This window comes from Corythoichthys intestinalis, chromosome 3 (assembly GCF_030265065.1).
Source record: "Corythoichthys intestinalis isolate RoL2023-P3 chromosome 3, ASM3026506v1, whole genome shotgun sequence".
NCBI lineage: Eukaryota > Metazoa > Chordata > Actinopteri > Syngnathiformes > Syngnathidae > Corythoichthys > Corythoichthys intestinalis.
The window spans coordinates 33258466-33402644 of record NC_080397.1 but is presented as its reverse complement, the minus strand read 5'-3'; the positions used below and the strand labels follow the sequence as shown (position 1 = coordinate 33402644).

General features: G+C 38.4%; 6 protein-coding genes across 10 annotated transcripts in view; 4 read left to right on the top strand and 2 right to left on the bottom strand.

The window, feature by feature from the left end:
- The window catches only part of kctd9a (potassium channel tetramerization domain containing 9a), a 10918-nt gene extending 137 nt beyond the window's left edge, over positions 1–10781 (bottom strand). The window contains exons 1-12 of the mRNA XM_057832934.1: positions 10639–10781; positions 7793–7914; positions 7671–7714; positions 7503–7599; positions 7358–7416; positions 7148–7276; positions 7022–7089; positions 4944–5039; positions 4572–4721; positions 4098–4203; positions 3884–4017; positions 1–2739 (exon numbers count right to left, since the gene is read on the bottom strand). The exon at positions 1–2739 is cut by the window's left edge and continues 137 nt beyond it. Coding sequence (XP_057688917.1) covers positions 2623–2739; positions 3884–4017; positions 4098–4203; positions 4572–4721; positions 4944–5039; positions 7022–7089; positions 7148–7276; positions 7358–7416; positions 7503–7599; positions 7671–7714; positions 7793–7914; positions 10639–10686 — 1170 coding nt within the window. The 5' untranslated portion in view covers positions 10687–10781 and the 3' untranslated portion in view covers positions 1–2622. The remainder of the gene's footprint in view (positions 2740–3883; positions 4018–4097; positions 4204–4571; positions 4722–4943; positions 5040–7021; positions 7090–7147; positions 7277–7357; positions 7417–7502; positions 7600–7670; positions 7715–7792; positions 7915–10638) is intronic.
- A 263-nt stretch (positions 10782–11044) lies between these two features.
- ankrd39 (ankyrin repeat domain 39) lies at positions 11045–12927 on the top strand. 2 transcript variants are annotated; one of them, XM_057832489.1, is made up of 5 exons: positions 11045–11099; positions 11380–11482; positions 11557–11660; positions 11738–11941; positions 12052–12927. In XM_057832489.1, exons 2-5 carry the CDS (start codon positions 11380–11382, stop codon positions 12196–12198), a joined length of 558 nt encoding a protein of 185 aa, XP_057688472.1. In that variant the 5' UTR covers positions 11045–11099; the 3' UTR covers positions 12199–12927. The 2 variants fall into 2 exon arrangements, with proteins under 2 accessions (XP_057688472.1, XP_057688470.1); XM_057832487.1 differs by lacking the exon at positions 11045–11099 and having other exon boundaries at positions 11109–11482.
- Positions 12928–26950: 14023 nt separating this feature from the next.
- Positions 26951–74805, top strand: fgfr1a (fibroblast growth factor receptor 1a). Of its 3 annotated transcripts, none has more exons than XM_057831618.1 (18): positions 26951–27547; positions 35420–35600; positions 53358–53597; positions 53690–53776; positions 53854–54026; positions 57106–57229; positions 60003–60193; positions 60609–60759; positions 66946–67136; positions 67439–67584; positions 68318–68439; positions 68911–69021; positions 69317–69507; positions 69621–69743; positions 69815–69885; positions 69972–70109; positions 71677–71782; positions 71859–74805. In XM_057831618.1, the coding sequence occupies exons 2-18, from the start codon at positions 35513–35515 to the stop codon at positions 72033–72035; spliced, it is 2430 nt and encodes an 809-aa protein (XP_057687601.1). In that variant the 5' UTR covers positions 26951–27547; positions 35420–35512; the 3' UTR covers positions 72036–74805. The 3 variants fall into 3 exon arrangements, with proteins under 3 accessions (XP_057687601.1, XP_057687600.1, XP_057687599.1); XM_057831617.1 differs by lacking the exon at positions 60609–60759 and adding an exon at positions 61491–61635 and having other exon boundaries at positions 26952–27547; positions 71859–74803; XM_057831616.1 differs by lacking the exon at positions 60609–60759 and adding an exon at positions 61491–61635 and having other exon boundaries at positions 26952–27547; positions 66946–67143; positions 67440–67584; positions 71859–74803.
- A 24897-nt stretch (positions 74806–99702) lies between these two features.
- lgi3 (leucine-rich repeat LGI family, member 3) lies at positions 99703–110081 on the top strand. 2 transcript variants are annotated; one of them, XM_057831943.1, is made up of 9 exons: positions 99703–99980; positions 101917–101988; positions 102697–102768; positions 104077–104148; positions 104985–105056; positions 105131–105300; positions 105381–105545; positions 105625–105715; positions 106237–110081. In XM_057831943.1, exons 1-9 carry the CDS (start codon positions 99781–99783, stop codon positions 106964–106966), a joined length of 1644 nt encoding a protein of 547 aa, XP_057687926.1. In that variant the 5' UTR covers positions 99703–99780; the 3' UTR covers positions 106967–110081. The 2 variants fall into 2 exon arrangements, with proteins under 2 accessions (XP_057687926.1, XP_057687927.1); XM_057831944.1 differs by having other exon boundaries at positions 99938–99980; positions 101917–102022.
- A 480-nt stretch (positions 110082–110561) lies between these two features.
- Positions 110562–118782, top strand: chmp7 (charged multivesicular body protein 7). Its single transcript, XM_057830848.1, has 10 exons — positions 110562–110987; positions 112377–112548; positions 112678–112863; positions 112942–113075; positions 114809–114857; positions 114950–115069; positions 115148–115246; positions 115323–115380; positions 118050–118248; positions 118330–118782. The coding sequence occupies exons 1-9, from the start codon at positions 110713–110715 to the stop codon at positions 118238–118240; spliced, it is 1284 nt and encodes a 427-aa protein (XP_057686831.1). The 5' UTR covers positions 110562–110712; the 3' UTR covers positions 118241–118248; positions 118330–118782.
- Positions 118783–122318: 3536 nt separating this feature from the next.
- ccdc92 (coiled-coil domain containing 92) lies at positions 122319–143641 on the bottom strand. Its single transcript, XM_057830880.1, has 4 exons — positions 143336–143641; positions 133269–133406; positions 131588–131629; positions 122319–125757 (listed from the first exon to the last, which is right to left on the bottom strand). Exons 2-4 carry the CDS (start codon positions 133402–133404, stop codon positions 124949–124951), a joined length of 987 nt encoding a protein of 328 aa, XP_057686863.1. The 5' UTR covers positions 133405–133406; positions 143336–143641; the 3' UTR covers positions 122319–124948.
- Between the last annotated feature and the right edge of the window lie 538 nt (positions 143642–144179).

The window sequence follows — 144179 nt, the reverse complement described above, 5'->3', positions numbered from 1 at the left end:
TATTTATATGGCTTTCTTTTTCTGCTCAAAGACATCCATCTCACTGCAGGGGATCTCAAAGTGGGATTAAGCAACATCTGATTTTCACAGCAAGCAAAAAGTTTAATATGCTCTTAAAAGGAATACATGCACATTTTCAAAAGTCAAAGCAATTATCCGGGGCCTTTGACGTAACCCCCCACCCAAAAAAAAAAACAGACAAAGAAGCCTTCTCTTCTTTCAAGGAGTTTATTTTTAACAGTCAAAAAATGGAAAATTATTTCCACAGTCAAGTGCAATAATGACAAGGAGAGCTACACCCCTAGTTCTAAATAAACAACTGCTCCATTTTGCATTTATAATATGTTTTCAAATAAATAATCAGATCATTTCCTATGAGTTGCACGCTGAAGGTGTAATACACAAACATTGCCTTCATTAATTACTCACATGCTTAGTACCTTCTGTTAAATAGTTATAAAAAAAATTATATATATTGCATCAGAGCAGCGCAGAGCTATAACTAAATGATCTAGACCGCTAAAAGACAAACATGCAGACAGACAAAGTCCAGCACGAAAAAGATTGTTCCTCAATGAAAGAACTCCTCTCAAAATGTATTTACAATTTTTGGGGGGAAAGTTTTGGAAGAACTGGATTAAATATACATAAGAATACACAATTTACATTTTTGGGGGTGAAATGATATACGTGTATATATATACTTGTGCAAATAGGATTGTAGCATGAATGATTACATAGTTACCAACAACAAAGTGATGACCTATATATACCTATAACCTTTAGGCAAAACTAGATGACTGAAGTCTCTCTTCATTTGAAACCTAAGACATGACTAACGTACGTTAATATTTTAGTACACAGCGTCCAAGGGCGTAGGTTTGGTCTCAACATTGGTAGGGACAATATAGCAGCATAACCTGCATGTACACTTTTTGCTAAGGACGGGACATTATTAAAACGAAACAATTGGGTGAACAGAGGTCAGGGCTACATTTCTAACGAATATGAACCAAATAATTGATAGGCTAAATGATCGATGCAAAATGAATTGACTTACACAACTTTCATGTGTATCGGTCAGGGTGATATACCGTTTGATTCAAAACTTTGTTTTCATAAACTAGAAAAGAAACATTTTTGAAAACTTCCAGAATAAATGTCTGGATTTAATTAGCAAATTTAAATTGCAATAGTTGAACATTAATTATATCAACCCACAGAATAGATACAAACTTGTTAATAATCTATTAACTGTCCAGGAATGGAAAAAAAAAACATTTGTCTTTGGAACACTCAACATTGACAAAAGTAATGAATATAATTGAAAAAACATTAACATTAGAAAACACATACAGGAGGACATTTCTCTTTAAGCAGCTTCCTACTTGGGTTTTGCAGGTTAGCAAGTTCACACAGTTTAACGTTATGCAAAATGTGATTCAGGTCGGACTTTCAGTAGCAAAATTTGTGATGTGTTGCCCACCTCCACAACATTGACATCTGTTACGTTACTTACAGTAGCTGCTGCTGGCCACCCCAAAAAACCCTTTTAATATCCCTCTTCTTCAGAGGGGGCGGCATGTTGTATTTTTGTCGGCTTGTGTAGGTGTGCGTGTGTGTGTGTGTGGGGGGGGTTAAGGCGTCAGCCAATCAGACGTGCGTTTGAGGTAAAAAAAAAGAAAAAAAGAAAAATGGACTGGCACATTCAGCAAGTAAAAAGGGGTAAATGTAGATCTGAACATAATGAAAATAATTCACTTAATAATAGTAAGTTCAATTCAATCTTTACATCATGAAGGAAGTCAATCTAAATTACCTACATAACTGAACTAATTACGTAATACAAATAAGGTTGCTTAAAAGTTGGTAGTGTTATGTCCCCACCGTCCCTATGCAAACCTACACCCTTGGCAGTGTCACTTTTGAATACATGCGAATGTCAACTGATGCAAAAAGGAGGAAAAAGAAAGAGGTAGTTCCACAGACCACAAGCTCAACCTTTTGGAGCACAATATTGAGTATTGTGAAATCCATCGGCCACAACTGTAAATTATGTATTGCATACCTGAGGTGTGTTGACATCTAACTATTCGCATAGTTTCACAGCACCTTGAGCCTTGGTACTGCTGTCTTGCGGCTTTGGCTTTCACTTATAGAGGCCAAAGTTACTTTTGGAGAAAAGTACAGCAACACAGTCATTTTTAAGTGACCCCTACTGGTTCTTCAACAGCAGCATTCAGAAACGGAAACCATTGTGTGGTTTTAACTGTTAACATTAATTTTGTAAAATATACATAGGCAAAGATTATTGTGCCAAACACCAAATGATTGTATTCGCTGGACAGCATCCAGACACTTTTACAAACACTAAAGACATTATTTTGCTTTTATAATATAGGTGGATGAATAGGCAATGAATAACATCCAAGCAAAAAAAAAAAAAAAAAAACCCTGGATAAATAGTGCGATATTAAAGCTAAAATAAAATATGTGGACAGGGAAGTGCATACAATCACCTGCGTTAAATCAGGTAAGAGATTCAAAATGAGGGAATATACCGTCAAAAAGGCTGTAGCAGTTGAGTGATTAAAGGAGCCACTCGTGTCAGAGTCGACAGAGTTATCGAACACTTTGCGACATGTGTAGTGGCGTCAACATCTCCTCAAAAATAGCTCCTTTAACATTGGAACCCCTCAGGTTGGCCTCTTGTAAGTCACAGCCAGACAAATCGCAGTTCTGCAAACAAGCAGGTAGACGCATACTGTTACGATTAAATACTAATAGAGACCTAATAAAAAAAAAAAAAAAAAAGATTTAACTAGGTGTTCCCTAGTCCAAATCACCTGAATTTCCCCTTTGAGGGATTAATGTAGTCTTATCTTATCGAAATTGCACAGACAATGACGTAATTGAAAAATGGGTTCAAATAACCAATGGCAAACAACTAATCAGATGATGTCAATATCCACAGACGTCATAAACTGTTAACATATTACATAAAGATGCCTGTTGTTCTTTATTTTATTATTCTAACCATAATATGTTACCTCTTGGTCTCTGATAAAAAATAGAATTGCCCCCCCAAAATGCAACTTACACTCCAGTGCAACTGATATAGTATGTGTTTATTCCACCCTTCATGAGCATTTTTTGGCAGTTGACAATTTTACTCCAGTGCCACATCTAGTCCTCAAAATACAGCAGATTACATAATATAAATAAAACATATTAAATGAAAATCAAACCCCAACCTTTGCTACTTAAATAAAAAGGACCTGCAGGAAATCATTACGTTCCTGAATTTTAAATTCTTCTACTTTTAATTCAGTTGGAATGATCACTTTTTTTTTTTTTTTTTTTTTTTTAATTTTATTTTAATATTTTTTTTCTGGACAGTGGGACTATACTATACATCTGAGTAAGTTTTGTTGGTGAGCCAATGATTTCAGCATATTGTTCAGGGATGTTAAGCTCACACACAATCTTCTATAACGGACGGACAGTGCTTATATACCACATTTATCTACATGGTTACCATGCCCAAAGCGCTTTACAGTAGCACACATTCACACACCAATGGTGCTGCTGCCATGCAAGACGCTGCCAACCCATTGGGAGCAAATTAGGGTTCAGTGCCTTGCCTAAGGGCACTTCGACAGTGGCACTTCGTAGCCGGGAATCGAACCGCTGACCCTTCGGTCCAAGGACAACTCCAGCTACCAACTGCGCCACGGCCATCCGTGACTCTTAATTAACTGCAAATTAAATGTATTCAAATTCACAGCAGTTAGACTTTAATGTCCCAACAGCTCTCGACATCACGAATCTGGCTAAATAAGAGATTTATTAAGAGATAACCGCATTAATGGACTCATCTCACCTCGAGATCTGTTCCTGCTAAAGTGGCGCCCCGCAGGTTGCAGTTTTTCAGCTTTGCATTTTTCAGAGTGGCCACCCGTAGGTTAATACCAGTCATTTGACTTCCTTCCATGTCGACTCCTTTCAGGTTTGCACCTATTTTCAACAATATTGCTTAGTAACAAAACCCAAAAAAGAAGACCACAATTGTCTTGTTAAGATGTGTGATAGATTACCCTCCAGGTTGGCCTTCAGCCCAGACGGATCTTCAAAGTTGCATCCTTTAAGAGACGCTCCCTCTGCATTGGAGCAAAGCATCTTCACGCCTTGTAAGTTGGCACCCTAGAGAGACAAAGATTTTTTTAACAGTGTGTTTCATTGCAAATGTAAAGATTTGTTCTCACTTCTTAGATATTTATGTGTGTGCTTCTTATGTGCTTAACTGTGTGGGTGGTGTATATGGACAGAGCGGCCCTGTCTACACAATTGAGGGGGAGGAGGTGTGAGGTGGACAAAAAGAGACTCCATTGTACACCAGAGGGAACGCCAACTATCCATCTATTCTCTGCACCGGACTGGTCGCTAGCCAATCAGAGGGAATGTCAACTATCATAATCGAATTGCAACATACAGCAAACCTCATGCTGTACTAACTTAATGGCATGCTCACAACGATCTGCAAGAAGAGAAGGTAATATAGACTGACTCACATCCAGGTTGGCGCCGGACAGATCGGCCCTCTCCAAATTGGAACAACACAAATTGGCATGCGTCAGATTGCAGCGGCTGAGATTCGCCATCTTGAAATTAATGTAGCGCAAATCAAGTCGGGACAGATCGGCGCCACTGAAATTAAGACCCTACAATAACAACAAGAGGGTTTATTAACCAAAATAATATAATTTTGTCATCTGACCTAAATGTACAGCTAAAGCGTACATATACCCATGCAGTATTATTTTCTGATTACACACACAAGTAATGAGTGTTCAATATTTTTGTGTTTTTTTTCTTTCTTCTCCCAAACAGCTGCATCCAAAAGATACAATATTTTGATTATATACTCTTTCAACTCTTTTTACCTGGCAACGGAGTTCAGACTTGGTGGGTGTGGCCAAAAGAAAACGCACAAACTCCTTGCGGGAAATGGGAGAATGGTCCTCCGGTGGCTGTGAATTCTATAATCATAGCGTGTAAATGGGAGGTCAGTTCACACAGATGGGAGATATATAGCGTTGCAACAATTAATCGATTAACTCAAGTACCGTATTGGCCTGAATATAAGACGGCCCTGATTAAAAGACGACCCCCTCTTTTTCAAGACTCAAGTTTGAAAAAAGACTTTTTGAACACCAAATTAATTTTTATACAGAAAATAATTACAGTACATCCGAAACAAACAATTATAACAATATATTTGAGAGAAAAAAGCATGTTATTTTGCCTCATTCAAATCTTAATATCTGAAAATTTAAATATGTAGACTAAAGTGCAATCACATTCGTAAATGAATGGCTTTTGGTTTTTGAAATGTAAATAAACCAATCTATTGTGATAAAACAACAAAATTGCAATAACTGCATTAACCATCAAAGTGAAGTCTAACTGTAACTATAGTCTTGAAACAAATCTGAATAAGCAAATACATTGCAATAAAATAATGCTAACTTGGTTAAAATTGAGAGTAGCTGAGATCTGTCATGACAGAACATCGCTTCAATGATATCTGGCGCCATCTGGCGTCATGAATGGATATAACGTCTAGACCACGAATATAAGACGACCCCCAACTTTTCAGGCGTATTTCAATGCAAAAAACACCTTGTCTTGTATTCGGGCCAATAGTAGTTCGATTAGAAAAATAGCTTTGAATCAAATTTTGCTGCTTTGAGGATTTCTTTAATTACAGTGGCGTTGTAAGTTTTGGAAGTGATTGTATTTAGTTTTATTGATTTGGGTGGATACACTGCCCTCTAGTGGCAACAGTGAATATGACACAACTCATTTAAAATGGCTGAATCCAGCTGCTCCCTGTTAAAACCAACAGAAGTTTTGTTTGAGCTAATGTTTTTTCATGCATTCGTAATTTAGTTTATAGGTATATTTAGCAGGTTTTTTTGTGGGAATATGTGTTTGAAAGATTTGTTAAGAGCATTGTTAAAAAAAAAAAAGAGGTTAGCATTTTATAGCATTTAAGCTAGTGGACTTTTGCTAAGTTCTTTTGTTGTACTTAGATCTTCAATTATTTTTATTTTTTTATTTTAATACCTTTTGAAGCTCAGCTCAGGTATTTTAACTTATCTTTTATATGCATTTATTGCTCTTGTGAAATGAAAGAACAATTTTTCAGTTTGAAGAAACACTCGGGAATTTTATTTTATTCGCATTTAATGCTCTTTAGAAGGGTGGGTCTTTGTTTTACGCCTACTAAAATTTATTCTGCAATACATTAAATGTTCCTAATCCAATTACTGTATTTTCACAACCATAAGTTGCCCCTAAAAGTAAAATAGACAAATTATCCAAAATAGACGGTGCGCCTAATAATGTGGTGCGCCTATTGTGTGGACTGAGTACCAAAATGTGTCTGTTGGACTGAGCAATTTTTGAAAAGGTGGACGTAAGTGAGAGTGGCATGAGAACCATAAAGGGAGAAGGTTGCGTGTGATTAGGGCCGTGCTCCTAGTAGCGATAAAGCTAAAAAACATTGGAAAGGGTAGCTGCCGTGTTTGATGGTGACCTAGCCCAGCTGTTCAATTCGGAGACTTTGATAGATTTGTGGATTAATTAAGAGTGAATGTGAGTACTTTGTTAAATTCTTTAATAAAGTACAATTTGACTCAGTTTTGCTCCCGCTGCCTTATATATATATATATATATATATATATATATATATATATATATATATATAAGACGCTAGCGTGCATACTAGCGTATGTTTTTCATGCGCCCAATAATGCGGTGCGCCTTGTGTGTGTCTGTGTTAAATACAAAAATATCAGCCGAACATAAGCCTGCGCCTTTTAATACAGTGCAGCCTATGGTCGCGAAAATACAGCACTCGATTATTCGAACTATTTGATAAATTAATCGATTATCTTAATAATTGATAGCTGCAGCCCTAGAAAAATACTTTGTGAATACACCAAAACAACATTACCTTGATGACCAATTCCAACTGATCGGCAAGTTGCTCAATTCCAAAAAAGCGAGCCTCCTCAAGAACACCTGAAAAGCAGTTGTTTCTACTGTTCATATGGCTAAATGATCATAATCGCACCCTTACCTCTTATATTTATTCCCTCGTTGATAATGAGTTGGCCATGTCTCAGGTAGTTAAGAATAGGCTCGAAGTACTCAGGGCTGCGGTCAATGAGGTAGGCTCCATGCTCATCTTGCTTGTTTCCCCACACGTCTGAAGCGAAGACACAAAATCACTCAATCAAAGACTCACATTAAAATAAATGCATAAGAGTTCTGTGTTCCCCCAATGTACCTTTCTCTCGAAACATGTGAGCAAGCATACTCTCTGGCTCTTTGCTGACCAGAGTACTCCTAACGGACACATTAGTAAATGAAGATAAATAATACAATGAGAGGTGAGAGATGAATAGTGTTAAGTAATTAAGAGTGTGACATACCTGGTAGTGGTGAAGAGACGACCACCGATATTGAGGGTTAACCAGTCAGTGTGAGCCATTTGTTGTTCAGTTACAACTTGTACTTCATTTTGAAATTCTAAGAGAAATTACCATTGATTTAAGGGTCAATCAATGGAAGGTACAAGCTGTTAACCTAACAGAACTCACCAATAAATGGATCACCTTCCGAGACATACAGCACGTCATCGTCTCTATTTAAGACCAAGCAAAATCGTTTAGAAAAAGGTCAACTGGAATTTGTTTACATGTTTTTTTGTGTGTGTTTTTACCTGATTAGGCCAATGTCATCAATCAGACCTCCCTTTCCATTGTATAAACAAGATGCTTTGATTCCTAATTTATTGCTGGCTACAGATAGTAAGTCCGACAAGGCTCCATACACTGCTACAACCTGAACAGAGAAAATATATCTGTTTTATTTATTTGCATTTAGGTCTTGAGACAAATTGGGAACAAGATAGTTCCTCAGCCCTCATGTGGGGTTTGATCATCTCAAGTTTAGTGTGTATGCATTGAAGTCCCACTGTCACCATTTTCCCACACTAATTAAATGATTGAATCATGTCAAAAGATATTCAAATTATAGAGACACCGTTAGATTTATAACTATTGAAATTGCGTCATAAAAATAATTTTTGCAGTGGTTTGCTTCGGCATAGTTGACACAGATGACGTATCAAAAGATCGAATAACTTATCATCTGAAAAGCTTAAAATCAGGTTATTTTTACTGGTGCACTTTTGGCGACGTGCCGATGACACCAGATAATGCCGTGTTGTTTCGATTCCAATGTGTGTCAAAAACTCTTCATTGGAAATGCTTACTTTCTCACTTGATGTTTTGATCAAACAAGAGAAAACTCCCCATTATCCACGCCCCTTCATTCTTGTCAGATTGATCTAAACCAATCCAATCCACTCCGCTCTCACCGCTTGGTTGGATGGAACTTTAAAGAGGCTTAAATCCGCATTGTTTGTGCTGGAACAATTTCCTATACATGAAGTATGAAACATTTTTGCGATAAAAACAATTAAATTGCTTGGGTGGGCAAGTATAACGCTGGTCGCCACAATAATGAAACCACATGCAAAAGACTCCCCTTTCATACATCGCTTGCGGTTTCTGATTTCGGCATCACTGGCAAACAGTGGTAGCCTCGCAGGCAAGACAGTACTTCCTGTTTCCTTGATTAATAAGGCAGTAGCCTGGCAAACCTCAAGTGTACGACCACTACACTTGTCATCTGTCATTCGAGGAAAGAAGAGACAGGAGCTGCAGACATGACCAGGAAGAATTTATTTGGTTGAATGTCGGCGTGCAAAGCAGTTCTTGTAGATAGTTTTGACTAGGGGTGTGACAAATTATCGAAATGGTGATATATCGTGATACTTTGTATCCCAAAAGGTTATCGATATGCTCCTGTCAAGAATCGAAATATCGTTTTAAAAAGGTGTCAATTAAAAAAAAAAAAAAAGGCTGGCATTGACAGTGCTCGACGCCCAATTCATTTAGACTGGAAAAGTTCGTTCATTCAAAACCAGAGCATTCACAGTCATTCGGTCCGATTTTTGGGGCATTTACAGGTCACTTGCTGTTCATTTTAGGGCATTTACAGGTCATTTCCTGTTGAGTTTGAGTCACTAGCCACGTTTACATGCTGACTTTTATTCATACCGATTCAAATCATTCCGAATGGAAATTTCAGATCAGCTGTTTACATGTCACTTCATCTATTCCGATCCAGCGTTTACATGTGTCTGCCTTTATTCCGAAAGGACGTTTGACAACTGCCGTCTGACATGCGCAGATTAAGCAAAACAAAGCGTCACGTTGCAAAACATGGAGATCGAGCGTCAGATCAGCTGCTGTTTTAACTTTTCGAGTGGAAACAAAACTTCAGAGTGACACGCCGTTCATTTAAAAAGTTTTGTGGACTGGTGGAGGGATTCATGGATATAAACTTTCCGCCGGACTCCAATTCGGTGCGCTGTGCGTGTGCTTGGAAGCCATGTTGCAAGTGACGTTACTTACGTCACCAAGTGACGTCACCACGTCAGTACGGCGCATGTGCAGAAAGAACGCAACCAGACACCATTCCGCTTCCCTGTTTACATGATATAATTTTACTTCTAATCGGTTTGGGAAAAGGAATATTCCACCCCTGTGAAACGGAATGAAATTCCATTCGGTTTGGGCCTGTTCATTCCGAATGAGGTGTTTATATGGAACACATTTATTGGGTTTGAACATCTAAACCGATTGCAATTGGAATATTTGGCTCCATGTAAACGTGGCTACTGCCTATTCATTTGGGTGATTCCCAGGTCACTTCCTAATCTGTACCGCAAAATAAACAGCAAGTGACCCATAAAATACTCCAAAATCAACAGGAAGTAACTAAAAATCAACAGGTAAATGACCTTAAATAGCCCAAAATTACCTCGTTGCCTGGCATTGGCTGCCACTGACGGCCATAGACATTTAATCCGTTTGAAGTGGGAGGGATTGCAGCGAATGAACATTCGTTCGAATGGATTGGATGTCTACTAGTGATAAACTCATTCCAATTCACAGCAGAAGCTTGTTATTCTGTTTATTAGTTAGAACATTATATATATATATATATATAATTATTTATTATATGTTATATTCGAATATTCTAGGATGATTTCCTGACCAATGCATTGATAATCATTGTATCGCCATATCGTCAGATCATCGTTAGCTTTGTATCGCAAATCGTATCGTATCGTGAGGTACCAAGAGGTTCCCACTCCTAGTTACAACAGTGGTTAAAATGGGATCAAAACTGCACGTGTCATTGATTTGGTTAATTTTACAAACCAACCGACTACGGGTTGTGGCTCAGTAAAATACAATCAACCTAATTCAGTAAGGTACCCCCTAAATGACACTGGGAAATCAGGCTTATTTTAAAAATAAATAAATAAATAAATAAATAAATAAATTTAAGGGAAAAAAAACACCTTCAAAGAGCATTCAATCAGCGAGTGATTTAAAACTTGAGCGGCAAATAAAACTTTCAAACCCACAAAAACAGGTCAAACAGCAGGCCAAACGACGTCCTACAACAGCAAGACGGGTTTTAACCTACCTTGCCGTTTTTAGAAGTCCCGTTGACAAATAACGTGACTCTTCTCATTATTGCTCTTTGGTTGATTAAGTTTGGTTTTTTTGGAATTTTATAAACTACTTTGTGCCAGCTAGCAAACGTGTACGGTATCTCAAGCTTGCTAGCTCGTGTGAAAGAGTCAATAACGCGAGGACGACGGTGCCTTCAATGTAATCTGGAATTAATGTAAAATGTAAATTTAAATTATTATATATTAAAGATTTTACTGTTTTAAATTATAATATTTGTTAATTATTTGTTTTTGAAGTATTTTTTTAGCATTTATTGTAAACATAATGTGGTTATTTTGTCTTAATTTAAATTGCGATAAAGTCAACAACCCTTTGTACAGGTCCGTGAAGGTATCATCTGACTTTCGCATTGCGATTGGCCAAGCACAACCTGACGTCATTACGTTTGCTACGTCTGTGCTGACATATCAGGTAGTCACATTGAATCGTGTTGTGCTTGTATTTGTTTACAAATAAGGACTAAATAAATCATTCACTACATTTTAAGTAGTTTTCGCAACTAATTCAATTAAAGCATGATACATTGTGCTTAAATTTATTCTCAATGTGATGCTCAGGGTATTAAGAGGTTTGACTTGTACAGTGCAGCGCACTTTTGGCAAACAAAACTAATAAGAGGCAAATGCTTGCTCTTCATAAATGGGTTAAATGCTTGAATAATGGCGATTGAATTTTATTTATGTCACTGCAGATGAACACAATGGCCTCTGTTGGAGAACATAGCTGTTCGTGCTGCAGCCTTCCCGTCTCTCCCAGTGTTCACCAGACAGTTAACGAGATGGATTTTGAACGAGGTTTGTTTTATATAATTATAAGACAGCTTATGCATTGTATATTTAGGATAAAAGTAAAATGTTATTGTATGCAGGCATCTGGTCGGCCGCGATGGATGGAGACTTGAAGAGAGTCCAATCAATAATCCAAAAAGGCACCAATCCAAACCTTAGGGACTCCGCTGGATACACAGCTCTAGTAAGTTCTCTGACATGAAGATGATTATGTTCACTGGCCTTGCTCAATTAATCTGAAATGTTTCTTTTTTATTTCAGCACTATGCAAGTCGCAGCGGTCATTTCACTGTATGTGAGTTTCTACTAAAGAAAGGTGCTTGTGCATCTCCTCAGACACCAGGTGGTGCCACGCCACTTCATCGGGCATCATTCTGCGGTCATGTGAATGTTGTCAGATTGCTGCTGCACCATAAAGCTGATCCATTGACCACTGACGATGATGGCGCATCACCTCTACACAAGGTAAGAGAGGACCTGCCAAAATAAGTATGTGCCCAAGGAGATTAAATTGTTTTTATTGTGTGTTAACAATTCTTGTTTTTTTTCTGTTATTTTGTGAAATGATCGGCCAGGCTGCTGAACAAGGACATGAAAATGTCTGTCAACTGCTTCTTGAGGCCTGTCCTGCCCTTTGCAGTCAGAAAAACAAGAGGCTTCAGCTACCCTACCACATGGCCTCTGAAGAACATTTGCAAAAGCTCTTAAAACAATTCTTGTAACTGTACGTGGGTGGAAAAGCACCAACAGTACAAAGCTTAAAACTGTGACATCCTTAGATCTGGTGTGGATTCTTTGGCTTGCCCAAAGGCGCCATGACGATGCCAAATAAGCAGCACTCGTGCTTGTTCTAGCCACGTTTTCAAGAACTGACTTATTGCCTTTCAGTCAAGACCACATGCATTATACCTTTCTTTAAATTGACCACTTAGCTCTAATAAACTCAGATACAAGCTGTTTTAACATTTGCCACCCACAAACTCAATAAGTAAGCGACATTCTTATATCTTTATTTCCTATTAATACATTCGAAATCTAAATGAATGCAACATCGGTTCTGCGCATATACTGGAAGCTGTATTACATGTGTGAAACTATGGAGGTAGATTTCTGTCTTTATTATTCAATCAAAAAAAGTTGCTTCAATAAAAAAAAAGTCACTAAATGTGTTTAAATGCAAAAATAAATTGGAAACTCAATAAAATGCATTTGAAAAACGATTTTTGATTGATTGATTTCTTTTTTTTTTTTTTTATTGGTTTTTTTTTTTTTGATTGAAGCAACTTTTTTGGGGATTGAACGATTTAGACACAAATGTCCTACCCATAATATGGCCCAAACACAAAAAGAACTGCTTAAATCAAAGAAAACATTTTAAATAAAAAAAAAAAAAAGTGTTCAAATGCAATTTTTTCAGTCTCAGATATTTCTTTCGCATCCAAAAACGTTTTTCCTAAGATTTGAATTTTTCTTTTTTTGATTGAAGAGATTTTTCTTTTGAAAATATATATATATATTTTTTTTTTTTGACACAAATGTCCTAACCAAAGTGTGGCCCAAACGCAAAACATTACATGAATCAAAAAAGTTGTTTCAGTACAAAAAAAAAAAAAAAAAAAAAATCAAAGAAAATTAGTTTTCAAATGCATTTTTTTTAGTTTCGAATTTATTTTTGCATTCAAACTTTTTTTTTTTTTTTTAATGATGTGACTTTTTTTTAAATTAAAAATATATATTTTGATTGACGCTACTTTTTTTTTTTTTTTTTTTTTTTTTTTTGATTGAATAAAAAAGACAAATCAACCTCCATATGAAACGTACAGAACTCCACACTTACATTGAAGACACGAGCACAAGTACAGTACTGTATTCTATTATGGCCGACAGCAGGGGGCGCCATCAATTTAGAAGGACTGAGCGGTACTTTCAGCCAACCACGTGAAGTGACCTCATTCATTATCGCTTGTGTTTAAAAAACTGACCGTCTGTCTGAAAGACCATAAATAAAATTAGTGTTGCCTCCACAGCTGATCATTACTCATTGCCGAACACAGGGAAGGAAACTAAACAGAGCATTTGAAAAAAAGTTAAATTTAAAAGTTGACACTTCTTTTCCATATGACTTTGAAAATTTAATTGGGTGTTTCTGTGGTGCCAAAACCTACACTTGTCACTTTCCAGCCACAATTTTCTAGTTCTGTTTTTAAATGCCATTGCTAAAGGGCTGTGCTGCAGATTTCCATGAAAAAAATATATAAATAATTGAGTCTTGTTGTTTATTGTTTCCTTTTAATACATACCGTGTTGTTCTCTTATCATTACAAATATTGACCACAAAATAAGGAGCTGATGTGCTGTATCAATTTGTTTTGGCCACCTAATAATGTCATGTTTGTTTGTTTGTTTTAGTTGAAAAGACTAGATATGAAAGGAAAGAAGAACAAAGAAGTCTGCCAGTAAATTAGCAAATCTTTCTATTTTTACTGAAACAGATGGAAGAAATCTCATACTTATGCAAAATGATTTCCACTTGAACAAAAAACACGTACACGTTGGAGACAAATACCTTCTCTTCCCCTAAACACAAATACAAGTGCCAACAGAAATTGCAACTTTCATTGGGTCTGCCGGTGGGTGGTGTTTCCAAACTACCTTCTAAACCACATCCAGTGCAGCGACTGGATGGGTGCCAGGCCACATCTGGAGCTCATTGCAGCTGACGCCACACAGCACAAGGAGGGGGGTGTAGGGGGCAGATGGGGCGATATTGGGGGTGTTTAAACTCCGAGAACTTTGCCAAGAGAGCTGTTTACGCTCAGTGACGACTTCTTCCTCTCACACAGCCAAGGAGCTCGATCCCCCAACTTGAATGAGTGAGCTTTCGTCCACCCAAATCTGTAAATCATTCATTCATATAGATGTGAAGCAATATGTAATTTAGCCAATAGATTAGCTATTTAGATAGGTGTTGTTAACTAGTTAAAATATGTAGGTTTTGAGTGACAAACATGCTTGTTGATGTTATGTTAGGTGATGCGTTAATCACATTAGGTTGGCAAGTAGTGAACCACATTAAATAAAGCATTTGATACTCTTTGTTTCCTTAAAACAGCTGTTTCTATCTCTATCTCGTCCTCATTTGTGGACACGACACTAGGTGTAGTTGAAAATAAAAATGTGTGATTTTTATGCCTTTAGCTTTTTCAGAGCTTTTATGTTGTGCGGAGACGGGGTGAGGACTCCACAAGATGAGGAATTTGGATTACAGCTTTGTTTAGCGAGATTTATTTGGAAAGCAATGAAACTTCCTGGCCCTAGAACCCACTTCCACCATAATGAGCCAAGGTTTAAGCAGCAATGGCTGTTATTTTCATCAAAAATAGATGGTGGTCTGTTCGCGATGCCTGGGTGGAGTTGAACTTTTTTTTTTTTTTTTTAAGCCAGGTTGAGTTTTGGGATCACAGTGATTCTATGTATTTTTATTTTCTGTTTTGGAGATAAAGATATTATGTTACTAGCATGTGCACGGTTCTAAGCCTCTGTGCATGACATTTATCTTGTTTTCCATGATACAAGAATGGTTTGCGCCTTATCTTTTCAGTGCTAAATGTATGCCAGTTTCAAGCCTTCCATCTGCCTTGGCAGAGTCAAACCTGCCTGCGCTCACCTGATGTAATCAGGTAAAAGGCTGGCAGATGGGCGCACATTAAAGGTTCGGTATTAGAGTCTGGCATGGAAGTCTGTTCCATGCATGTTGTCTCATAAGCATTAGAGAAGTCGACGTGGGCGTCTGTGTGTTGGGTGAAGGGGAGTTTGGATGTAATCAAATCTGTGAGAGCCGCTTCTTAGAGGAGATGCATAATCCAATTTGGATCCACTCCCTTATGAAAGTATCCTGTTATCTTCAATTTAAAATGTTGCTGCACGTCTTGCCAGGTAAGCAGGTGATAAGAACCATAAGTCCAGGGACTGCATAATAGATCTTGCAAAATACTTAATTGGCAACTGTGACCTTGCATCATCTTGTGGTCCACAATTAAAAGCAGGACATATGTAAAATATACTTTACCACACTAGAAACTGTCATCACAAACAGTTTTCTTCACGAATGAATCTACAGTAATTGCATAGGCGGAGTTTGACTTTTGGGGCACGGGGGCACAACATGCTGATGACCCCGAAACGCAGTGTCAGCAATAAAATTAACTTACAAGAATATTTATAACAATAAGTTGACAATGAGCATTTTTTCCCATCATGCTTGAGGAGAATTCTAAATCAGGCAGCTTAGGCAATACTTTTCGCCAATATCATCATCCATTGAATATGGTACGCTCGCCGGTGTCGTGCCAATGTAGTTACCTGAGTCAAAAATTGTATCTCCTGGGCAGAGCCATATGGAGGTAGATTTGTATCTTTATTATTCAACCAAAAAAATGTCGCTTCAATAAAAAAAAATTTAAAAAAAAAATCCGTATGAATGCAAAAATAAATTTGAAACTCAAAAAACTAAAAAAAATTTTTAAATGCATGTGAAAGCTATTTTCTTTGTTTTTTTGTTTTTTTTTGATTGAAGTCAAGTTTTTTTTTTTTTTTTTATTGAAGCAACTTTTTTGATTGACGTAAGGTTGATTTGTTTTTGGGCCACATTTTGGGAAGGACATTTTTGTTTTTATTATTCAATCAAAAAATAAGTTGCTTCAAAAAATATAGATTTTCAAAAAGAAAATCACTTCAATCAAAAAAAAAGAAAAATTTCAAACATAGAAAAATGCGAAAAAATATTTCAGTTTGAAAAATCTGCATTTGAACACTTAATTTTTCATTGAAAAAGTTTTCTTTGATTGAAGCAATCATTTTTGTGTTCGGGCCATATTATGATGAGGACATTTGTGTCGAAATCATTCAATCCCCAAAAAAAGTTGCTTCAATCAAAAAAAATATTTTCGATCAAAGAAAAAAAATCATATTTTAAATGTTTTTCTTGCTAATATACCGGTATATATATATTTTTTGGGGGGGGGGGGGTGATATGCAAAGCAAATGACCGTCTAAGGTGCTCAAAATTTTTTTTTTTACCCACTATAAAATATAATTTTTTCTTCATTTCATCCATTTTTGTTGCATTTTTATTGCTTTACAACTTTTATATATACAGGACTGTCTCAGGAAATTAGAATACACAATATTCTAATTTCCTGAGACAGTCAGGAAATTAGAATATTGTGTATTCTAATTTCCTGAGACAGTCCTGTATATATACACAGGACTGTCTCAAAAAATTAGAATATTGTGTATTCTAATTTCCTGAGACAGTCCAGTATATAGGAAAGTCAGTTACATGCAATGACACTTTTCGGACACCAGGGGGGGCCTGGCCCCCCTTGAAATCCGCTTGAGTAATTGTGCCAGTGGTTTTGTTGTGGGTATAGAGTTAATTTTCCCAAGTCTTTTAACTTTTTACATCGGGCTGATTGTTTGGGTGGGAGGTTTGTTTTTATTGATTATGGAGATGTAATCTCCTCAAAAGCAGGGTCAGACAAGTCATAAACTATACCATATGAGTTAGAGGACAACAATGAAGTTTTTGGGATCATATGTCAGTATCCTATCACAGCAGATAGCTGTTAGAACCCACTTCCAAACTTTAAGAAACTGCAGACATGTGGCCCTTACAATGCTGTACTTTGTATTTTTGTTCCAGCATGTTTGAGCAGATTTTTCTTTTTTATATCCACCATGCAACCTAATGTTTGAGGCACTCCATGTACACAGACGGGGAGATGCTGCGTTTATTGTACATGAGCCTGGACCATTTTTAGGAAATAACAAAAACCAGAACTGTTCTCTCCCAGCCTGATCTATCACAGCTTTCATTAATAACTTGCAGCACTCAGCTTCAAGGGCGCTTTTATTGTGAAGAAAATGCCAATTACTGCTTGCCATATTCTTCATATCACGTAAAACTAAAGCCTCACTTTTGATCACGATCACCCCCCCACACTTTATTAATCATGAAGTGAAATGGAGCAGTGTGCTGGTAGAGCTTGAAGAACTATGCTTGCGGATGTATGATCAACAATTACAAATGGATTGGATGTCTAACGCTCTCAATGGCATTCAATGAGTTCCAATAAAATTGAGTCTTGCCGGAGATATTTACAATTTTCACACAATCCATTTTAATGTCCTTCATAAACCCATATTATAAACATTAGTGATCCAATCAGGCACCGTTGAAACTGTATTGAGACGTATAATTCATAACGGGTTGCTATTTATTGTCAAAAGGAGTGCACTACTCAGCTGCTACAGTGGGACAAAAAGTATTTAGTCAACCACTAATTGTGCAAGTTCTCCCACTTGAAAATATTAGAGAGGCCTGTAATTGTCAACATGGGTAAACCTCAACCATGAGCGACAGAATGTGGAAAAAAAAAAAAAAAACAGAAAATCACATTGTTTGATTTTTAAAGAATTTATTTGCAAATCATGGTGGAATATAATTTTTGGTCAATACCAAAAGTTCCTCTCAATACTTTGTTACAGTGCCCTCCATAATTATTGGCACCCCTGGTTAAGATGTGTTTTTTAGCTTCTAATGTATATATATATATATATATATATATATATATATATATATATATATATATATATTTTTTTTTTTTTTTTTTTTTTTTTTTTTTTTCTCAAATAATATGGGACCTTAATGGAAAAAAAGAGAAAAATCCAACCTTCAATACAAGTGCATTCATTCAGTGGGGAAAAAATCCCACACAAAGAAAAACATTATTTGACATCAAATTATTGTTTGTCACAATTATTAGCACCCCTGGTGTTAATACTTTGTACAACCCCCTTTTGCCAACAAAACAAGGTCTGGGGACTGAGATGGCCATGGGAGGAGCTTGATTTAAAAATCACATCTTAACCAGGGGTGCCAATAATTATGGAGGGCACTGTATGTACCCTTTGTTGGCAATAACGGACGCCAAACGTTTTCTGTAACTCTTCACAAGCTTTTCACACACTGTTGCTGGTATTTTGGCCCATTCCTCCATGTAGATCTCCTCTAGAGCAGTGATGTTTTGGGGCTGTCGTTGGGCAACACGGACTTTCAACTCCCTCCCCAGATTTTCTATGGGTTTGAGATCTGGAGACTGGCTAGGCCACTCCAGGACCTTAAAATGCTTCTTACGAAGCCACTCCTTTGTTGCCCTGACTATGGGGTTGGGATCATTGTCATGCTGAAAGACCCAGCCACGTCTCATCTTCAATGCCCCATCTTTTTCATATTTGGCATGTACGTGATGTACCCCAGCCTGAACTCGACTTAATTGAAATATCATCCATTAGGCCTGGCGCCCCCTCCTGGGAACTGGAAATTGCCTTTTTTACGAGACCAACTCCTCCTTGAAGGGAAAAAACCTAATGACCCCCCAAAAAAATCATCGAAAAGAAATTGGAGAAATCAACACAGGACTCCCGAGGGCCTGTTGAGTCCTGCTTGCAGGGCTAGTTCTATTCATTATTAGAAATTTCTATCATTTTTAGCTTGGAATCATTAACTGATGTCTTATATTTATTTAACAACAACAAAAAAAAGAATTAAAAAATGATTCACTCGCATATTTTAAACTTTTAAACAAATTACGTCACAATGAAAAAATAGTGTAAGCGGGTCACGGATTACTACTGTCGCATTTCCCCCTATATTTTAGATGATAATCGATCCAAACAAAGGAAAAGTGAGAAAAAAAATCGTATAAAAGAGTAAACATTTGAAGAAAAAAATCTCGACCACTTCTTGATGTCTGCGATTTCTGCATCACGACCCTTGTTATATTAACGTGTTTCACCCATAAAATCCCAAAAAAGTCCGGCTGTGGCCATTCACAGCTGTGTCTTGACACTCGGTGATACATGCTACACGGAGTTTCTGTATCGAAACAAGGTAAGGCGTGATAATATCTCGTTAAAATCATGGTGTCTTTAATTATGCTCTCTCATGCTCTCACCTTGAGTTAGGGTTTAGGGGTTGAAAAAACATAAAAATGCCCTCCTGTTCAAAATTTTCCTTCCCCCAGAAAATTGAGATTTTAAGTTTTCCAATGATGTATCACACATGCATATAGGACAATTTTTAAATTTGACCATATTGGGGGTCTCAGAGCATAACTTCAAGTCACCTGAGTGTTTTCCACCATATATATGTACTGTATATTTTGATATTTACCACTTGCAGCAGCAATCATGTCTCGAAGGGAAAGAATAAGAAAATTAAAGTGTTCTGTTGACCCTTGCTAGTTTGGAATAGGTTGCTATTTACTGCAGTTGAAGCTGGGATTAGAACCACTGACTCTACAGTCACTAAATGACTTGCTTTGCAAATTGTGCCAAATTACATCATAGGGCTGATTCTCTTAATAAGTGATTCATAAATGTTCTGATGGTTGGCACGGTAAGGGAAATGGCAACAGATTGAAAAGAGATCATTTCAGTGAGGTCTTTGCGGAGAGCTGACACTACTTTTCACCCGCAACAGTGATTGACAAGTAAAGTAATTAGATGAATGCAACCAACAAGGGGGACATAACAAATTACACTGTACGTATAATTGAACAAGTTGGTTATGCTGATGAAGAAGAACTATAGGCACGTCGTCCCTCTATCAGCAGGTGCCCGACACACACTGGTCCATTCATATGCGCATTCCTGTCTCTCCACTCGCAGCCCAGCTGGTTCCTCCCGGGCCACTCAGGACAGGGGCGGACACACACAAAGGGTCTTCAATCTGCCTCAGACAACAGGCAGCATAAAGACCCGGAAAACCACAACAGCGTAGTGTCAAAGACCAGGCTGGGGGTGGTGAGCCTAGCTTGGGGGGCCTGTGTAGGGCACGGCCGCTGCTGATGGATGGATGAGGGTTGAGCTTCAGCAACGGATTGGAAGGCCAGGCTGAGGGCTTTGTGCATACGCAGAGGACATTTGTTCTTGCCCATTATCAATGGAATGCAAACAAAAGGGAGGACAATGAGGCATCCTTTTGGGGTTACCAGGAAGCTGCTAGGAAAATGATGATGCAAAGTTTCCCTAGTACAGATATTGTTCTTACTACCTGTTGCATGATTCTTTGTGTTCTCTCATGGTGATCTGCGGTCAAATTTGCCTTTTGGTTTAAGTAGCCTTTGCTTTTAACAGTGTTTGGCATATTTCACAATCCATAATATGAGTGAGTCGTGACCAAGAAATGCCCCACCTTATCCTGGAACAGACTTTTGAAAGAGAGATTTTGTTGAAAAAGCAGAAGTTGAAATGACTTCAAAACTACCACACCATTGTCCCATAAGTTAGTAATACTGTAACGGAAAACCTTGGAATTTAAAAATGTGTTTGTACATTGACGTTTGTAACAGGGTTTTCCTTGTCAGACTTTGAATTACCAAAAGAAGGCTGCAAAAGTAAAGCAGTGTATTCCTGTTGAAAAAAAGTCCCTTTTTACTTGTCTCCTTTACCATTGTCTTCCGATGTGAAATAGAGAGTTCATATTTTACAGAATTACCTATGTTTCAAATCAAAGAAAAAGATTACCCCATGTGAATGTTCCTCTCCACCTGCCACCCCCAAAATAGAAAAACAAGCAAGCAAAAAAAAAAAAAAAAAAAGCATGTTTCCTTTTAATTTATGGTTGAACCATTTCACAATTTCTCATTCCCACAAAGAGTAGAGTCATTTTTTTCTGAGGTCATAAGATGCGGCTACACCAATTTCACTATAATTCCCTTTCGTTTTATCAGTAAACATGGCTGCTTTTATTTGTTAAAAGTTGTCATATGTGACTTCCCAGCTCAGGCAGGTTGATAGCATTGCTGAACCAAAAAGTCTATTTGACAGAGAAAATTATTAGAGACAAAGGGAAATAAAAATATTCACTTTTTTCATGTCAGTTTTTTGGCTGCTCTTGTTACTACAATATTCCAATATTCATTCGTCAAAATTTTCTTTTATCCCAGACAATAGTAGGTGATTTAATTACCTGACACATTTCAGTGAACACTTCCGCCTTCGTCAGAGGGTCTCTGAAAATTTTGACTAATGTATAAGTGTAGGCAAAATGAACTCAATAAAACTATTCCAACATTCATGAGCGACTCCCTGTTAACCGCTTGATGACATCAAGTGCTCTAGAACACGCAATTCTTATTTTTTTTTAGTTTTTTGTAAGTCTAGTTAATAAAATCAAAAAGAAATGTATCATATACTAAACAACAAAGTCACCTTAATTTATTGATAGCCTCAAGATAACACAGGATGAATATTGGCCACATGGCTAAAAGCTGCCACATGTTAAAAACCACATCTGTTCCACTGTTATCTGCTACCAAGCCGGACTTCATGTGTTTTAAAGCAATCAGTCATTTCTAATATGTGACAGGAAGTCAAAGGCACTAGTCAAGTTTGTTTTGATCAGTTTGTACTGACTTTCTGGATGCATTCCACGCTTGTGATTGTGTTTGAGATGATGCCAAGGCATGAGATCTGTCCGCCAGCACAAGAAAGCTTATTGCATTTATGCTTTGAACAGGAAGTTGATAAAGTGCAAGCAGTGAATTTGAGGAGTGCATTCATTCACACATTTTGTCATGATTTATATCAGCATCTGCTTACACTTATCTAGTATTACACACTGTAACATCAGCACAGTTTTTAAGACTAATATTCAATATCCTTATTTAATAGTTCAATTGGACTATAGAGATCCCCAAAATCTGCAGATTGAATTACTGTTATTAATTCAGCGGCCTGATTTTATTGGTTGAATGTATATGATTTTTCACGAATATATCAGTTATTTTATCTTTTTAAAATATTAACTTTATGAATAGAAATAAAAGGCAAAATAACACCAAATGACAGGCATGAGCGTTGAGGCTAATTCCAACAATGCAAAGTGTGGGGAGCCGCAGAGGTACAGTGGATGGCAGGGGGAGCCAGGTTTCTTCCAACCAACCAGAACTGCGTCAAATTGCTAAATCACAGCACAAAGATGGACAGGAAGTCAGAACTTTGACCTTCAAAATAAAGGCTAGTTTGTGCAACTCCACAACTCAACTCGCCTTAAACTACTTGTATAGATTTCTAGAATCAAAACAATTTTTTTTAATTTTTAAGGAAGAAGCACAACGAAATTGAAATCTAGACAGAATAGAATAGAATAGAATAGAATAGAATAGAATAGAATAGAATAGAATAGAATAGAATAGCCCTTTATTGTCATTTTACGGTTGTACAATGAAATTGTGGAGCATCTCCCTTTACCGGACATATATATTATTCCAACCATGCATAAATATAGAGGTAACGACGAAGACGCTGACGAATACGAAGAAAGCAGCTTTCATGGACAATGGTTAATTCAAAGAGCAGAAATGTACAAATAAAAATAAATAAATAATAGTAATAAATAATAAATAAATAATTAAATAAATAATAAATGTTACAAATAATAATAAATAATAAAAAGAAATAATAATATATTAAAAATATAAATAATAAATGAGGGAAATAATAAATGCATAATTAAATAAATAGATATTCACAAGAAGGAACAGAGCAGAACACACAACAGCAGACTTTTTTGGGTACATATTAGGGATGAAACGATTACTCAAACAATTCGAGTAACTCCATTTTAAAAATTGATTGAGGAATTTTCTCCGCCTCGAAGAAACGTTTAATTTTGCCAGCTCTAAGCATGACGTTTTGCCCGGACTAATTTTAATGCGGCACAACGCGCTGACGTCACGTGCGTAAAGGAAGAAGATATATATGATACACTGCCAATGGGTTTTCCCATTGACTGTGTATCAAATACTTGTTCTCCCCACTGTGTATGTTTGTATATATATATATATATATGTGTATATATATATATATATATATATATATATATATATATATATATATATATATATATATATATATATATTAGGGCTGTCAAAATTATCGCGTTAACGCACGGTAATTAATTTTTTAAATTAATCACGTTAAAATATTTGACGCAATTAACGCACATGTCCCGCTCAGAAAGTATTCTGCCTTTTGGTAAGTTTTACAGCAAGGCTTTTTTTGCTGTCCAACAGCGAATTCTTGTGGTCGGTTTGCGACATGGTTTATCATTTTCTTGCCAGTTCATTATGGCTGCACGACGTCTCGGGCTGATAATGTTGTGCTTATATGATCCTTGGACAAGATTTGTCCGTAAGTATGGTTGTTGTAAAGAATGTACATATTATGTTAGTAAGTGAAATGTTATATTTTTTGTATGAGACGCGTTTTGTTTATGTTTAGTGAACCTGTATAGCGTGCTAAGCTAACGTTGTTGCTAATGCAATGCTTGTGTACTTTTATTTTGTAGTTTTACGACGGTCTAAAGAGAACAATGGTTTGAGGCCATTTTATTAATAAATCAGATGAAAAAGGAAGAATTCTAATTATTAAGGCGTCTTTCACTAGCTGTCTAGCTTTGGAAAAAGTAGACGCTTCGGAGTGAGGACAGCATAGACAGATTTAAATGACAGTAAAGTGAAATGCCCACTACAGTCCTTATGTACCGTATGTTGAATGTATATATCCATCTTGTGTTTTATCTTTCCATTCCAACAATTTATTTTACAGAATATATATATCATTTACAGAAAAATATGGCATATTTTATAGATGGTTTGAATTGCGATTAACTGCGATTAATTACGATTAATTAATTTTTAAGCTGTAATTAACTCGATTAAAATTTTTAATCGTTTGACAGCCCTAATATATATATATATATATATATATATATATATATATATATATATATATATATATATATATATATATATATACAGTATACTTAGATAATATACGGTTATAATAGGGTTTTTCTTAATGCCAGTCTTCGATAAAGACTAAAACTAAAACTTTTACCTGGATACTGCTTTTTTCTTTTTGTTTTACAAAATTTAATTTATAATTTGTTGTGTGGTAATCAAAGCTTACTTATTTTGTCATACTGTAAATAGTAAAAGCTTATAAATATACATAATCAGAGATTGAAACTTTTTGTTGACCTTGTTTTGAGATAGGTCTTTGTTTTTGTACTTTATAATCTATTTTTTGTAGCACTCCATGTTGTACTCCATGTTGAGTATGTTCAGAAGAATATAAATAAAGCCATATTAAAAAAATAAATATTTTATATACTGTATATTTTTTACATTAGTAATTCGTTTTAGACATAATTTTACATTATTTTTGGTCTTAAAGGTCTTAAGGTCTTAAATAGCATTATTATGTGTATTACAATCATATTTTGAGACGATTCGACTATATACAACAATTCAGCAAAGTGCAGATGACGAGAAATTAGTCTTTTAATCTGCCGTTTAGCCATCCCTACCATTATAGGGCTCGAGCGTCCCCAACAGGTGGATGACGTCAGCGGGTGACTGGGCTCATCGGTTTTACTATACAGCCCATTGAGGGGGAATTATTCAGAACGAGGAAAACGCGACGAAGAGATCTGCAAAATTTTATTGTTTCTGTCTCTTTACTTCAATATTTTTACAGGATATTCTTTTTATCCAAGTATTTTCCCCAACTGCTAAATAAATGTCATGGTCATGACAAATAACAGTCTTGTGCTAAATGGAATATGAAATAATAAAAATGCACTTATTCAGGACGACATGGCAAAACTACTCCATAATGGTCAAAACTGTCGACTTCACCTTTACTGTCGCACCTCCCGAACGATATTTTATGACACCTAAATCGGACATATGTCATTTCCCTTCCCCGGCTTCGGAGAATGTAAACAAACCAAGAGGCATGACAGCTAGCCGACATGCTAACCCGAACCGAGTGATGTTTCAAAGTCTTCGAAGCGGAAAATCACAAATAACTAGCCCGGATTATTTGACATGACGACTGGGTTGTCGATTGTCTTCGCGGAACGGCAAACCGCCCGGCGAAGAGCAATTTACAGCTCGTCCCCCGGAGGAGGGCGGCTGCAGTTGTTGTGCAGCTAATGTGCACGAGGAGAGCTTTTTACATGCCAATCAATGATCAAACGTAAGTAGTCCTTTATTTAAAGAAAGTTTGTAGTGTTTACTTTGTAATCGCTGGATTCGTATTTGACATAATACAAAACAAAATGTTTACTCACTTCCTCGTAAGTCCAATGGTCCCACAGTAGTAGGGCTTGTTTTGGCCAATATCCACGGTGAATGGGAACCTTTTGAAACTCCTAAAAGGCGCACACGCCTCTCCCTCATACAGCAAGATTTTTCTGCAGCCGTTTAGCTGGCGTGATGCGAAAAATAAACGTATTAATCCGAAAAATCAGATGAATCCTTAGTCCTCTTACACAACAGTACGCTGTATAGTGAAGAGGACGCCTTCACCCGTACACGTCACAGCGCCCTCCTCCTCAGTGCAAGACCGAAGCCGGAAGTCACTCATTTTCATGGCGCGGGATTCAAAAAACATAATAAATATAGCGATCGCTTCCACACACATCCAAGCGGTCCATATCATTCAGGAGCATAAAATACGTATTATGAAATAAACATGCTTTTTCGTGTCACATGCACTTTAAGCAACAAAAAAACTGAGGAGCCATTTGGGAGCCGAAATTCAGTTCAGTTTAAGTTTATTGTCCCCTACGAAGGGGAAACTTGTCTTACAGCAGGTAAGCATACAGAATACAGATAACACAACCACTCATACACATACAATAAAATAACACAGACTACAAATTTAAAATGCCATAGACAGTTTTGCATCTAAGTGCAAGAATTGTGCAAAAAGCTATTTTTAGTGAGCCGAGCCAAAAGAACTGGCTCTCTAAAGAGAGCCGGAATTCCCATCACTAACTGTAATTAATTACTTTTTTTAAGTAAGATTAACAACACTGGTAATAACATTTTTAGGTGAGAAATGTTTTTTTTTTCAAAGCAGTGATTTTTTTTTTTTTGTCACATCTGAGATGCAATTGTTGGCTGTTTTCAGCAACGTACATCTAAAATAAAGACAGTGATTGTGTTAAAATGGTTCAATATGAGGTGGAATGTCTTGTTTTCTCATGTACATTTATAATTGCTCTTTACCTTAAAAAATGTTTTATCTGATTACTCGATTGAATTTGCAGTAAAATATTCTATTACTAAAATATTCGAGGCTGTAGCCCTAGTACATATATTATGGTTCTCTGGGTACTTATACTTAAGTTTCCTACCACATCAAAAAACATGCATTTTCAGGATTGACTAAATAGTTACCAATTCTGTAAATCAATTGACTCTGATTTAGGGTAGCTGACGTTGCACGACATTGTTTCATGGATTTTCCTAAATTCGCATACGTCTTTTATTTGCAAATCACAGACCGGAAGTCACCACTATTGCATTTTGTCAACTCTTCAGAGGATGCAAATCTAGTGTGAGTCAGAAAATTAAGGGGGAGGTTTGGAGTTGCACGGATTCCAGTTCACGGACCTTTTTCTTCCCATCGAAATAGTCATAAAACTTGTTTAGAAGCCCCCGGCGTGCTCCTTTCCTTTCTCGTGAGGAATAAAACAAACAACAAGCGACGTAAAGGACTAGTGGCCTAAAAGAGTATTTTCTTCGTAGGCGAAAGGACCGCGATTCATCGTGAGTGAAGAAGTTGTGATCAATGGAGGATCGAACCAGTAAAGTTGGCCAACATTGTTTGTGTTAGCAGTACTTTAAAAGAATACTTGCGGGTGGAAAAATCTGAGTGCATCCCACATTCTTCACCAGATCATTCGAAATCTGTTTCATCACTCGGAAGTTTTGTTCCGCTTTCTCCTTGGTATTTAATCTGGCACGCGCGCTTTCTTCCCATTGCGAGTTTGGGATAATATGATCGAGTTTGTTAGCTAAACTTCTACACTTGCGGCTCCCTCATTGTGACTGGAATTACTCCTGTTTTTGAGGAAGTTTTTCTGCAGCCAATCTCAGTCCCGGAGTGTTCTCAGTAGACCAACGCTGGCTGGCCGCCCGTAAGGTGAGCTTCTCTCTTTCTTATTCCCCAAACACGTTTTTATTGTGTGTTGACGTGCTGTGGGGCCAGCATTGTTTCCCGCTGCAATTTGAGATCCTACTGATAAGGGAACTCTCTTTAAGGAATGCACAAATGAATCATTTTCTTCCCTTAGGACACGTATTTGAGATCCTTAAGAGAAATGTTTACGTTTATACATCTTTAATAGGAGTGGGAACCTCTTGGTACCACACGATACGATACGATTTGCGATGCAAAGCTCACGATAACTATGATCTGACGATATGGCGATACAACGACTGTCGATACATTGGCCAAGAAATCTTTCTAGGATATTCTACAAGCAACTAATAAACAGAAAAACGCAATTTTCATCCTTCGGATGTGTGTTTATCACTTGTAGACGTCCAATCCATTTGAACTGGGAGGGTGGCAGCGAATGAACATTCGTTCATTCGCTGCCATCCCTCCCACTTCAAACTGATTGAACGTCTATGGACGTCAGTGGCAGCGAATGCCAGGCAATGAGGTAATTTTGGGCCATTTAAGGTCTTTTACCTGTTGGTTTTCAGTTACTTCCTGTTGATTTTGGGGTATTTTATGGGTCACTTTCTGTTTATTTTGAGTTACAGAACAGGAAGTGACCTGGGAATCACCCAAATAAATAGGCAGTGACGCAAACTCAACATAAACGACCTGTAAATGCCCTAAAATGAGCAGCAAGTGACCTGTAAATGCCCCGAAAATCGGACTGAATGACTGTGACTGCTCTAGCTTTGAATAAACGAACGTTCCCAGTCTAAATGGATTGGGCGTCGAGCACCGTCAATGGCAGCCTTAGAGTTAACAGAGACACTATTACGGTGGAAGATTTTGGTAGCAACTTGATGGTCCTTTTTTTTTTTTTTTTCATTTTAAAAACAGACACATTTTTAAAACAATATCTCGATTCTTGACAGGAGCATATCGATAACCTTTTGGGATACAAAGTATATATATATATATATATATATATATATATATATATATATATATCACATAACCATTTCGATATTTTGTCACACTTTAATACTAAATACTTAAATACTAAAGTAAATACTTTAATACTAAAGTATTTGCAAAACCTTCCAGACATGTCGCTTTATGATTGCAATAAAGAAAAGGTAAATATTATTATTAATTACTCAGTTTTTAGGAATATTTTCTTCTCTGTTTTCTTGTAAGATTTATTTGCTTTTCACAGTATAGGGGGAAAAAACACCCAGGAACCCCCCTTCCCCCCCAAACACCACACACTGTGTAGATGCAATATGCCTCTACAACACTGCATCTTAATGTTCTATAGTTCTTTGTCCACCATGCCAAATGGCTCCTCGAGAGCTTAAACAAATTCCACTCTGGCTACTCATAAGGAAATGCTGTCAAGTTATCCTTGAGGAATGTCAATTTTGAATTGGCTCGCATGAAATCTGTCAAAAGGCTGACTGAGAGCAGTTATATAGAGTTTTACAAACGTGTAAAGGCTGCTACAGATGATTTTCTCAGGTGGCAATTTTCTCTCCTCATAACATTCCATGTAACTGAAAGTATTCTTTCGTCAGATATGTTTTTCCTTGGTGAGTTTTTCTTGATCCAAATGCTTGCAATGTTTTGTTCAGATTAGAAACATTGTAAAGTTTTGTAACATGGAAGTTCCAAATTCTTAAGACAATCATTTCTGTGTTGTGACGTTGGTTGACTTCTCCTTTACATGTATTTTGCAAGATGATATTTATTACAATTTCGTCACAAATGTACTAACCACTTGCAGCGGTTTTACAAACATTTTTGTGAATGAGAACAACTTGATTAGTCAACATTGATGGTTGTGGAATAAAAAACAAACAAACAAACAAACATATTTTTATACATTTATTTTGTAGCAAAATTTTTTCAATGGCATCCAATCCATTTTCACTGGGAGGGCTGAGAGCGAAAGTAATTGGCTGGCAGTATGATATAGTATTGTCCTTATCTGAAACTCTGTATCGGTACTGGCGATCGATGCGGTTAGTTTTGGATTATCAGACAGTGTCATATTTGTTCAAAAGATCGCATCCGATCCAGTTTTCAGCACAGTCATGCTTTTTGACTGCTGTAAATAAAACCTAGTTGATTTTTTATTTATTTATTTTTTTAAATGTCTGCTGTTGGGACTACTTCCCTTTATAAACCGAAGACCTAAAAGAGTATCCTGTAATAATTGTAAGCAGATCATTTCTCAAAGACGTACCTGTTAGGCTCACTTTAATGCATTGTCGTTTACTCCATTATTGTTGTATTATTTTCGATTGTCAAAATATAAGTATCGAGCGTCGAAGATCGATGCATATACCTACCAAATTTAATTGTGATCCATCCAGGAATAACGGAGGAATAGCTCAAAATGATACTGTACACACCAACAACTACAACAAGAGTAGGGACTTGAGAGGCCTTCAGCCTCTAAAAAGCTGTATCCGGGCATCCTCGTATGTTTTTACTTTATCACATGCTTGGTAAAATCAATGTGTGTACATAATTGATATTTAATGCTTGTAGTACTAATTACACTGAGCAACCACCCCTATGTTGCTGTAAGGTCTATTTCTGCTTCTATGGTTGTCGTTGCCTTGTCCTCTCAACATAAAAGTTTCTTCTCTCATGCCATTATAACTTCCCTTGCAGAAAGCTGTAGAGAAGACCAAACACCCTTGTTAGCTGGGGCTAATTCTGTTGATGCCTTAGATTTCCTGACATCATACTTGAATGTGGTTTGAATATCATGTTGGTTAGCTTTGAATGGGCGAGTTGGTGCCTTTCCCAGTTAATTTTTGGTGAAGGGCAGGTTACACCTTGTACTGGTATCTAGCCAAGCCCAACATAGTGTATATACTTATATACTTTTATTGTTGACGGAAAACCATAATTTAAACTCACCAAAGCACAATTTAGTGTCTTTAATTAACCTACTATGCATGTTTTTGGAATGTGGGAAGAAACCACACAAGCAGGAGACGAACATACAAACTCCTCATGAAGGCCGAACTAGGATTTGAACATAACAAAATCTGTGCGGTGGATGTGCTTACCACTTGTTCCGTGGTCTTTTTATGAAATATTATTTCCCAGATTCCCATCCCATGTGGAAATGTAAACACTATGCACAATGCTCACAGTCAAAGGCATTTTGGATATGCATGTGAACCAAATGGCAATGTGTGAAGCAGCTTGACATTGATTGTTTTTACGTTTAAGTGTAATCTCTTGGAATGCAGGTGGTGAACCACATCTCTAAATTGCCAGTCTGTAGGGTGAAAGTTTAGTATACACCCTTAGCCTTGGTGAAATAGTTTAATATGCTGTTGTTCAACTGAGAAGTGGCTACTGAATGGCGTACCGCAAGTTACACGTCACTTTTGCTCATTAATATTCATGATGTTAGCAATTGCTGCTAGGCGGGTCAACCTCCCGTTTGTCCCTAGTAGTAAATGCATGGAAATACTGTACAAACAAGATGTTTGCTGATCTAAACCTACCAATTCTGTCTTAGAATAATGTCCCTGGTGCCAAATTCACAGGTAAAAATGTGGAAGAACATACATGTTCGGTTAAAGCAGTACTTCTCAAATAGTGGGGCGCGCCCCCCCAGGGGGGTGCAGAGCAATGCCAGGGGTGGCGCATGTGACCTCGGGGAACATGTTTTTTTGTTTTGTTTTTTTTTTTGTTTTTTTTTTGCCGTACTAGAATAAAGTATACTTGCACATCCACTCAGTGGGTGGCAGTGGCGCTCTCATTTTCAGAGTGCGCGCAGTATTTTTGAACTAAGCAAGAGCACAGCACACAGAAAAGTGATATGAAGAGCGGTGCGCTGTTCGAAAGCAGTTTTCCGGCCGGGTTCACGCAGCGACCCACTGTCTTCTCCGGTTCTCTCGTGTCCGCCCGAGGAGTGCCGTTTTCGGCTTGGGATCGTCATGACGACCGCCCTCACCTACGGTTCTCCCTCGGCCGCCGAGAATGCGCTTTTTTCGGGCCGTTTGCCTTTTGGCTTTGACTTTTAATATAGTGGGAGATGAGGAAAGACCACTGTTTACCGAGTCAAAAAATGATTATAGCGGACAGTCTGAAGCCAAATCAATTAAGACGCCACTTAAAGACATTAGACCTCAATCTCATTGATAAGCCGCTTGATTGTTTTTCAGCGAAAACATGCCGAATATTGCCAATTGTCACAATCGTCCCGCTTTGTCAGTGTTATATCAGTAAACCTGTGAGCACTGTGGTGATACTGTGAGCAGCGAAAAAAAACTGTCCTTCTGTCCAAATACACTTTTTTTCTTCTATTCAGTTTTGTTTATTTGGTCACATTTTTTGGCATATTGTCCTCCAGAGTAACCATTTCTAATCAATTTGAACTTTTTATTATTTACTGATTTTATTACATTTTATTTTTCAGTATCAAATGGTCAAAAATGTACCTTGAGTGTATTTTTACAGTTTGGATGTGACTTTTTTTTTTTAATTCAGGCAAATTGATGCGCGTTAAGTCTTTTCTGTTACAAACAAAACAATGTTAAAAAAGTTATACTTTATTATAAGTTGATCTATGTTACTTTTTTCTTTAATAGAAAAAAAGGACACAATGTTAGGCTGAGGCGTACTTATATCAGTAATATTATAGACAAATGATACTATTTACAGTGGCAGCAGAGAGTTGGGGGGGGGCGTGAAAAATTTACGTCTTCCTTGGGGGGGCGTAACAGAAAATAATTGAGAAGCACTGGGTTAAAGTGATGGCTTGTGTGTCGAGGGCTGAAAAAGACGGGAAAAAGAGCCGACCTGATCCAGAGTTAGCTTTTTAATCGACACCTTTTTCTTGTGTGCATTGCCTTACGCCACTGACAATGACATTCTCCTGTTTCAACAATCTATCCTTTACCACCATATGCCCTGTCTTTCTTATATATTATAAACTTGGTTGTCTTACATCTCTGACCGTTCTTGGGGGTAATTTAGATTGCTATTATGCTATTATTTTGTGTAGCGATCGCAAATGCTACTCAGCGAGAGCCCACAAACACTTTTAATTTTTTAATTAGTAACAAATCTTAATTCTATAATTTATTTACTTCCCCCCGATTGAAGTTGTTTTTTTACAACAGAAAAGGTAACAGTAGCAGTCAGATACCGCTTTAATTTTTTTCAGGTCATTCATTGTCAGACAGAAGCTGCACGGCAAAACGCCACGCTAAAAAATAAGTAAACATTTCAAAATGGCTTACCTCTTCGTCCTTTTTAGCACCATCGCCCCCCACAAAATGTTTACTGCATATGAAATGTGAATGGCTTCACCTTGCTGGTGTTTAACTGGTCTTTTGGACGTCCGCGCAAGTTGATTCATTCATTCATTCATTCATTTTCCATGCCGCTTATTCCTCACGAGGGTCGCGGAGGTGCTGGAGCCTATCCCAGCTAACTTCGGGCAGTAGGCAGGGGACACCCTGAATTGGTTGCCAGCCAATCGCAGGGCACAAGGAGACACACAACCATTCACGCACACACTCACACCTACGGACAATTTAGAGTGTTCAATCAGCCTACCATGCATGTTTTTGGGATGTGGGAGGAAACCGGAGTTCCCGGAGGAAACCCACGCAGGCACGGGGAGAACATGCAAACTCCACACAGGAAGGCCGAAGCCCGGGATTGAACCCTTGATCTCAGAACTGTGAGGCAGACGTGCTAACCACTCAGCCACCGTGCCGCCCAAGTTGATTCAGTCTTCACATTTTTTTCCTCCAAGTTTTTGGTTTCTGGAAACGTATGAAGAAAACATCCTTCATATGTCGTAAAAATCTAGTCGTTTTTACAAGTTCCATAGCAGCAGTGTTTGATCGGCATGTTCTTTTTTGAAAGATTGCCGGAGAAAACAAGCAGAAATAACATGGATTGTATGCGAGGGCATGTCTATAATGACCAACTTCCGCGTTAAAATGGCGACGTCACGGTCTAAGAATAGCATTCTTGCGGTACGCTATTAGGGATTGGAGGTATTTTTTTGGCTGGATGGCAATAAGCAATTATGGTGCAGGTTATTTCTGATACTTTGTGGACTCAAGATAGATGTGTTCTATACAATTTCCAATTGCAATATTCTTTACAATTTTAAGCAAAATCACAGAAATGTTTACTCATATACCATGACCATTATGACCTGTATCTGGAAGAGTCAAGCTCAGAATTACATTTTCTTGCAGTCTTTTCATTTCACATTTTTTGTGTCATTTCAAGCCAGATGATGCCCATTTAACTATAGGAGTATAAATCATTTTAGGTTTAACAGAATAACGTTTAAGCATTTAATACTAATAGCTTACTTTTTCTATTTACTTTTAGGGTATATATGCACACTATTGTCTTGTTAGCAGGCTAACGCATAGTGGTAACAATGACACCATCAAGTACATTTGTTGCATTAATTCTGTAAAACTACTGTGAATTACGTACCACCTATTGCTCCAGTTCTCCAGCTATTGGCAAAGCGGTCCAATGATCCATGTCTGATTTAATGAGCCATTTTCAGATTCACAGTACATTAAATCTATTAATGGTCTATGAATAAATTGTTTAAGTCAGATCACATTCAGTCTGGTCTTTGCAAACCAAGTGACAGTGTCAACGCTGAATATATGCGTAGTCAAACACTCTAGTTTGACTTCCACACTCATGGGAGCTAGCGATGACAGAGGTCTGTGTCACACTTTGAACATGCATCATCTTCCTCCTCGCTGACTGGTGGCCAAGGTGCCAGGGAACGCGCTGTCTTGCCGCAGGAGCACTTTTTTGGAGTCATCCCAAAGAATGAGTCACTTCTTACGAAACCGCGATGACCAAGCCTCTTCGTCACCCTTGGATCCCCGTGGTCCAACTTGGTGTTCTCGGAAAGTGAAAATGAATGGGTTTAAGGGGGCCAAGAGTACCTTTTGAAAAAAATAACACTCACTGGTGATTAATTCCTAAACGAAACCACAGCTGCAAGAGAACTTTGATCTGAGTAAACAAATAAAACCAATTAGGGCTTTGACTCATATGTGACATTTGTGATTTTACTACTGACTAAAAGAAGTTCTCATAGCAAAATTAATTAAAACTAATCTTGAAGCTTTCTGCAGTAGTCAGACAGCCACGCAAAATACGTAATGTGCGTGTATGTGTGTGTGTGGCAGACAAACCCACAAGTCTGTCCATGTAGTGTATTGGAGCAAATGGTTGTTGAGGCTCTTGGCCCAAAACCAAATGTTAGGTGATAGATCTTCAAGTGTGGAAATGATGTCTCTCTACAACGGTGTCACCTAACACGATGTAGTTTTTTTGGTCTTTAACAGATTCCTCAAGGGGGGTAGGGGCAAGTGTTAATCTCTGAGGCCAGATGCTTGGGGGTGATGATGCAAACAGATGTGCACGTGTGTGGGTCAGTCACAGGACTCCTTTTTGCTTGGTGTATTTGTAAGAAAAAGACAAGCTTGAAAAAAGGGTTAGGGTTAGGAAGAAAAAAAAAAGATCTTCAACAATTATTCAAATGTTTTGATCAGAGACTAGCTTCTTCTGTCAAGCTACGTCATTTTGGCCTGCGCTAAAAGTGCTTGCATTTCTCGTCAGTGTTTATGAATAACAAGGTACTTAAAGTACCTCTCTGAAGTTTGCAGTCATTAACTTTATTATTACAGTGTCCTTGTTTTTAATTAGTCTATTTTTCATTTACTTTCATTACTTGTGCTTTTACACGTTTGCTCTTGGATGGGTTGTTGTTTTCAGAAACCAGACAGACAGTTAAAATTGTGCTTGTTTTCTCCACAGTTCAAATTTGCAAATGACCCACTGCTGATCCTCCAAAGTTCTGAATGGAGTTCCAGTCACAGAAAAGCCAACAATTATAGCTCCCTCAACAGGATGCTGATGAGGCCAAGTGTACTTTTGTTACTGGCTTTCCTTGCCCAGGTTTTAAGGACACAGTGCCGCCCTGCAATTCCTGATGAAGGTAAGTTTATGAGATAAACTTCTTCTTTTACTCTACTTTAGTTCTTGTATTTTTAGAGCTGATTGAAGTGAACTCTTAAGTCTTCTTTATCTTTTCTCTTGATAAATAGCCCGTTGATAAGCAAAGCGTTGTCATTTGAACTGGAATTCATTTGACACACATGCACACCATATTTAGTTAAGGCTGCCCTTTGTTGCAAGAGAGTCCTCCATTTATGGAGCTTTAAAGCAAAAGACAAGGTTTTGATCAAGTGCATTCCAGCGGAAATAATCGAAGAAAAGGAAAGAAACAAATTGTATTTCATTTTTGTCATGTATAATAGTCGTGAAAAACTTCAAAAGAAGCCAATATTTCCAGGAAGTTGGCAAAATAACTGTTGCCAGACATTTTAAATGCTAGTACGTACTATTTTAGCAAATCAAATGCGAGTATTTCAGATTATCCCGCTTACTCGACACGCTACCCACTGTAATGTGCGTGTCCATTGGAGAAACAAGTTTTAATGGACCAGAAATGTGAAGCAGACTTTGTCTGAGTCAGAGAAAGAAAGAAAGACAGACAGACATACTGCACAGGCACAGAAACTGTTTATTTTCTGAATTAACTTTTACCTATTTTGAGTGTATAAGCGCATGTGGCGCGAGTGGCGTCAGGTTTGTCGCACAATGGTTGTGCTCAAAGGCGGTGTCATTATTTTGCATGTGAACTTTATTTTCCTAATTATCATTGTTCTAAGACATTTGTGGTTTCCATATTTAGTTTCTTTGATTAACAATATTTCACATAATTATTAATAACTTTTTACAAAAGGCAATCACAAGGCGTGCTGGGAATTCCAGCACCAATTCCATCATGGTCACTCCAACCATGCGATGCGGGATGTATTCAAAATAATCGGAAATAGCAGTGTACACCAAACAGAGGAAGACATGTAACCTACACAGAAATGCAGTTGTTACATTATTTATTTTAATTAATAATGATATTATTATTATATTATTGTTATTATTATTATAACGTATTGGCCCGAATATAAGACGGCCCTGATTTAAAGACGACCCCCTCTTTTTCAAGACTCAAGTTTGAAAAAAGACTTTTTGAACCCCAAATCAATTTTTATACAGAAAATAATTACATTACATCCGAAACAAATGATTATAACAACATATTTGAGAGAAAAAGCATGTCATTTTGCCTCATTCAAATCTTAATATCTGAAAATTTAAATATGTAAACTGAAGTGCAATCACATTCGTAAATGAATGGCTTCTGGTTTTTGAAATGTAAATAAACCAATCTATCGTAATAAAACAAACAAAATTGCAATAACTGCATTAACCATCAAAGTGAAGTCTAACTGTAACTGTAGTCTTGAAACAAATCTGAATGAGGAAAAACAATGCAATAAAATAATGCACACTGGTTCAACTTGAGAGTAGCTGAGATCTGTCATGACAGAACATCGCTTCAATGATATCTGGCACCATCTAGCGTCGTGAATGGGGAGAGTAGCTGAGATCTCTCATGACAGAACATTGCTTCAATGATACCTGGCGCCATCTAACGTTGTGAATGGGTATAATGTCTAGACCGCAAATATAAGACGACCCCTTCTTTTTCAGTCTTATTTCAATGCAAAAAAACACGGTTTTATATTCGGGCCAATACGGTAATCCTTTAAGTCTCATGTCGTCATTGTAATTTCAAGCTGTTTTTAAACCCTTTAACACCGAACGTTTCGGCAGCGACGTGTTTACGCATATCATCTTTGAAGCTTCGTCACGGTGTAATTACGTCACCCACGTGCCGCTGGTTGGTCTCGTTTGAAAGTGCGGAAGTTGATGTCCACACCAGTTTTTATTTGAAGTCAATCGGCCAAGAAAAACGGGAGATAATGTCATTTGAGTTTTATAGTTTTATTGCACTCATAAATATGCATTAAAACGCTGCATGGACCATGTATCCATCTCCATATTTCCATCATTTCTTGTCCTTTTTCAAAACCGAAAGCAGCACAAAAACTACCTATCCCAAAAGCCGTTGTGATGTCAAGAAAGACGAACCGAATGTTATCATTTTTAATACATTTCTGAGCGAGGCACCAACTATTGAAAGGGAGGCATGCGAAGCAAGCAACGGCCGCAATGGTTGGTTTGAGCGAACGACTTTGAAATGTGCAGAATTAATCTAAAATTACATTTACCGCAAGCTAATGCATTATTTCATTAACTCAAGGAAGAAGGTGAGCCGTATTTGTCATTGTTTTCTTGGGATGAGTCGGCGTCTCGGCGAGTAGAAGTGACAGCAGCGCGCAAAGCTGCAAATGGCGAAAGAGTAGGCTGTGTGACGTTGTGTGTGACGCAGCTCCGTGACCTGTTCAAGAAGCTTTATTGAGTGCGCAAAAAAAAAAAAACTTTATTGTGTTGCATGCCTTAAAATTTTGAATTGAACTGAACTACTTGTCAATATTTCTTAAAATACTTTTTTCCAAAGTTATTCATATTTTTTCTTCACTATAATCTTGTCAATTTTTATGTAGATGTGTGTTCAAGAAGATTGATTGCATGTACGTATATACTTTTAATAAGGTGATGGGTACAACACCTAACTTCACAAAGAGATATCCTCCAAACCATTTTTGTGTTAGATGATATATATAATTTTTTTCCGTCACTATTTTGCACAGTATATAATTTGTTTTGACCGTAGTATGTGTAAAGGCCAAAAACGCCTATGACCATACCTGCTGTTTGTGTTGAATTGTCAACATAAAACTATTCAATCTTATTTTTTTCAATTGAATGTTTATCCTAACAAGTTGAATAAATATTATCAAGCTTCAAAACGGTTGGTCGAGCATGTTTGGTTGTCAATGGCACATCAACATTAAAAATTTTGAAAAAAGATTTCGGGATTTTTTTGTCTTTTTGGGTCCAAAATGTGGATGATAATTGGTCAGTGAAGAAAACAACAGTTTAGACATGAAGTTCAAGGTGTCCTGAAAAAAGGGACCCAACTTGGCCAATGTAAACAATTTTTTCTTTGAAATATGAAGGGAACATCAAATGCATGCAAATTCGGCCAAAATAGGCTTAGGTGTTAAAGGGTTAAGCATTTTTTTTTTTTTAATTGGTTTTCATAACTTGCGTGCTAAAAAAAAAAAAGATTGTATTTTGGCCTAAAATATCGGCTTACTAAATCGGTTTTAGATATCAGCAATCGGCTGAAAACTTTTTTTAGATATCGGCATTTGAAAATCCCATATCGGTCGACCTCTTGTTAAAACCACTCGCAAGTAGTAGGAAATAAGGTGATGTGGTGAAACAGAAATTGTAATATGTGTCTTTTGGAAAGGTGTCATTTCCGTAATAGCTAGCTAACTTGTGGGTCGAAGGTTTTGGATGTTGACGCACCATAGATGGATGTGGGAATTGACAGAGGGATATCACCTCAACTTATAATTGGAATAATGAAGCAAGAGGTGCCCTAAAATACATTTGTAAAGGATGCATTTTAGCAAATGGTGGGACAGGCTAAAGTAAATGAGTCCCATCTGTATCTCAGGGCAGCCCCACTATCAAGGATTTCTTCTCTTTTTCTCCAGTAAAGGTCTTTTCAGAGTAGTAGCAGCAGCGGCAATGCACAAATGAGCTGGCACCCCGCTTGCCAGCGTGACCAAATTTGGAAGTGGAGACATAACAGCATTTCAGGAACTAAACATCGAGGTTTTAGTGTGGACGAGTCCTATGGTTCCCCTCGCGAAGAGACCTATTTTTCAATATTTCATGTAGCCTTCATGCTGACAGAAAAGCTATTTTGTGCTTCTCTGACCCGCAGTTAAACATAAGGGTTATGGAAAATGATTGTCTTCAAGGATAGCTATATTTGCACATTATTATTTGTGTGGGGGAGTATGAGACACTTCCCAGTTCTTATCCAACATATGGCCAGGTATTATCTATGCATCTCTGTGCTTTTCGTCTTGCTCCCCCACTGACTACATCTTGGGAATGCTTCACTTTTCCTCACTTCCCTGCTGGGTGACAGATGACTTCAGCTGTCGACAAACAATCACAGAACAAGCATTTGGTTTCATTCCTTTTGTCTTGAACAGGGAACAAACTTGTGGAAATTATGGAAATTGTTAACTAGCATCGTACAGATGTTTTTATAATTTGTTTTTAAAATTCACGTTGTATGTTGCTCATAAAGGAAAATACTTTTGTCAGAACAAATTAAATAAATTATTTCCCTCCAAGGCCACATAACATTTGGTGATCCCAGATAATCAGAAACTGGCTTGGTTGGGACATTTTTCAAAAGTTTCAGTTGCTATTTTTGCCAAAATTTATTTTTTGTAGAATTTGGCCTTATTTCTCTTTTTATGTGATGTTTAAAAGGTGCACTGAGAGGAATATTATGAGTTATGTTCTTCTGTAATGTCAGTGGCAACATATTGAGATAATATAGTATTGGGATTTTTGTGTTTGCCACCCCTGGTTTATTGGTTGTGTACAGGTACAGTATGTGCACCAAGGCCCAACCTCCCAGTGTTTCATAATGAAGCCTCGAAAGTGTCTGAAAAAGTCTGCTGTGGCAGACGTTGGCCACTGGGCCTGGCTCCTCTGGTTTCAGAAATGAGCAGTTTACATTGACACTATTATAAACTGCCCAATTTCACCATCAAGATAAACCTGTTTTTAAAGCTGGTAGAAATGTGAAATTTGGACTATAAGGCGACATAAACGCTTTATGACAACTGTATGGGGAGGGTTGCGGGGGCTTGGACCACAATTGTTATTCATGGCATTCATGTCACTTAGGATGCGTCTCTTCATGTTCACGAAGAGGCGCCACGAATCCTCTGTTTTTCCCCACCATGCACGGAGCACCATCAGTGCGCACTAGGAGTGGGAACCTCTTGGTACCTCACGATACGATACGATTTGCGATACAAAGCTCACGATAACGATGATCTGACGATATGACGATACAACGATTATCGATACATTGGTCAGGAAATAATTCTAGGTAGGATATTCTACATAAAACTAATAAACAGAAAAACAAGCTTCTGCTGTGAATTGGGATGAGTTTATTACTAGTAGACGTCCAATCCGTTTGAACTGGGAGGGTGGCAGTGAATGAACGAATTCGCTGCAATCCCTCCCACTTCAAACGGATTGAACGTCTATGGCGGTCGGTGGCAGCCAATGCCAGGCAATGAGGTAATTTTGGGCCATTTAAAGTCATTTATCTGTTGATTTTCAGTTACTTCCTGTTGATTTTGGGGTATTTTAGGAGTCTCTTCCTGTTTATTTTGAGTTACAGAACAGGAAATGACCTGGGAATCACCCAAATGAATAGGCAGTGATTCAGAAAATTACCTGTAAATGCCCTAAAATGAACAGCAAGTGACCTGTAAATGCCCTGAAAATCGGACAGAATGATTGTGAATGCTCTGGTTTCGAATGAACGAACGTTCCCAGTCTAAATGGATTGGGCGTCGAGCAGAGTCAATGCAGCCTTAGAGTTAACTGAGACACTATTATGGTGGAGGATTTTGGTAGCAACTTGTTGGTTCATTTTTATTTTATTTTTTTAGACATTGACACCTTTTTTAAACGATATCTCGATTCTTGGCAGGAGCATATGGATAACCTTTTGAGATACAAAGTATCACGATATATCACCATTTCGATATTTTGTCACACTCCTAGTGCACACTGAAACAAATGTATCTATTGGTATATTTTTTCTATTGCAAACTCAGTAAAGGACTTGAATAAATCCTCCCCTCTTGCTGTCCCTTTTGCTTACGTCTGTTGACTCATCTAAAGCGAGAGAAAAAAACAGTGCCGCATTGATGTCCTTCACTTGCGTAGCCTCAATTTGATTTGACATCATGATGGTACGATCTTGAACAGTTCTTGCCGAGAGAGGCATGTCTTTTATCCGTTTAATTATCTTGTCTTTATCTGAAAAGTCATCAAAAAGTTCATTGGCAACATCAAGCATGAATGCTGTGGCATACTCCCCATCTGTGAATGGTTTTCCGTTTCTCACAGTTGCTCAAGCGCCAGCAAAGCTGGCCACTAACCGTATAGTAGTCTCATATTGAAAATTAAATTAATAATCAGTGAAAATTTTTCTAAAGGTTTTTTTAGGACACCAACCTCACCCTTGATGACAAGAGCAATGTAACATTGTATTGTGACTTTCAGAAAAATATTCTCCAGACTTCGTTGAAAGATCTTTAGCACTATATGAATACCTTTTGGCATAGGGATTTGTAGTGAACTGCTGATGGTTTCGATTTCTTCATTTTAAAGTAGAGTGGTAAAAATTCGAGAAAGGAAACAAGCACTCCATTCATTTAATCGTCGTAGTCCTATTTTTCTTCAGTTGCCAATTTAAAGTTGTGGCTTGAAGCTAAATGTTATTCATCTCATTTGAATGACAGTAGAAGAGTTTAAAATTTAACTTATTCTTGCTCTGAAATCCTTGTCGCTCCCAACTGTTAATCCATGCTAATTGTCAGCAGCTCATTTAGCAGTGAAAGGGTCAGCCACTGGAGTGCTTTCAGAAGAAACAATTTCTTGTTGAATTTTTGTGGACTTGCTAATGGCTATTGTGCTATTCTTGTTTCCTGCATGTCCTGCCTTTTGTCTCCAAGCAATCCCTTCTACACATTGCCCACCTTTTGAATCTCTTGTGTTTGCTTAAACAAAGTACAACTAGAGAGCCCTGACCAGCCGCTAGATTTTGCTGCATTTAGCCATCACTTCAGTGGGAGCAGGAAATCCCAGAAGTCATTCATGCAGCGTATTGCTTCCTATTGCGTAGCCAAAGTGTGTTCCAATGACTGGCGCCAACTCTTCCTTTCACACCAGTGAGCTTTTTTGTACCCCTCATTGTAAGCGTCTCAGCGTGCTTACCACTCCACGTAAATTCCTTTAAGTATATCTGTTATTAGACTGATTTTAAATCATGTCAATCATTGTCTCCCCAAAGAGTTGGAGGAAAAATACAGATATGCGTTGAGGATCTTTAATCCAGTGTAATCCAATCATATCAGCAGGAGGCTTCACCGAGATCAAACATCCAGAAATGTTCACTAAGGGTTATACTTTGCTTAGGGCAGGAGTTGGAAACTAATTCTTCATGAAATTTCTACACAATGATTGTTTTGTTCATACTTGTTTGGATGATATTTCTACTAGTTTTTGTATGCATTGTCTCGCACTCATTGCAGTTTGTCCTCAAGCACACCCTGGACTCTGGTGCACAATAAAAACACTTTTTAAAAACAGCTTTTCAGAACATTTTATGATGTCTGGAGTAAGATTAACCGATGGGGTGTTGACACATCTTTATCAGTGGCATCTCCGTTTTGTGGGTAGGATTAGAATCACTGAATGGCCCTCACACAGAGCAAAAGGGTTTCCTTATGTTTAGGCCTGTATCCAGGTTGGATCACCATAAAAGTCTCTTATGCTTTGGATCCTTCAGTTGTGTTTCTGAGGAGAAAGTTGATCCTACCCCCTGGCCCCTTTTCCTGCTGGGATTAAGGGCCTGTCAGACATATGGGATCCAGGAAATACCTTTACTAGGCCCAAATGTGGTCGCCATAGCAACCTGTACTAGAACCTGCCACTGCAGGCCCTCACTTGTGTGCTTATGTGCACATGCTAACTTTCCCCGGTTTCCTGGCTGCTCCTTGTTGTGATGGTGAGTGGGGCTTACTGAGGTTTTGATATTCTGTATTTGTACATAGGTGCTTGGTGTTGTTATGGGTCCTGTTTTCTGCAAATTGCTTTTGCGATAGCTTTCAGCCTTTAACTCCTTTCTGACTACTTTTACAGTATATTACACAATTTATAGATAGAGATGCCCCCAATTTGATCAGGTGATCGGTAATCAGGCTGTTTTTCAGAGGATCAGAATCGGGTAATAAGGATCGGGCTTTTAATTAAAAAAAAAAAAAAAAAGTTTTCGTATTCTTTGAAGTGCCTGTGACACAAAAAAGCATGTTTATTTCATATTATACGCGGTATTTTATAGAGGTGTGCATCGACACCGCCCTCACGATTCGATTCGATTACGATTCGGAAGGCCACAATTCGATTCGATTCAGAGGGTCACGATTCGATTCGGTTCGATTCGGCTATGCATTGCGATGCATTAAAGCCTGGGATGCATTAAAATTCTAAAGCAAAGCATATTTTTCGTGAATCATGAGCCAACACAAGCGGACAGACATTAAACAACTTTTTATTGGCTCTTGTGTCACTCCTGGTTGAAGTCAAATGAAAATAGTATACTTTCATATATATCTTTAAAAAAAAAAATCAGATCACAGCATTTAATTAGTGCTTTGAATGAGACCAGGGCTTTCTCTTTTTTTTTTTTTTTTTTTTTTTTTTTTTTTACACACAGTAGCAGCCTTTCACACAGTGCAACATCTGAACTCCTGTGCAAAATCAGTAATAACAGTCACTGTATTTTAGTCACAACGACCCATCAATAAAAATATTCAAGTAAATATTAAAGAAAACGACAAAGAAAATATTGTAGTGCAGCAGCATCTTTATCGCAATATCAATCCAGGGATCAGTTCAGTTGCAAACAAAACATCAACTAAATTGCAATGTAGAACAAAAGTAAAATGTAGGCCTAGCCTATCTTATATCTATAATATTTCTCGCTCCCTCTTTCTCCGTTTCAGCCATTGTTATGTTATGTCCTATCTCTCTGCTCTCTCGATTACAACTGCGCTTGTCTGTGACGTTACTCTGGTAAGGAAGCGGATTTGGGCTCCTCGTCCCCCCTGCGTAGAGGTTAGATCTTGTGCCCGAACCCGACCTGACCCGAAATGTTAAGCATTCACGTTTCGGTGGGTCGGGTTGGGCCGCCGCGCCGGACTAATAAATTATTTAAAAAAAAAAAAAAAAAATGCGCAGAGGGCTGCGCACAGCCCTCTTTTTCTTCTTCTCCTCCCGTTATTTCGTTGTGTGAATGCTTTTATAATTCTCATAAAAATATGTAGACTATTTAAATATTGAGTAAACTTGCGTTTTTTTCCTGCCAACTGAGAATTCGTTACGAAAGACACTTTTATTTACGCACACAAAGGCAAATGTGATCCTTTTGAATCTTCTCCTCTGTGTGTCTGAAAAACCGTGTTTTTTTTTTTTTTTTTTTTTAAATCAAACTTTCCCAGCGTTATTTCGTTGTGTAAATGCTTCTATAAATTTCACAAAAATATGTAGACTATTTAAATATTGAGTAAACTTGCGTTTTTTTTTCCTGCCAACTGAGAATTCGTTACAAAAGACACTTTTATTTATGCACACAAAGGCAAATGTGATCCTTTCGAATCTTCTCCTCTGTGTGTCTGTAAAACCGTGTTTTTTTTTTTAAATATTAAACTTTCCCAGCGTTATTTTGTTGAGTAAATGCTTTTATAAATCTCTTAGAAATATGTAGACTATTTAAATATTGAGTAAACTTGCGTTTTTGTCTGCCAACTGAGAATTTGTTAGGAAAGACACTTTTATTTATGCACACAAAGGAAAATGTGATCCTTTCGAATCTTCTCCTCTGTGTGTCTGCAAAACCGTGTTTTTTTTTATATTAAACTTTCCCAGCATTATTTCGTTGTGTAAAGGCTTTTATAACTCTTATAAAAATATGTAGACTATTTAAACAGTAAGAAAACTTGAAGAAATGAAAATAAATTGCTGCTGCTGCTGCGTTTTTTGTTTTTTTTTCCGCATCACTCGGCTCGGGCATGCAAATCTATAGTTAATTGATCTGGCCGGTCGGGCTTCAATACCAACGGGCCGTGTCGGGTTGGGCTGGAATTTTTTTAGGCCCGATCTAACCTCTACGGGCTTGCTTTGAATGTAAAGTAGCTCTCTCTACAGGTAAACATGAGAATAAAAATACAAATGGGGAAACCAAATCCATTGCATCACCGGAATTGCGCAGGGAAGATTTTTGAACGTACTTATATATTTTAAAATGCGCTGAATCGATTCAGCGTGTTGCCCGCATCGAATCGAATCGTCCCTGCTCCGCATCGGGATGCATCGCCGCATCGATTATTGTTGACACCCTTAGTATTTTATGCTCCTGAATGAAACGGACTGCTTGAATGTGTGTGGAAGCGATCGATATATTTATTCAATTTTTTGCATCCCGCGCCATGAAAATGAGTGACTTCTGGCTCGAGTCTGGGGTTGAAGAAGGCGAATGTGACGTCAGCCGAGTTACCTCCTCACAATACAGCCATCATTATTGCATGCAGAAGGACTGCGGGTTCTACCACGGATCAACTGATTTTACTGATAAATTTGTTTATTTTTTGCGTCACGCCAGCCCAATGTGCTGCAGGCTTTTGTTGCTACACCAGGGAGAGTTGTGTGAAGCTTTTTTTGTTTTCCAAAAGACCCTTGTCCACCGCGATGGGCAAAACAAGTCCGACAACCGAGGAATCATTGGATGGACGACAAGGAAGTGAGTAAGCTTCGTGTTTTATTTTATGTCAAATACTGGGATAACGGCAAACGTTTTAATAAGGAAGCGGCTTGCATTTATTGGGTGACAATATTCCCAGTCCACCGAGAAGGCCACTCGGCCGACGACCAGCAGCTTGTCGCACACCATGGTCGCCGGCCGATAGAGGTGTGCACGCCTACAGAGTGCTTTCCTCGGCTTGGCCCCGGGTGGCCCCCCGCTCTAGTCTTCGGTACTCGATTGTGTAGACTTCCATACCCCTTGGTCCTCTTTGTGTGCTTGCCCACAGAGAGCTTTCCTTGCTTTGGCCCCGAGCAGATCCCCGTTTTGACTTTGGATGGTTTGTCCACTGAGAATGCGCTGTTTTTTCATTCCCCGGCAACGAGCACTGCCTGCCCGCCGGGGCCGCGGCAGAACGACGAGCTGTAACTTGCTTGCCGCCGGGGCCTGGCCAATCCAGCCAGGTTCAAGAAGTCGGCAGTTTTGATAATTATGCAGTAATTTTGCCCTGTCATACTGAATAAATGCATTTTTAATATTTCATATTCCGGCGGCACGGTGGCTGAGTGGTTAGCACGTCCGCCTCACAGTTCTGAGATCAAGGGTTCAATCCGGTGCTTCGGTCTTCCTGTGTGGAGTTTGCATGTTCTCCCCGTGCCTGCGTGGGTTTCCTCCGGGAACTCCGGTTTCTTCCCACATCCCAAAAACATGCATGGTAGGCTGATTGAACACTCTAAATTGTCCGTAGGTATGAGTATGTGCGTGAATGGTTGTATGTCTCCTTGTGCCCTGCGATTGGCTGGCAACCAGTTCAGGGTATCCCCTGCCTACTGCCCGTAGTTAGCTGGGATAGGCTCCAGCACCTCCGCGACCCTCGTGAGGAAAAGCGGCATGAATGAATGAATATTTCATATTCCATTTAGCACAAGATTATTTATGTTATTGTCTGTTATTTCTGTTATTTGTCATGACCATACCATTTATTTAGCAATTGGAGAAAAATACATGGATAAAAAGAATATCCTGTAAAAATATTGGAGTAGAGAGATTAAAACAGCGATTACATTTTGCTGCTCTCTGTCCCATTTTCCTCATTCTGAATCTTCCCCCTATGGGCTGAATTCTAAATCAGCTAAAATCATTACTTTGCCGACGTCTTCACCCCGCTGGGGACGCTGGAGCGCTATAATGACAGGGGGGCTAAACAGCAGATTAAAAGACAAATTTCTCGTCATCTGCGCTTTGCCAAATTGTTGTATATAGTCAAATTGTCTCAAAATATGATTTTAATTCACAGAATAATGTTATTTAAGACATTTTTATCCTGTCACAGGCACTTTAAGGACTAAAATGTAACAAAATAATCCAGAAATACAATGGCATTGCCAAAAGAAACAAAAATATATACATTTTATACTCTGCAACACTCCCGGAAATAGTGGAAGAGGAAGTACTGTAAACAGCCTGGTAAATAGCCTGGTAGCTAACGCCGGAACTTTTAATATTATAAATTATTATAATACTATTACATATAGTAGTACTAGTATACTCTAATAATAATGCTAGACATTTTTTTTTATAAGAATTGTTTTGAATAATGTTGGGAAGGCGAAGTCAGTGTTCTGAATCTGTTTACATTCCATTCTTTCGCACTAGTAAATGCTTCAGCATTTGACCTCATTGTTCATGTGTGATTAATTATTGTTATTTACATGTTTATTTACACTTTAATAAAGAATCAAAGTGTTCCAAAATGTTTTTGTGAATTAATAAGCGTCAACAAAAATTGCATTGCTAAATTATAAAAAATATATATATATGTATATATACATATGTGTATATATACACACACACACACATATGCACACACACACACACACACACACACACATATATATATATATATATGTGTGTGTTAGGGCTGTCAAAATTATCGCGTTAACGGGCGTTAATTAATTTTTTTAATTAATCACGTTAAAATATTTGACGCAATTAACGCACTAGGCCCGCTCAGACAGATTTAAATGTCAGTACAGTGAAAGGCCAACTTGTTAATTGTCTTTTATGGAGTTTTTCCGCCCTCTGCTGGCACTTGGGTGTGACTTGCATATGTTATGTGGCGTAATGTTGCCCTCTGCTGGCGATTCAGTGCAGCTGATTATTTGGGTTTCGGCGCGCTTTTCTGACGTGATTATATGTCGACGCGAACTCACACTAATAGACAGTGCTATTCAGACCAGCTAACGTCCGCATCCAGTATTCAATGGCAGTTCTCATAGCCCCATCACACTGTTTGTGTCTAATACATGCATCGCTTGTGAGTTATATTCCTCCTTTGTTTATATTCATGAGCATTAGATAGTTATTGATGATGTGTATTTGAATTTGTTCACATATATAGTGAAATGCAGTTACATTGTTAGATGCTTGTGAGCTAATTGGCTAGTGCTACTGCTCAAATGGACACGTGTGTGTACATTTTATGTTATTTTGTGATTTATGCAAGTTATTGACACATTGCCTTGTTATTTTCAGTTTTACAAAAATACAAGAAACGTGCTCCTGTCAAAAAGAGATGACTTCAATAAAGCCCATGCAACTTTGCCACACCGTCTGATTTTTTTTTTTTTGGAACTTATGTCCGCTATCTGTCAATTTGTGTACTCACACACATTGAGGACAGAATAGGGCTACTAGTTTATTTTTTGATTGAACATTTTACAAATTTGATTAAAACGAGAACATTAAGAGGCATTTAAATATAACATTTCTGTAACTTGTACTAATATTCATCTTTTAAGAACTACAAGTCTTTCTATCCATGGATCACTATAACAGAATGTTAATAATGTTAATGCCATCTTGTTGATTTATTGTTATAATAAACAAATACAGTCCTTATGTACCGTATGTTGAATGTATATATCCATCTTGTCTTATCTTCCCATTCCAACAATAATTTACAGAAAAATATGGCATATTTTATAGATGGTTTGAATTGCGATTAATTGCGATTAATTACGATTAATTAATTTTTAAGCTGTAATTAACTCGATTAAAAATTTTAATCGTTTGACAGCCCTAATATATATATATATATATATATATATATATATATATATATATATATATATATATATATATATATATATATATGTATATATGTATATATATATGTATATATGTATATATATATATATGTATATATATATATATATGTATATATGTATATATATATATGTATATATGTATATATATATATATATGTATATATGTATATATGTATATATATATATATGTTTATATATATATATGTATATATATATATATGTATGTATATATATATATATGTATGTATATATATATGTATATATGTATATATGTATATATGTATATATATATATGTATATATATATGTATATATATATATGTATATATATATGTATATATGTGTATATATATATACGTATATATATATATATGTATATATATATGTATATATGTGTATATATATATACGTATATATATATATACACATATATTAGGGCTGTCAAACGATTAAAATTTTTGATCGAGTTAATTACAGCTTAAAAATTAATTAATCACAATCGCAATTCAAACCATCTATAAAATATGCCATATTTTTCTGTAAATTATATATATATTCTGTAAAATAATTTGTTGGAATGGAAAGATAAGACACAAGATGGATATATACATTCAATATACGGTACATAAGGACTGTACTGGGCATTTCACTCTACTGTCATTTAAATCTGTCTATGCTGTCCTCACTCCAAAGCATCTACTTTTTCCAAAGCTAGACAGCTCGTGAACGACGCCTTAATAATCAGACTTCTTCCTTTTTCATCTGATTTATTAATAAAATGGCCTCAAACCACTGTCCTCTTTAGACCGTAGTGAAACTACAAAAAAAGTACACAAGCATTGCATTAGCAACAACGTTAGCTTAGCACGCTATACAGGTTCACTAAACATAAACAAAAAGCGTCTCATACAAAAAATATAACATATTGCTTACTAACATAATATGTACATTCTTTACAACAACCCTACATACGGACAAATCTTGTCCAAGGATCATATAAGCACAACATTACAACGTAGGCGTCAGCCCGAGATGTCGTGCAGCCATATTGAACTGGCAAGAAAGCAATAAACCATGTCGCAAAGCGACCACAAGAGTTCGCTGTTAGACAGCACAAAAAACCTCGCTGTAAAACATACCAAAAGGCAGAATACTGTCTGAGCGGGACATGTGCGTTAATTGCGTCAAATATTTTAACGTGATTAATTTAAAAAATTGATTACCGCGCGTTAACGCGATAATTAGTCGACTAATTGTAAAAATAGTTACCTGACTAATCGGGAGAAAATTTGTCGTTTGGGACAGGCCTACTGGAACATATTTCCTCCACACCCTTCTCACCTTTTTAACCCCTGACCCATTTTCATGCCTGATCATTGAAAATATTGGGGAAAATGTGACAGTAACGAAAAAAATACAATTAAGCGATAGTTATGAGGTAGATATCCGTGACTTTTTTACAGACGCTAATTTTTTCGTTGTGGCGTAATTTGTTCAAAACTTTAAAATATGCAAGTGAATAATTTTTTAAAGTCTTTTTTTTTTTAACGAAGAATTAGACATCAATGAAATGATTCTAAGCTAAAAATCCCAGACATTTCGAATAATAAATATGATTGCTTACCTTCTTTTTATGGCTAGGTTGAAACAAAAGCGGTTGCGCCACGTCTGTAAACGGGGGTTTCCAGCGTGAAACGGACAAATTAAAAATAGTTTGGGGACTTAATGTGCCATGAATCTGCTATGGCACCATTTAAACATATTGTTCTATCAAACACAACAGTTCTTTGGTTTAAAAAAATACAGCATTTTTTGTTAAAGAGGGGTGCAAGAGCAGAAACTGCATTTTCAGTCTTGCCTTTGTCTTGTCTGTGTTTTCCGCCATATATCAGGACTCGGTATCGGCAGATTCTCAAAATCAGGTGACTCGAACTCAGGTGCAAAAATATGTGATCGGAACATTCCTATTTATAATAGCTACCAAAATACAAATCACTATAAACTCCTTTTAGAAGTAAAAATGCAGCCTCAATCCTTTTTTTTGCAGTGTAAGTTGTATTGTTGAGTTACAATATCCGAAAAGTTGGCCTGCTATTCTTCCAACCTTTGTAACCACACAAACAACACCATTGTAACTGTGTATCAACATAATTCGGTTACTCCCTCCCTCTTGGGCTATGTAGTAATTTAGAACAGGGGGGGCTCAGGTGTCCTGCTCAGTGACGCTTCCTCGCTCTTCATTCCTGTAATCAAATTTCACCTTCCTTTCCCAAGCGGCACCTTGCCTATTTGCCGACTGGGCCCCATTTAGGATACAATTTAATTTGGGGAAGAGGCACCGCGGGCCTTCTGCCAGAAGGAAATCAAGGAAGGTCTTTTCTACTGTCTCTCGGTCATGGCTGTGTGATTAAAGTACATTTTTCAAATGGACAGCCTCATTTTTGTGTAGCGTCTGATTGTTGTAGAACGTCACCAAAGGTTCATATTTGCTATTGGGATCTAGCTGGTTGTTCCAGGATGAACTATAGCACAGTGAAGATAGAATGACAAGTCACTAATTTTGACAGATGATTTTTCTTAATATGGGTTTCCCACTGCATGTCAACAGCACTGCTTGCTCACTTCCCCTGCCCTGTCCTTATATAGTCTTTCTTGTCACCTCTCTTTCTGTCCTTTTGGTTTTTTGGTGTACCCCTTCAATAAAGGGTCTCCCCTCGGTGCTGATTATGTTGTAAACTAGGGGTGTGACAAAATGTCGAAATGGTGATATATCGTGATACTTTGTATCCCAAAAGGTTATCGATATGCTCCTGCCAAGAATCGAGATATCGTTTTAAAACGGTGTCAATGTCTAAAAAATAAATAAATAAAAATAAACCAACAAGTTGCTACCAAAATCTTCCACCCTAATAGTGTCTTAGTTAACTCAAAGGCTGCATTGACGGTGCTCGACGCCCAATCCATTTAGACTGGGAACGTTCGTTCTTTCGAAATCAGGGCAATCACAGTCATTCTGTCCGATTTTCAGGGCATTTACAGGTCATTTCCTGTTGAGTTTGAGTCACTGCCTATTCATTTGGTTGATTCCCAGGTTGCTTCCTGTTATATAACTCAAAATAAACAGGAAGTGGCCCATAAAATATCACAAAATCAACAGGAAGTAACTGAAAATTAACATGTAAATGACCTTAAATGGCCCAAAATTAACTCATTGCCTGGTATTGGCTGCCACTACCGGCCATAGACGTTCAATCCGTTTGAAGTGGGAGGGATGGCAGCGAATTCGTTCATTCGCTGACACCCTCCCAGTTCAAATGGATTGGACGTCTACTAGTGATAAAATCAATCCAATTAGCAGCAGAAGCTTGTTTTTTCTGTTTATTAGTTGTTTGTAGAATATCCTATAATGATTTTCCGACCAATGTATCGATAATCGTTGTATCGCCATATCGTCAGATCATCGTTATCGTGGGCTTTTTTTTAATCGCAAATCGTATCGTATCGTGAGGTACCAAAAGGTTCCCACTCCTATTGTAAACCTAGTAATAGTTAGGTGGGATATAGTGTATATTAAATCGGGTTGCCCAAGTCTTCAAGAGATTGGGCTTCAAGAGCCCAATCCAGCATGTTTTCCATGTCTTCCTCCTCCAACACACCCGACTCAAATAATCAGGATTGTTATCAGGCTCCTGCAGAGCTTGCTGATCATTTGATTCAGGTGTGTTAAAAGAGGGCGACATGGAAAACAAGCTGGATAGGGGCTCTCGAGGACTGGACTTGGGCACCCCAGTATTAAATCATGTGTCCGTCTCCATCCCCATTTTTGTTCTTTCTGTCTGTCCCCTTAAACATTCAGACACTTTTTAATTCATAGTACTGGCTCTCTGCTATGACCCGGTTCCAGAAAAATAGGAAAGAGAGGTCATACATGTGTTAGTTAACAAAAGAAATCCTGGGACACTCAGGAACAATTGAAAAACAATGTGGGTTTGGTGATTTCAGTATCATCTTGTCTAAAATCATACTTTTCATTAAAAAACAAGCCAAACTAATCAGCATTCATTTTCATTAGTGTTAGTTTTATCTTCACCGTTAAATCTATAATAATTTCCATTTGCGCCTCTTAGTCTCCGTGGAAACACAAGCCGAGCTTTTTACCCTCTATCCTGGAGATCGTCTGGACCTACATTGTTTCAAGGAATCCCTGGTTGCTGTCAACTGGACCAAAGACCATGTGGTCATAGTAGATGGAGAACACACTCGCATACGCAATGGCCAGTTGGAGATTGAGACAGTGGAGCTGACTGACTCTGGACTGTACGCATGCAAGGCCTTTGGCAACCGTAGTGTCTTTTTCAACGTCACAGGTAATTAATTTATTGAAATATGAATAAAAAAAATGATGGACTCATTAGCCGATACAGTACAATGCCTAACAAAATATGTCTATTCCAAACAGTTGACACCTTGGCCTCATCTGAGGATGATGACGAGGATGAAGAATCTTCAGAGGAAGGGAAATTATTAGGCAGTCAGAAACTACTCCGTGAGTTGGCTCATCCCTTATAACTTACTCATGCCGCAGTATTAGATAATCTTTTGTCCTTTGTTTTGTTGTTGTAGCAATGCCCCCACAGTGGGCTCATCCAGAAAAAATGGAGAAAAAGCTACATGCTGTTCCTGCCAGTAAGACAGTCAAGTTCCGCTGTCAGGCCAATGGCAACCCAACACCCACATTGAAATGGTACAAAAATGGAAAAGAGTTCAAAAGAGACCATCGGATTGGGGGTTTTAAGGTCAGTAACGTTGGTCTTTTAGGCTAGGTTCAGACCGCAGGTCTTAATGCACAAATCCGATTTTTTCGTGTCTTTCCGACTCGAGTGAGGCATTAAGTTGATGGTCTGAACGGGACAAGTCGCATTGAAGTGGACCGTTTCAAATCCGATCTGGGTCACTTTCGTATGTGGTTTAAATCCGATCTGGGCCACATTTTTTCCAGAATATGGCAACGGTCTGAACTGTCAAGTCTCCCAAATTGGAATTCATGCAGCAATTACGTCAGCAAAGAGCGAGAGCAGCAGGCACGATGGCAGTGATAGGTGTGCGTTAGTGCCCAGCTTGAACTCTGCTTTTACGCAGGAAGCGGGCTTGACCACAGTCATTAAAAGAATAAAATGAGGAAAAGGATAAGTTGATTTTTTTTCTTTCATCACAGACAAACGTTTTAGGTTGTTTTATTTACCTGACATGTTTCGGCAAGTACTTCCGCCTTCATCAGGATGAAGAAATGATAATGCTCGGTTTTCTTTCCGTGCGCCAAATGAGCAATATTTTAGTATTGCTTACATGGCTGAGTCTGGGCAAATTCATGCATGGCTTATACAGTGTATCACAAAAGTGAGTACACCCTTCGCATTTCTGCAGATATTTAAGTACATCTTTTTATGGGACAACACTGACAAAATGATGCTTTGACACAATGAAAAGTAGTCTGTGTGCAGCTTATACAATATAATCGAGTTATTTTATTTTCCCCTCAAAATAAATCAAAACATTGCCATTAATATCTAAACCCCTGGCAAGAAAAGTGAGTACACCGCATGGGAACTACATACAGTACATCCCTGTCCAAATTGAGTACTACTTGTCAATATCCCTCCAAAATGTCACGTGACTCGTTACAGGAATGCTGTCAGCATTGCTGCAGAGATTGAAGAGGTGTGGGGGGGGGGGGGGGGGTCCTTCCCACCACCATGCTTGACTGTAGGCATGACACACTTATCTGTACTCCTCACCTGGTCGTCGCCACACATGCTTGAGACCATCGTAACCAAACAAATTAATCTTCGTCTCATCAGACCATAGGACATGGTTCCAGTAATCCATGTGCATTGTTGACGTGTCTTCAGCAAACTGTTTGCGGGCTTTCTTGTGTACCGTCATCAGAGGAGGCTTCCTCCTGGGGTGATAGCCATGCACAATTTAATATAGAGTTCGGCGTATGGTCTTAGCACTAACAGGCTGACCCCCTATCTCTTTAATCTTCAATCAACGAGTCACATGACATTTGGAGGGAAAATGCACTGCATGTGTGCGTCATGCACGCACTGTGCGTTCTATCGATCCATATAAACCAAGTCCTCTTTTTGGAAATCAAAATATAATCACCTTGGAATGACGTACAGCATTCGTTTTGTTTTGATGCTTCAGCGAATGCGGGTCAGTTTGCTCAGCGCGTGTCGGACTACGAGTTAGTTCGCATGCGTAATACTTGAACGGGCTCAATGGACAAAGTCAGAACGGGCACGCTAAAAAAACAGTTAAGACAAAAAATCGGAATTTTGCATTAAAACCTGCGGTGTGAACCTCGTCTGAGAGTCGGTTAATGTTCTATCTCCAATTATTACCTCCTTCTTCCTCTTGTTATGGAATTATGGACTCTTTGACCAGGAGGGCAAATGTAATCTCATTTTCACAGGACAACCCTTACTCTTTTCCTGACTGTGCATTTTTTTAATGTACTGTAAAGTACATGTGTAGCACACTGACACGGATCTAATACTACACAGTGCAAACACAGAGCACACCCTTTTTTTTTCCAAACAAGCTGCACTTGGGTAGCTCTTGAGCAAATGGGAGATTGCAAAATTCAAGATAAGACGAATGATCGAAGCAAGGTTTATCCAGCAGAATTGTGCCAGATATTTGCCTTATTTCTTTCTCTATCATCCCTGCTCTATTACGTAGTACATAAAGATATATTTTCAACCACAAAGGATTAATTACATTACATTAAATTAAACTAAACATTTAGGAGCTTGTTGAAAATCTCCACAATCAGTCATTTTCTTTCATTTTCATTTTCAGTCACATGAAAATCAAAGTTTTTCAACTGGATTTTTGGGGGGGTGGGGGGTGAGGTTCTCCAATTGACCTTCCACAGCTAAATTCACAATCCAGTAGTACACGTTGTGTAGGGTGCATGTATTTAAAGATTTAGAGAAAAATACAAACAACTTCCTCCTCCTCAATGTCTTCTTTTTCTATCAAGGTACATTATAGGCTAATTTAACCCTGTCTCATGCATCCCCAAGTTTTCTTCCTTCCCAGCTTGGACACATTTAGGAGTTTACTCCCAGTTCACAACAGCCAAGCGGCACACTTAACCATCTGGCTGCTGTTTTTTTATGTTTGTTTTTTAGTTTTAAGTCACGGTGCAAAGGTCTGCATTGGCGGCTCGGGATGTCTCTAATCTCGCTCACACTTGCTTTTATGGCCAGGCTTCTATTGTTCATATACTGTATATCGTCTGCATAGAGACGTGCAGGAAGGAGGGAATAATTTAGACCACATGTAAGCATGTAAGTCAAGCACAACACATCTGGCAGCGGGCAGCTGGATTCCCCCTTGTGTTGGCTAAATGAGGGAAAGCGCAGTCTCTGTTCATATATGTTTGATGTTGCCATTGCCTTAGAGGTCTGTTGGTTAATCACACAATGGTGGTCTTGGCAGATTTATGAAGAAAAATTATAATGTAACATGAAACGAACCAGTCATCAGTTGGTGCTAATAAGATAGGCTGCTGCAGATATTTATATGAAACATGTATCTAATTTTCCTGTGGGTAGAAAAAAGATCTATTGCTTTAAAGATAAATTGCGACAGGAAGTAGAGTCCTGGACCTTGTTATAATCACATTCCAATTGATTTACCAACTAAAATGTTCATATTCAGAAAACAGATGCTAGAAACTTTTTTTGTGTGTGGGGAGGGTCTCTTTATAGAAATTAGAACCTGTGAAAGGTATGCTGATAAAGTTGGTTATGCATTGAATTTTGTATAAGGGCCACTGAAAACCCTTTCTCCAATTGTTAGGTTCGCGACCATGTTTGGACTATCATCATGGAATCTGTTGTGCCCTCTGATAAGGGAAACTATACTTGTGTCGTGGAAAACGTGCATGGGAGCATCAACCACACCTACCAGCTGGATGTTGTTGGTAAGTGGTAACTCTAAAAAAATGATTTACATCTAAATATAAACTGTGTCGCCCCCCCCCAACACTATTATTGTCCACTATCATTTCAGGAAAAAAATACACTTTACTGTTGATGTGTGAAATTGATTAATTTAATACCTGCCCTCAAATTCACACCATTTGTCCCAAGTTCTGTGCTGTATAGTTTTCATTTAATTACACTGTCTATGTGATTGAGTTGTGACTTTCGATATGCATTGGAATGCAAAATGGCTTGCTAATATTCTTTAACATTTTTTTTTTTTTTTTTTTAGTTTAGTGGTTTTTACCCTGGGTAAAACTGCAAAGTAAACATGCTAAATTTAGACCTGTCACGATACAGTATATATTAATTAGGGCTGTCAAACGATTAAAATTTTTAATCGAGTTAATCACAGCTTAAAAATTAATTAATCGTAATGAATCGCAATTCAAACAATCTCTAAAGTATGCCATATTTTTCTGTAAATTATTGTTGGAATAGAAAGATAAGACACAAGACGGATATATACATACAACATACTGTACATAAGTGCTGTATTTGTTTATTATAACAATAAATCCACAAATGGCATTATTAACATTCTTTCTGTTTAAGTGATCCACGGATAGTAAGACTTGTTGTTCATAAAAGATAAATGTTATAGTTACAAGTTATAGTAATTTTATATTAAAACCCCTCTTCATATTTTAGTTTTAATAAAATTTGTACAATTTTCAATCAAAAGTAGAGTTAATATAATAATAAGAAGAATAAAAATAACAATAATAGGAATTAAGTGACCAAATTCTGAGTAATGCCAGTTCACTTTGCATTGTTGTTTAGCTGTGTGAGAATAGGGCCTCATTACTACAGACTGAAGTGCTTTTCTTTTTGTGAACATTATTTTTTTTGAGAGATAGCAATATTATTTTTGTTGTGCTTTCACTAAATGATACTTCTGTTTGTTGTGAAGGGGTTGCAGAAGCTTATGCCAATAAACGGCGCAGCCCAAAGAACGCCTGTGTCCACTCGCCTTTATAACAGATATATCTCTGTGCATATCTTACCCAAAATACAACAAGAGACACATAATTGCCACTAAAAGAAAGCAAACTTACCGAAATAAGTGTGGAGCACAAAGCAACAGCATAAACGTCTCACAACTACTAATTCTCCCACTATTAGAAGGAATAACATTAGTATGGAACGGCGCTGCGCTGCCCCCAAGCGGCCGGTGGCATTCTCTTCACTCTTAATGTCCATAAACGGCGTCATTGAAATCTGTTTGAGGCAATGCGAGAGCGCTTCATTCAGTGCATGCGTTAATTGCGTCAAATATTTTAACGTGATTAATTTAAAGAATTAATTAACACCCGTTAACGTGATAATTTTGACAGCCCTAATATTAATAGATCAAGTAAACCCATTTAAACACGATAAATGTTTACCCTGAAATTCAAAAATACTTTTTAAGAAATCACAACTAAAAACAATAGACCATGCCTCTTATAAGTAAATGACAACAATATTAACACCGCACAGAAACACTGAATAAAATGTCTTTTTCAAGAGAAAAATAAAATTGCTCTTAATAACTTAAGCATTTAGGCAAATGAAAATTTTTCCCCTCATAGCTTCTGCTACGGCGTTCCATGTGTGATATTCTAATTGGATGTTTTCCGAGGCACCCTGAAGCGCACGCAACGGTGGTGTTGTTTTGTTGATGTGACGCGGCAGTGAGAGACACAGCCTGCCGAGAGCCATAGGTTGAGGAAGTGTTGTTAGGGCCGTGTGATAACAAAAAACAAAGTTGTCAGCACGTCGTGTGTTTGATATCATTGCCAGAAAAACACACATAATAGGACACCATACAGCTTCCTTTTTAATGTTGTCTTTATAGTGATGATCTGCTGCGTCATAAATCACTTTGTGACTTTCCACCTCCATGATAGAGTGTTCTTTGTCCATGTTCGCTGGTGTTTAAACCGTGAATAAGCAACTGGGCTGTTGACTCCAGGCCCGGTTCCGCCCATTTTGACGGATGAGTCTCCGGCAAATATAAAAAATAACCTAAAGCATCCGGTGGGCTCCGGCACGCCGGAGATGGTCCGCAGTCATTCCGGAGCACTGACGCGGCCAGTATACATTGAACAATAAGACACAATAGGAACAGATTGGCTCCAGTGCTATTTTTTGCCGGACCCGGAACGAAGATGAATTTTGCGTAGTTGGTAACAAGGAAGCCGAACTTTTAACAGCACGTCTGCCGCACGCACGTGCACGCGAGGCGATAAATCGCAGGGGAAAAATTACCGCCTTCATTTTTATTTACTGTGCGATAAATGGAATTATTGCATATTGCGACAGGCTTAACTAAATTAATCCCATATATTGTATAGAAGTTTTGAGTTGAGTTTCAGAGAACAGACGACCGATGAACCTAGTCCTGCCTTGACATGCTCTCACTCTAGTGCAATAAATCACATTCCCCATACCTGTGTCACCTAGGCCTGGCTGGACCTCAACATGGCATATAACCTTGACTATGAGTGTGCGTGTGTGCTTATGGGACAGAAAGCCTATCATCATCATAAGAGATTGAATTTGAATTTGTAATCTGTGAAATCATATTCATGCCATGAAATAACAATAAATTGTATCTGTAAATTGCTGATGCTATTTTTTGGGGTGCAGAGTATTTTTTTAAATTTTGAATGTGTGTATGAATTATGATTTATGTAGTACTGTATATGTATTTTGTTTATGTTGCAGAGCGCTCCCCACACAGGCCCATCCTGCAGGCTGGCCTTCCTGCTAATCGCACTGCAGTGGTGGGCAGTGATGTGGAGTTTGAATGCAAGGTCTTTAGCGACCCTCAGCCTCATATCCAGTGGTTAAAGCACATCGAGGTCAACGGAAGTCGCGTTGGTACAGACGGATTGCCATATGTCCGTATCCTCAAGGTAGAGCTAACTTTGATTTGTTTTCCTACAATCACCCCAGATTTGATTTTTGCTGCAGTAGCTAAGTGTATTAAAGGGAGGAGGTAACGTATTTTTCGGACTATAAGTCACACATTTTCTTCCTTAGTTTGACTGGGCCTGCGACTTGTATTTGTTTTGTTTTCAGAAAGCTATGTGAAAGACGTCACTGGTCTAATAATAATAATAATAAAATAAAATACCAAAATGTGACTTATATTCCTATGAGACATTGGTGTTTTCTCCCTCTTTATTGTGCATTACTTGGCTAATGCGATTTATAGTCTGAAAAATACTAATTAAATTTAAACAGCAAGTCGATAAAGCTATTGAGGTGAAATGCCTGCACAACATGACTTCTGTGTTTGAGCTGCACATAACATTCTTTTATTTCCAGCATTCTGGCGTCAATAGTTCGGATGCTCAGTTGCTCACCCTCTACAATGTGACTGAGGAGGACAGAGGAGAATATATATGTAAGGTGTCCAATTATATAGGCGAGGCCAATCAGTCGGCCTGGCTGTCTGTCACCAGATTTGAGCCCACAGGTAAACATTGCGCAGCTGCACAGGACTACACAGTGGAGACACTCCCAAGACCACCTGGAACTACGGTCGTTTAACAGGAGACAACTTCAGCTGTTTCTCTCCTCCCACTCACCCTCCATTTTCTCCCTCTCTGTCTCCTGCCTCAATGCTTCTGACAGTAAATGACGCTATGGAAAATTCCCAGCAGAACAGTTGAAAGTGTTTAGTCCCAGGTTTACATGGGACCTGTTCTCAATATTCATTCTTTCCTCTGCCCAACCATTCGGACTTCAGCCCACTGACATCTTATTTAATCAGATTTGCTTCCTTGCCCCTCCACGTGCTTGCAGTCTCTTCCCACTCTATTGTTTGTGTAACGTTCCCTGTCCACAGACAGGAATGTGAGGTGTGTCCCAAGAGTGAGTGTGATCTGTTCTGCTGTGGAGTTTTCCATGTTGCCCATCTCGTGCATGTGGAGATGAAACTGAGATATTCAACATGGTGATGGGATGACCTAATGTTAGGTTTTATCAGTCCGATTCAATGTAATAAGCTGTTCCACTAACATATTCTTTTGGTAAGGCTCTCTCTGACAGGTCCTTGGCTGTGGCTTTGAGTCATAACTTTTGGGGCAAATGGTGTTTGATGCAGGAGGAGGAGAAAAACTCTCCTCTATCACTTTTCTCTCTTTCAGAATTCTTTACTCATGGTTCTCTTCTTTCTATTGGGCCTCTGCTTCCTTTATTTTCTAGACCGCTGGCCTTAACACCACGGACAAGGAAATGGAAGTCCTGCAACTGAGAAATGTGTCTTTTGATGACGCTGGGGAGTATACCTGCTTGGCGGGCAATTCTATCGGGTACTCTCATCACTCTGCATGGTTGACCGTTTTTGAAGGTATCAGTGGTTCTGCAACTCCCTTTCTAAACTCCTGTCAATTTCCTTTACAAAAGTCTGTCTATCTGCCTTCACATTTGTCTGAATTAGAAACACATTCTGTCAGAATGTGAGAAGGCAAGTTGTAATACTAAACTTTCTTTCTCTTAGCATGGCTCTTCTCTCACTGTGGGCCTTGCTCCGCTTAAATGAAGTCTGAGAACGCCAAACAACACATTGGCTCAATGCTATTCTGATGAAAAAGGGGTGTAAATTAACAAGCAAAAACTACTTAACCTTTTAAAAATAGGTAAGAAATAGTTGAATTATTTTTGATTTGGCAAGATTTTTAAAATTGGGACTTCGGCATCTCTTTTCAGATTTCACTTTAAACCGTTCATACCTTTCTACTCTTTAGTGAATGAATTTCATTTGGTGTAAAGCTGATTTCCTTTGACAAGCGCTTTAAATGACATGTAATCCGCATGTCATTTCCTGCTGCGAGTTCTCTGGACGGCTCTGATAATTGGCTCTCTGTACTTTGTGTGTCTCATTCCTCCCCATTGGAATGGGCATTTGCCCAATTATCAAGCTGCCTTTCAGTCAGCCTCTTAACACAAGTGGAGCCGACTTGTACGCTGCTGGTGTTGGTGATGGGTGTAGCGGCACACTTGGTTTGGGATGCAAAGAACATCAGAGGAATGAAAGTAGAGCATTTTGTCATACGGTGTTGAACAGAAGTCTTTTTATTTTTTCCACGTGGATCCATAGGTTAAGTAAAAATGAATACAACACTTTGTAAATATGTCATTTCAGATTTGGAGGACATTTATATCAAAAAAATAATGAAATTTAAATTTCATTCTAAGGGTATATTTTCATTGCTGTGTTTGAAACATCTGTTTTAATGAACATAGTATTGCAAATATGATACACTATTCATTAACGAATATAACATGTCTCACGACATACACGGACGTTGTTATGATAATCGTTTTAGCCTGGTAAAAGAAGAAGGCAGTGTATCACATGATCTGCTGGACTTGACATCATCAGTCTCCCTAAAGAATGGGTTGATTAAATGTACAGTGTATCACAAAAGTGAGTACAACCTTCGCATTTCTGCAGATATTTAAGTATATCTTTTCATGGGACAACACTGACATAATGACACTTTGACACAATGAAAAATAGTCTGTGCGCAGCTCAAAGGTTGCGCTAGACTTTTTCGTTGTCTGTCATTTTGACTGACAGGGTCATAAAAATCCGGTCATAATCTATTTTTACCCATCACTTACATTTTTAAAATGATAATAATGACATATTCAATAGCAGTGTTGGTCAAAAGCGGTGCGTTACTTACTCAACTCTGAATAAATTGAAGAAACTACCAGCCATGTTGTGTCTACTCTCTGCTCTGTTGATTTGTCATCCAAGACTCTGGGTGCGTTCAGGTTTGAGAATAGCGCACGTACTTCTGACTCCAAGCTGTTTGTCCCTGCACATTCAAGTAGGCTACGTTCATACTACAGGTCTTAATGCACAAATCCGATTTTTTTGTCATATCTGTTTTTTTGGCGTGCCCGTTCAGACTGCTTTTGTCCATTGAGACCATTCAAGTATTACGCATGCGCTCTAATTCCCAGTCCGACACGCGCCGGTGCGCAGAAGCATCAAAACAAATGACAAGTCATCCGTCATTCCAGGCATATCATCTTTTGCTTTTCAAAAGGAGGAGACAAATAACAGACATAAATAATCCCTGTTTAGGCTTATATTCACAGTTTATATGGATCGATAGCATGCACGCACTGTCCGTGCATGTCACACACACATACAGGCAGTTTGCCCCGACTCTCCACGACGGGCTGCAGCCAGACCCCTCTCCCGACTCTCGGCTGTGTAGGAAATGTTGAAATATGGCCTCATAGAGCAGAGAGAAAACCGATCATTCTCATGCTTATCCTCAACCCATTTTTATTTTTTTATGACTGTTGTCAAGTCCGGCCTTTCCCCAAAAGCCGTGTTCACTGCAAGCTAGGTGCTAATAACGCACAGCTGAAATCGGATTTGGGACACTAGACGGTACAGATCGGATTTGAACCACATACAAAAATGACCCAGATCGGATTTGAAATGGTCCACGTCTATGCGACTTGTCTCATTCAGACCATCAAGTTAATGCCTGACTCGAGTCGGAAAAACACGAAAAAATTGGATTCGTGCATTAAGACCTGTAGAATGAACGTAGCCTTAGACAATGCTGTCCAAAGTTTCCTAACGTTTCCGTGTTTGCTACACCTGAATGCTAGTTCGGACATTTTTCAGAGTAAGGCCAACGACGTCATGCATCAAGAGAGACAATAGCTAATTAATATCCTCACTCGCCATCCTGTGGTCTGGGGTGTGAATTGCAACCTGTCAAAATGACGGATGGACTTCACCGTTTTAAAAAAACGGGTCAACGACGGAAAATATTCGGTTAACGCGACCCCTGGCACAGCTTATATAATAGAGTTAATTAATTTTCACCTCAAAATAACTCAAAATGTAGCCATTAATATCTAAACCCCTGGCAACAAAAGTGAGTACATCCCATAGAACAGGGGTGGGCAATTATTTCCACAAAGGGCCGCAGTGGGTGCGGGTTTTTGTTGCAACCCATTAAGAGGACACCTTTTCACCAATCTGCTGTTTTACAAGTGCAATCAGTCGATTGCAGGCAGGTGCTTCTCATTTCTGCTGGAACCGCATTGGTTAAACTATCTGTGCTGGGTCAGTTGGAACAAAGACCAGGACCCACTGCGGCCCTCGAGGACCAGTTTGCCCACCCCTGCTATAGAAACTACGTTCATCCTTAAATGTCCAAATTGATACTGCTTGTCATTTTCCCTCCAAAATGTCATGTGACTCATTACAGGAGTGCTGTCAGCATTGCTGCAGAGATTGAAGAGGTGGGGGTCAGCCTTTTAGTGCTCAGACCATACGCCGCACTCTACATCAAATTGGTGTGCATGGCTGTCACCCCAGGAGGAATCCTCTACGAAGACGGTACACAAGAAAGCCCGCAAACAGTTTGCTGAAGACATGTCAACAAAGCACATGGATTACTGGAACCATGTCCTATGGTCTGATGAGACGGGCGGATTTTCTTGTGTACCGTCTTCAGAAGAGGCTTCCTCCTGGGGTGACAGCCATGCACACCAATTTGATGTAGAGTGCGGCGTATGGTCTGAGCACTAACAGTCTGGCCCCCCACCTCTTCAATCTCTGCAGCAATGCTGACAGCACTCCTGTAACGAGTCACATGACATTTTGGAGGGAAAATGACAGGTAGTACTCAATTGGGACATTTAGGGATGTACGTTGTTTCTATGGGGTGTACTCACTTTTGTTGCCAGGGGTTTATATATTAATGGCTATATTTTGAGTTATTTTGAGAGGAAAATAAATTAACTCTATCATATAAGCTGCACGCAGACTACTTTTCATTGTGTCAAAGTGTCATTTTGTCAGTGTTGTCCCATGGAAAGATATACTGAAATATCTGCAAAAATGGGAGGGGTGGACTCACTTTTGTGATACACTGTACGTCCTTCCTTCTATTAAAATAGTTTGCCTTTATAGAACACCGCACGCTACTTCTTGGAACCCTGTTATGCATAAAATCAGAATAAGACAATTATTGTTTCATTTTTTTTCTTGGTTTGCCTTCTTGATCAGCAGTAACTGCTGGCTAAAAAGCTAGTTTAAACTCTCAAGAAACTTTAATACAGATTTGCAAACAATTTACCTTTTGTCATGATTATACTAGATAGAGGTGCAACAATTAATCGAGTAATCGACAACTAATCGATTAGCAAATTAATCAAGTTTTTTGATAACCAATTAATCGTTTAGGACCTTCTTCACCTTAAACTTGTCTAAATTCCTGTATTTATAACATACATATAATTTCTCAGTTGTAAATATTATTAGATTTTTTTTTAATTATATTTTTGTTAAGTCAAAGTAGGACATGAACAAAATTCAGTTTTTACTTTGGAAGACAACAATTCACATTTTTGCCAATTTTCGAACATCTTACTGTCCAAATTAGCTTCTTAATAAGGCTGCAATAACTAATCGATTAATAAATTAGTTGCCAACGAATTTGATAATCGATACAGTTGTAGATTATGTTAAGTCAGGAAGCTGTAATATTATTTTTGACGGAAATAGTCATCCATTTTTTTCTTCATTGTTACTCACAACAAAACAGCTTCACTTTAAATTGTGAAGGTAATTTAAAAGAATGACACTCATCCGATTAATCGTTTAATTAATTGTCCGATGAATTGATTATGAAAAAAATCGTTATTTGCAGCCCTAATCTAAATATTGTAAATATCAAATAAATAAATGTAATAGAAATGTTGCCATTCTTCTATAAGAGGAGCTAATCAAGGCTTTCATAGTTGAAGATCTATTATTGATGAATATGTAGCAGAAAACCAGAGAAGTGAAGGCTTATTTGCCAAGAATTTCCAAACCAAATTGTCCTGCAATTCTGGAATGACCCACATATTATGAAATTAAAATTTTATGAAACTCATTCTTAACAATCCAGTATCATATCAATACTCAGTCCCATCCCAAGTTAATGTGTGCCACAGTGGGTTTTCCGTTACATGCAACTGTTGGTGTTAATAATGCATACATGATCGTCTTTTTTGTGGAATGGGAGGATAAAAACAAGATCTGATTTAATTTCAGTTTAAACTCCGTCTAATTCCAAGCGTATTTTGGCTCGTCAATGAATACAACATTTTTAGTATCACCAGCACCAACACACAAAACACTTTTGGTTTAAATTACACACAAGTAATTAAACCTCGTGTGATCTTATGCTCTGTGGCACTAGAACATTAAGTGTGTGTGTGCGTGTGGTTGAATGCATGCCTGCATAGGGAGTGTGTATGACAGCCATATCCTTGACACTTTCTCTGCAAATGTTATTTGTATTATAAATGAAACTGGCTATTAAAACAATTCACTTGGTTTGTATAAAAATGGGCTACATAGGATTTATTTCAAGTGTCAAGTAGTTTTAACATGTTGTGAACACTGCAAAGAAGATAATACGGTATAAGTGTGTTGTTGTGTTGTGTCAAAGGGTTCGGTTTTAGACACAGTTGATTGTATGTTTGCGTGTGTGTACTGTGGTGCTTTTGTACTGACTGATGCAAGTGAGCATGAGCGTGTTTTGACATGCTTTTATATGTACATTTCATTTCTAAACGCTAATGAAACCACCTGACCCATTTATCCCATCCAATCCCATCCATGTAGCCACCCCACACTATCCTGCTGCCAACCACACTTATCTGGAAGTGGTCATCTACTGTGTGGGCTTCTTCTTCATAGCAGTCATGATTGCCATCGCCATTATAGTGAAGATTCGCACCTCCTCCAAGAAGAGTGACTTCAACAGTCAGCTGGCTGTCCACAAGCTGGCTAAAAGCATCCCCCTGCGCAGACAGGTAACAGAAAGTAGATAGGGGGTTTGAAATATTTTTACCTTTCTCACGTCTTTCTCTCACAATACCCCTATTCCTCTCATTTAAATAAGTGTATGTTGACATTTTAATTTTACTAAAAGCATGCTTCCATTGAGATTGTCAAGAGTCCAAGTCTTGCATCAGGTAGGTATGGTGTTCTTGAACCTGATACAGGTTATTTCGACACACTGAACTTTTTTTTTTTCCCTTGGCTAAATTAATTTCTACGGGCATCTGTTTCGCTTTCACTATGAGGGGAGTAATGTCAGGCTTCTTTATCCCAGGTGTCTGTGGACTCAAGTTCCTCCATTCACTCTGGTGTGATGTTAGTTCGACCTGCTCGCCTTTCCTCCAGCGGTTCTCCAATGTTGTCAGGGGTTTCTGAGTATGAACTACCCCAAGATCCACGCTGGGAACTTCCACGAGATCGGTATGAATTGAAGAAAAATAGTGCTGCAACAATTAATCGATAAACTCGAGTATTCGATTACAAAAAAAAATATTCAAACTAAATATTGATGCTTCGAGTATTCGTTTAATAAAAGTAGCATTTAATGGTTTGCTTTGAAAGTGTTTGCATTTAGTTTTATTGATTTGGGGAGATACACTGCCCTCTAGTCTGCCTCATTTCACATGGCTAAATCCAGCTGCTACCTGTGAGGACCAACATAAGCTAAGTTTTTGTTTGAGCTAATGTTTTTTTTTTTTTAATGCATTTTAAATTTAGTTTAAAGGTATATTTAGCCGTTTTTTTGTGGGAATATGTGTTTGAACCATTTGTTAAGAGTATTGTAAAAAAAGACGTTGGCATAATATAGCATTTAAACTAGTGGACTTTTGCTATGTAAGTTAGCCAATTGTTCTTTTGTTGTACATATATCCTCATTTATTGATTTCTTTATACCATTTGAGGCTCAGGTCAGGTATTATATATATTTTTTATATTCCTTATCCGATTACTCGATTATTCGAACTAACTAGTTCATCGATTAATCGACTACTAAAATAATCGATAGCTGCAGCCCTAAAGAAAAATGTCGTTTTCGATGTTCATTAGGTTCCTTCCTTTTATTACAAGGCAACAGGCAGACACTCCAAGAATCATAGAGGTGTGAAATGAAAGTTCACTGTTTAGCCAAATAATTTTTATGTCTTACTTGCAGACTTGTTCTTGGGAAGCCCTTGGGCGAAGGATGCTTTGGTCAGGTCGTGATGGGAGAAGCCCTGGGTCTCGACAAAGAGAAGCCAAATCGTGTGACAAAGGTCGCGGTGAAAATGTTGAAGTGTAAGTTTGCCCGCTTTAATAGTTTTGTATTGTTCGTAATAGTGGTTTGCAAAATGTCTTGGATAAGAGCATTTGCTAGAGACCTCTTGCATGCAATGTCACAAACTTATACAATTCAATGGTTAACAAATGTGGCATCGGTTGTCCTGAATTAACAGGAATTACAAAAAAGTAACATGTCTAATAGCAACTGTGCAATGCGTGGTTACATGATTTGTGCTTGGTTTTTGAAATATTACCTTTAGTTTCCAAGCAGAACACAGTCTAGTCAAACTCATTGGCTGCCTTTTTTTTTTCGTGACCACACAGTCTGTGGTCTAGCTAGCTAGGTACTATGTGGCCGAAGATAGATAGATGGATAGATAGACCACTGAAAGTGTCTGTCTGTCGAAACAGATCAGCAACCTTCCGACTTTTGTAGCTGCTTTAATATTTCATGAATCAATAACCTATCTTTGCAATACTCTCCAGCTGACGCTACTGAGAAAGACCTGTCAGACCTGATTTCAGAGATGGAAATGATGAAGATCATTGGGAAACACAAGAACATCATAAATCTGCTAGGAGCCTGCACACAGGATGGTAAGAGAGCTCCCAGCTTTAACTTGCAGTAGTTACTTAGCTGTTCTGGAATTTAAGTGCATTGAGTAATAGTTGGCATGTATCCACTGATCGCATGGTTATTCCATCATACTGTCAAAGTAAAAGCCTGTCATTGGCCTGAATGTCACTGGAGAGAACGTACATATTGACAAGATGGTTCTCATTTACCTAATTTATCACGAGTTAAACTATATGTCATCTTAGTACTGTACTCAAAAAAAAAAAAAAAAATACATTTAGCATTCTAACCATCAGTATGCCCATTTTTCTATAGGTCCGTTGTATGTGATTGTGGAGTATGCATCCAAAGGCAATTTGAGGGAGTTCTTGCGTGCACGACGCCCTCCAGGCATGGAGTACTGTTACAACCCAGACCAGGTTCCTGTCGAGAACATGTCCATCAAAGACCTGGTATCCTGTGCCTATCAAGTGGCCCGAGGCATGGAGTACTTGGCTTCCAAGAAGGTAACATAAGCAACACCAGATCAGACTATAGAGATAGAACTTCGTCTGCCTCTTCATAATGTTTGTTGTAAATTATTTTTATTTAATTTTTTTTTTGTTCTTCATCTGTAAAGTGCATTCACAGAGATCTTGCTGCTCGTAATGTTTTGGTAACTGAGGACAATGTGATGAAGATAGCTGATTTTGGCCTGGCAAGAGACATACACCACATTGATTACTACAAAAAGACCACCAATGTAAGTAGCTTGATCATTTGCAAGAAAAGATTCTGAATGTCTGTATGGTACGCTCATTTTTTTCTTCACAGGGTCGTTTACCAGTCAAATGGATGGCTCCTGAAGCACTATTTGATCGAATATACACACACCAAAGTGATGTGTGAGTATCACGTTATTGTTTTTTTTTTTCTTTATTCAGTTTCAGTGGAATGTGGACTGTTGACTTAACGTGGTGCGTGTTTGCAGCTGGTCATTTGGAGTTCTGCTTTGGGAAATCTTTACCCTGGGAGGCTCTCCATACCCTGGCGTCCCTGTAGAGGAACTATTTAAGCTGTTGAAGGAAGGCCACCGGATGGACAAACCCTCCACATGCACTCATGAATTGTAAGGAAATGATTACCTCATCTTAATTTTTCCCTGGAAGTGCAACAATGATATACAAGTAAATATTGACATGTATTGATCTCATTAGGTTTGGTAGCAGTGTTGTTTTCATCAATGATGACAATAACGAAAATGTTTCATCAACGAACACTTTTTTCATGATGATGACAAGATGATAACGAGCTAAAAACGTGTTTTTGCAGACTAAAACATAAGACGACTGCCAGTTTTTGTCTGACGAGAAAAGAACGAGACGGAAATGCACCATAGTTTCCGTCACATGATCACCATGTGTGACATTTTACGTGTAGTTACCCTTCTCTCTTGGCCAGAAAGAATAATAGAATATAGAAAAAAATAGAATATGCAATGTTGCTTTAACCTTTGAAAGTCTTTGTTGAGTGATCATCACACACTAAATGTAACTCATAGGTTTAGCATAGCATTCACATTAAAATTAGGCTAATGCTAACGGCGAGTGTCCTCTAAACTCTCAGACAACTTTTTTTTTTTTACATACAGTTTTGGCGTCCAGGTGGCTATAATCAAACGAAAATAATGTACTGTTTTCCTGCTGAGGGTATATAATCACCAAGTTGGCTACAATATGTACTCGTCTGTCAATGTTCATTCGAAATAGTTGAAAACCTTTATTTATTTTTTGAGTAAATTTTGTAATTTTACAGACTAAAACATTTTTAGTAAACTTAATTAAAACTAGACGAAATTAGTCTTGTGTTTTTCTCAACAAAAACTGGGCGAATACAAACACATTTTGAGATGACTAAAATATGACTAAGACTTATAAGTATTATTGTCCAAAAGACTGAGATGAAGACTGACAAAAACAACTGTTTGGTAGTAAGCTAAAAAAGATCAGTTTGTACAAAACCTTTTGGGAATAACCACATTCACTCATTCATTCATTCAATGCATTTTAGGTTCAAGGTGCAGATTCATAATCTCTTACTACTTTTTGTCCTTGCAGACACTACAAACTAGCCCACGACACCGCATAACTAGTTACCCCCTTAACAAAGGAGTTTCTGCTACCTAACGAACTACTTTTTTTCTCTGAATTGTGAGGATGATGTGTTTAATAGGTGCAATAAACTACTTTTTTTCTCTGAATTGTGAGGATGATGTGTTTAATAGGTGCAATACACTGACCTTTTAAAATTTGTTATTGTTTAGGAAGCATGATTTGTTATAGAACAGATACCACATTTTATCGGGATCACATACTGTTAGTATGAAAATTGTGGGAATTTCTTAGGTCGCTGAGAATGAAGAAAGTAATGTTTAAACTCAGAAATTGACACCGCTCACAAGCACAGCCCTTCTGTGACAAATGTGAAGTCAGTTACACGCACATACGTTTAGCACAAAAGCTGAGATACTCAAAATATTTTTAAAATAAACTAAAAAAATAAGCAACTCTCTTTATAGTTCCTGTAGCAAATTCCATGTCTGATAAAGGTGTTGAAGATTAATCGATTAAAGATTAACACTGCAGACCTAAGAGTGGACTATTTTGGTTGAATCTCACCACGTTGACTTCATGCAGGTACATGATGATGAGGGACTGCTGGCATGCTGTGCCCTCACAGAGGCCTACATTCAAGCAGCTTGTAGAGGACCTGGACCGCTGTCTGGCCATGACATCCAACCAGGTCAGTTCATTCCTCATCACTGGTGAAATCTGCAGGCAAGAACAATGGCTTTATTAAATGTCTTTCCTACATGCAGGAGTATTTAGAGCTATCCGTGCCCCTGGATCAATACTCCCCCAACTACCGTGACACCCGCAGCTCTACCTGCTCCTCCGGTGAAGACTCGGTCTTTTCCCACGATGCTGGTGCTGAGGAGCCCTGCCTTCCTAAGCTCCCTCCCCATTCTAATGGGGCGGCCATCAAGAAACGCTGATACCTCATCACCATGCAGACAAAACATTTACATTTCCTCTGCTCCATGCCTCACGGGGTTGTGGACTCTTCGCCTTACATTACCAGAGATGAAGCTAAGGACCACTGCTGCTCGGTGGGACAGGAACTCGGTGATGAGACGTCTCGGAGAACTTGTTGGATATCAAGGACTGCACAGCGCAGCCTTTTCACGGTTCTAGGTGGAACAATGTTTACGGGGCACTTTCTGTTAACTGGAATGAAAGTTTGTTGAGTTTTTGGAAATGTGTTTTCCATTCCCACGCAGGACAGGAGAATCATGAATTGACTTGGATCATTTTTTCTTTTTTTTTTAATAATCCAGTTACTTCATCAGCACAGCATTTTACTTTACGGACTAAAATCCAGAGCAAATAATACCAAGGAACGTGCAAGACCATTGTACACTGCCATTCACTATATCTTCTTGTAAATACTGCTAAGAAAATATAAATATGAATATATATTATATATATATATGTACTGTATATTTACACCATACTCTTATTTTTTATCGGCTTAATAGATTTATTTTCTTTTGTACAAGGGTGTTTGTTCGATCCATTTTTGATTATAGTCCTGATAACATAACTGCCTTTTTCCAGGTTTAATTGCCCTCATTTAATGTCATAACCGTCCATAGAAAATAGATAAGGTATTTTCTATTATATTTAAACATGATTTTTCTTACTACATCATGCATATCAGTGTAAGTTGATATTTGAGGGTGCTCTGTTTGGCACCATGAGAGATACATTTATGTATAGGTGTGACTGAACATGTGTGTGAGTGAAGAAACATGAATTTTATATAGATCGACAAATAATGACTACAACTCTAAACATGGTTCTCTACATATTTAGCTTCAGTCAATGTCATGCACTTCGACTGCTTGCATGCCGTGTGACAAACTTAACTTGTACAATACATGCTTTAACATGAGGTACATTTTCTCCCAAATAAGTTCTAAAAGATTTCAGAACACTTCTACCCACATGAATGGATAACATTAAATAAAATGCTTTTACAAAAGACAGATGACCAAAACTGTTATACGATGAATTTATAAGTAATCACGAGTTTCTGTGTACATGGGGTATATTCTTCTTGGACCAGCAAAAAATGCTAAATCAAAATGGCATATATTAGTCACACTGGTGTATGAGTGGCAGTTTTGGGGGGGATTTTATCGGAGACCAAGACCTAATATTATAATGTACATTATGGACAGAGGTGGGTAGAGTAGCCAAATATCTTACTCAAGTAAAAGTATGCATCCAAAAATGTACTCAAGTACAGGTAAAAAACTTTATTGAAAATAATACTCTAGTAATTAGTAACTTTGTGAGTAGCTGCTTGTAAAGTTAGATTTTTTAAAAATCTATATATATATTTTTTTTATCACAGCACAACTTCATCGATATGAACTGTTATTATTATACTATATTATAACCTATTACATGACCATATTAGGTCAAAATGATGACACAAGAGTCATCGAATACAGACCAGAACAACAATATGAAACATCACCAGTCCAAAGAGCATGAGTGCCCTCCAGTGGAGAAAAAACATTGTTAACTCTGATTGGTATAATGGAGTCACGTGGTTATTGTTTCGACGTCTCATTGGTGAAACTGAGACGGCCACTGTTGGCATCTCTGGCAGTAATAAAGTCAATGTGTAGAATAAACACGAAAAATGCAAACAACTCTAGTGTAGCCCAAAGTAGTGGAGTAAGAGTCGTGTTTCTTTACAAATCTACTCAAGTATGAGTAAAAAGTAATGCGTGGTAAAACTAAGAAGTACATTTTTATCAAAAAGTTACTCAAGTAAATGTAACTGAGTGAATGTAATGTGTTACTACTAGGGTTGTTCCGATCGTGTTTTTTTGTTCCCGATCCGATCCCGATCGTTTTAGTTTGAGTATCTGCCGATCCCGATATTTCCCGATCCGATTGCTTTTTTTTTTTTTTTTTGCTTCCGATTCAATTCCAATCATTCCCGATAATTTTTCCCGATCATATACATTTTGGCAATGCATTAAGAAAAAAATGAATAAAACTCGGACGAATATATACATTTAACATACAGTACATAAGTACTGTATTTTTTTATTACGACAATAAATCCTCAAGATGGCATTTACATTATTAACATTCTTTCTGTGTGAGGGATCCACGGATAGAAAGACTTGTAATTCTTAAAGGATAAATGTGACTTTGTATATTGTGACTAAATATTGCCATCTAGTGTATTTGTTGAGCTTTCAGTAAATGATACTGTAGCCATTTAACTGTTCTGCCCAAATGCATGATGGGAAGTGCAACCATGACTGTGCGTAGTGGCACCAATTGATATATCTTCTCTGCGTTGGGAAAGAATATATGGTGTTAAGAAAGAGATCAACTACTACCTTTCTTCCCCACATTGCTTCCCATGATATTTCTAATTGTTGAGAAAGGTATAGTATGGCTTTAGCCAATTAAAAAAAAGTTCCAAAGGCTGCCAAAATTCACTCTACTCATTTTACGCTGCCTTTTAGCTCTATATATAAGTAAAACGGCGCCATTATAGATTGAACGCAACAATGCGTGAATGGGTCGTGCAGCGCATGCGTTGATTGCATTAAATATATTAACGTGATTAATTTAAAAAAAAAATTAATTACCGCTGTTAACGCGATAATTTAGATAACCCTACTTTAAGCCAAAGCTAAAGACTCTGGATGAGTGTAAGACATTTTGTCTGTAACTTTAAATACAATTAGAAAATGATTTCATTTAAAAAAAAAAAAAAAAAAAAATGTATGTATATATATATATATATATATATATATATATATACATTATTTTTTTTTTTTTTTAAAAGGCATGTCCGATACTTTGAAAATGACGATCGATCGGCATCCCGATCGATCGGGACATCTTTAGTTACTACCCACCTCTGATTATTGTAATAATAATTTGGAAAACAGGCTAGATAAGCTTCTCTTATCTGAATAACTGTTAATATGTTTAGGTTTGTATAGCCTCAGTGTTTTTTGAACACTGAGAGTGTAGTCTGGGACCCAGCCCATTAACGGCCTCTCGAGAAAGTACAAAATCAATCGACAAATCAGATTCGTATATTTGCGTGACGTGTCCTTAACGAGCAACGTCACTCTTCCGCGTCGTAAGTCGTCTCCACAACAACACAGATGGCGAACAGGACAGCCGAGAATATGTTCCAATCCACGGTTCAGTTTTAAATTACCAAAAACACACTGACACAACTTGCGCTAGCCATGAATAAACTCCGCTCTCCTCGTATGTTTACTTCCGCGCACAACTGCCTTGTCCCGCCCGTCGCTGATTGGTCCACTCCGCTGTCTGTTTGCTGTGGCTTGCTCCGCCCTGGAAATTTTATCCGCTTAATGGTGGCCAGACTCAATAGTTGGAACAGCGGTGAGTCTGGAGTACCAGGCTACAAAAACACAAGATAGCCTACCTTGTTTACCAAATTCTGGATTTCACGCCAAATACGAAATCCATTGCTCTCAATCATCAGTTTTACTTTTGAACAACTGCACCAAAAGTAGAGGGCACAGCTAGCTAGAGCTCCCACGCGGCTGTCAGTATAAAAAACATGTTGCTCCTATGAAATGATATTACCACTTATCGTTCGCAAAATATGGTAGTTCTATATTTTTTTCGCAGAAGAGTTGCCAATGTCTTTTTTCACCTTTCTGGAGGCTGATTAGATATGATAATGTACTACTGACATCAGAAGATGTGTTGGCGATGGCTAGCCGCCGCCGCGCACTGTAAATGTTATTTACAGCCTTGTGAATGGCTCGGCAAGTGCTAGAGCTACACCTTCATCCATCAACTTGACCAACCTTGATGCCTGTTTTTGGCTGCCTGCCAGTGACTGATGTGTTACCTGGCTTGCAGTCTCCCTGCAGCTAGCGAGCTACGCTGCACACGTGGCACATGACCTTTCTTAATAAAAGCCATCTCTTAAGAGTTGGGGTCAGAGCAGATGGTCCTGGTTGTGTGATATGTTTTAGCAGATGAAAGTGATATGAAGCTGTGAACAAGATTAATCTTTAAGATCGACCGCATGTCACAGTACCTTGCCACAAAATGTGGATGCTATAGGAGACAGACAAACATATGAGCTCATTGTTTTGGGGGTGAAATGTTTTCTACGCCTGGAAACCGGGAGCAATAAAAGTCCCTTGTGCGTTTTGTGGTTGAGGTGATTCTGAAGAGCTCTATATTAAAATAGGAACAACAGGAGAAATCTTTCTTTATGAGTAGCTAATGGTGGACAGGTGCTATTAGGTGAAGGGTGTTATCTCTGGACAGATGGCGCAGGAAGAATTTGGATCGTCAGATATCCAGCACAACAACAGTTAAACTGTCAGGTCAGTTGACTGCGATACAGAGGTGGGTAGTGCATACCTGTCAACCCGAGGCCGTCGGCAATCTTACAAATAGTGACGTATGCCTTTACAAATTGGTGACTAATCTTACAACATTGTATACAGCGTGCAATATGAAACAAACATTAAACTCAATTTTTAAAATAATATGATTTTTTTTGGTAATATTGTCACATATAACCTGGTGAAATCAAAGAACTATCAATATCTACAGCTACAACATGATTACTAATATTAAAAGTGACTTTTGTTATAATTGTATGTAGCACTTTTGGCAATTTCTATCATGTCTTTTGATGGTTGCACTTCAGCTCGCAATTCAGTTTGACTTGAAGGTAATTCGTTAGTGTGTCCAATTATGAATTAAAAAGGTCAATTGATAAAATGAACTCACCGATGCAATCTTTGAGCCAGGGAACATTTCTTTTGCTAATTCTGAGAAGTGATCAGCAATAGTTGCAGGCAAATTGTGTTCGGCAACAAATTGGCAGAATAAAATCTCCGCTTTCGTCACTTTTCATTCCGCAGACTTCATCTTTATGACCAGGGTTGTTAATCTTACTTCTAAAAAGTAATTAATTAGTCATAAATTACTTCTCCCAAAAAGTAATTGAGTTAGTAACTCAGTTACCTGAATGTAAGAGTAATTAGTTACTTGGCAAAGTAACTGGGGTTCCTTTCATTTTTTTTTTTTTTCATTTTTTTCGAAAAAACAAAACATAGTAACCTTTGCTATGTTTGAAAGTCATTTATTTATTATTTCATTTCGACATGTGAAAGTTTTAAAACTGTTTCATCATTTAAAGAGATGCAAGTCAAGATTTTGCCGATTTAGTATTTTAGATAAAAAGTTACTTTGGTTCGCTAGGTAGGTTCACTACAACAGAGTCTTTCTGAGAAGTGTACTGCTCTAAAATGGCGTCTGTTAACTAACTCCACCGAGTCTGTCATTTCGCATGTAGTTTTATATGCATGAGATATCTAGGCATAGATTGTAGGCTGTCGGCTACAGTCAGGAAATATTGGAGCCACCTAGCCTAGCATCGCGTTTGCAACAGCGTCTCAACAAACACTTCGCTCTCAGTGTCTCTGACTTTCTCGCGTCATTCAACTAACGTAGTAACGCACATTGTCTCGTTGCCGAAACGGTGACAAAATCCGAACGGAATTTAAAAAAACGTATTGCACGAAAAATGTACAGACTTTGAACGTATGCCGTACACATTTAATAATCAGTGCTCACTTGTACAACTTACGCCGAAACTGTGCAACTTGACAGGTATGGTAGTAACTCGTTACATGTACTCAGTTACATTTACTTAAGTAACTTTTTGATAAAATGTACTTTTAAGAGTAGTCTTACTAATCTATACTTACTTGAGTAGATTTGTGAAGAAAAAAACGCTACTCTTACTCCGCTACTTTGGGCAACACTAGAGTCGTTAAAATTTTCCTCTTTATTCTAAATATTAGATTTCTTCAGAGTTAAATGTAGTACTAAGAGTAGTTTTACTAAGCCGTACATTTTACTTTTACTTGAGTAGATTTGTGAAGAAATAACACTACTCTTACTCCGCTTGGTCTACATAAGAGTCGTTACATTTTACCTCTTTTTTTCTACATATTAGATTTTTTTTTGCCGAGGTGCCAAGAATAGCTCGACTAATTTCACCAATTAGACGTCGCAACAATAATCACATGACTCCATTAACCCTTTAACACCTAAGCCTATTTTGGCCGAATTTGCATGCTTTTGATGTTGCCTTTATATTTCAAAGAAAAAATTGTTCACAATGGCCAAGTTGGGTCCCCTTTTTTAAGGACACCTTGAACTTCATGTCCAAACTGTTGTTTTCTTCACTGACCTATTATAATCCACATTTTTGACCCAAAAAGACAAAAAAATCCCAAAATATTTTTTCAAAATTTGTAATGTTGATGTCCCATTGACAACCAAACATGCTCGACCAAACGTTTTGAAGCTTGATAATATTTATTCTACTTGTTAGGATAAACATTCAATAGAAAAAAATAAGATTGAATGGTTTTATGTTTGACAATTCAACACAAACAGCAAGTATGGTCATAGGCGTTTTTGGCCTTTACACATACTATGGTCAAAACGGGTTATATACAGTGCAAAATAGTGAGGAAAAAAATAATATATATCATATAACACAAAAAGGGTTTGGAGGATATCTCTTTGTGAAGTTAGGTATTATACCCATCACCTTATCTAAAGTATATAGTACATGCAACCAAGCTTCTCGAACACTCATCTTTATAAAATTTGAAAAGATTATAGTGAAGAAAAAAAAAATATAACATTGAAAAAAAGTATTTTCAAAAATATTGACAAGTACAGTAGTTCAATTCAATTCTATTTTTTCTGGCATACGACCCAATAAAGTTGTTTTTTTTTTTTTTTTTTTTTTGCGAACTCAATAAAGCTTTTGCATGAACAGGTCACGGAGCTGCGTCACACACAACGTCACACAGCCTACTCTTTCGCCGTTTGTGCGCTGCTGTCTGCCTGTCACTTCTACTCGCCGAGACGCCGACTCATCGAAGGAAAACAACGACAAATACGGCTCATCTTCTTCCTTGAGTTAATGAAACAATGCATTAGCTTGCGCTAAATTTAGTTTTAGATTCATTCTGCACATTTTAAAGTCGCTCGCTCAAACTGGCCGTTGCTTGCTTCAGCATCCCTCCTTTTCCTTAGTTGGCGCCTCGCTCGGAAATTTATTAAAAATGTCCACATTCGGTTCGCCCTTCTTGACATCACAACGGCTCCTGGGATATATGTAGTCTTTTGTGCTGCTTTCGGTTTTGAAAAAGGACAAGAAATGATGGAAATATGGAGATAGATACATGGTCCATGCAGCGTTTTAATGCATATTTATGAGTGCAATAAAACTATAAAACTCAAAAGACATTATCTCCCGTTTTTCTTGGTCGATTGACTTCAAAATTCATAAAAACTGGTGTGGCATCAACTTCCGTACTTTCAAACGAGACCAACCAGCGGCACGTGGGTGACGTAATTGCAGCTTGACGAAGCTTCAAAGACGACATGCGTAAACGCGTCGCTGCCGACACGTTCGGTGTTAAAGGGTTAAACGACAAAAGCTTGCTGTTCTATGATCACGCCAGCCTGTTCAATCACTTGACATCTTTAAAGCACCATAAAAAATTCAAGTATTTGACATAGAGCACTGCCCTCAACATGAATCGATAGCACGGATTTAAACCTCACTCCCACTTTTTACTTGGCACCGATTGACCACAGAAAACCGGAGATGTGATCCTTTTAATTTCATGATAGTAACTGTGAAGGAACTATTCAAACTAGGAACTATTTTCTCCACTAGAGGGCACTCATGCTCTTTGGACAAATAATGCTTTGTTTCTGTAATGCTACGTCGTTTCCTGTTTTATTTTGAAGGCTTTGCCCTCTTCGTAGTCGTGTACATGCCCTTCCTCTTGTCACCTAATCACCTATTGTTTCCACCTGTTCCGCATTACCTAGTGTGTATATATTGCCTTAGTTTCGCTTGTCTTGTGCAGAAGTGTCTTTCTTCTCAGGTCAGTCACGTCAGCGTCTTGCCATTGCTATCATAGTTATCCTGTATATTATCCTCCATTTGAAGCGCTTTGTGTTTCAACCTTTTGATCCTAGTTATCTTGACTTTTTCCCTCCATTTGGAGCATTTTGTGTTTTTGCCTTTCCTCCCTTTTGGAGTGCTTTGTGTTTGAACTTTTTTGTCTCCCGACTCATTCCTCCGTTGGAGTGCTTTATGTTTGTACTTTTCCCTCATCCCCGCATGCCAGCAGAAGAACCTTAGTTTTCATTAACAAACTTTATTGCCTGTTTCTCTCTCTCTCGCTGGAATTTAATGATCCCCCCCCCCCCCCCCCCATCTTTGGCTTAATGTTGTAATGGGTCATTGTACAGTATCATCATAACAACAGTTAATAAAAAATAATTTTAAAAAATACCATTGTTGAAATAACTAATGAAAATTAGCAGTTAATCACAATGTTACTAATTACTTGAGTATTCTTTTCTCTGGATACTATTTTACTTGTACTTGAGTACATTTTTTGGATGACTAATTTTACTTCGGTAATGTTATTTTGAAGTAATGCTACTCTCACTTGAGTAAAATTTTTGGCTACTCTACCCACCTCTGCTGCCATTAGCCATGGATATGTACTTTGTGCACTGATTTCTTTAAGAAACAAAGCAGGTAAGGGGTTGCTGAATGCTGCTATCAGTATTAACCGTTTGAGATTTTGACCAAAATTTATGTACTCTATGAGAGACCAATTTGTTACTACAGGATTGAACCAATGTCAGCCTCTGATGTATATCTTGGATACAAAACTTAGAGGCAAGCGCATGACCCATGATTTAGCCATCAACCATATCCAAATTAGCAGAGATATCCTTCTTTGTAGACCGCTTATGCCAGTTCAAGCGTATTATGCTAAACACAGCATGAATCTCCTAAAATGGTGATAGCTCATTTTTCTGAGAGCCGCTAATCGGCATGTTTCCGTTGAGGCCTGTAGGCTTTGATTCATGGGAGTTTTGGATGATCGGTTTCAGAGAATTCTCTTCCCTTCAATGAATGTGCCATGCTTCAAAAATAGACACTTGGTTAAACAGAGACCATTAATTATCACTCTTTTGAAGTCTCATTTTTGTTATGCTTGTCTGATGCTGTGGTGGGTTGTTTTTTTAAAACAAAGAAAAGAGCAGACTTGAAATTGAGTGAGTGTATAAGCCAATACTCAGCTGACTGGATACTAACTAGAGCAGGAATTTTGCTGTTTCATTGACACGTCGCTTTCCTCTGCTTTGTGAATGGCTCGTAGCTACAATCCGTCTGAAAGTAATAGGGCTGCTCTGGCCACACTCAACAAAATGCACATGAATGATTTTAACTTTTAAATAGGTGTTTTTCATTGTGTTTACATATTAGCTTTGTGTTTTTACATATTACTGAACACATTGTTGTATTTATCATGCAAGAGAGTCAATTAAAACACTTAAGAAAAAGCATTGCTTCATATATATGTAACGTCATTGCACAAATTGTATGACTTTTGTTCCTCTGGAGTTGCTGTCCACAGCAAAATCTGTAGTTAGATTTTTTTTTTGTGTGTGCAAATTTTGTTTGAGGTGGTGTTGGGTTTTGTGTTGTTTCAAGACAGACACCGTTGGCAGAGTTAAATGTACTAGCAGAGTCAGCCACACCCAGTTTAAGTGCATGTGTCAGTAAACAAAGCAGAAGTGAAGTGACACCATCATTGTAAGTAGTGGTTTCTGTAAATAGCTGGAGTGTGTTCGGTTGAAAAAACAAATGATAGTGGCCCTGACCTCTGTGCTTACTTAAGGAATGCAAGTCCCTCTGTTACCTCTCGCAAGTGTAATGGTTATGAAAAATTACCAGTTAAGCCCATGTTCTGCACTACGGTCCCCCAGTCATCCAGAATATTAACAACATCAAAGTGAGTATTTAAAATTAACTCTCCTATTGTAAGAAAACAAAAGGTGATACATATTTTGCATGTAAAATGTTTGAATAGGAATTGCTCAACTTGTTCAAGTAGTTAAGTTTTACTTAAATGATTCAGGCATTTTTCATTTAACTACATAACTTAATAGTTACTTAAAGCAGTTGTGTGAAACCACGTGAAATAATTTTCTTGCATAAATACCATGTTTGAGCTTATTGAGTGCACCGGTCTACAAAATTGTGGAAAATATCTGCTTTAGAGATAAAAATAGCTACTTGCTGTGATAATATGAAGTTTTTAGTGCTAGTTGGCTAAAGTATTCAAGATACTTCAAGATTTGATTACAAAGATACATTTGTGTATTATATGATATCAGTTTTACAAGTTGCTACATTTGACATGAGATGGATATATCAGTGTGTGCCACCGCTTACGGAATCTGTACAGTAATCAGTGTTAATCTTACTTTAAAAAAGCAATTAGTTACAGTTACAAATTCTCTCAAAAAATAATTGCGGTTGTAACTCAGTCACCTTACTGCAAGAGTAATTAGTTACTCAGCAAAGTAACTGGTGTTACTTTTCATGTTCTACACGTTATTGCATTATACATTCAGGAACATCTTTCACATCAAAGATCAAACATGGGTCACACTTTTTATTTATTTATCTAAAATTTCATCTATACAAGAGTGTAATGGCATACAATCTTTAACTTTCAAATGCTGTGAGAAAAATGCCTTTTTGTTTTTCCTGTTGTAGTGAACGTGTGTGTATCGTCACACCCCTAATATATATAGATATATTTTTCAATATGCAGGTGAGCCTCTGACTTTCCTTCCTCTCCTGACTTGGCTCAAGTTGTTTCAATGAAAAAAAAACATCACACAAGATTCATGGATACGTCATTCAAGAAAAGCTTAGGGCAAGTGACTATTTTTGCTAATTAAAAAAAAAAAAAAAGTAAATATATATATATATATATATACAGTGGGGAGAACAAGTATTTGATACACTGATTAAACGATTAAAATTTTTAATCGAGTTAATTACAGCTTAAAAATTAATTAATTAATTATTAATCGCAATTCAAACCATCTATAAAATATGCCATATTTTTCTGTGAATTATATATATATTCTGTAAAATAAATTGTTGGAATGGAAAGACACAAGATGGATATATACATTCAACATACGGTACATAAGGACTGTAGTGGGCACTTCACTCTACTGTCATTTAAATCTGTCTATGCTGTCCTCACTCCGAAGCGTCTACTTTTTCCAAAGCTAGACAGCTAGTGAACGACGCCTTAATAATCAGACTTCTTCCTTTTTCATCTGATTTATTAATAAAATGGCCTCAAACCATTGTCCTCTTTAGACCGTCGTAAAACTACAAAAAAAAAAAGTACACAAGCATTGCATTAGCAACAACGTTAGCTTAGCACGCTATACAGGTTCACTAAACATAAACAAAAAGCGTCTCATACAAAAAATATAACATTTCGCTTACTAACATAATATGTACATTCTTTACAACAACCATACTTACAGACAAATCTTGTCTAAGGATCATATAAGCACAACATTACAACGTAGGCGTCAGCCCGAGACGTCGTGCAGCCATATTGAACTGGCAAGAAAACAATAAACCATGTCGCAAAGCGACCACAAGAGTTCGCTGTTGGACAGCACAAAAAGCCTTGCTGTAAAACTTACCAAAAGGCAGAATACTGCCTGAGCGGGACATGTGCGTTAATTGCGTCAAATATTTTAAGGTGATTAATTTTAAAAAATTAATTACCGCGCGTTAACGCGATAATTTTGACAGCCCTAATATATATATATATATATATATATATATATGTATAATGTAGCATCTACAAAGACAACGCCCACTTCAATGAATGAATGAATGAATGAATGAATGAATGAATGAATAAATTAAAGGTTTATTTTGGACATGACAAAATAAAAATAATAACAACAACAAAAATCAGACAAAACCAATGATATACGTGAGATAACAGCAACAATAAGACAATAACAATAATAGATATCAAAATGTTTTCATTGTGTCCAAAAAGGAGTAGGATTAAGCGTTTGCTTATTGAAACCTACCCCCTTTTCTATTCCTCAATTACATCAGTCCTCCTTATTTAACTAGTCCTCATATCCACAAAGGAATAAAGTAAATAACTATATACGTAAGATGCAATACAAACAAAGTAAAAAGGACCTAGCCAATAACAGCTATGTGAAAACCCCCTTTCATTAAACCCCTTCCTCTTCCCTATACCCTCTGAAAACCATGTGCTTGTACCACCTCCTAAACTGGATCATGCTTGGACATTGCTTGAGCCCATCATCTAGTTTATTTCACAGCCTCACTCCAAAAACAGAAACATAAAAACTTTTTAATGTAGTCCATACCCTCTGATTCTGTAAGTGAAGCTCCCCCGTCAAACTGTAATGCCTTTCTCTGTTAAAAAACAATTTCTGTATATTGCCAGGAAGTGACCTGTGTATAGCCTCATACATGAGCTGAACTTAGTGATGATAATGCACAATCAGCGGGAAAACAGTAGATTATTTTCAATTAATTGTACTCACATGGATGCCACGAACTGTATGATAAAATTTTTTTTTTTTAAATGTAAAAATTAACCTTTCCTTTTTGTCAATAGACACTAATTACTGTATTTAAACTTCCCCTGTTTGAATAAAAACACTTATTAGGTGAAAAAAGCTATAGTCAGTGTAGTATTTGAAGGTCCTCTGAGTGCTCAAAGATGAAAGCCCCTTCTTTGCAATGCCATAATAAAAGATTACAAAGTACGTTTCATGTCATGTAAAATGCCCTTGAAGTGAATGTTCTGTTCTGTTTTTATTTATTTATTTTGAAAATGAGAGAAGCCCTGAGTAAGCAGCTGTGGTGACGTCAACCTCTCCTTTCAAATGAAACCATTATTCATTAAACGGAGGGTGAATCATTTAGCGGAGTGGATGGAGAGTAGGGTGACCTCAGTATAAAAATGGTGCTCATGAATATACATTGGCCAACATCCATTTGCAAGGTACAGTGTACACTGTAAATGTCGTCTTACTTGGCCATTTTAAACATTGGGTGTATACAACTGGAATTCACAGGACTTGCTTCACTATTTGTTGATTTGAATAACTACATTAATGTTTTAAAACGTTTGTTCTCAATGTGTGGTTCTAGTACCACCAGTGGATGAACAAAGAGGAGGTTTATGGATATAGTTAAAACCCTTTCACACCTAAGCCTATTTTACCAAATTTGTATGCCTTTGATATTGCCTTGATATTTCAAAGAAAAAATTGTTCACAATGGCCAGGCTGGGTCCCTTTTTTCAGGGCACCCTAACCCTCATGTCCAAACTGTTGTTTTTTTCCGCTGACCAAATATATTTAATGTTTTTGGACCCAAAAGGACAAAAATAAAAAATAATGGTCATAATTTGTAATATTGATGTACCATTGACAACCAAACATGCTCGACGAAATGTTTTGAAGCGTGAAAATATTTATTGAACTTGTTAGGATAAACATTTAACAGAAAAAAGGAGACTGAAAAGATTTATATTTGATAATTCAACAAAAACAGCAGGTATGGTCATAGGCGTTCTTGTCCTTCCTAAATACTATGGTCAAAACAGGTTATATACAGATCAATAGCGCAAAAAATATACAGTATATATGATGGAAAACACAGGAAAGGCTGAAAAAGCAGTTTCTGCTCTTACACCCCTCTTTAAAATAAACTGCTGTATCTTAAACCAAAAGAACTATTGTGTTTGATAGAACAATATGTCTATATGCTGCCATAGCAGTTTCATAGTGCATTAAACCACTGAACTCTTTCTAATTTGGCCGTTTTACCCTGTAGACCCCTATTTACAGACACAGCGCAACCACTTTTGTTTCAACCCAGCCATAAAAAGAAGGTAAATCATATATTTATTATTCGAAATATCTATCATTTTTAGCTTAGAATCATTAACTGATGTCTAAAATTCAGTTTAAAAAATGACTTTACAAAATTATTCACTCACATATTTTAAACTGTTAAACAAATTACGTCACAATGAACAAGTATTTGATACACAGCGACTTTGTTGGTTTTCCCACTTGCAAGCCATGTAGAGGTCTGTAATTTGTATCATAAATTCTCTTCAACTGTGAGGGACTTAATCTAATACAAAAATCCAAAAAATCACATTGTATAATTTTAAAATAATAAATGTGTATTTAACTGCATGAAATAAGTATTTGATACATTACCAACTAGTAAATATTTCGGCTCTTAGTTCTTTTTTAGTAACCCCTCCTGTTTTACACTCATTACCAGAAGTAACTGCACCTGTTTGAACTTGTTACCTGTATAAAAGACACCTGTTCACATGCTCAAACAAACAAACTCCAACCTCTCCACAATGGCCAAGACCAAAGAGCTGTGTAAGGACATCAGGGATAAAATAACAGACCTGCACAAGGATTGGATGAGCTACAGGAAAATAAGCAAGCAGCTTGGTGAGAAGGTAACAACTGTTGGAGCGATTATTAGAAAATGAAAGAAGTTCAAGTTGACAGTCAATCTGCCTCGTTCTGGGGCTCCATGCAAGATCTCACCTCGTGGGGCATCATTGATCATGAGGAAGGTGAGGGATCAGCACAGAACTACACGGCAGGACCTGGTCAATGACCTGAAGAGAGCTGGAACCACAGTCTCGAAGAAAACCATTGGAAACACATTACGCCGTCATGGATTAAAATCCTACAGCACACGCAAGGTCCCGCTGCTAAAGCCAGTGCATGTCCAGACACGTCTGAAGTTTGCTACTGACCATCTGGATGATCCAGAGGAGCAATGGGAGAAGTTCATGTGGTCGGATGAGACCAAAATTGAACTTTTTGGTCTAAACTCGGCTCGTCGTGTTTGGAGGAAAAAGAAAGATGAGTACAACCCCAAGAACACCATCCCAACTGTGAAACATGGAGGAGGAAACATCATTTTTTGGGGCTGCTTCTCTGCCAAGGGTACAGGACGACTGCACCGTACTGAGGGGAGGATGGATAGGGCTATGTATCGCCAGATCTTGGCTGACAACCTCCTTCCTTCAGTGAGTGCCCTGAAGATGGGCCGTGGCTGGGTCTTCCAGCGTGACAACGACCCAAAGCACACAGCCTAGGCAACTAAAGAGTGGCTCCCTAAGAAGCATCTTAAGGTCCTGGAGTGGCCTAGCCAGTCACCAGATCTGAACCCGATAGAAAATCTATGGAGGGAGCTGAAAGTCCGCGTTGCCCGGCAGCAGCCCCGAAACCTGAAGGCTCTGGAGAAGATCTGCATGGAGGAGTGAGCCAAAATCCCTGCTGCAGTGTGTGCAAACCTTGTCAAGGACTACAGGAAACGTTTGGTATCTGTAACAGCAAACAAAGGTTTCTGTACCAAATATTAAGTTTGATTTTTGTGATGTATCAAATACTTATTTCATGCAATTAAATGCAAATTTATTATTTAAAAATCATACAACATGATTTTCTGTTTTTTTTTTGTTTTGTTTTTTTTTAATTAAATTGAAAGTTTGAAGTTGAAGAGAACTTATGATACAAATTACAGACCTCTACATGCTTTGCAAGTGGGAAAACCAGCAAAATCGGCAGTGTATCAAATACTTGTTCTCCCAAATGTATAATTAAAAAAGGGCAATAGAGGAGGGGCAATTTTATTGTTCAAATGATTTTTTTCTTTGATTGAATTTTTTTTTTTTTTTTTTTTTTTTTATTCAGGCAACTTTTTGGGCAGGATTGAATGATTTAGACACAAATGTCCTACCCATAAGATGGCCCAAACACAAAAAGGATTGGTTCAATCAAAGAAAACTTTTTGAATGAAAAATTAAGTTTTCAAATGCAACTTATTTTTTGATTGAATAATAAAGACAAAAACGTCCTAGCCTAAATGTGGCCCAAACACAAATCAACAATACTTCAATCAAAAACGTTGCTTTAAACAAAAAAAAAAACAAACAAACAAAAACTTGACCCCAATTTTAAAAAATTCTAAGAAAAATAGTTTTCAGATGCATTTTTTTTTAGTTTAAAATTTAATTTTGCATTTAAACACAGTTTAAAAAAAAAAAAAAATTATTGAAGCGACTTTTTTTTTAAATTGAAAATCTATATTTTTACTGAAGCAACTTTTCCTCCATAGGGCTCCGCCCAGGGGATACAGTTTTTGACTGGGGTAACTACATTGGAACGACACCGGCGGACGTACCTTAATTAATGGATGACGATCTTGGCGAAAAGTATAGCTGTCCTAAGCAGCCTGATTTAGGAATTCCCCTCAAGAATGATGGGAAACAAAAAACCCTAACTGCCAACTTATAACTATAAATATTCTTGTAAGTTAATTTTATGGCTGACACTGCGTTTCGAGGTCATCAACATGTGGTGCCCCCCTGCCCCAAAAGTCACACTCCCCCTACAGTGCTAATGCTGAAACTGTAGTTTACAACTCAAACTGCTGCCTTTTAAACATTCTAGCCTACTACATTAATGTAGTTTAACTCCTTGCCTGCCAAAGGCTAGCAGTGATCATTCATTTTTTGCGAGGTGTTACTTGCTATAAAAGGTTTGAGATGTACTGATTTATAACAATGATCTACCATTTAATTACTGTGAGTTAAAAAACAAATTTATTGGTTTCTTCTGTTTATATCAGAGGTTGACTGCCCAGTCTCAATTGACAGTGTGGTGTTTGTGAGATAGCTGTCTGTGTGACAAGGCCTTAATGCCCTTTTGGCTATTTGTAGAACTCGCATGACAGAGGAGGTGAGCTTAGGGCACAACGTGTCAATCACTATTGGCTACAAAATGTCACACCCTTTCTTCTGTCCAGCGGATTACAATAACACTTGACACTTCACACATCCAGCCTGCCTGAACATTGAGTTAATTTTTTTAGACTTACAAATTACACAGTGTTTGAAATGTGCGTGTGCTGAAAGAAGTTGGCGTGATAATATCTTTTGGTGTAATTACAAAGTAAGTGTAAGTTCATGTCGTAATAAGCATGGATCTTGTGAGGAATTTTAAATTATAGGACTGTCTCATAGACAAAAAAAAAATCTGATGGTTTGAAATATTTTTTTACGGTGTCTGGTGACACAGGTGTGGTCAGTTAAATGAGATGGGTTTGTTTCTTTGTCAGTGGAGAGAGTATAGTCAGTTGTAGCGGATTCTCCTCTTGCAAGGTGTGTGTTGACATCCTTACATACACAAAAAACTATGCCTCCAGGTGTGGCCCCGCCTCTTTCTCACCAGATCGACTTTCTTCTGCACAAGCCTGAGACACAGACACCTCCGCCAGACTCTGACATATAATCCGGGCCTGCCAGGGCCTTTATCAAACATGATCAATGGGCGCGTCGGGCTTTTCTCCACACTACCTGCAGGCAGCGGGATACCTGCACGTGCATTCCGAATACTCAGACACATCCAAGCACAAGAGACATATCACCTGTCTTTTACGGCAGTTTGGTTGAGCGTGGGGGTAAGGTAAGGGAAGGGTGGGATACAGTTCCTCTTTTACATCTATATGGCGAAAAGAGACATCTCTTTCCATGGAATCTTTGCCCAGTTTATGATGTGATATACTATATTTCATTTGCAGAAATCATGTAAATTAGTCGTCTGAATTGATAAATGCAGAGTGACTGACATCTGTTCAACGCTATGTACTTCTCTATGCTGAAGTCAGGCCTCCTAAAAAATTTACACCTTAAAAGTGAGCGTTGGTGTAATTTTTATTTTATTTATAAAAAAAACAACAACAACAACAACAAAGACCGTTTCAAATTTCCAGTAAAAAAACAACTGAAAAACAATGAGAAAACTTCAAAAGCGTACAGTTAAACCAAAAACAAATTACAGTAAAAGATTATAACAACTTCTCTACAACTCTGCCCCATGATGCAGCCTGCTCATTCTACACTGCTTAATATTATTCCAATCATTGAACGTCATCATTCTGCATCATTCATCATTAGTCCAACACATGCTTGCATATTGTGCCATTCAGCATTTCAATACTTTTGATACTTTCCTTTTCGAGTGGACTAGTAGACCATGTTATTAAAGGGATCCTCCGATAGAAATACTTTAAGTTCTTAGAGGATAAACGTTATTATGAGTTGAAATAATTTGATATGAAAACCCCTCTTGATGTTTTCAGTTTTATGCAATTTGTAAAATTAGTTTAACGAGTAGGCCGCCATTGTTGTTGACGTCACTTGGCTACGTTGCCAGGCTTCCAGAGTACGACTCTCGCGACATAAACATGTCATCTGTTCAACCCTTTCAATTTGAACCCAAGACCAACATTAATAAGCATGACAGAACTGTCGAAATTTCACAAAACGAGAAGCAAAGGCAAAATGAACAGGAAAGACGGGATGAGACGAGACGAGAGTTGGAAAAAAAACGGTGTTGTGCCAAAATGTGCTACACCGGCGAAATGTCCTACAAGAGGGCGAATTTGACACCCAAAGTACTCCTGTGCGTTTTCAGCTTGTTTTTTGTTTAGATGCATACAGACAGATCATAATAAAGATGCCTCAAGAAAATACTTAAATGCAGTAATATCAAATAAGGGTGGTTTAAATACGCTATGTGACTAATGTGGTCAACAGAGCAACAATATTCTTTAAAGCTACCACAACAAAACACAATGCTTCAAACTATGAGAGGGAAACACATGCAAAAAGTATTTTGAGGCAATGAAAAGGTAATAAAGGACTAAATAAAAACACAAATAGTAAGTTCTAGCCGCTTTTAACCGTTGTGCGTATGTGTTGGACATCTCGCCGCGTAGATGGAGTGCAGTACACCGATAGTGTTCGTCTAGTGACAGTGACAAACTACATCATCACCCCGAGCATCCATTGCACGCACAAAACATGGCGCCCTCCCTAGGTCAACACGTACTATATATTATATTATAGGTTTTTAGATCAGTTCTAATAACATATTTTAGTAAAAGAGAGAACAATTGTGGCTTATCAGAGCCCACAAGTCTTTCAGTCCGAGGTTCCCTTTAACATTTACCATTTGTATTTGGCAAACAACCATCAGGTCTGTGCTTAAAATCTAACTGTGAAAAATCCGCAAATTGTATTATGCTGTAAAATGTAAGGTTTCCATAATGTCAAAACATTACATCCTTTTTTTCCCTTTTTATTTTTTTTTTTTTTTTTCCGTAAATCTTTCTTGTGAAGTACAAAACAATTATTTTCCAGTCCCTCAATTTGCTGTTATTAAATGTTTTTAATATATACAGTAAAAGAACATTTTAGATTTTATGGTACTTTTTTTTTTTTTTTTTTTTTTACTGCATGTTTGTACATGTCTGAGGTATCAACACCTTTGTGGCTCCTGTCTGAAATGTATTGCCTGAAGCAGTGGGGATTTTCCCTCAAAAATAATTTACCGGTATAGGTGAAACAGATTCCATCTTTCTTCTTGTTTTGTTTTTCCTATTTCCTGTGTGGCCAGGAGGCCAAATCATGAGTGAAACAGGAGTGGAAACAGACAGAGAGTCCTTTTCAGACTCTTTGGCCCAGAATCAATATGGGATTTTGGTTTGAACCTGAGGACCACTGAAATGGCATGCATGTGTAGAATTGCATTTTAACATGGGATATTGATCAAGAATGATTCCTATAAACTGAGTTCTTTCTACCCCTTTCAATGACAATGTTCTCTGTTTTTCCTGACTGAAGAGTATTGCCTTGCAGACAAGAAAGCACGAGGTTAACCAATGTCGAAAAAGTTTTTTTTTTTTTTTTTGTCCAAGTGTTATCACCACTAACTGGATAATTCAAATGTTCTATAAAAATGTAACATAATATTGTTGAGTATCCCTTTCGCGTTGTTTCTGCTTTGGAGACAGAGAACAGTTTGTTGAACTTCAAACTGTTTTGACTGCCTGACTGATCTTGTGAGGACTGGCAATGACAAGAGTGTCCTTGTAAGGGGAGGTTGGTAACGCCTGGCACGGGCCTTGAGCGCAGTACAAGCATCCTACGGCTTCAATGGATTATTTTATGAGCACTAGCACCCTCTTGTGGTTAGTATTTTACTTGTTGCCTCTGCTCTTCGGCTTCAAGTTTTGACATTTTGCAAGAGGCAATAAACTAGCCAGGGGTCGGCAACCCAAAATGTTGTTGGACCCAAAAAATATGTTTGGAGCCGCAAAAAATTAAAAACCTTATATCAGGGTTACACATGCTGTATCTATATTAGCCTACTATCAAAATGACTAAGTTGCCTACAAATACATAAATGGTAAATGGTGTTATACTTGAGGTTCATGATTAAATGGTTATTTTCCTTGCACTGCATCCTATAGAGAATGACGCACCACGTGACTACTCTGTTGTACGATGCTGCCTCAAATTTAACTTCATAACAATATTAATGAATTAGACCAGATTTAAAAAAAAACATCTCCCCATCTTTTTCCATTTTGAACATTTTTGAAAAAGCTCCAAGGAGCCACTAGAAGGCGCTTAGGAGTCCAGAGCCACGGGTTGCTGACCCCGGGGCAGAGGTTGGTAGTAACGCGTTACGTGTACTCCGTTACATATACTTGGGACACTTTTTGAGAAAAAATGTACTTCTAAGTGTAGTTTTACCAAGCCATATTTTTTACTTTTATTTGAGTTGACTTGTGAAGAAAAAACGCTACTCGTACTTTGCTACTTTGGGCTACGCAAGAGTCGTTACATTTTTTCCTCTTTATTTTACATGTTAGATTTATTATTTTCTTATGCTAGCGATGCTATTGCCAAGAGTAGCGCTACAAATTTCATCAATGAGACGTTGCAACAATAAGCACATGACTCCATTACTCCAATGCAAGCTTGCCGTTCAAATGAAGTATTTGACATAGAGCACGGTCCTCAACATGAATCGAAATCACTGATTTAAAACTCTGACCCAGTTTTTATTTTGCACCGATTGACCACGGAAAACCGGAGATATGATCCTTTTAATTTCATAGTAGTAACTAGGAAGGAACTGCAGTATTCACTACTCAAACTAGGAACTATTTTCTCCACTAGAGGGCAGAGCACTCATGCTCTTTGGACGAATATTGCTTCAATACAGTTTTTTTTTCCTCTCGTTAATTTTTTTTGTTTTTTAATTTCTTTGGCTTAATGTGGTTATGCAATGGGTTATTGCATAGTATCATAGCAGCTCATATAGGTATTTTTTTGCTGAGAAAAAAAAGCCATTGTTTAAAAAAAAAAAAATCAAACCAAAAATAAACAGTTACTCAAAATGTTACTCATTACTTGAGTATTCTTTTCACTGGATACTCTTTTATTTGTACTTGAGTTCATTTTTTTGGATGACTACTTTTACTCTTACTTGAATAATATTATTTTGAAGTAACGCTACTCTTACTTGAGTAAAAGTTTTTGCTACACTACCCACCTCTGCCCCCGGGCTACCCTGATTCGATGCCTTCAAATTTGGCCTGGAGGGCAATGTGCGAGAATTCATGTTTTCAGATAACTGGTGCAAAAGGCTGCTTGTAATGAAATTTGAATTGCCAGTATGTCACCAAACAAGAGGAAAAATCCAAAAAATTAATTATCTTTACGAGTACTTAATTTAATGAGAGATATACTGGTCAACTGAAAATAGCGACTTTCCCTCCCATTGACTTGACTGAGTTTAAGATCACACTGATGCTGCAAAAGATCTCTTCAATGTAAAATGTGACTTGTCACGGTGGGGGGCACACACAGCTAGATTCAAATGCAAACAGGAGAGATTCAGGTTTCAATGACAGCTTTATTTACATGGCATGTAAAACAGGCCAGCTTCAAAGTCCAACAGAAAACAAAGTAACAACAAAAGATTCGGCAATGTAGACTTGGAACAAAAACATGACAAGAACAAACTTAACTGAAGACAGTGTTTGTTTTCCTGCAGCTTCTTTCACATGATTGACGCACTGGCACAAAACAAGGAAAAAGAGGGGAATATAGACAAGTTTCCTACGCGAAAATTGGGCGGCGCCGTCTTTGACATTTTCTGCTCCGGACTTCCGGTTTAGACAGAACACCATAAATTGCGGTTGAAGTAAGCAGTATGTAGACAAAGTTAAAACTGCAAAATCAAACCAGGGGAACCCACGGAACCTCCAAAAATGGATTCAGCACGACGTAGATGAAACTCCAGGTCTTTGTGTTGTGCGTTTGTTCTTATCACTTTGTTGACTGTTCGTGGACAAAATTCTAACAATCTGTGCAGCCTGTGTGAATCTACATTAGATGTAGATTGATACGCCAGCCACTTGAGTGACCAAAATTACAAATAATATTACAGTTGCCGAATGCAGAAGGACTGACACAGATTTTGTTGTTACAAGGAAATACTACAAGGTATTGTTCATCTGTTTAGATTATTATGAGCTAATCACACATGTACATACAAACACAAATAGTATGTCATTCTTTATTATTGCAGATATTTATCACAATAAGACTTTTGGACAACATGATTAGATTTCTTGTTTTATTTAAAATGATTGGTGCATGTTCAAAACAAGTCAATAAATCACAAATTATAAAATTATTAGAATAATTCTAACAAAGGTGGAGCATAAATCGAGCCTTTCATCATCAAGGTAGAATGCACGTAGTCTCGATATACTGTATGTCCATCAACTTAAATGTTGTTGTGAGGAACATCAAGTTGTTTTCCCTTTGCTAACAGCGTTTTCCACCTGTTAACAAATGAACAAAAAGTGTGTAATGCTTAAATTTATGCATTTAGGGTAAAAAGCCCGTGTATGACTTGTAGTAGATGACTTTGTTTCCATTTCTTTATCGTTGAAGCTAATGCAAATCTAATGATGTCTGAAGGGAATAGGTACTGTTCTCGCACACACCATATAAAAGTTTGCATTAGTCTAACACATTCATTATAGTAAAGCATCTAACCATAGTTCAGGCAGACTTCACTTCATGCCCTTTTGACACAGTAAAGTGAATCACCTTATCAGCCCTGTCGGGGCTCGTGAGGGGGAATGAAGGAGATGGTACCGTTTCTCGTAGGCACTGTCTAACTCTTTGCATTACTCTAACACATGTAATATAATCAATCAGGGAATAGTATCATTTCTCATATTTACTGTAGGACTGTTTGTATTACTCTAACACACCTAAAATATAAAAAAAAATAGCACTTACAGCATAGTTTTATAAAAAGAAGCAAAAGAGAGGGCATAAGAGATACATAATGCCATCTTATCATAGAATCCCAACGCGTCATGAGCAAGATTGATGCACCAACTCTTGCAATCAGTTCTCCCGGGCACTCCAGGACAAAGAGCAGGGCGCTCTGTCCTAAAACAAGTAGCATCGGAGAACACCCTCGGCCAACCAGGATGACAAGATGATGGCGCTTTGGACGTCAAGACCTGCGTCGGTCGCCGTGGCAACCACGTCCCAGCCACGAAGGATGACACACGAACCTGACGTGCCACAGAGGGATGACCCCAAGACGACACCCAGCCACGCCTTCGGCCCGGCCCACTCTTGCCTGGCACGGCCAGACTGTTCTCCCTGTATTTTTCAAACACTGAGAGAAAGGTCTGGGAACCAGCCCATTAACGGCCTCTCGAGCAGGTACAAAATCAATCTTAACGAGTAACGTCACTCTTGCGTGTCGAAAGTCGTCTCCACAACAACACAGATGGTGAACAGGAGAGCCGAGAATATGTTCCAATCCACGGTAAAATCCGTTTTAAATTACCAAAAACACATCGACACGAGTCATTGACAAAAGTCTGTCTCGCGCTAGCCATGTTGAATAAACTCCGCTCTCCTCGTATGTTTACTTCCGCGCACATTCCGCTGAATGGTGGCCAGACTCAATTGCTGGAACAGCGGTTAGTCTGGTGTACCAGGCAAGGCCCACTCCACCGAAGCTTTAAAAAAGAACTAAACATTTAGATAACTGTCGCTGCTTGGGAACATTTCTATGGAGCCTTGTTTTGCCGACCCTGGATCCAGCAGGGTCTCTCTCTCGTCTGTTTTTGCCTTGTTTTTAACCATTGTCTAATTGTCAACCTGTTTTCGGTGAAGCCTTCTTCAAACTTTTAGAACACACAGTCAGTACAAAGGGTTAACACCGGAGTGAACGCGCGGAATTTTGGCCCCTTCTGGTCGACTTGCGGGAGCGGTGCCAGCAGAACACCATTCCGTTCAGCTGTCGCTGTTGTCCGCGGCTTGGCCGGGGGGGGCCGAATTCCTTCATGTCTCAGCTGTGACACAACACACAGAATTGTAGTCAAATTGAGCATAAATGTACCTGTTATTGCTTTGTGGTGGCACTGTCTTGGTTCCTCATCTGCCTTCATGAACACAAAATCCTCATATTCATGTTGTAGGACACATTCAACTGGATGCTTCAGAGCTTTTCAGGCCCCTTATTGCGTTCCATCCACTACCATTAAATTAATAAAATACAAAACTATTTTGGTTGTGGTGACTCTTGGTGGCCGAGTGGTTAGCACGTCCGCCTCACAGTTCTGAGATCAAGGGTTAAATCCCGGGCTCCGGCCTACCTGTGTGGAGTTTGCATGTTCTCCACGTGCCTGCGTGGGTTTTCTCCGGGGACTCCGGTTTTCTCCCACATCCCAAAAACATGCGTGGTAGGCTGATGGAACACTCAAAATTTTCCGTATGTATGAGCGTGTGCGTGAAAGGTTGTATGTCTCAATGTGCCCTGCGATTGGCTAGCAACCAATTCAGGATGTACACCGCCTACTAGCTAGTTAGCTGGGATAGGCTCCAGCACCCCCACGACCTTCATGAGGAAAAACTGGCATGGAAAATGAATGAATGACCTCCCATGTCGTGATGATGGCAGGTGGATGCGTTATTTCCAAATTGTCTTTTTTGAAGGATTTTGATGAGTGATGCCACTCCAGCACCATTGTTGTTATGGTTGGAGAAAGTGTAAAATGGAAGTCCGGAGCAGAAATGCGGAAGTAAAGCGGAAGTGCATCGGAAACTTGTCCATAAGGATAAGGGCTAACGATACACAGATGTGGGAAGGGGAAGGCAAGATAAGACTGGCAAAGGTGAACACAGAGCAACAAAAAGGAACCCACCAAAATAAAACAGGATGTGAACTAACATAAATCAACACGGCTGACAGCAGTGCGTAACATGTCAGGAAAACCCTACCACAACACGTGAGTTTTATTTGGGGTTAATAAGCAGGACTTAAAATGGCAGTGTGTGCTCACTTACATTTTGCATAATTTGAATATGATTGGTTAACTTCTGAACAAGGCACATTACCGGTTTGGTATGTGCATGTGTACACTTTCCACTTCCCCTTTTATATATATTTTTTCAACTAGGTTTTTACAGATTATAGATCAAATTAATGGTGGACAACATTATGAAGTGATTCATCTTGGTTCCATTTTGATTTTAACATGACAAAAGCAAAGTGAAGGCTTTTTATAAATACAATATCTGGTTATATCTCACAGTTCAAACATTTTTTTATGCGCAGGCTGAAAATTGTGCATTTTAAAGTCATTAATTTGAAAAAGGAGGTACATTGAAAAACTGATTAGGGTCAAATTGAAGACTCTTAATTGTCCTTAGGTGTGTATGTGGATATTTGTGTGTGTGTGTGTGTGTGTGTGTGTGTGTATATATATACACACACACACGCACACACATGTGTATCTCTCTCTCTCTCTCTCTCTCTCTCTCTCTCTCTCTCTCTCTCTCTCTCTCTCTCTCTCTCTCTCTCTCTCTCTCTCTCTCTATATATATATATATATATATATATATATATATACAGTGATATGGAAAAAATATCTGAACCTTTTGGAATTTCTCACATTTCTGCATAAAATCCCCATCAAATGTCATCTGATCTCTGCCAAAATCACACGGATGAAAAAACTGCCTGCTTTACCCTTAAACCACCCAAACATTTATAGGTTTTCATATTCTAATGGGATAGTATGCCAACAATGACAGAAGGGGGAATAATAAGTGAGTGAACTATTTTGTGCCCCCCCCCCCCCTTCCCCCCGGAATGTCTGGCATGCATCGCTGTCTTTAGGTCATGCCACAGCATCTCAATGGGGTTCAAGTCTGGACTTCGACTTGGCCACTCCAGAACGTGTATTTTGTTCTTCTGAAACCATTCTGAAGTTGATTTACTTCTATGTTTTGGATATTTGTCTTGTTGCAGCATCTATCCTCTTTTTAGCTTTAACTGTCTGACAGATGGCTTCAGGTTTTCCTGCAAATCATCCTGATAAACATTTGAATTCATTCTTCCATTAATGATTGCAAATTGTCCAGGCCCTGAGGCAGCAAAACCGCCCCAAATCATGATGCTCCCTCCACAATTCTTCACAATGGGGATGAGATGTTGATGTTGGTGAGCTGTTCCATTTTTCCTCCACACATGACATTGTTACTCCCAATCAATTCAACTTTGGTTTCATCAGTCCACAAAATATATTGCCAAAACTTCTGCGGAGTGTCCAAGTGCCTTTTTGTGAATATTAAACGGGCAACAATAACTTTTAGACAGCAGTGGCTTCCTCTGTGGAGTCCTCCCATGAATACCATTCTTGGCCATAGTTTTACGTATAGTTGATGTGTGCACAGAGATATGGACTGTGCCAGTGATTTCTGTAAGTCTTTAGCAGACACTGTAGGGTCCTTTTTTACCTTTCTGAGTATTCTGCGCTGAACTCTTGGCATCATCTTTGGTGGACGGACAGTTCTTGGGAGAAAAGCAACAGTGCCAAACTCTTTCCATTTGTGGGAAACTTCTCTGACTGTCGATTGATGAACATCCAGACTTTTAGAGATGGTTTGGTATCCTTTCCCAGCTTTATACAAATCAACAATCCTTGATCGCAGGTCTTCAAACAGCTCTTTTGACCGAGCCATGATGCACATCAGACGATGCTTCTCATCAAGTCAATTCTTACCAGGTGTGTGTTTTATGGTGGGCAGGGCAGCTTTAAACCACTCATCAGTGATTGGGCACACACCTGACTTAAATTGTTTGGTAAAAATTGGTTTCAATGGCTATTTAAGTCTCATATAAATGTTTGGGTGGTTTTAGTTAAAGCAGACACTGTTTTCACATCTGTGTGATTTTGACAAAGATCAGATCTTATTTGATGGTGATTTTATGCAGAAATGTGAGAAATTCCAAAAGGTTCAAATACTTTTTATACCACTGTATCTGTACAAAGTTTGCCAGGAAAGGCTCAAGTTTACCCTTGACAGGACGGGACATCTGGAAAAGAAATTTCTTTGCATAACCTACAAGACTGAATCCGTGTGTACATTCAGCCCTGTTTTGTACTCTTTTAGTGATAGTTAATAATTTAGTGTTGTGATACTGCCTTCTAGTCCCAGTGCAAGAGTGCATCATTTTCATCATTCCTCCTGCACATTCACTCTTGCAGCATTGAACATGAATCTAGGAAATCTGCAGAGCACCCACACCCACCCAGGACTCCCTCCCTCTCCCCCCATCCCAACCCCTCTGTCAACTCTGCACTCAGCATTAGTGTTGGGCTGTCAGGCAGTGTGCTCATTGTCCCCCATCGTTGCACCTGCTCTCTGCTTACAAAGCCTCTCCTTCTCCTCCTGCTCAAGTATAATGGAAGTCAAAACAAGATGCATCAGTGTGATCTACTTGGTGGTTCTGTGTATGTCTTTCTGCCATCAAGGAGACTCGACCACAAAAAAGGCCATCAAGATACCCCGCTGTCCTGCGACTTGCTCTTGCACTAAAGACAGTGCTTTCTGTGTGGATACAAAGGCGATACCAAAGAGCTTCCCACCTGGGATTATATCCCTGTAAGTTTCAACCGTCTTGCAGTTGTATGAGGGGATAGCTGTATGCAGCAGCTGATATCAATGATGTCATCCATTTTGTTATGTAATACTTTTGAATGTGTGTTTATTATAATTCTTACATTCCTGCCATATGTTGAACATATAACCCAGCTCTAACATCTTGTTGTACTTTTCAAAATAATAGCTCTCTAGTGGTACGTGAAAGACTGACTGAATTAACTTTTTTCTTAAATCCTCTACAGTAGATTTATGAATATGAATATCAGTTGTATTCAATTTAAACTACAGATTCACATAGAATTCTTTAGAACTTTCCTACAAAATTTAGGAACAATATGTATACCATCTAACAAAATCCTTTAAAAGATTACAAATTGTGATGTTAATGTTCAAATTGGAGCTTAGAAAAATAAATAAAAGCTTTGTGAAGGAATCTGACCTTTTAGCCAGACTGCCGGAATCGCGCCAGCCAAACCGCCGGACCCGCGCTGGCACAGCTCCAACGACCCGGACCGGTGGGAACCCAATATCTCGGCCAAAAGGCCAAACTCCACACATTCACCTTAGTCTTAACCATTTGTACTGACTCCATTTTGCAAGGTTTAAAGAAGGCTCACCGAAAACAAGTTCACAATTTATTCAGGTCGACAGCGATCAAACAGCAAGGCGAAACAAAAACAGACTCAGGCGGGGAGGCAAGGTCACCCTATCACACGTCAACAAAAGGTTCCCGAGAAAAATGACCACGATTATTTAAACATTCCGTCTTTTGAAGGCTCTCGCGGGGCGGGCTGTAGGCAGGAAAAGGGTGTGTTTAGGATTATTTTCTCTTTGTGGATTGGACAGAAGGATTCAGGAGTTACTGTTGTCCGGGCAATGAGGATGGTGGATTTTGCCACCTCAGCGTCAAAGGGGCTCTTGAAGTCTTGTCAGTCGTGTTATCAGTTGGATATCGGGCGTTCGCTGCTGTTCCTTGTGTTGGGACAGAGCGTCCCGCAATTTGTTCTGGACTGTCCGGGAGAACTGATTGTGACAGTTGGTGGTGCAGACGTGAGCTTGTCCGTGGCAATCTTGCTCAGTCAGTTGCATGACGCCCACGTTGGGCTTCAGTAATAAGAAGGTGTCATGTATCTTTTTGCCCTATATTTTGTTTGTTTTCCTTAAACTATGGTATAAGTACTATTTTTTTTATATTGGGTGTGTTAGAGTAATACAAATAGTCAAACAGCAAACACGAGAAACAATACTATTCCCTGATTGATTATATTAAGTGTGTAAGAATAATGCAAACAGTTAGACGGTGCCTAACGAGAAAAAGCACTATTTCCTTCACTTTGCTTTTTTTTTTTTTTTTTTTTTTTTAACGTGTTAGCCTACTACATTCCCATATTTTAACTCATTGACTGTCATTAATGGTGCTAGTCATTCAATTCATTTGAACTGGAAAGGCAATGAATGCTCACGCGGTAAGATTGGATTGGACATCTGGCGCTGTCATTGGCAACCAATGAGTTAATGTTGAACCTGATGGTGGCACTTTGAGAGCCGAGTTTTCTTTTGGGTTGTACTTGCTGTAAAATGTTTGACAATCACTGCATTAACTAGATCTGCCTGTCCTTCAAGCCTCACTCAATTTAATGAAATTAGAATTACCCTTGGTGCAAGGAGAAGCGGTTGAACTTGTTGAGAGTTTCTGGACATGTGATGTCAATCCTGAAAAAATTTAATTAGTTGTCTCGGATAGAAACACAGCTTTCCCACTTTGTCATTCAAACTGCAATGACGAACATGTCCTGAGAAAATAAGATTCAATAGTTGGGAATGAAACCTGATTTAACAACATGACATCACACTTGTGTATTCTGGCCCTGCCCGTAAATGCTGCATCCTGCTATTAAGATCTCGCTTTAACGGATGTCCTTGTTCGTCGGCACAGGACGATGGTGAACGCAGCATTTACGACCATACCGGAGGGCGCTTTCTCACACCTTCACTTGCTCCAGTTCCTGTAAGTGTATGACAACAACAATAGCATCCCCTTGGTAAGAGCTTTAATATCGAGACAACAACGCTTCTTGAATTAGTTGAATTAGCATATATATAAATATTAATGATGTTTTTGTATCACTATTCCCTTTGGTCTTTCTTTCTATCCCTCATAAACCCTTTCTGTCCAGCTACATTCTCTGAATAAACAACAAAATACATGATAAACAACCACAATGGCAGTCCACAAAACTCCCATGTGGCACATTAAAAATTCCTTTTTGTTGATACAACTTTGACAATGACAATTAAAGCACACCACCCTCTTGAAATGAATGGCATTTGAAAACAGTGGTGACACACTGTAGCAGGAATACGAGTAGTGTTTCTGTGTCAGTGTCATCTCTGATGACTGACTGCCTCAGTTTGTGGATTGACAAAGGCCTATTTATCACATGCAACCATGTGTGCAAGTCTGCATTTGTTTGCTTCAATTTCTCTTTTTTAAATTCTGAGTGTTTTTTTTTTTTTTTTTATCACGAATGCAGACAATACCATGCAATTTCAAAATCTTAACATGGTGAAAATGTGTTTGAAAACATGGATCAGGACACTTGGTACACTTACAATAGTGTAGTTCATTGCATGTTTTTTTTTCAGCGTATAAAACTACCTATTACTGCTGTAATTGTAATTATTTTACTAATTGTCACTTTTATTGTTTCTGCAGGCTCTTGAATTCCAACACATTCTCCATAATTTCAAATGATGCTTTTGCTGGCCTATCTCACCTGCAGTACCTGTGAGTAAAAGTATACCTAGGAATGCACTGCTTGGGCATTACGTTTTGATTATGAGATACTGTCCAGTGTTTTGATTTTTTTAAATCAATGTTATTTCATTGAAAAATTTCTAGCCTTGTATGCTTTTTTTCTGCTTGTAAATTATGCATGTATGTTTGAATTACCATTCTGGCGAACAATCAATTATGAACATCCGGTAATAAAACAAAATTGTAAATTGTGCGATGACACACATGAACCCAGCATAACAAATGTGGCATTTTTATTATTTGCCTTTGGAGAGCACTTATTAGATTGGCGTGGTGTGTGATGATTATTGGGTCTGACTCAGCCAAAAGCCATCAGGTTATTTGCAATCAGTGACATTATCACGCTGAAAAAAAATAATTAAAAGAAAAAGAACATGAATAATAATATGTATCAAATACATTTATACAGTGGGGCAAATAAGTAAGTAAGTATAACCACTAATTGTGCAAGTTCTCCCACTTGAAAATATTAGTCCCCCTGCTGAAGAAAGTACACGTCCAGGCCATAAAACATTGTCCCAGTCCTCTTCTGGATCATCCAAATGCTCTTTAGCGAACCGCAGACGGGCCTGGACGTGTACTTTCTTCAGCAGGGGGACACGTCTGGCAGTGCAGGATTTGAGTCCCTGACGGCGCATTGTGTTACTGATAGTAGCCTTTGTTACTGTGGTCCTAGCACTCTGTAGGTCATTCACTAGGTCCCCCCCGTGTGCTTCTGGGATTTTTTTCTCACCGTTCTTGTTATCATTTTGACGCCACGGGGTGAGAAGGGAGTTGAAAGTCAGTGTTGCCCAACGACAGCCCCAAAACATCACTGCTCTAGAGGAGATCTGCATGGAGGAATGGGCCAAAATACCAGCAACAGCGTGTGAAAAGCTTGTGAAGAGTTACAAAAAACGTTTGGCCTCCGTTATTGCCCACAAAGGGTACATAACAAAGTATTGAGATGAACTTTTGGTATTGACCAAATACTTATTTTCCACCATGATTTGCAAATAAATTCATTAAAAATCAAATAATGTGATTATCTGTTTTTTTTTCCACATTCTGTCTCTCATGGTTGAGGTTTACCCATGTTTACAATTACAGGCCTCTTTAATATTTTCAAGAGGGAGAATTTGCACAATTAGTGGTTGACTAAATACTTATTTTCCTCACTGTACGTACACATATATTTTCTATTAGCTTTTACAACTTGCTTAGTAATTTGTCTTCATTTATAACACGTTTTCTTGTATTTCTTATAAATGACTTTTTTTTTTTTTTTTTTAACCCCAGGTTCATTGAAAATAATGACGTCCAAATGCTCTCAAAATATACCTTCCGAGGACTCAAATCTCTGACTCATCTGTGAGTATGTCATCAAAAACCACTTTATTTTTGTAGTTCAGGTGGTCTTCTGTATGTTTAATATCACTGCAGTAGGAAGTAAATGGACACCAAGGACGATCTGTAAATGTAACAACTCGGGCTGTCAAACGATTAACATTTTTAATCGAGTTAATTACAGTTTAAAAATTAATTAATTGTAATTAATCGCAATTCAAACCATCTATAAAGTATGCCATATTTTTCTGTAAATTATTGTTGGAATGGAAAGATAAGACACAAGATGGATATATACATTCAACATACGGTACATAAGGACTGTATTTGTTTATTATAACAATAAATCAACAAGATGGCATTAACATTATTAACATTCTGTTAAAGCGATCCATGGATAGAAAGACTTGTAGTTCTTAAAAGATACATGTTAGTACAAGTTATAGAAATTTTATATTAAAACCCCTCTTAATGTTTTCGTTTCAATAAAATTTGTAAAATTTTCAATCAAAAAATAAACTAGTAGCCCGCCATTGTTGATGTCAATAATTACTTACACAATGCTCATGGGTGTTGAAGCCTATAAAATCAGTCGCACCCAAGCGCCAGCAGAGGGCGGCAAAACTCCATAAAACACAATTAACAAGTGGGCATTTGACTGTACTGTCATTTAAATCTGTCTGAGCGGGGCAGGTGCGTTAATTGCGTCAAATGTTTAACGTGATTAATTTAAAAAATTAATTACCGCCCGTTAACGCGATAATTTTGACAGCCCTAGTAACAACAAAACATTGGAAGAAACATCTCTACATTTCAGCAGTGCATGCATGCAATGAAATTAATCATTTGATCTTTTACAGATCTCTCTCAAACAACAACCTGCAAGAACTGCCAAGAGATCTATTTAAACATCTGGACATTCTCACAGATTTGTAAGTATGGAATTGTATTGGAGCTGAACTGCTAGTTAATGAAAATTGTTTCATAGTGCTTTTACTGGTTTCAGGGATCTGCGGGGAAACTCCTTCCGCTGTGACTGTAAGATCAAGTGGCTGGTTGACTGGATAGATAAGACCAATACTTCAGTTCCTCACATATACTGTGCAAGCCCCTTTGAATTGCAGGGACGCAGAATTCATGACCTTGCCTCGAGAGACTTCAACTGCATCAGTGCAGGTTCCAACTTCTTTATAATCTGTTTTAGAAAACAAAGTAATAGCAGGTTTCTAATTTGCTAACAATCTCTCCTTTTCTAGATTTTGTCGTTTATGAAACGTTTCCTTTCCACTCTATGTCTGTGGAATCTTATGAGTTCAGCAGAGATCAATTCATTGCCTTTGCACAACCAGAATCGGGTTTCTGCACTCTTTACGTGTGGGATCACGTAGAAATGGCCTTTAGGACATTTTATAATATTACCTGTAAGTAATGACGACAAGTATGTTTAAATTACATATTTGTATTTTTGGTGTCATTCACCTATTCCACATGTCTTCTAAGCCCGTTCCGCGCTGTACTGCAAACCAGTGGTGATAAACAACACGCTTTACATGATTGCGGCCCAACTTTTTGGAGGTTCTCACATCTACAAGTAAGATTTGCAAAGCATGTAAAAGCTCTCTGTCGTTTTTATAATGTGACGTGACTATGGACTTGCTGTAACATACAAATACAATGGTGCTTTAAGATATGGGGAGATAAATCATTCACTAGTATATTCATTACAGTATAAAATCCCTTCAAATTGGTTGGTACACAACAAGCATGTAGTAGAATGACAGGGAATAATGTTGAATGAGGTTATTTTGGGGTAATTTAGGGTCAATTCCTGTTGAATTCGATGTATTCCAAGATCACTTCCAGTTAAATTTGGGGCACTTCCTGTCGATTATTGGGCACATTGGTTTCACTACCAATCAATTGTGTTGTTTCCTTATTATTTGGGGGCATTTCCAAGTCACTTCCTGTTGATTTTGGATCACTCATTTGATTTTTGTGGGTCCATCTATGCGTTGAATGTTTTGACTTTGTCAAAGCATTACCACAATAGTCTTTCACCACTGAAATGAATAAAAATTCCATTCACGTCTTCCTATTTTTTATCAATTGCAGGTGGGAAGAGGACCCTCTTCGTTTTGTGAAGATCCAAGACATCGACACAAGTCGGGTTAGGAAGCCCAACTACGTCGAGACCTTCCAGCTAGACGGCGAATGGTATTTTGTTGTAGCAGACAGTTCCAAGGCTGGTTCAACAAGCATTTATCGATGGAACAGCAACGGTTTTTACTCCCACCAGTCCCTCCACCCTTGGCATCGCGACACCCATGTGGAGTTTCTCGATGTTGGAGGGAAGCCTCAGCTCATACTGTCCAGCGCCACTCAACCACCAGTGGTCTACCAGTGGAACCGAAGTCTGAAACAGTTTGATTTCTTCACCCAAATCACAGAGCAAGCTGATGTGCAGATGGTTAAGCACTTTTGGGTTAGAAAGGCCCTTTACCTTTGCCTCACACGTTTCATAGGCGACTCTAAGATTCTTCGTTGGGAAGGCCAACGGTTCATCGAGATACAGACTCTTCCTTCTCGTGGTTCAATGGTTGTCTATCCGTTCACAGTGGGCCTTCGCCAGTATCTTATCCTCGGGAGTGATTTCTCTTTTTCCAGAATCTACTTGTGGGATGATCTCACTCAGCGCTTTCAGCCCTTCCAAGAACTCAACATGAGAGCCCCAAGGGCCTTCAGTTTAGTGTCGGTGGACAATAAGGACATTTTGCTGGCTGCCAGCTTCAAGGGCAATTCCCTGGCGTACCAGCACCTGCTGGTCGACCTCAGTGCTAAGTAGAAATGTGAGAGAAAATATGACATGCCAGAAAAACAAACAAATATGCACGTACAGCTGCTTCTTAATATATTAGTTGTGAGATACTCTATTTATTTTTAACAACTCAACTAAAGTAACTTCATTACTAATTTACTGAAATGCACCTGTGTGGAAATCTTGTCACATGAAATGTTTTGAATAAATTAGCTACCAAAAAAAAAAAAAAAAATCAATTTTCAGGAACTATGCCAGAAAATAGTACATTAATGTGAACATTCAGCCTCAATGCCATGCCGACTGAAATTGCAAGTCACTGCTTGTGTATATATTGTTCAAATACATTTATTGAATCAGCCGCTGGATAGTGGTGTTTAGTTTGATAAAGATATACAGTATATTGAATGTAATGCATGTAATTTAATTACTTTAACTTTTTCTTTTAATATACTATATTGAGCAGCACTAAAATATTGATCGAACACACAAACTGCATAGAGAGAGTTGTTTCCAAAATTATCCAACCCCCTCGGCAGTATATTGCTGTAGTATGACATTTACAAAAATCTTTTTCATAATCAGATCAAATTAATAATTGTGAAATCTACAATATTATTTGTCTATATTAGGCTTAAATCCTTATTTGATCTGTATGAACGAGATAAAAAAAAAATGTCAGACTAGTTGCAACAAGACACGCAGTGGAGGTTGAATTCTTTTGAACACAGGTGTATAAAATGAGCCAGTTTTAAAATTTCCTACAACAGATATAGTGTTTATAAGATACACTTTAAATGTGTTATAATCTCCACAAAGAAATATATTTTTGTTGGGGTGCTTCACAATGTTAGAATAGTGGAATTCAAAATCAGGGATTGTGTATTCATATTATTCATCACTCTAGATCAATCTAAAGTACTGGAAAACACTTGTTCTATTGTTGCAATGTAAATTTATTGAAAGGGGAATATGAATAAAACGTGCTCTGGGCATGCAAGATAGATTTGTCTCACTCATTCCAATGGGTGACCACACAATCTGAGACCAAGATTTGACATAGACTAGACTAGACTAGACTAGACTAGACTAGACTAGACTAGACTAGACTAGACTAGACTAGACTAGACTAGATTACAATAGCCCTTTATTGTCATTATACAGTTGTACAACGAAATTGTGCAGGATAAGTTTAAATCTCAAAAGTGATTTGCAAGTATATAAGTATGAAATTAAATAAATGTAAAAATGAAATGTGTATGAGATAGTCCTATGTTCAGGCAGTGCAAATAATCAAAGTGAAGTAGCGGCTGTTTGACTGTGATGGCATTGAATATTACACGTTAATATTGCACGTAGTAAGTAAGTATTGCACATAGAATATGTGTTAATAGAAGTGAAGTAGCAGCAGTAGCAGCACAGACCTTTTGGAGGTTGAGACCAAGACAAGCCGAGACAGAGACGAGACTTAAACCAAAAAGGTCCACTTTAAAATGAGAAACAAACAAACAAATGAATAATTAAAGGTCTCGAGACCGGTGTTCTGCAATTACGCGGGAAGACGTCTGCACGCATGTGCACATCGATTAAAAGCGGCGAGAACTTAGGCTACTATTTTTATTTTCATTGAGTCTTTTATTTCCTTTTTATTACCTCAAAATACTTTTTGCATGCGTTTCCCTCTCATACTTTTAAGCATTGTATTTTCTAGTGGTAGCATTAAAGCAGAGTGTTGATCTGTTGACCACATTAATCACTTAGCGTATATTAACCACCCTTATTTGAGATTACTGTGTTAAAGTATTTTCTTAAGGCATGTTTTAGTTCATTCTTCCTGTATGCATCCAAACAAAACAAGCTGAAAGCGCATAGAACTACTTCAGGTGTCAAATTCTCCTCTTTTAGACATTTCACCGGGGTGGGACATTTTGGCAGAACAGGAAAAAAATAAATAAAATAAAAAATCCCTTCAGGGTAGCCAACAGTTCCCAGACAACCCTTTCCTCTATTACCACTTGCACCAAGGGCGTAGGTTTGCATAGGGACGGTAGGGACATAACACTACCAACTTTCCAGGATACTCAAATTGTCCACCACACCAACTTTTATGCAACCTTATTTGCATTATATAATGAGTTCAGTTGTATAGGTAATTTAGACTTCAGACTTACATTTCCCCATTTTCACTTGCTGAATGTGCTGGTCCATTTTTTTCCCCCTCAAATGCATGTATGATTGGCTGATGACTTGGACCCACCCCCACACACAACCACAGCCCCGACAGAACAATGTCATGCCGCTTCCTCCAAAAAGGAGGGATATTAGAAGTTTTTTCTGGCCAGCAGCAGCAGCAGCCACTGTAAGTAAAGTAAAATGACGTCAATGTTGTGGAGGTGGGGAACACTCACTAATTTTGCTACGGAAAGTCCATCCTGCATCAGAGTTAGCATAACTCAAGTAGGAAGCTGCTTAGAGAGAAGTGTCCTCCCGTATGTTTTCGACTGTTAACGTTAATTAAACTGTGAGAAATGTAGTGAACTCTGCTGAAAACTATAGAACCAGAAAAATGTCAGCGAGAAGCTGCTTAGACAGAGAGATTCTAAGATCCTAAGTGAGAGAAATCCTAAGTGTGTGTCAATTTTCAATTGTATGTAAAATATTGTTTATTGTTTATTTATGTGTTCTGAAAGCAACCCAAAGGAGCGTTCATTTTTTGTTGAGTTTGGCTGTTTGTAGACAAAAGCAGTAGTGTTTTACCAGAAGGAAGGCTCTATTTTTAAATTTTTTGTCATTTCACGACAAAGAAGATTTTTCATTTATATTTTCTTTATTTATTTAGGCAAAGTTTGAGTAGTCCTAAGATTTTATTTTTTGCATGCCCCGATAAAAGTTTGTATACAGTATATTGTGTATGTTAATATAATTGAAATTATGTTCAAATATTGCAATTTAAAATTGCTAATAAAATCCAGATATTCTGTAGTTTCAAAATGTTTCTGTAGTTTTTGAAACATTTTTAATCAAATAGTATATCACCTGAACCAATACACATGAAATTTAGTATAGGTCAACACAGATTTATTTATTTTGCATTGATCATTTAGCCTATCAATTAATTAGGTTCAGATTGTTGAGAAATGTAGCCCTGACATTTTATGTTCACCCAATTTGTTTGGTCTTATTAATGTCACATCCCCAGCAAAAAGTGTTCATGCTATCTTTCATGAACCTAGTTTCTAAACTCCCTTAGGATTAAATGTAACAGGGGTATATCAAACTTGCAAATATTGTATATTTCTATTTTATAATTACACAAAATTTGATTGTTATCTTATCTTCTCTCTAAATGTTACCTAAATTGTCCGATTGTTATTATACTGCTTTATGTGCGAGTAGCAAATATGTGATTATTTTTCCTCCTTTGAAAAACATGAAGAAAAAACTCTTTTAAACTATGTATAATAATGACGACCTTAAGTTTGCTAAGAAACCCTAACTTCACCCCTTTTTGTTGTTATTTTTGTGACGTCATAATTATGCGCCGATTTAATGACATTACGTCACGCAGACTCAAATGTCTCATTTCTCCAAACATTTGACTGCCTGGCTCTCATATGTAACGCTTGCTCAAGAACTGAAGAGTTTGTAAAAAAAAAAAAAAAAAAAGATAAATAATATATTCAGTTACTTCTTCCTTCAACTCCATTTGACACCGGAAGTGCTGCGACAGTCTTCCGCTGACTCGAAATGCTTTAGAATTTACTGGCTGAAACATGTCAACAAAGATGTCAAGCGCCGTCGAAACGACGCTGCCCTCGGAATGGGACGATGATGAACGGATGAATTTTCTATTTTCCGACTTCAAAGACAACCGTGAGGTCAACACGATGGACTGGGACAGTAAAATGAACTTCTGGACGGCTCTAGTCTTGAAAAACTGCAGGGATCGCCGAACAGTTTGTGTCAATTTAGAAGAGCTCAACAAGACGTTCAGAAGGAAGGAAAAAACACCTCTGGGTTTGGCGACTGTCATTCGGTCCATGTCAAGGTAACTACGAAACAGAATTGAAGTACTCTACTGTCTTTTGAAATGGACCCAGGGAAGCACAAGGAAGCAAGCACAAGACAACTCGACTTAGTTTACTTGTATGTTTGTAGCGCTTTCGCAACTGTAAACAATGTGCTTTGTACAATATGACACAAAAAAGCAAACCAAAAATACAATAAACCAACAAGTTTGCGTATGTAGACATACTGGTGGTGTACAATACTTTGTTTTGCTATCGTAATGATATCAAGGACTTGTACCTTGGAATACATAAGGTAGCTGCATCACCGGATAGCTAAATCTCAATGTTCTTTACTGTTTGTTTTAAAACATTAAATCTTTAAAACCCAGGACAGATTTAGGACATTTTATGTGCACTTATAATTTTTTCCAGAAATAAATAACAGAAAGTATCCCCCCCTTCCACCCCACAATTGATCATATCTGGATATTTCATAAAATAAAAAATAGTTAAAAAGTGGTTAACAGACAAATTATTTTTTCCCCCAGGTACTCTTCGGAAAGTACTTTACAAAATCGAATTAAAAATTGTTCCTTCATTTCACTTTTGGATTTTGGTTTACTTTGATAAACACGTTTTTCAAATTATTACTCAGCAACAAATATCAAATGTTCAGAAAATCAAATACAAAAGCAAAATTACATTTTTGTGTGTGTGTGTGTGTGTGTGAGTGGGGGGCAATGCCCCCCCCCCCCAAAAGTAATTTATTAATCCCCAAAACCTTGAATAAAAAAAGATGCCACCTTTTCAGAACAATTTATTTATTTTTAAAAAATAATTCAGGGTATGTTTTTGAAATTCAAAGATAGGATACACTAGTACACTGTAGAAGCCACCATGGTGGCTATGTTTGTGGGGGCAATGTTCTTGTCAAAACCAGTGCGTGTTCATTGAAGTTGAATTATAACTTTATCATTTGTTAACACTTGACTTTTTTTCAATGTCATTGCATGTTGTGTAACTTATCAATTCCCAAAACCTTGAATGAAAAAGATGCCGCCTGTTCAGAACAATTTTTTTTTTTTTTTTTTTTCAAAAAAAAGTACACTGTAGAAGCCTATATGGTGGCCATGTTGGTGGGGGCAACGTTCTTGTGAAAACCAATGCGTGTTCATTGAAGATAAATCATAACATTATCATTTGTTAACACTTTTTTCCAATGTCATCATTGCATGTGGTGAGTACAGAAAATCTGAAAAAAGAGTCCAAAGATATTCTTACCTGGGAGGTTATTATTATAAATAGGTTTTGGGACCATTTTAACGCACTTAACATTTATCACTAAATGTGTTGGAGTGCGGGGTACAGTTTATTTCATTTAACACCTGATACAATACAAAGCAGAATTTTGAATTTGCCTCATTCAGATGTGGGAAGCTTCAGAGGGAGTCCGAGTTTGCCGCCAATGTAGACTGCGGCTGGCTGTCGTGGGGTGTCGGCGTCCTGCTGGTGAAGCCCCTCAAATGGACCTTCTCCTCTCTCTTGGGAGGAAGTCGAGTAGCTTTGGAGGAGTCTTTTGTTGTCATCGAACTGGTAAAGGTAAGCATTTTAGAAAGGAAGACACTAAGACAGTTTCACAATACATGAAATAACCTATAAAGATAAATGACTGAAATTGGAACAATCACTGCATGATATTTGGTATCTGAAAACTGTTGATTTTTCCAGGAGAAAGCAGCTGAAGTTCTTAAGCTTTACCGGAGCAGTGAATTTGCGAGTCGCTCACTCATGTCATTTCAAGAACTGTGTACGCTCACGTCCAGTGTGTGTGCCGATGAAAGTACCCTATGCATGGCTCTTCTGCAGCTGCAGAGGGACAAACAAGTGGCGGTCTCCTTGAATGAAGGGGAGAAAGTAAGCCAAACAGTGCATCACTTTATTGTTTTCTAAAGTATTTTCTCGCCTCAGCTGTGTTTTGATGTCTTTTTACAGATTGTTAAATTTTGCCAACCCGGCCAGGCTCGCGTCTCCACCGTCAGTGATGTCGATATTGGAATCTACCAGTTACAACAAAGTGAGAAGCTGCTGGAGGAGCGTCTGGAAAAACTTGGCCTCGAGGCTGATAAGTACATCAATATCCTCCTGTCAAAATACCCAATCCAGTCCAATACTGCTTAATCTGAAGCATTTGTAAATCAGAAAAGTAAAATGGATACAGAAATCTAGAAAAACAACAAAAATGGCAAATTGCTCTAAAGCTGTTGGCAGTTGTGTAACTACTGTATAAATACAGTGAGGATCACTTAATCATGAAGGCTCATTATGTATTTGTAGCCAACTTAGTCATTTGGATAGTAAGCTAAAATAGCTAATATACAATGAGGAGCAGAAGTATTTGCACCCCTTGTGATCTTGCAAATTCACCCATTCAGAAAATAGTTAGAGGTCTAAAATTTCATAATTATGACATTCAAAGAGTTGTCAGTCTACCTTAAAAAAAGTCCACCTTAACCCCATGAGTAACCACCCACCCGTTTTAGCTCATTATTGTCACCTGTGAGCACCACAGTCAGTGATGATCCAACTGCTACCATGGGCAAGACTAGAGAGCTTTCGAAAGACACCAGAGGAAAAAAATTGTTGAGCTCCACAAAGCTGAAAAAGGCTATGGGACAATTGGACAGCAGCTTGGTGAGTATAAATTAACGGTTGCTGCAATTTTTAGAAAATGGAAAAGGCTAAACATGACTGATAATCTACCTCAGACTGGGGCTCCATGTAAAATATCGCCTCTTGGGGCATCATTCATGAGGAGAAAAGTGAGGCCTCAGCCTAGAACTACACGACAGGAGCTGGTCAATGACCTGAAGAGAGCTGGAGGCACAGTTTCAAATTTACTGACAGTGACGGTGCAATGGTTTAAAATCATGCATTGCTCAGAAGGTTCTCCTGTTGAAGCCAGTACATGTGAAGGCCCGTCTGAAGTTTGCCATGGACCATCTGAATGATGCAGAGGGTCTCATGGGAGAAAGTCATGTGGTCAGATGCGATCAAAGCGAACTTTTTGGTGCAAACTTTATTGTCGTGTGTGGAGGAAAAAGAAGGATGAGTACAATCCCAAGAACATCATCCCCACTGTGAAGTATGGTGGTGGAAACCTCATGCTTTGGGACTGCTTTTCAGCAAAGGTGACAGAACGACTGTACTGTATAAGGCAGAGGATGAATGGTGAAATGTATCATCAGATTTTGAGCCACAACCTCTTTCCCTCAGTCAGAGACTTGAAGATGAGTCGTGGCTGGATCTTCCAACATTACAATGATCCGAAGCAAACAGCCAAGCTGACCAAGAAATGGCCTAGCCAGTCCCCAGACCTCAATCCAATAGAAAATCTTTGGATGGAGCGGAAATTTCCTGTTTCTCAACGACCGCCCTGAAACCTGACAGATCTAGAGAAGATTTGTGAGAAGGAATGGACCAAAATCCCAGTTTCCATATGAGAAAACCTGGTGAGGAAGTACAGAAAGCGTCTGACCTCTGTAATTGCAAACAAAGGCTTCTGCACTAAATATTAGCTCTTGACTTTCTAATGGGTACAAATACTTATGAACCCCATTAAATTACAAATAGATTATTGAAAAATCATACAATGTGAGTTCTGGATTTTTGTTTTTTTAGATTATGTCTCTATATTTAGAAAAGCATCTATGATTGAAATTTCAAACCTTTACCTATTTTCTAAGTGGGTGAACTTGCAAAATCACAAGGGGTGCAAATTCTTCTGCTCCTCACTATATCTATATATATAATACCATTTTTGCTAATTTTTGTAATTGTGCTTTATGTTACTCTTGCGCAGGTGTAGAGAAGAAGCAAGAGCTCTTCTTCGGGAAGGGAAAAAAGTGCAGGTGAAAAATGGAATTAAAAGCATTATTAATGAAAACAACGAATAAAAGAAATTCATTACATTCAGTGATATGGTTTATTGTCCACTGCAAAGGCACTGAGGTGTTTAAGAGGCCGGAAAAGAGTGGAAAAGAGAGCTGACAACTTGTCTGGACAGTTGGAGTCTATTCGAGGCATCTTGGACAGAATAGCCCAGTCCCAGACGGATAAAATGGTAGATTATTTTTTAAAAAAAAGTCAGCATTTATCCTGGTGAGGTTGTCTGTCAATGTTAAATGTATATCTCATGTAGGTTCTCCAAGCCTACCAAGCGGGAATGACTAGCCTCAGACATTCTTTCAAGGACGTGACGGTTGAAGGTGCTGAAAGCCTTCTCGATCAAATCCAGGAGGCAAGTGATTATTTTAAAAATATTATTGCATACTTTTTATTCCAGCTTCTAAACCAAACTTTTATTATTTAACCAGTTATGCGACGAACAAGATGAGATCAGCCAAACCATATCGGGTGGAATGAGCAATGCAGGTACGTCACTGATGGTTTCGTTTAACCCTTTATAGGGCACGTACTAATTTTTGTCATTTAAAATATATAAGCTCATAAATACCTGGTGTCCAAAAAAGTGGCCATCACATTTTGGGTCATGTAGGCCACAATATTATAACATTTAGTATTGTACAAATGCGGCCTCAATTACCGTAATTTTCGGACTACAAGTCGCACCAGCCATAAAATGCCCAACGAAGAGAAAAACAACATATAAGTCGCACGGAGTATAAGTCGTATTTTGGGGGGGAAATTTACTTGATTAAATCCAACACATATATCAGATATGTCATCTTCAAAGGCAATATAACATAAAAATACAACAGAGAACAACATGCTGAATAAGTGTACAGTGCATGAACAACGAAATGCGAATATACTGTGCTCACCAGGACGCTACGGCTCGGTCCTGGCTATACAGCAAGCTAGACTCCCAAATGACGATGCTGGACGTCCGTATAATTTGCCGAATAAATTTCGTCCTCGATACCAAACAGGTTCGCGTCAACGTACATAAATGATAATTAGGTGCTATTACAGCAGTGACACAAACGGTTAGCATGCATTCGCTAGCATTAGCACATCGTTCAAACAACCATACAACTGGCTCTAAGTGTCCGATCGCGGGTGGAAAACACACAACAACAACAACACAAAAGATAATACGCACAGGCGTTGCCTCTGTAGAGATATTTTACAAGCATAAACAATGAACGTTCGCAGCTGTGTCTCTCTCTCTCTCACTTGCCCACTCGCACAGAGACGCTGCGTAGCTGTCCGTCTTCTTCTGGCGTGTGAGCGCTCTTCTTCGCGTAAACAAGTGCAAGTACGCCCCAACGTGGGCATGGAAGCGCCACAAATGAAAAGCATGCATTTCAGTATTAAAAAAAGTCAATAATACAATGAACACACATTGCCAAAGGCAGAACGCGAACATGGCCATAGCTATTAAGAGTTATTCAGATAACTATAGCATAAAGAATATGCTAACAAGTTTACCAAACCATCAGTGTCACTCCAAAACACCAAAATTACGTGAAATAAAATCATAATGTGTTAATAATTTCACACATATATCGCTCCTGAGTATAAATCACACTCCCAACCAAACTGTGAAAAAAACTGCAACTTATAGTCCGAAAAATACGGTATAATGATATATTTGTTTTCATTACTAATAATTATTTTTTGGTGTGTTTTAAATTAAAGAATTAAAATATAATCTAATAAAATGTTACTAAAAATAAAATTTAATTAAAAAGTGCTCCCAATCACACTTTTAAGTTAAACGTTTAAGTTGATTAAATAATATATGAAATAGCCTTAATAAAGAAACATTTTTTTTAAAATCCCTTTTTTATTTTTTATCACTGTATTTTCCACTCTATATGGCACACCTAAAAGCCTTCCATTTTCTCAAAAGCCGACAGTACACCTCATAATTAAATGCGCCTTATGTATGGTTTAATATTGGTTAATCATGACATGACATTCCTTTTTGTGTAGCTTCATCTATTGGTTGCATAAAGCTACTACAACCACAACAGCACGATGACCCAAAACAACTTTTTAACAATCCCATAAAACCAAGAGTGATGGAAGAAAAATATTTTATTCATGGTAATTGAAACCTGAAACATGCCGTTTAAGAAACAACTATGGGATTTTTATTTCAAAAATATGTCGTTTAAATGGTGTCCCCCTGCAGGAATTCATTCTTGAAATCTGCTGTTGAGCACTGTCGGAAAAAAACAAATAAATTCCATATTGGCAGACATGAGCAAGTAGCAACGCTGACAGTGACCTTGAGCGAGTAAACAATGTGCCATTTTAGTAACCATGGTGAATTCAGGATGAAATCCACAGTATTCTAGCTCAGATGAGGAATCAATGAGGAACCTCAACAGATTTCAAGAATGCATTCGTAGAGGAGGACGCCAGTTAAAGAATGTCATTTGTTAAAAAGCCGAAATCCCATCACTGTTTCTTAATTGGCATATTTTAAGGTTTCAATTACTGTAAATGAAATATTTTTTTCTTCCATCACTCTTGATTTTTTTGGATTGATAAAAAGTTCCCTTATCACCCTGTATATGGATCAATATTGTTTACTCATGTCATGGCGTTCCCTTTAGCGCAGCTCCATCTAGTGGATGCATAATGCAACCACTACTACTGCATCTTATAATGCAGTGCGGCACTATATTGAAGGTGCGTCTTATACACTGATGCGCCTTATAAGCGGAAAACACGCTAAACAAATTTCAGAATGAAAACATTTTAACTAAAGACAATTGAAATGTTATTTTTCAAAATTAGATTAGAAAAAATATATATTTGCCCTTTTTAAATTAAAAAAAAAAAAAAAAATTAAGTTGACAGAAAAAGGGAATATTTACCATAGATTTAATGTTATCTCATTGCCTGTCATTGACAACGATAGATGTCCAGTTCCTTAGAATGGGAAGACTGGCTGTTAATGCTGAAGTCAAAATGGTTTGGACATCTGGCACCGTCAATGGCAGCCAACAAGTTCAATGAGAGCCCTACAAAAAAAATTAATATAGGCTAATCTACTCTATTTTAAATTGTATGCCTTTGGTTCTTGCTTTCCGTCAATGAGGGATTGAATTATTGTTATTTTGTAGATGATAATGAGTTGGAAGAAGAACTGAAATCACTATTAGATGAATCCAACACCGATCTTGATGTTCCGAGAAATGTCATGCCCGAAGTACCGAGTGACGACCTCCTAGATTCGCTGCCTCCCGTTCCTCACAGTCACCTGAATGTTAGCACCAAACAGCTGGAAGAAGAACTCAAAATGCTAGCTCTCTAAAGATTCAGGTTGGCTGTTACTTTCCCTCCCTTTTTAAGTGTAATTACCACAATGTAGAAATGACTCGATGTGTTTTCCTCCCGATGCAGGTCTTTCTACAAAACGATCGCAAACAAGGCAACGTGGAATTTTAACAACAGAAAATTGAGCTGTTAGCAGAAAACTTACAAAGACACCTTAATTCATTCTTTCTATATACTAAATGCCTTTGCTGTGGATGCATGCCAAAGAAGAAGTAAAAAAAAAAAAAACAACAAACGATTTACTCTCAGCTGAGTGTGAAGCCAACAGTTTTAGTAGCATTTCAGAAGTATTTTCTTTGGAATGCCACTACTGGGAATGCTTTTAATTCAGGACAATTAAAAAAAAAAAGATTATGTAAAATTGTTGTAAAGTTTATATTTGTTTGCTTGTCTTAATCTCGCGTGCCAACCGTTTCATGTCAAACCATAGGGATGTCTCGATTAAGTGTTATTAGTGTGTAATTAGGAGTTTTACTCATATTTTTTCTGCAAATAAAATCTATATTTATCACAGTACCAGTTTTTGACACTATTATTATTTTTGTGTGTGTTTTTGTACTCTGTAATCAATATTCACCTTCTTGAGGCTGAAATGTTTTGTTTTGGGTGCTTTTTAAGGCTTCACCCACCAGGGGTCACAGGTGTGCATATTGCACTGTACAGTACATTGAAAATTAATACAGTACAGTATATGGAACATAACGCATTTTAAAACAGGCCCAGTGAAGATGAACCGGGCGGTGCACTAATACAGCCTTCATCAAGTAAAATGTATGAATTTTAAGAGCACTTGGAACAAGAGAATGCCGGGTATAAAGGGCTAACGTCACCTCCAGAAAACAACACAAATGTCAGAAAAATTCTCAAGACACAATTTAATGCAATGCAGCAAAATTTAAAATCTAAGGAATTCAACCATTTTAGGGATAGCTGTCACTACAGTGGAGTTATTCAAAAGTTGGCACTAAAGACTTAACCCTTTATAAAGCAAGTGACTATTTTTGGTAATTATTTTTCTTGACAATTCTTTATACGACAAGTGATATTTTTGGTCATTAAAAAATATTAGCAATTATATAATTTAAAACTGATTAATCATTGTATTTTTATTTTTTGTATTTAACTAAAATTACATATGTACACACACAAATATCACCGGCCACTTTATTAGGTACACCTGTCCAACTGCTCGTTAACACTTAATTTCTAATAACCCAATCACATGGCGACAACTCAGTGCATTTAGGCTTGTAGACACGGTTTAAGACAATCTCCTGCAGTTCAAACCGAGCATCAGTATGGGGAAGAAAGGTGATTTGAGTGACTTTGAACGTGGCATGGTTGTTGGTGCCAGAAGGGCTGGTGTGAGTATTTCAGAAACTGCTGATCTACTGGGATATTCATGCACAACCATCTCTAGGGTTTACAGAGAATGGTCCGAAAAAGAAAAAATATCCAGTTTTGTGGGCGGAAATGCCTTGTTGATGCCAGAGGTCAGAGGAGAATGGCCAGACTGGTTCGAGCTGATAGAAAGGCAACATTGACTCAAATACCCCCCCGTTGCAACCAAGGTAGGCAGAAGAGCACCTCTGAACGACAGTATGTTGAACTTTGAGGCAGATGGGCTACAGCAGCAGAAGACCACGCCGGGTGCCACTCCTTTCAGTTAAGAACAGGAAACTGAGGCTACAATTTGCACAAGCTCATCGAAATTGGACAATAGAAGATTGGAAAAACGTTGCCTGGTCTGATGAGTCTCGATTTCTGCTGCGACATTCGGATGGTATGGTCAGAATTTGGCATCAACAACATGAAAGCATGGATCCATCCTGCCTTGTATCAACGGTTCAGGCTGCTCGTGGTGGTGAAATGGTGTGGGGAATATTTTCTTGGCACTCTTTGGGCCCCTTGATACCAATTGAGCATCGTTGGAACGCCACAGCCTACTTGAATCTTGTTGCTGACCATGTCCATCCCTTTATGACCACAATGTACCCAACTTCTGATGGCTACTTTCAACAGGATAATCCGCCATGTCATAAAGCTGGGATCATCTCAGACTGATTTCTTGAACATGAAAATAAGTTCACTGTACTCAAATGGCCTCCACAGTCACCAGATCTCAATCCAATCGAGCATCTTTGGGATGTGGTGGAACGGGATATTGGCATCATGGATGTAGAGCCGACAAATCTGCACCAAGTGTGTGATGCCATCATGTCAATATGGACCAAACTCTCTGAGGAATGCTTCCAGCACCTTGTTGAATCTATGCCACGAAAAATTGAGGCAGTTCTGAAGGCAAAAGGGGGTCCAACCCGTTACTAGCATGGTGTACCTAATAAAGTGGCCGGTGAGTATATACAGTGCCTTGCAAAAGTATTCGGCCCCCTTGAACCTTGCAACCTTTCGCCACATTTCAGGCTTCAAACATAAAGATATAAAATTTTAATTTTTTGTCAAGAATCAACAACAAGTGGGACACAATCGTGAAGTGGAACAAAATTTATTGGATAATTTAAACTTTTTTAACAAATAAAAAACTGAAAAGTGGGGCGTGCAATATTATTCGGCCCCCTTGCGTTAATACTTTGTAGCGCCACCTTTTGCTCCAATTAAAGCTGCAAGTCGCTTGGGGTATGTTTCTATCAGTTTTGCACATTGAGAGACTGATATTCTTGCCCATTCTTCCTTGCAAAACAGCTCGTGCTCAGTGAGGTTGGATGGAGAGTGTTTGTGAACAGCAGTATTCAGCTCTTTCCACAGATTCTCGATTGGATTCAGGTCTGGACTTTGACTTGGCCCTTCTAACACCTGGATACGTTTATTTTTGAACCATTCCATTGTAGATTTGGCTTTATGTTTTGGATCATTGTCCTGTTGGAAGATAAATCTCCGTCCCAGTCTCAGGTCTTGTGCAGATACCAACATGTTTTCTTCCAGAATGTTTCTGTATTTGGCTGCATCCATCTTCCCGTCAATTTTAACCATCTTCCCTGTCCCTGCTGAAGAAAAGCAGGCCCAAACCATGATGCTGCCACCACCATGTTTGACAGTGGGGATGGTGTGTTCAGGGTGATGAGCTGTGTTGCTTTTACGCCAAACATATCATTTTGCATTGTGGCCAAAAAGTTCAATTTTGGTTTCATCTGACCAGAGCACCTTCTTCCACATGTTTGGTGTGTCTCCCAGGTGGCTTGTGGCAAACTTTAAACGAGACTTTTTATGGATATCTTTGAGAAATGCCTTTCTTCTTGCCACTCTTCCATAAAGGCCAGATTTGTGCAGTGTACGACTGATTGTTGTCCTATGGACAGACTCTCCCACCTCAGCTGTAGATCTCTGCAGTTCATCCAGAGTGATCATGGGCCTCTTGGCTGCATCTCTGATCAGTTTTCTCCTTGTTTGAGAAGAAAGTTTGGAAGGACGGCCGTGTCTTGGTAGATTTGCAGTGGTCTGATGCTCCTTCCATTTCAATATGATGGCTTGCACAGTGCTCCTTGAGATGTTTAAAGCTTGGGAAATCTTTTTGTATCCAAATCCGGCTTTAAACTTCTCCACAACAGTATCTCGGACCTGCCTGGTGTGTTCCTTGGTTTTCATAATGCTCTCTGCACTTTAAACAGAATCCTGAGACTATCACAGAGCAGGTGCCTTTATACAGAGACTTGATTACACACAGGTGGATTCTATTTATCATCATCGGTCATTTAGGACAACATTGGATCATTCAGAGATCCTCACTGAACTTCTGGAGTGAGTTTGCTGCACTGAAAGTAAAGGGGCCGAATAATATTGCACGCCCCACTTTTTAGTTTTTTATTCTTTAAAAAAGTTTAAATTATCCAATAAATGTTGTTCCACTTCACGATTGTGTCCCACTTGTTGTTGATTCTTGACAAAAAAATTAAATTTCATATCTTTATGTTTGAAGCCTGAAATGTGGCGAAAGGTTGCAAGATTCAAGGGGGCCGAATACTTTTGCAAGGCACTGTATACAGTGTATATATATATATATATATATATATATATATATATATACACATACACCGTAGTTCTCGGACTATAAGGCGCACCCAATTATTAGCCACCACCCACCAAATTTTGACACAAACGGCATTTGTTCATAGATAGCTGCACCGGACTATAAGCCGCAGCAGTCCTCACTGTATTATGCGATATTTATTACACAAGATATTAATCGGTAACACTTTGCCAGTGGCATCATAAGACTGTCATATGACCAAATGAACCACCATGAAGCTTCATTTCTTCATGAAGTTTCATTTGGCCATCACTGCCCCATTGAAGGACACAGTCAACCTCTGCTGTCACCTGCTGTAAACACTGTTGTTGTCCAACATGCCTCCTAGCATCCATTGCAGCAAGACGGATGTAAATAATTAAAATTCATGTTCTGTGCTAATTATCTCTTCAGTTACTTTTCCAGTTGTTTTATTAATTGTTAGTTATGGTATTTAGGCCTGCAGCTATCGATTATTTTAGGAGTCGATTAACTGATGAACTAGTTAGTTCAAATAATCGAGTAATCGGATAAGGAACATAAAAAATTAAAATACCTGACCTGAGCCTCAAACGGTATAAAAAAATAAATAAATGAGAATATATGTACATCAAAAGAACAATTGGCTAACTTACATAGCAAAAGTCCGCTAGTTAAAATGCTACATAATGCCAACTTTTAACAATGCGCTTAACAAATAGTTCAAACACATATTCCAACAAAACACAGCTAAATATTCCTTTAAACTAAATTATGAATGCATTAAAATAACGTTAGCTCAAACATAAACTTAGCTTATGTTAGTCTTAACAGGGAGCAGCTGGATTCAAAGCGCAGTTTATCCACCCAAATCAATACAACTAAAGGCAAACACTTTGAACAAAAAAAAAAAAACATTACAATGCCACTTTAATTAAACGAATACTCGAGGCAGCAAAATTTATTTCGAATACTCGAGTTAATTGATTAATCGTTGCAGCACTAATGGTATTTGATAACTTTATTTTACAGTGGTGCCCTAGGACTGTCATAAGACCATCATAATTATGACATTATACCGCCATGAGCATTAATGAATGCTTATGGCAGATGTCATTTTGTGTCATCTGGCTAATTATCTCACTTTTGAATGAATGCAAAATATCCGAGCTCGACATAAAAGGAGTTTGCGACATAATTTGCCAGACTGACAATGACATCAGTCATAAGCATTAATTAATGCCCATGATAGTGTCATGTCATAATTATAATCTTAAGGTAATCTTCTGACGCCGCTGTCAAATAAAGTGTTACCTATTAACCCAATAAATCAACAAATAAGCCACACTGGACTATAAACCGCAGGATTCAAAATGATGGGAAAAAATAGTGTTTTTTAGTCTGAAAATGATTGTATATAACAATATTAAAAGCTTAGTGAAATTAAAAACAGTGCATGACAGTGTTAAGACCTCCCATAAGAAATTCAATGTGTTTAAGATACTTGATCAAGACGAGTAAAAAGACTTTAAAACCCATCGGGAACGATGCAATAGTTTATTTAGAGCACTCATCTCTGTGCTTTCCCTTTCATAAATTCTGAATTGTACCACTGGTGAATCAGGAGAATAATCCGGCAAACTTCTGTGGCTGGATCACTCAAATTATCTTCAGCATCAATTAAGCGACATAAGAAGCTTTATTATGTGGATTTATATTATTATCATTATTATTAAAGGACAAGTGTTATGTGAAAAGCAGAATATAAAGTGACAATAAATACCATCTGAGGTGTTGTTGTATTCCCTAATAAACAATAAATAAAAAAATGAATTCCTTAAAAATGTACAGACATTATAAAGTATATCACAAAATCCTATTACAGCAGTGCTTTTCCAAATGCCCTTTTATCACAAACATGAATAATAATGAAGACGTTTGTCCTTATTACTGTCCCCAGAAAGACACAGTTGCACGACTGACCTTTAGCTTGCATTGAACTGAAGCATAAATACACGTGCTGTTTCCGTTTCACCTTAATTATGCAACCTACAGTAATATTATTACACTGACATTGCAAGAAGGTGAAAGACATTCGGAGAGCATCAGCTGAATCAATTGTTGTCCTTTGCATCTGTGGACATTCAATTACAGTTTTTTGTAGCTTCCACATTTAACTGGTTGCCCTAACTACACTAGTGTGTGCGTGTTTGCACCAAGCAGGCACTGATGCAGATATTTGGCTGAGGATGTGTCGATTGCACCGCACAGTATAGAACGACGCGTGTATAATACAACACTCGGTATGGTTGTAAAGAAGGAACATTTGGCATGCTTTGCGGTTCAGTAGTCCTTTTCAAATGTGCATGAAGATGTTTATCCGTTGCATCGTTTTCATTTTACATTGCGTTGTTTTGCGTAGAAAGCAGGCTACACAGTGCTTAGGCTCCTCTCTGCCACTCGTGTATCTTTAGATATTTACACTACTCACGTAAAGTTGGGTGAATTTTGCTTTGAATTTCAGGATGAAATTTCAGGAAAAAAAATGTAATTCGCATGATTTGCACGGAAGCACTTTCTATGTTCATTTTAGGTTCATCCTGAAAATGAACCTGAAATTTCGACATCCCTTCTGTGAGTAGCGTATGTGCATGTGTGCATTCATGTGCAGGCGTCACGGCATTAAACTGTCCTGTCAGCCCCGGTACGCTTGCGCACAACCTTTTCTTCCTTCACCTGGTCAACTGCCAAAGTCTCCGGTTCTGCCTGGGGCGGGGCTAAGGGTGGTGTTCCATGAGGGATGCGGTGGGCCACCCCAACATGAGCCCTGTATTGGCGTTCCCGAGCCGGGCTATGACGGGGACTGGCGGAAGCCCCTAGGGGAGCGCCGCCCGGGCGTTCCGATGTGATGGGAGGGATGACGGCGGGCCTTTCTCGCACCACCTGCAGATCTGGAGACTCTCGACCAGCCTGCAGGAAGGGCGTCGGGTCAGGCATGGGTTCCACGGCGTCCCGAAAGACCATCCGCTTGCCGTCCGCGCCCAGCCGGTACACCTCTGTCAGCTCCGGGTGAAGAGGCTGGGAGAGGCTCTTCCTCATGCGGCGCCGCGGGGTTTCGGGTTGCCTGTCTTTAGGTGGCGGAGGCGTGGGCTTGAAGGATGTGACCGGGCTGACATTGGGGCTCCCTTCCGATGAGCTGCCCGCCAGAAGTTTCTTCTTGGTGGCGTGAAGCTGCGACGTGAGGTAAGCGATGGTGCTAGCACGCTGCTCCAACTCTCCGGAAAGTACGGCCAGCTTGTGGCTCTTCATCTTCAGCTCCTCCAGGTACTTCTTCTCCCGCTCTTTAATGGTGTTTTCCAGCACAAAGATCATGGCGTTCTTCTGCTCCAGATCCCTCAGGAGCTCTGTGTTCTCCTCCTCCTTCTTCTTCAGCTCTGCCTCCAGCTCCTCGCACCTCCTTTGCAGCTCTCGGCATCTGGACTCACCGTTGTCTGCACGATCCACATCAAACAGTTAGCGCAATGTAAGCAATACAAAAAAAACATACTATTGTGGTTAATTGAACACTTCAATACAAGTTTGACATTTAGTTTAAAAACCCTTTCATGCATGAAGTATAACGGTGTGACAAAATATCGAAATGTTGATATGTTGTGATACTTTGCTTCCCAAAAAGGTTATAACACTCATGGTAAGAATCGAGATATCGTTTTAAAAAGATGTCCATAAAAAAAAAATAAAAAATAAAATAAGAAACCAGCAATTTTTCTTGTTTTCTGAGTGAATCTCGGATCCATGTGGGCTCCAGTAGGTCTCCTGCAATATTTGTTGCGACTGTAGTGTAATTCAATGGAAGAATTATTTGAAAAATCCACCTTTTGCCACAAAACAGTGAAGTTTGGTGGTGGCAAAATCATGGTCTGGGGTTACATCCAGTATGGGGTGTGCGAGAGATCTGCAGGGTGGAAGGCAACATAAATAGTCTGAAATATCAACAAATTTTAGCTGCCTCTTACATTCCTAACCATAAAAAGGGACACATTCTGCAGCAGGATGGTGCTCCATCGCATACTTCAATCTCTATCTCAAAGTTCCTCCAGGCAAAGAAGATCAAGATCCTCCAGGACTGGCCAGCCCAGTCACCACACATGACCAGGATAAAAGAGGAAGCATGGAAGACAAAACCCAAGAAAGTTGATGAACTCTGGGAGGTATGCAAGACTGCTTTCTTTGATGTTCCTGATGATTTCATCAATAAATTGTATGGATCCTTGCCGAACCGCATGGATGCAGTCCTTCAAGCCCATGGAAGATACAAAATACGTGTTGTCTACATGCCAACAAGCTGTTTGGGAGGCATACACGGAGAAAACCTTTCCTCACTCACAATCATCAACGCAAACGTCTGGAGTTCGCCAAGCGGTATTGGGGCTTTAACTGGAACCGTGTGCTTTGGTCAGATGAGACCAAGATTGAGCTTTTTGGCAACCAACACTCAAAGTGGGTCTGGCGTGCCACGAAAGATGCGCATGCTAAAAAGCACTTCATACCTACTGTGAAGTATGGGGGTGGGTCAGTGATGCTGTGGGGCTGTTTCGCTTCCAAAGGCCCTGGGAACCTTGTTAGGGTGCATGGCATCATGAATGCTTTGAAATAGCAGGAAATTTTAAATCAAAATCTGTTGCCCTCCGCCTGAAAGCTGAAGATGGGTCGTCACTGGGTCTTTCAGCAAGACAATGACCCTAAACATATGGCCAAATCTACACAGAAATGGTTCACCAGACACAAAATCAAGCTCCTCCCATGGTCATCTCAGTCCCCAGACCTCAACCCCATTGAAAACCTGTGGGGTGAGCTGAAGAGGAGAGTACAGAGGAGAGGACCCAGGTCTCTGGATGATTTAGAGAGATTCTGCAAAGAGGAATGGCTGAAGATCCCTCTTTCTGTCTTTTCCCATCTTGTGAAACATTATAGGAGAAGATTAGGTGCTGTTTTGTTGGCAAAAGGGGGTTGTACAAAGTATTAACACCAGGGGTGCTAATAATTGTGACACACATTATTTGATGTCAAATAATTATTTCTTTATGTGGGATTTTTTCCCCACTGAATAAATGCACTTGTATTGAAGGTTGGATTTTTCTCTTTTTTCCATTAAGGTCCCATATTATTTAGAAAAAAAAATATTAGTAGCTAAAAAAACACATGATTATTATAAATCCAATAATTATGGAGGGCACCGTACAAAGTCCTCCTAAAAAAATTAGCATATTGTGATAAAGTTAATTATTTTCTGTACTGTACTGATAAACATTAGACTTTCATATGTTTTAGATTCATTACACTCAACTGAAGTAGTTCAAGCCTTTTATTGTTTTAATATTGATGATTTTGGCAAAAAAGTCAGGAAAAAACAAAAATCCCTATCTCAAAAAATCAGCATATCATGAAAAGGTATTCTAAAGAAGCAACTAACTTAATCATCTGAATCAACGAATTAACTCAAAACCCCTGCGAAAGATTCCTGAGGCTTTTAAAAACTGCCAGTCTGGTTCATTACTCAAAACCGCAATCATGGGCAAGACTGCCGACCTGACTGCTGTCCAGAAGGCCATCATTGACACCCTCAAGCAAGAGGCTAAGACACAGCAAGAAATTTCTGAGCGAATATGCTGTTCCCAAAATGCTGTATCAAGGCACCTCAGTGGGAAGTCTGTGGGAAGGAAAAGGTGTGGCAGGAAGCGCTGCACAACCAGAGGAGGTGATCGCACCCTGAGAAAGATTGTGAAAAAGGGCCTATTCCAAACCTTGGGGGACCTGCAGAAACGGTGGACTTAGTCTGGAGTAGAAACATCCAGAGCCACCTTGCACAGGTGTGTGCTGGAGCCACTTTTAAACTTGAAACAGCGGCAGAAGCGCCTGACCTGGGCTACAGAGAAGCAGCACTGGAATGTCGCTCAGTGGGCCAAAGTACTTTTTTAAGACGAATGCAAATTTTGCATGTCATTCAGAAATCAAGGTGCCAGAGTTTGGAGGAAGACTGGGGAGAAGGAAATGCCAAAATGCCTGAAGTCCAGTGTCAAGTACCCACAGGCAATGATGGTCTGGGGTGCCATGTCATCTGCTGGTGTTGGTCTACTGTGTTTTATCAAGGGCAGGTTCAATGCAGCTAGCTATCAGGAGATTTTGGAGCACTTCATGTTTCCATCTGCTGAAAAGCTTTATGGAGATGAAGATTTCAATTTTCAGCATGACCTGGCACCTGCTCACATTGCCAAAACCACTGGTAAATGGTTTACTGACCATGGCATTACTGTGCTCACTTGGCCTGCCAACTCTCCTGACCTGAACCCCATAGAGAATATGTGGGATATTGTGAAGAGGAAGTTGAGAGACACTAGACCCAACACTGTGGATGACCTTAAGGCCGCTATCGAAGCATCCTGGGCCTCCATAACACCTCAGCAGTGCCACAGGCTGATTGCCTCCATGCCACGCCGCATTGAAGCCGTCATTTGTGCAAAAGGATTCCCAACCAAGTATTGAGTGCTTGCTGATATAATTAATTGAAGGTTGACTTTTTTTGTATTAAAAAACATGTTTTTGTATTGGCTGGATGAAATATGCTAATTTTTTGAGATAGGGATTTTTGTTTTTTCTAGACTTTTTTGCCAAAATCATCAATATTAAAACAATAAAAAGATTGAAGTACTTCAGGTGTGTGTAATTAATCTAAACTATATGAAAGTCTAATGTTTATCAGTACATTACAGAAAATAATTAACTTTATCACAATATGCTAATTTTTTTAGAAGGACTAGTAGAAGTGAGATTGTGTATTTAGAAGTAGTTGTGCAATGTTTTCCAGCGTCGTCATGCTGAGTGAGCCGTGCATTAGGCTTGTGACACATAATCTCATTTCCTGCACTCCAATCTCTGATGTCCGACATTGACATGATAGTGCCTCTCTCCCTCTCGTGAGTGATTCTCTTAATCCTCTACAAATCTGGGCTATCCAATGTTATAAAGCCGACAACATGCTGTGAAATGACACTCCAGATGAGTCCGGACAAAGTAAAAAAAATGAAGAGAACTTGGTCTGCATTTTGCCTGCCTCGATCTTCCCTGATTTAAACTGTCCTGTTAGTTAGTGTCAATGCTCAAGTCACATGTTGTCATGGCCATGGCAACATTGGAGTTGGGCGCTTGGCAATGACCAGACAATGAGGAGTCCTACAATGCGACGGCTCAGTGCTTGCCACCTGCAGTCGTTTAATCCCATGTTGTATTACTTTCACCGATTTAAAAAAATAAAGTGCTCAGATTCAAATCACTATCTTTGAAAATTATTAGAGATGTCCCAATCGATCGGCATCCCGATCACGTCATTTTCAAAGTATCGGAAACGGCAAAAAAATATCGGACATGCCTTTTTTAAATATATATATATATATTTTTTAATTAAATCGTTTTCTAATTGTATGTAACGTTACTGACAAAATGTCTTACACTCATCCAGAGTCTGTAGTTTTGGCTTAAAGTAGTGCTGTCAAATGTATCAAGTTAACGGCAGTAATAAATTTAAATATTTAACGCAATGAACGCATGCACTGCACTATCCACTCATGCATTTTCGCGTTCAATCTATAATGGCCCCATCTTGCGTATTCATAGAATTAAAAGGCAACGTAAAATGAGAAGAGAGAATTTTGGCAGCCTTTGAAGCCTTTTTGTAATTGGCTAAAGCCTTACAATTCCTCCCTCAACCATTAGAAATATCGTGGCAAGCAATGTGGGGAAGAACGGTAGTAGTTGATCTTTTTCTTAACACCCTATGTCATTTCCCAACGCAGAGAAGATACATCAATTGGTACCACGACGCACAGTCATGGTTGCACTTCCCATCATGCATTTGGGCAGAAGTTAAATGGCAGCAGTATCATTTACTGAAAGCTCAACAAATACACTCGATGGCAGTATTTAGTCACAATATACAAAGTCACATTTATCCTTTAAGAATTACAAGTCTTTCTATCCGTGGATCCCTCTCACAGAAAGAATGTTAATAATGTAAATGCCGTCTTGAGGATTTATTGTCATAATAAACAAATACAGTACTTATTAGAGGTGTGAGAAATTTCGGATTCTTAGATTAGTCGCGATTCGGCCGTGGAAGATTCGAGAACGATTCACAAACATCCAAATTCCGATTATTGAAATATGTCAAGTAAAGCGGAAGTAAAACACACTCCGCGCGCCGCTCGGTCTTCAGGACGCAATGAGGAACGGAGCGAGAGTAGCTAAACATCATGCTTGTCATTACCCGGCCCTCGGGTAATGCCAATGCTCAACTCACGGCTCTAGCTCAACTCATGCCGCGACATAAAATAAACAACAACATACCTGACTGCTGCCGACAGCTGCTACAAAGTACGTCCACATAATGGTACGGTAGATAACATATTTATATAGGACTAGATGCAATATAGACTCGGTGGCGTTAGCAGCACATGTACAAAAAGCTAGATGCAGGCGTTAGTAAACGGCCGCCATCTTAAAGCAGTAGACTTCCCTGCAAGGCTGTTGTAGCAAACATTCCAAGCGAACCTAATTAAAGTTTTATCCAAAATACTTCTAAGTCGGTAAAATATTGACTTGATTCTATCTTTAAAATAGTTTTAAAACTTTCACTTGTCGAAAGTAGACAAAAGGGAAATTATGGAATAACGGGAGTAATTTTAACAACTTTAATGGTTGATTCACAACATTAAATTAATTGAATGTAGTTTAAAGCTGCTGATACAGAATGGGGATTTGAGTATATTATTTATTGTTTTTAACTGTTAACTTGATACTGGATTAGTCGTTTATTTAAGCTTGCGAGGCTTTTTTTGTTTGTTTTGTTTTACAGTTTTTGTAACTAATGTACAAAACATTAAAAGCAGCTAATAGTGGGGGGGGGGGGGGTCATCAATAATCGATTTATAATCGAATCGTAGCCTCTGAATCGTACTCGTAATCGAATCGTTAGGTGCCCAAAGATTCCCACCTCTAGTACTTATGTACTGTATGTTGAATGTATATATTTGTCCGAGTTTTATTCATTTTTTTCTTAATGCATTGCCAAAATGTATATGATTGGGAAAAATTATCGGGAATGGTTGGAATTGAATCGGGAGCAAAAAAAAAGCAATCGGATCGGTAAATATCGGGATCGGCAGATACTCAAACTAAAACGATCGGGATCGGATCGGGAGCAAAAAAACATGTTTGGAACAACCCTAAAAATTATGTTTTGATGTGGAAATGGAGGGAAATGCTTACCTGAAGGATCGGAGCTTCGTACAGTCAGCTCATATGTCAGGTCTGTGAAAGCACAACAGCAATTATGATTACGAAACCTCACCCCAAATCCAGAGAGGTATACTCTGTAACCAATTCAACCGGGTGGTGCTGTCTATCTGCACTAGACATGTGCCGATTACCGGTTTCATGGTATACCGTGGTATGAAAACGTCGATGTTTCAAAACCGCAAAAATTTTCCGTCATACCGTCCCTAAGCTATGTTTTATGTCCCCAAAAATGCATGGAGATATCCCTCGCTTGCAGCTGCAAGGCTCAACCCTCCCCCACCGGTTGTTGCTCAGTGTCAGTGAGTCAGCTGTGCTACACGATGGCTGGAGGAGGTGAAACTCATGAACTTTTTCCCCCCATCGGAGAAAATAAAATCGCTGGTATGAGAATACTTAGAAAAGTTACAGACGGCCACGGATTAGAGGAGGATGGCCAACCGACAAAACGATTTTGCATTTATACAAAATGAAAGGTTAGTAAACACTGTCATAAACGTTTCCCACCAGCTACGACAGTTGAGTGTGTCTAGTTGTGGTAAAATACCGTGTTTTTTCTCTCTCTGGCAACTGTCTGCGTTGAGAAAGAGAGTGTGTGTATAATGTAAACCTGATACAAGCATACAAACGTGCTTTTTTATGGAAAATAATTATGTTATTTTTCTTCTGATGGTAATAATGTTGAGCTGTGGCTGTGGGTTTAGGCCCACCTAAATAACTGCTTTTGTTTAAATTTGGTTTGGAATATATATACAGTATTGGCACGAATATAAGACGGTGTTTTTTGCATTGAAATAAGACTGAAAAAGTGGGAGTCGTCTTATATTCGGGGTCTAGACATTATACCCATTCACGACGCTAGATGGCGCGAGATATCATTGAAGCGAATGCTGAACTTGAGGAGTAATGTTCTGTCATGACAGATCTCGGCTACTCTGAAGTTTAACCAGTTTGCATTATTTTATTGCAATGTTTTCCTTATTCAGATTTTTTTCTAGACAACAGTTACAGTTAGACCTCACTTTGATGGTTAATGCAGTTATTGCAATTTTGTTTTTTTTTTCTATCACAATAGATTGGTTTATTTGCATTTCAAAAACCAGAAGCCATTCATTTACGAATGTGATTGCACTTTAGTTTGCATTTTTAAATGTTCAGATATTAAAATTTGAATGAGGCAAAATAACATGCTTTTTCTCTCAAATATATTGGTATAATCATTTGTTTCAGATGTACTGTAATTATTTTCTGTATAAAAATTAATTTGGTGTTTAAAAATTCTTTTTTCAAACTTGAGTCTTGAAAAAGTGGGGGTCGTTTTATAATCAGGGCCGTCTAATATTCTGGCCAATACGGTATATATACTATATATTTTAATCTATTTTAATTTAACATTATATTTATGTTCTAATTTGCTAATGTTTTGAAAAATAAAAATCCTGTTCAATGCAAAGTTGTTGTTTTTTTAACCCAGATATCTCAAAATAACACATTTTAGAGCTGTAATCGCAATAACGTGATACCGTGAAACCGTGACATTTTGGCTTGAGGTTATCATACCGTCAGAATCTGATACCGGCAGATGCCTAGTCTGCACCATAGTATCCCCTATTGACAGTACGAGATCCCCAAAGGAACGGAGATGTGGAGTCACCTGTGCATTGCTGCTGCAATCGTCGGATCTCCGCATGGAGCCCCTTCAATGTGTTGGCGTGGTCCTGCTGGAGGAAGAGCAGGTTTTTCTGGGCGCTGTGCAGCTGATTCTCCAGCGTGACATTGGCCGATGCCATGGCTGATTATGTTCAGACGGAAGAACAAGACAAAAACACTTAAATTGTAATGTAAAAGTGAGCAAAGATGACTTATACGTAATTGATTCGTCGGCTATTGTCATCCATATCAGCGAATGTGTTTATTCGTTGTGATATATCTTTTTTATTATTTTAAAACCCCTTATCCTGATTACTATTCAGTAAAACATCCTTGCACTCTCTTCAATGTCACTATACTATAAATAATATAGATCATAACACATCCTCGCCGGGACACACGCTTTTGATTATATTGCACATTGGCAGAACCTTCCTCAGAAAACGCCTTTGCATTGGTGAGCCATAAAGTCTGAAGAGATGATCTATTATTGATGAGTAATGTTGAGTCCTTCCAGTAATGCATAGCTCTCCTTCCAGCCCTTTCCTAGAATAGCTCAGATTGCGCTCCGTGTTTTAGCCAAAGCATGACCTCAGTCGGCACTAGTCATGCCGTCACATCGAGGTGACTTGAGAGGGCAAATTGACTGCCTGTGTGATGTTAACCCTTTATAGGTCAGTCATTTAACTCATTGGCTGCCACTGACAGAGCTATTTTGACTGGGAGAGGCTAGCAGCAAAATGGGTTGTACGTCTCGTTCCATCAATGGCATCGAAACATGAGCCAGTCTTCCCAGTTTAAATTGGCGTATTTTCCGCACTGTAAGGCGCACCTAAAAGCCTTCAATTTTTTTCAAAAGCCAACAGAATGCTTTATAATCCAATGTGCTTTGTATGTGGATTAATATTGGTTAATTAAGGCATGAAATTCCCTTTAGCGCAGCTCCATTTAGTAAAACCATAACACAACCCCTACTACTACTACTGCGCCTTATAATGCAGTGCGCATTACATATGAAAAACATTTTAAAATAGGCCATTCATTCAACGTGCGCCTTATAGTGCAGAAAATACGGTAAATGGACGTCTGTGGTTGTCAATGGTAGGCAATGCGTTCGTAAGGCAAGGCTAATCTATTTAACTCATTCATTTATTTTCCGTGCCGCTTTTCCTCACAAGGGTCGTGGGGGTGCTAGAGCCTATCCCAACTAACTATGAGTGGTAGGCAGGGTAAACCCTGAATTGCCAGCCAATCGCAAAGCACAATGGGACAAACAATCACTCAAACACTCATACCTACGGAAAATTTCGAGTGTTCAGTCAGCCTACCATGCATGTTTTTGGGATTTGGGACGAAATCGGAGTACCCAGAAAAAAACCCGCACAGGCAAGGTGAGGCAATGCAAACTTGAAGTGGACCACAGGAAGGCCTGGGATTGAACTCGTGATCTCAGAACTTTGAGACGGACGTGCTAACCACTCGTCCAAATGTATTTACATAACACAATTCAACACACGGTAATTCAAAGTGCTTTACATTACATGAAAATCAGCCAGACACAATTAACAAATAGAAATAAAAACATAAAATACAAGAATACGTAAAGATCATGTTCACCAGTAAGATCACCTTTTTAAAAAAGCTTATTCTAGCTAATTTTATTTGACTGTCTTATTTTTATCTGATTTTATCTGTGCTTCTGTGTTTTGCTTTTACTCTTTTATTCTTAGTCTTTTTATTCTTTCTTTGGCAATGTGCACTTTGAGACTTGTTTTTCAAATGTAAAGTGCGGTATAAATAAAATGTATTAGTATAATTGTTATCATTAAGATATTTAAAAACAAAATTAAAATACAAAATAGGTGGAAAAAATGGATAAAAAGCAATGGTCACATATTGGGTATTCGACACGTATGAATACGCTGTACTAAAATAGTGTTTACCATTTGAGCACATATCAGATCTTAAAGGGAACCTTGGAGTTAAAGACTTATAGGCTCGAATAAGCAACATTTGTTCTCTTTAACTAAAATATGTTATTAGAAACACATAAAATATTACGATTTATTTAAAAATCTATAATATTTAGTACATGTTTTGACCTATGGAGGGCACTATGTTTTCTGCGCGCAATGGAGGCTCGGGGTGATGACGTAGATTGTCACTGTCACTAGACAAACACTACCGGGTTACTCCCACTCCTTCTACGCGGTGAGACGTCCAAAACATGCACATATCGATTAAAAGCGGCGAGTACTTACTATTTGTTATTTTATTGAGTCTTTTCATTGCCTAAAAATACTTTTTTGGCGTGTGTTTCCGTTCCATACTTTTAAGCATTATGTTTTCTTGTGGTAGCTTTAAAGCAGATTGTTGCTCTGTTGACCACATTAGTCACGCAGCATATTTAAACTACCCTTATTTGATATTAATATGTTGAAGTATTTTCCTAAGGCATTTTTAGTACTTTTTGTCTGTATACATCTAAACAAAACAAGCTGAAAGCACACGGTAGTACTTTGGGTGTCAAATTCGTAGACGTTTTGCCAGTGTAACACATTTTGGACAAAACACCGTTTTTTTCCTACTCTCGTCTTGTCTCATCCAGTCTTTCCTGTTCATTTTGCTTTTGCTGCTCGTTTTGTGAAATATCGACAGTGCTGTCATTCTCATTTATGTTTCTCTCAGGTTGGGGGGGTCGAACAGATGACGTGTTGATGTCGCTAGAATAATACTCTGGAAGCCCGGCAGCGTAACCATGTGACGTCAACGCCCTGCGACGTCAACAACAATAGAGTCCTACTAGTTCAACTAATTTTACAAATTATAAAAAAACGAAAACATTAAGAGGGGTTTCAGTACCAAATTATTTTAACTCATAATAACGTTTATCTTTTAAGAACTACAAGGCTTTCTATACGTAGATACCTTTAAAATAAATTGAGAGGTGAGGAGCAAAATAACCGAATGCATCCTCATCCTGCTAGCCTGCTTGGTTCCTGTTCTTGGCACACACAGCAAACCGGTTCAAGGTGACCTAATGGGTCTAAATCAGGGTTTGTCTTAGTGCTTTCTTGCACTCCCTCTGGCTAAAACAGTGCTACAAAAGAAAGTATAAAAGTATACATATTTTAACCGCATCTGGTGATACATTTGAATTTGCGTTGGCGTCATCTTATGGTTGATATGTTAATCAACTTGTCCCAGCTCTCTGCCATTGCACTGAATTGTATTGTTTGTTAAAACTGTACTATAAGACTATGCCTTTTTGTAAGACTATATTTTAGGAATGTTAAAAAATGTCTTAAAATTAATAATAGTCATAATTTTAAAAGATTTTAAATATAAGAGGACATAATTTTTTCTTTCATGTAGCCCACACTTGTACCATACCAAATGTCAATATGGAGGCCTACCTGAAGTGAAGTGGACGACAGGTCTTTATGAGGCTAAATTTAATAAATTAAAATTACCAAAAATAGTCACTTGCCCTATAAAGGGTTAAACACAAAACAATAATACAGCAGTGCTAGTAGCAATAGCATGCAGTCAAGTAAAAGCAACGGGATGGAAAACCTACTTGTGTTGAATATTCTAGATCCAACATTAATAATTGATGAACTGCAGCAGCATGAAACGTTAGCCACAAGCACAGTTGAGATGATGCTCAGGCTGGACACAACATTTGTACCAGTTCATGTGGTACACGTTTAAATTTGGTTGACACCATTTGCGGTATTTGTGAACTCAAGGGCTGCCATTGACTGCTATATGTCCTCGGACGGTTAGCAGTAGGGACATTCCCGATCCAGTCAAGTGATCAGAAATCGGGTCGATCGGGCAATTTTTCAAATGTTTTTGGGGGTCTTTAACTTAAAAAAAATGTATATGAAGAGTTAAAAAGTAACATAATAATCCAGAAATACAATGGCATTGCCAAAAGGAACAAAATGTTTTACCGGCCGCAACACTCCCGGAAAAAGCGGAAGACGAAGTACTGTAAGCAGTACAATACTATAATATAACATGTTTGGAACTTTTTTTGGGAGAACAAAATACTTTTTTTTTTCTTAATATCAGATCTGGACTCAGTATAGGCAGGATCTCAAAATCAGGTGACCCTGACTCCCTTGCAAAACTTTGCATTTGGGACATCCCTAGTTAGCAGTAAATGGATTTGACATCTATTAACATCTTTGATGATCAATCCGTGCCAGCCATTCCAGTTAAAATGGATTTGATGTCAATCAGTGTCAATGGCAGTAAATGAGTTAAGATGTTTTCTCCAAAATTAGAGGAGATTTCTTTATTCCCCAATATTGACAAGAAGGCGTGAGAACCTCTGGGTACCTCACGATATGATATTATTTTGCAGTACAAGGCTAACGAAAAATATTATCTCACGCAATGGTAATACAATGGTACCTCAACATTCGAAGTTATTCGTTCCAGGACGTTGTTTGTAAGTCAAAATGGTCATATGCCGAGCAGGATTTTCCCATACGAATACATTATACAGTGGTACCTCTACATACGAAGTTAATCCGTTCCAGGACCTTGTTTGTAAGTCGAAATGGTCGTATGTCAAGCAGGATTTTCCCATAGGAATACATTATAATTCCATTAATTCGTTCCACAGCCCAAAAACCTGCACTAAATCCTTAAAAAATACTGTTAGGTTTTGTGTTGGTTTCTCCGAGTGTGACTTGTCCCTGTGATTACCCATTGCTCTCACCTGTGTGTGTTCTCCCAGTGTATCCTGCAATCTGCATCCACCTGTGTTACCCAGCTGTTCCTCGTCTCGTTACCCCTTGTCTGCGTATATAATGACCCAGTTTCTTGTCACTCCTTGTTGCGTCATTGTCTATGTCTATGTCTACGTCAATTTCAAGTCCGGTCCAAGCCCTCGTGTACCAGTCCCTCCGATTTAAGTAAGTTTTGTTTGAATCTTGCCCTTTTGATCCTCAGTGCTTTCAGTTGTACTATGTGTTTTTGTTAGATATCATTAAACGTTTTTTGAGTTCACCTGCCTTGCCGCTTTTGTTTCCCTGCAATTGGGTCCACACAACCTGCCTGCCCGCCCGCGTCCCTGACAAATACTGCTGGTACTATTACAAATGGCAATTACATATAGCAAAGCAAATAAATAATAAATAAAAATCGGTTGATAATATAATAATAATTCCTGTAATAGTGTAACGAAACGGGTTCTAATAAGGCGGACGGTTTTTTCTGTACCTGAAGGCACCGCGGGGCTGACGTGACAAAGAGGGAGGGGAGCGGGTGAGAGTTTACTTTCGCTTTCAATGCTTTCTTGAGAGCATCGTCAATTGCGGCAGACAGCAGGCGTTTTGTGTTGGATAAGTTGTGAAAGAAATGATGAAAACGTGGCGAAGCTGGCGATTTCTCTGGAGATGTTACCACAATAACAATTGTCAGCTTAACTTATAAAGACTGGCGAACGATGGTCGGAGGAGGACCGTGGAGATGTATTGTTGAGCCATTTCACCCCACGCCCATATTTTTCTGTCATTTGCATCTTCATTTAGAAGGTAAGCGTCAACTTGTTCCTTGTTTCACCACCTGTACCAACCTTTTCTGAAACCTGTGTTGATTTGTCACACAAGAAAATCCGCCGTGCATTCATCTGCGGTGCTGCCATTGTCGTCGTATTTCGAGCATGTCGTCGGATGTAGAAACAAATGGCGAGTCAAATTTTACGTCGGATGTCGAAAAGTTCGTGTGTCGAAGCGATCGTATGTAGAGGTACCACTGTATTTCCATTAATTCGTTCCACAGCCCGAAAACCTACACTAAATCCTTAATAAATACTGCTTGCACTATTACAAATGGCAACTACACATAAATTATTAATAAAAATTAGAATAAAACCATAATAACACTAATAATTCCTGTAATAAATAATGTAATGAATCAGGTTCTAATGTGGCGGACATTTTTCTGTACCTGAATGTAACGCGTAGCTGACGTGACGGTGAGATAGAGTGTGGTCCTATTTTACTTTCTCTTTTAAAGTTTTGTTGCTGGCTGGCTGCTGGCGTCAACTGCAGCGGAGAGTAGGCGTGTTGTGTTCCACAATTTGATGGAAGAAATAATTAGAAACCTGATGAAGCTGGCGATTTCTCTGGCGATGTTACCACAATAACAATTGTCACCTTAACTTATTAAGAAAGGCGAACAGAGGTCGTCGGAGGACGATCGTGATCGACATTCTACGGCCGTATTGTTGAGCCAGTTCACGGATGCACACACCATGCTCATATTTGTCTTTCATTTCCATCTTCATTTCAATGGTTAGCGTCACCTTTTCCTTTTTCCCCCACCTGCAGTAACCTTCTTGGAACCAGTGTTGATTTCTCTCACAAGAAAATCCGCCGTGCGCCCGTCTTCCGGCAAAATAACGAAACTGCGGCGCTGTCATAAATCATCATATTTCAAGCATGTTGTCGGATGTAGAAACAAATGGTGAGTCAAATTTTATGTCGGATGTCGAAAAGATCGTGTGTCGAAGCGATTGTATGTCGAGGTACCACTGTACAACAGTTATTGATGCGTGGGTTCCCAGATAGCAGACCGACATTGAAAAACGTTGATATTCCAAACATCCTCAAGGACAGCCCTACATCCTGGTTCCCAGCTGTTTGAACTGCTCCCCTCTGGGAGAAGCTATAGGTGTTTAAAAGCAAGAACAAACAGACTGAGGAACAATTTCTTTGCTAAAGCTAAAGTCATTTCCACCCTTAACAGCCATATGTAACACCACATCACCCAATGTCCAATATTCATTTACATGCAATATACTATGTGCAATACTTAATTAAGTGCAATATTCAATGCCTCACTGTCAACTTCTGCTACTTAACTTCTATTCACACATATTCTATGTGCAATACTTATTTACGTGCAATATTAATGTGCAATGTTCAATGCCTACACTGTCAACTGCTGCTACTTCACTTCAATTATTTGCACTGCCTGAACATAGGACTACCTCATACATATTTTATATTTTATTTAGATTTTATACTTTTATTCCCACAATTTTATCGTACAACTGTATAATGACAATAAAGGGCTATTCTATTCTATTTTATTCTATTCTATTTTCCATCAAAATCATCAGTATGGTTGACATCGAAATTTTCGACGTCAAGTCACGTTGAAACAACGTTATTCTATGGTATGCCAGGCGATGGTTGGGTTAACATTGTTTTATAATTAATGAACTAATGTTGACAAATGGTTGATTTATGATTGACCGGGAAATATGATTGAAAAGTAATTGAATTATGGATGAGCGGGTGTTTTGGTCGAAAACATAACATTGATTCAGCGTTGCTCCTATATTATTAATAATCCAAATGACTTTTAGGTTTTGTAAGGATTTCAACATTGACACAACACTGAGGGTGCAAAAGTGACGTTGATTCAATGACATAAGATCGACAGCGGAATCTTTTCAACGTCGGTCTGCTATCTGGGTTAGGGGATCCGATATTCTATGATACAACTCTTTCACGGGCATTTATGATGATACAGTGCCTTGCAAAAGTATTCGGCCCCCTTGAACCTTGCAACCTTTCGCCACATTTCAGGCCTCAAACATAAAGATATAAAATTTTAATTTTTTGTCAAGAATCAACAACAAGTGGGACACAATCGTGAAGTGGAACAAAATTTATTGGATAATTTAAACTTTTTTAACAAATAAAAAACTGAAAAGTGGGGCGTGCAATATTATTCGGCCCCCTTGCGTTAATACTTTGTAGCGCCACCTTTTGCTCCAATTACAGCTGCAAGTCGCTTGGGGTATGTTTCTATCAGTTTTGCACATCGAGAGACTGACATTCTTGCCCATTCTTCCTTGCAAAACAGCTTGAGCTCAGTGAGGTTGGATGGAGAGTGTTTGTGAACAGCAGTCTTCAGCTCTTTCCACAGATTCTCGATTGGATTCAGGTCTGGACTTTGACTTGGCCATTCTAACACCTGGATACGTTTATTTTTGAACCATTCCATTGTAGATTTGGCTTTATGTTTTGGATCATTGTTCTGTTGGAAGATAAATCTCCGTCCCAGTCTCAGGTCTTGTGCAGATACCAACAGGTTTTCTTCCAGAATGTTCCTGTATTTGGCTGCATCCATCTTCCCGTCAATTTTAACCATCTTCCCTGTCCCTGCTGAAGAAAAGCAGGCCCAAACCATGATGCTGCCACCACCATGTTTGACAGTGGGGATGGTGTGTTCAGGGTGATGAGCTGTGTTGCTTTTACGCCAAACATCGTTTTGCATTGTGGCCAAAAAGTTCAATTTTGGTTTCATCTGACCAGAGCACCTTCTTCCACATGTTTGGTGTGTCTCCCAGGTGGCTTGTGGCAAACTTTAAACGAGACTTTTTATGGATATCTTTGAGAAATGGCTTTCTTCTTGCCACTCTTCCATAAAGGCCAGATTTGTGCAGTGTACGACTGATTGTTGTCCTATGGACAGACTCTCCCACCTCAGCTGTAGATCTCTGCAGTTCATCCAGAGTGATCATGGGCCTCTTGGCTGCATCTCTGATCAGTTTTCTCCTTGTTTGAGAAGAAAGTTTGGAAGGACGGCCGGGTCTTGGTAGATTTGCAGTGGTCTGATGCTCCTTCCATTTCAATATGATGGCTTGCACAGTGCTCCTTGAGATGTTTAAAGCTTGGGAAATCTTTTTGTATCCAAATCCGGCTTTAAACTTCTCCACAACAGTATCTCGGACCTGCCTGGTGTGTTCCTTGGTTTTCATAATGCTCTCTGCACTTTAAACAGAACCCTGAGACTATCACAGAGCAGGTGCATTTATACAGAGACTTGATTACACACAGGTGGATTCTATTTATCATCATCGGTCATGACAACATTGGATCATTCAGAGATCCTCACTGAACTTCTGGAGTGAGTTTGCTGCGCTGAAAGTAAAGGGGCCAAATAATATTGCATGCCCCACTTTTCAGTTTTTTATTTGTTAAAAAAGTTTAAATTATCCAATAAATGTTGTTCCACTTCACGATTGTGTCCCACTTGTTGTTGATTCTTGACAAAAAAATTAAATTTCATATCTTTATGTTTGAAGCCTGAAATGTGGCAAAAGGTTGCAAGATTCAAGGGGGCCGAATACTTTTGCAAGGCACTGTAGAGGTCCAGTCATCCTTCTGGTGTGAATTAACTTAGTGGTGGTCCAATCCATTTGAACTGTTCAAATGGATTGGACGTCTATAGTCGTCAAAGGCAGACAATGAATTAAAGAGAAAAACAAGCAAATTCTTCTTGGAACTAATAGTGAAACCTTTTTAAAACAATACATTGACCCTTGTCGGAAGTATATCCATAACCTAAAGGTATACAAAGTAATGTGAAATATAACTATATCAATATATTGTCACACTACTATTAACAGGCAGAGCATCTCATTCATTTTGAACATTTTGCATGTGTGTGAATGTGTGTTGCATACTTCGCAGTGCACTTCCCCTTTCAGCACCTGCATTGCGGACAGCACCCACAGCCACACTCAAGTGACGTCGCAGCCAGGCGGCACACATCCACTACGGGACCAGGCCCTAATGCCAACGAAGTCCAAAGCGAGCCCACAAACATCTTAACCGGAATCGAACGACAAATGCTAAAACAGCAGGGTTGGCGAACAAAAGGCCATGATGTCGAGCTGCACGGCTTAACCTACATTTGGGACAGCTTGCTTCCTGTTGAGCTTATCAAAACCCCAACATCGCCTTAAAACAGAGAAGCTACTCAACATTGTGCTCTGATTTTTTTTTTTTTAATATTATATTGAAATCGCAGTTGAAGGGCATTTTTTAAACCACTCAAATACTAACATGACATTAGTGTAGAATACATAAGTGACATGATACGTCGCCTCTTTCGCTATTCTTTGAATGAAGGCGTGATCAGAATGGGGAGTTCCCGTGTGACGCTTTTTTTGGGGTGATTCTTTTAGCTTTAGCCAGGTTGCTATCTAAGACAGCCGTCGTCTCCGTTCCGTGACGTCGAGTGTTTGCTTACCTTACGGCTGAAAAGAAGCCCGGCCGTGGACGCTTTGACCAAAGACGGCTGAGTTAACGACGACGCTGCGGCTCGCCGAGCATGTCGTGCTGCTACTGCCGAAAGCTGGGAACGGCTGGATGCGTCCGTGCGCCTGTCTCTATCAGCTTCCTATCATCTCCCTAAGCGACAACACTAAATAAAGCGATGCATCATGGGAAAATAGAAGAGGGAATCGCAGCAGGAGGTAGTAAGACAACCTTTCTTGTGATGATATTTACCCGCACAACAACAACAACGGCGCACATAAGCAAATTACCCATAGAACTATACAAAGAGGAAATGATAATCCTATTTACCCTGATGTTGTGCACTGGATAGCGTCATTGCTATAACAACAGACTTTCGCATGTTCACAAGTGAGGTTATTCCGCCATCTAGTGGCTGCATTGGATATTGTAGGGAAAAGCAAGTAGGAGGCTTTCTTCTGACGTTTACTTCATTACATAAACCATGTTTTAATGTTAGGATTACGTTTCTTTATTTGCCGGATGTGTGACAGTTCATGGATCAGTTTGTGATAGAAATACTTTTTGGCATGATTTGAATTATATAACAGTGGATACAAAATTAGTATGAATAAATAAGGCTTCGCCGTTTTGAGGTTAAGTATTTAAACTTCAATAGGGCACTCATTTAACTCATTGGCTGCCATTTTGATAGGGCATGGGCAAATACAAAGTCAAAATGAATTGGACGTCTGGCGCCGTCTGAGAGATTAGCTTTCACTGCCAATCGTTGAGGTTTATTTGTAATTGGATGTTTATCGCTGTCAATTGCCACGTTTACATGGAGCCAAATATTC

Excerpts from the sequence above, each read along its gene's own strand:
- lgi3 (XM_057831943.1), top strand. The coding sequence starts at position 99,781 with ATGGAAGTCAAAACAAGATGCATCAGTGTGATCTACTTGGTGGTTCTG. Across the intron at positions 99,981-101,916 it reads CCACCTGGGATTATATCCCT|GACGATGGTGAACGCAGCAT; the intron begins GTAAGTTTCAAC and ends TCGTCGGCACAG. Across the intron at positions 104,149-104,984 it reads CTCAAATCTCTGACTCATCT|ATCTCTCTCAAACAACAACC; the intron begins GTGAGTATGTCA and ends GATCTTTTACAG.
- ankrd39 (XM_057832487.1), top strand. The coding sequence starts at position 11,368 with ATGTCACTGCAGATGAACACAATGGCCTCTGTTGGAGAACATAGCTGT. Across the intron at positions 11,483-11,556 it reads CGAGATGGATTTTGAACGAG|GCATCTGGTCGGCCGCGATG; the intron begins GTTTGTTTTATA and ends TATTGTATGCAG. Across the intron at positions 11,661-11,737 it reads CCGCTGGATACACAGCTCTA|CACTATGCAAGTCGCAGCGG; the intron begins GTAAGTTCTCTG and ends TTTTTATTTCAG.
- ccdc92 (XM_057830880.1), bottom strand. The coding sequence starts at position 133,404 with ATGGCATCGGCCAATGTCACGCTGGAGAATCAGCTGCACAGCGCCCAG. Across the intron at positions 131,630-133,268 it reads ATTGCAGCAGCAATGCACAG|ACCTGACATATGAGCTGACT; the intron begins GTGACTCCACAT and ends GTGCTTTCACAG. Across the intron at positions 125,758-131,587 it reads ACGAAGCTCCGATCCTTCAG|ACAACGGTGAGTCCAGATGC; the intron begins GTAAGCATTTCC and ends TGGATCGTGCAG.
- fgfr1a (XM_057831618.1), top strand. The coding sequence starts at position 35,513 with ATGCTGATGAGGCCAAGTGTACTTTTGTTACTGGCTTTCCTTGCCCAG. Across the intron at positions 54,027-57,105 it reads ATCGGATTGGGGGTTTTAAG|GTTCGCGACCATGTTTGGAC; the intron begins GTCAGTAACGTT and ends TCCAATTGTTAG. Across the intron at positions 60,760-66,945 it reads CACCAGATTTGAGCCCACAG|CCACCCCACACTATCCTGCT; the intron begins GTAAACATTGCG and ends CCATCCATGTAG.
- chmp7 (XM_057830848.1), top strand. The coding sequence starts at position 110,713 with ATGTCAACAAAGATGTCAAGCGCCGTCGAAACGACGCTGCCCTCGGAA. Across the intron at positions 110,988-112,376 it reads GTCATTCGGTCCATGTCAAG|ATGTGGGAAGCTTCAGAGGG; the intron begins GTAACTACGAAA and ends TGCCTCATTCAG. Across the intron at positions 113,076-114,808 it reads CTTGGCCTCGAGGCTGATAA|GTGTAGAGAAGAAGCAAGAG; the intron begins GTACATCAATAT and ends ACTCTTGCGCAG.